This window comes from Coturnix japonica, chromosome 6, assembly GCF_054131305.1.
Source record: "Coturnix japonica strain WE chromosome 6, WE-NBRP24, whole genome shotgun sequence".
NCBI lineage: Eukaryota > Metazoa > Chordata > Aves > Galliformes > Phasianidae > Coturnix > Coturnix japonica.
Genome location: NC_140668.1, coordinates 384,267 through 506,162, shown reverse-complemented (window position 1 = coordinate 506,162; position 121,896 = coordinate 384,267). Strand labels below are relative to the sequence as shown.

At 52.0% G+C, this 121,896-nt stretch overlaps 5 protein-coding genes and 1 pseudogene across 24 annotated transcripts in view; all 6 read right to left on the bottom strand.

Moving 5' to 3' along the window:
- Positions 1 to 419: 419 nt before the first annotated feature.
- JOSD2 (Josephin domain containing 2) lies at positions 420 to 23,439 on the bottom strand. 14 transcript variants are annotated; one of them, XM_085551469.1, is made up of 6 exons: positions 23,372 to 23,439; positions 17,355 to 17,523; positions 10,071 to 10,196; positions 6,770 to 6,967; positions 991 to 1,114; positions 420 to 529 (listed from the first exon to the last, which is right to left on the bottom strand). In XM_085551469.1, the coding sequence occupies exons 1-5, from the start codon at positions 23,409 to 23,411 to the stop codon at positions 1,015 to 1,017; spliced, it is 633 nt and encodes a 210-aa protein (XP_085407595.1). In that variant the 5' UTR covers positions 23,412 to 23,439; the 3' UTR covers positions 420 to 529; positions 991 to 1,014. The 14 variants fall into 14 exon arrangements, with proteins under 14 accessions (XP_085407595.1, XP_085407594.1, XP_085407597.1 ...); XM_085551468.1 differs by having other exon boundaries at positions 420 to 1,114; XM_085551471.1 differs by having other exon boundaries at positions 420 to 1,114; positions 10,086 to 10,196.
- Positions 23,440 to 28,505: 5,066 nt separating this feature from the next.
- Positions 28,506 to 53,635, bottom strand: ASPDH (aspartate dehydrogenase domain containing). Of its 5 annotated transcripts, none has more exons than XM_085551458.1 (8): positions 53,595 to 53,635; positions 48,032 to 48,091; positions 45,792 to 45,933; positions 44,347 to 44,431; positions 40,882 to 41,031; positions 39,348 to 39,580; positions 35,129 to 35,280; positions 28,506 to 28,796 (listed from the first exon to the last, which is right to left on the bottom strand). In XM_085551458.1, exons 2-8 carry the CDS (start codon positions 48,087 to 48,089, stop codon positions 28,759 to 28,761), a joined length of 858 nt encoding a protein of 285 aa, XP_085407584.1. In that variant the 5' UTR covers positions 48,090 to 48,091; positions 53,595 to 53,635; the 3' UTR covers positions 28,506 to 28,758. The 5 variants fall into 5 exon arrangements, with proteins under 5 accessions (XP_085407584.1, XP_085407585.1, XP_085407587.1 ...); XM_085551459.1 differs by having other exon boundaries at positions 35,129 to 35,205; XM_085551461.1 differs by lacking the exon at positions 40,882 to 41,031.
- A 7,429-nt stretch (positions 53,636 to 61,064) lies between these two features.
- Positions 61,065 to 68,178, bottom strand: LOC116652663 (uncharacterized). 2 transcript variants are annotated; one of them, XM_085551457.1, is made up of 2 exons: positions 61,850 to 68,178; positions 61,065 to 61,472 (listed from the first exon to the last, which is right to left on the bottom strand). In XM_085551457.1, the coding sequence occupies exons 1-2, from the start codon at positions 62,904 to 62,906 to the stop codon at positions 61,306 to 61,308; spliced, it is 1,224 nt and encodes a 407-aa protein (XP_085407583.1). In that variant the 5' UTR covers positions 62,907 to 68,178; the 3' UTR covers positions 61,065 to 61,305. The 2 variants fall into 2 exon arrangements, with proteins under 2 accessions (XP_085407583.1, XP_032297654.1); XM_032441763.2 differs by having other exon boundaries at positions 61,065 to 61,692; positions 61,850 to 62,906.
- On the bottom strand, positions 63,001 to 68,172 carry LOC146760170 (uncharacterized; annotated as a pseudogene). Its single transcript, XR_014947656.1, has one exon. The product of XR_014947656.1 is annotated as an uncharacterized LOC146760170 (transcript).
- Positions 68,179 to 70,286: 2,108 nt separating the features above from the next.
- On the bottom strand, positions 70,287 to 86,966 carry LRRC4B (leucine rich repeat containing 4B). The gene is made up of 2 exons (XM_085551455.1): positions 86,889 to 86,966; positions 70,287 to 72,474 (listed from the first exon to the last, which is right to left on the bottom strand). Exon 2 carries the CDS (start codon positions 72,432 to 72,434, stop codon positions 70,398 to 70,400), a length of 2,037 nt encoding a protein of 678 aa, XP_085407581.1. The 5' UTR covers positions 72,435 to 72,474; positions 86,889 to 86,966; the 3' UTR covers positions 70,287 to 70,397.
- A 22,929-nt stretch (positions 86,967 to 109,895) lies between these two features.
- Positions 109,896 to 121,896, bottom strand: part of SYT3 (synaptotagmin 3) — a 38,565-nt gene continuing 26,564 nt past the window's right edge. The window contains 3 exon segments of the mRNA XM_085551454.1: positions 109,896 to 110,579; positions 113,149 to 113,227; positions 119,399 to 119,528. Coding sequence (XP_085407580.1) covers positions 113,171 to 113,227; positions 119,399 to 119,528 — 187 coding nt within the window. The 3' untranslated portion in view covers positions 109,896 to 110,579; positions 113,149 to 113,170.

Below are 121,896 nucleotides of genomic sequence, written 5' to 3'. Positions count from 1 at the left end.
ATAGGGTTCCATTGTCTATGGGGTTCTATAGGGTTTCATTGTCCATAGGGTTCCATTGTCTATAGGGTTTCATTGTCTATAGGGTTCCATAGGGTTCTATTGTCTATAGGGTTCCATTGTCTATAGGGTTCTATAGGGTTCCATTGTCCATAGGGTTCTATAGGGTTCTATTGTCTATAGGGTTCCATTGTCTATAGGGTTCTATAGGGTTCCATTGTCTATAGGGTTCTATAGGGTTCCATTGTCCATAGGGTTCTATAGGGTTCTATTGTCTATAGGGTTCCATTGTCCATAGGGTCCCATTGTCTATAGGGTTCCATAGGGTTCCATTGTCCATAGGGTTCTATAGGGTGCCATCCCCTATAGGGTTCCATTATCTATAGGGTCCCATTGTCCATAGGGTCCCATTGTCCATAGGGTTCCATTGTCTATAGGGTTTTATTGTCCATAGGGTTCTATTGTCCATAGGGTTCCATTCTATAGGATGTTACCCTATATCCTATAGGGTGTTCTCCTATATCCTATAGGGCATTACCCTATATCCTATAGGGTTTCATTGGGGTCCCATAGGGTTCCATTGTCCATAGGGTTCCATTATCTATAGGGTTTTATTGTCCATAGGGTTCTATTGTCCATAGGGTTCCATTCTATAGGGTGTTACCCTATATCCTATAGGGTGTTACCCTATATCCTATAGGGTTTCATTGGGGTCCCATAGGGTTCCATTGTCCATAGGGTTCCATTGTCTATAGGGTTCTATTGTCCATAGGGTTTTATTGTCCATAGGGTTCCATTCTATAGGGTGTTACCCTATATCCTATAGGGTGTTACCCTATATCCTATAGGGTTTCATTGGGGTCCCATAGGGTTCCATTGTCCATAGGGTTCCATTGTCTATAGGGTTCTATTGTCCATAGGGTTTTATTGTCCATAGGGTTCTATTGTCCATAGGGTTCCATTCTATAGGGTGTTACCCTATATCCTATAGGGTGTTACCCTATATCCTATAGGGTTTCATTGGGGTCCCAGCCACGTTCCATCCTCCTCCACATCCCTGGAGACCACCAGGAACAGCTGAGAGTCCCCATGGGACAGGAACCCGGCCAGGTACGACCTATAGGGGAACATATAGGGGATATAGGGGGGATATAGGGTTATGGGGTCATTATGGGGGGTTATGGGGTCATTATGGGGGTTATAGGGCCCCTATGGGGTCATGGAGAGCACCAGGAACAGCTGAGAGTCCCCATGGGACAGGAACCCGGCCAGGTACGACCTATAGGGGAACATATAGGGGATATAGGGGCCCTATAGGGGGCTATAAGGGGATATAGGGCCCCTATGGGGGGTTATAGGGCCACTATAGGGGGTTATAGGGTCATTATGGGGGGTTATGGGGCCCCTATGGGAGGTTATAGGGCACTGGCAGCACCCATGGGAAAGGAACCCGGCCAGGTACAACCTATAGGGGAACATATAGGGGTGATAGGGGGGATATAAAGGCTATAGGGCCTCTATAGGGGGATATAGGGGCCATATAGGGGGGTATGGGGTCATTATGGGGGTTATAGGGGCCCTATGGGGGTTATAGGTCCCTTATGGGGTCATGGAGAGCACCAGGAACAGCTGAGAGCCCCCATGGGAAAGGAACCCGGCCAGGTACGACCTATAGGGGAACATATAGGGGTTATAGGGTTAATAGGGCCCATATGGGGGGATATAGGGTCATTATGGGGGTTATAGGGCCCCTATGGGGGGTTATAGGGCCCCTATAGGGTCATTATAGGGGGATATAGGGCCCCTATGGGGGGTTATGGGGTCATTATGGGGGTTATAGGGTCATTATGGGGGGGTTATAGGGCCCCTATGGGGGGTTATAGGGGTTATAGGGACCCTATGGAGTCATTATGGGGGGTTATAGGGCCCCTATAGGGGGCTATAGGGCCCCTATGGGGGGTTATAGGGCCCCTATGGGGTCATTATTGGGGGCTATAGGGACTCTATTGGGGGTCATTATGGGGGGTTATAGGGCCCCTATGGGGGGTTATAGGGACCCTATAGGGGGTTATAGGACCCCTATGGGGGGTTATAGGGCACCTATAGGGGGGTTATAGGGCCCCTATGGGGGGTTATAGGGCACTTATGGGGGGTTATAGGGCACCTATAGGGGGGTTATAGGGCCCCTATGGGGGGTTATGGGGTCATTATGGGGGGTTATGGGGCCCCTATGGGAGGTTATAGGGCACTGGCAGCACCCATGGGAAAGGAACCCGGCCAGGTACAACCTATAGGGGACCATATAGGGGTGATAGGGGGGATATAGGGGTTATAGGGCCTCTATAGGGGGATATAGGGGCCATATAGGGGGGTATGGGGTCATTATGGGGGTTATAGGGGCCCTATGGGGGTTATAGGTCCCTTATGGGGTCATGAAGACCACCAGGAACAGCTGAGAGTCCCCATGGGACAGGAACCCGGCCAGGTACGACCTATAGGGGAACATATAGGGGATATAGGGTTAATAGGGCCCATATGGGGGGATATAGGGTCATTATGGGGGTTATAGGGGCCCTATGGGGGGTTATTGGGCCCCTATGGGGGGTTATAGGGGTTATAGGGACCCTATGGAGTCATTATGGGGGGTTATAGGGCCCCTATAGGGGGCTATAGGGCCCCTATGGGGGGTTATAGGGCCCCTATGGGGTCATTATAGGGGGATATAGGGCCCATATGGGGGGATATAGGGTCATTATGGGGGTTATAGGGGCCCTATGGGGGGTTATAGGGCCCCTATAGGGTCATTATAGGGGGATATAGGGCCCCTATGGGGGGTTATGGGGTCATTATGGGGGTTATAGGGCCCCTATGGGGGTTTATAGGGCACTTATGGGGTCATTAAGGGGGGTTATAGGGACCCTATGGGGTCATTATGGGGGTTATAGGGCACTTATGGGGGCTTATAGGGGGGTATAGGGCCCCTATGGGGGGTTATAGGGCCCCTATAGGGTCATTATAGGGGGATATAGGGCCCCTATGGGGGGTTATGGGGTCATTATGGGGGTTATAGGGCCCCTATGGGGGTTTATAGGGCACTTATGGGGTCATTAAGGGGGGTTATAGGGACCCTATGGGGTCATTATGGGGGTTATAGGGCACTTATGGGGGCTTATAGGGGGGTATAGGGCCCCTATGGGGGGTTATAGGGACCTTATGGGGGGTTATGGGGTCATTATGGGGGGTTATAGGGCACTGGCAGCACCCATGGGACAGGAACCCGGCCAGGTACGACCTATAGGGGAACATATAGGGGTTATAGGGGCCCTATAGGGGGTTATGGGGTCATTAGGGGGGGTTATAGGGGCCCTATGGGGGGTTATAGGGCCCCTATAGGGTCATTATAGGGGGATATAGGGCCCCTATGGGGGGTTATGGGGTCATTATGGGGGTTATAGGGCCCCTATGGGGGGGTATAGGGCCCTTATGGGTGTTATGGGTGGTTATAGGGCCCCTATGGGGGGTTATAGGGCACTTATGGGGTCTTTATGGGGAGTTATAGGGCCCCTATGGGGGGTTATAGGGGTTATAGGGACCCTATGGAGTCATTATGGGGGGTTATAGGGCCCCTATAGGGGGCTATAGGGCCCTATGGGGGGTTATAGGGCCCCTATGGGGTCATTATAGGGGGATATAGGGCCCATATGGGGGGATATAGGGTCATTATGGGGGTTATAGGGGCCCTATGGGGGGTTATAGGGCCCCTATAGGGTCATTATAGGGGGATATAGGGCCCCTATGGGGGGTTATGGGGTCATTATGGGGGCTATAGGGCCCCTATGGGCAGTTATAGGGCACTTATGGGGTCTTTATGGGGAGTTATAGGGCCCCTATGGGGGGTTATAGGGGTTATAGGGACCCTATGGAGTCATTATGGGGGGTTACAGGGCCCCTATAGGGGGCTATAGGGGGGGTTATAGGGCCCCTATGGGGTCATTATAGGGGGATATAGGGCCCATATGGGGGGATATAGGGTCATTATGGGGGTTATAGGGGCCCTATGGGGGGTTATAGGGCCCCTATGGGGGGTTATAGGGCCCCTATAGGGTCATTATAGGGGGATATAGGGCCCCTATGGGGGGTTATGGGGTCATCATGGGGGTTATAGGGCCCCTATGGGGGGTTATAGGGCACTTATGGGGTCATTATGGGTGGTTATAGGGACCTTATGGGGGGTTATGGGGTCATTATGGGGGTTATAGGGCCCCTATGGGGTGTTATAGGGCCCCTATGGGGTCATTATGGGGGGTTATAGGGCACTGGCAGCACCCATGGGTCAGGAACCCGGCCAGGTACGACCTATAGGGGAACATATAGGGGATATAGGGGCCCTATAGGGGTTATGGGGTCATTAGGGGGGGTTATAGGGGCCCTATGGGGGGTTATAGGGCCCCTATGGGGTCATTATAGGGGGATATAGGGCCCATATGGGGGGATATAGGATCATTATGGGGGTTATAGGGGCCCTATGGGGGGTTATAGGGCCCCTATAGGGTCATTATAGGGGGATATAGGGCCCCTATTGGGGGTTATGGGGTCATTATGGGGGGCTATAGGGCCCCTATGGGGGTTATAGGGCCCCTATGGGGTGTTATAGGGCCCCTATGGGGTCATTATGGGGGGTTATAGGGCACTGGCAGCACCCATGGGTCAGGAACCCGGCCAGGTACGACCTATAGGGGAACGTATAGGGGTTATAGGGGGGATATAGGGTTAATAGGGCCCCTATAGGGGGATATAGGGGCCATATAGGGGGATATGGGGTCGTTATGGGGCCCCTATGGGAGGTTATAGGGCCCTTCCGGGGGCTGGAGGGGTTATAGGGCCATTATGGGGGGTTATAGGGGCCCTATAGGGGGCTATAAGGGGTTATAGGGCCCCTATGGGGGGTTATAAGGCACGTATGGGGTCTATAGGGTCATTATGGGGGTTATAGGGCCCCTATGGGGTCATTATGGGGGGCTATAGGGACTCTATTGGGGGTCATTATGGGGGGTTATAGGGACCCTATAGGGGGTTATAGGGCCACTATGGGGTTGTTATGGGGTCATGGGGGACTATAGGGCACATATGGGGTCCTTATGGGTGGTTATAGGGCCCCTATGGGGTGTTATAGGGCCCCTATGGGGTCATTATGGGGGGTTATAGGGCCCTTATGGGGGGTTATAGGGACCCTATGGGGGGATATAGGGACCCTATGGGGTCATTATGAGAGTTATAGGGCCCCCATGGGGGGTTATGGGGTCATTATGGGGTGTTATAGGGCACTTATGGGGGTTTATAGGGTCCTTATGGGGGGATATAGGGCACTTATGGGGGGTTATAGGGCATTTATGGGGTCATTATGGGGGTATAGGGGGGTTATAGCGCTCTTATGGGGTCATTATGAGGGGTTATAGGGCCCTTATGGGGTTCTTATGGGGTTATAGGGCCCTTACGGGGTTCTTATGGGGTCAGGGTTGTTTATAGGGCCCTCATGGGGTTCTTATGGGGTCAGGGGCTTTATAGGGCCCTTATGGGTTCTTATGGGGTCTTTATGGGGTTGAGGGCTTTATAGGGCCCTTATGGGTTCTTATGGGATCTTTATGGGGTCAGGGCTGTGTATAGGGCCCTTATGGGGTCAGTGGGGTTTATAGGGCCCTTATAGGTTCTTATGGGTTTACAGGGCCCTTATGGGTTCTTATGGGGTCCTTATGGGGTCAGGGCTGTGTATAGGGCCCTTATGGGGTTCTTATGGGGTTATAGGGCCCTTATAGGTTCTTATGGGTTTACAGGGCCCTTATGGGTTCTTATGGGGTCCTTATGGGGTCAGGGCTGTGTATAGGGCCCTTATGGGGTCAGTGGGGTTTATAGGGCCCTTATGGGGTTCTTATGGGGTTATAGGGTCCTTATGGGGTCCTTATGGGGTCGGGGGCTTTATAGGGCCCTTATGGGGTTCTTATGGGTTTATAGGGCCCTTATGGGTTCTTATGGGGTCCTTATGGGGTCAGGGTTGTTTATAGGGCCCTTATGGGGTCAGTGGGATTTATAGGGCCTTTATGGGGTCAGGGTTGTATATAGGGCCCTTATGGGTTCTTATGGGGTCAGGGGGTTTATAGGGCCCTTATGGGGTCCTTATGGGGTCAGGGCTGTATATAGGGCCCTTACGGGTTCGTATGGGATCCTTATGGGGTCAGGGCTGTGTATAGGGCCCTTATGGGGTCAGGGTTGTTTATAGGGCCCTTATGGGTTCTTATGGGATCTTTATGGGGTCAGGGCTGTGTATAGGGCCCTTATGGGGTCAGTGGGGTTTATAGGGCCCTTATGGGGTTCTTATGGGTTTACAGGGCCCTTATGAGTTCTTATGGGGTCCTTATGGGGTCAGGGTTGTTTATAGGGCCCTTATGGGGTCAGTGGGGTTTATAGGGCCCTTATGGGTTCTTATGGGGTCAGGGTTGTTTATAGGGCCCTTATGGGGTCAGTGGGATTTATAGGGCCTTTATGGGGTCAGGGTTGTATATAGGGCCCTTATGGGTTCTTATGGGGTCAGGGGGTTTAAAGGGCCCTTATGGGGTTCTTATGGGGTCAGGGGCTTTATAGGGCCCTTATGGGTTCTTATGGGATCTTTATGGGGTCAGGGCTGTGTATAGGGCCCTTACGGGTTCGTATGGGATCTTTATGGGGTCAGGGCCGTGTATAGGGCCGTTATAGGACGTAATAGGGTCTGTTGACGTACCTGAGTTGCTCTTGGTCCCCGATGGGTTGAGGCCGAGGCAGTTTGGAATCCAGGTTGTAATAAACCCCCCCGAGTTGTTTTATGGCCAACCAATGGGGTCGGCGCCACCACGGGATGGACACGGACCCCAAAGTTAATGGGGTCGGGACGTTCAGGATGAAACCGTGGATGTGGGGTAAGGCCAGGAGGGATAAAGGGCTGCCAAGGGGAACAGGGGGTTAATTAATAGGGTGGGTTAATAGGGGATTAATAGGGGGGTTAATAGGGGGGATATGGGGTGATATGGGGAGATATAGGGGAGATATGGGGGGATATAGGGTTATATGGGGGGATATGGGGGGATATGGGGTGATATGGGGGGTTTATGGGGCAGATATGGGGGGATATAGGGGGGATATGGGGTGATATAGGGTTATATGGGGGGGATATGGGGGGATATAGGGGGGATATAGGCTCATATGGGGGGGATATGGGGGGATATAGGGGAGATATGGGGGGATATGGGGTTATATGGGGGGATATGGGGGGATGTGGGGTTATATGGGGTGGATATGGGGGGGATATGGGGGGGTATGGGGGGATATAGAGGGATATGGGGTTATATGGGGGATATAGGGGGATATGGGGGGGATATGGGGGGATATGGGGGGTATATAGGGGGATATGGGGGGATATGGGGGGGATATAGGGTTATATAGGGGGATATAGGGTTATATGGGGGGATATAGGGGGGATATGGGGGGGATATGGGGGGGATATAGGGGGATATAGGGGGGATATAGGGTTATATGGGGGGGTTGATGGGGCAGATATGGGGGGATATGGGGGGATATGGGGGATATAGGGTTATATGGGGGGATATGGGGTTATATGGGGGATACGGGGTTATATGGAAGGGTTATGGGGGATATGGGGGGATATGGGGGAGATATGGGGGGATATGGGGGGATATGGGGGGATATAGGGTCATATGGGGTGATATGGGGTTATATGGGGGGGATATGGGGGATATGGGGTGATATGGGGGGTTTATGGGGCAGATATGGGGGGATATGGGGGGATATGGGGTGATATGGGGGGTTTATGGGGCAGATATGGGGGGATATAGGGGGGATATGGGGGATATGGGGTTATATGGGGGATATAGGGGATATACAGGGGGATATGGGGGATATGGGGGGATACAGGGGGGTATATGGGGGATATAGGGGGATATAGGGGGATATAGGGGGATATGGGGGGATATGGGGGGGGATATGGGGGGGATATGGGGGGGATATTGGGGATATAGGGGATATAGGGGGGATATGGGGGGATATAGGGGGATATAGGGGGATATAGGGGGATATGGGGTCATATGGGGGGATATGGGGGATATGGGGGGAAATAGGGGAGATATGGGGTCATATGGGGGGATATGGGGCAATATAGGGGGGATATGGGGGGATATAGGGTCATATGGGGGGATATAGGGTTATATGGGGGGGTATAGGGGGGATATAGGGGGATATAGGGGGGATATGGGGTTATATGGGGGATATAGGGGGGATATAGGCTCATATGGGGGGATATGGGGGATATAGGGGGGATATGGGGTTATATGGGGGGATATAGGGGGGATATGGGGGGATATAGGGGGGATATGGGGGGATATAGGGGGGATATGGGGGGATATGGGGTTATGTGGGGTGATATAGGGGGATATAGGGTCATATGGGGGGATATAGGGTTATATGGGGGGGATATGGGGGGATAGAGGGGGATATAGGGGGGATATAGGCTCATATGGGGGTATATGGGGGGATACAGGGGGGATATGGGGGGATATGAGGATATGGGGGGATATAGGGGGGATATAGGGGATATAGGGGGATATAGGGGAATATGGGGTTATATGGGGTGATATAGGGGGATATAGGGCCATATGGGGTGATATGGGGTTATATGGGGGGGATATGGGGGGATATAGGGGGAATATGGGGGGATATAGGGGGATATAGGGGTGATATGGGGTGATATGGGGTGATATGGGGGATTTATGGGGCAGATATGGGGGGATATAGGGGGGATATGGGGTCATATGGGGGGATATGGGGTGATATAGGGTCATATGGGGGGATATAGGGTTATATGGGGGGATATAGGGGGGATATAGGGGATATGGGGGGATATGGGGGGATATAGGGTGATATAGGGGGATATAGGGTTATATGGGGGTATATTGGGGGATATGGGGGGATATAGGGTCATATGGGGGGATATGGGGTTATATGGGGGTTATATGGGGAGATATGGGGTTATATGGGGGGATATTGGGGAGATAAGGGGGGATAAAGGGGAATGTGGGGGGATATGGGGGGATATAGGGTTATATGGGGGGGATATAGGGGGGATATGGGGGGATATGGGGGGATATAGGAGGGGTATGGGGGGATATAGGGTGAATATGGGAGGGATATAGGGGGGGTATGGGGGAGTATAGGGGAATATGGGGGGATATGGGGTGATATGGGGGGGTATAGGGGTTATATGGGGGGATATGAGATTATATGGGGGATATAGGGGGGATATGGGGAGATATGGGGTGAAATAGGGGGATATGGGGTTATATGGGGAAATATGGGGGGATATAGGGGATATGGGGCCCTTATAGGGTTCTTATGGGTTCTTATGGGGTCAGTGGGGTTTATAGGGCCCTAATGGTGTCCCTATGGGGTCGGGGTGGGGTGTTTAGGGTCCTATAGGGTCGGTGGGGCATATAGGGCCCTTATGGGGTTCTTATGGGGTTCCTATGGGGTTTATAGGGCCCTTATGGGGTTCTTATAGGGTTCTTATGGGGTTTATAGGGCCCTTATGGGGTTTATAGGGCCCTTATGGGGTTCCTATGGGGTTTATAGGGCCCTTATGGGGTTCTTATGGGATTCTTATGGGGTTTGGGGGTTTATAGGTCCCTTATGGGGTCAGGGTGGGGGTTTAGGGTCCTATAGGGTCATGGTGATGCTACAGGGTTTCTATAGGGCCTGAATGGGGTTGGGGGGGTCCTTATAGGGTCAGTGGGGTTTATAGGGCCCTTATGGGGTTCCTATGGGGTTTATAGGGCCCTTATGGGGTTCTTATGGGGTTTATAGGGCCCTTATGGGGTTCTTATGGGATCAGTGGGGTTTATAGTCCCCTAATGGTGTCCTTATGGGGTCAGGGGGTGGGTTTAGGATCCTATAGGTTCATAAGCACGTTATAGGGTCACGGATGGGACTCTATAGGGTCTCTATAGGGTTTCTATAGGGTTTCTATGGGGTCTGACCGTCGCTTGTCCCACCATAGGGCCGCCAGCCCCACACTTTGTAGGGCCGCCATGATGACGTTGACGTCGTAGTTCCCCAACCCCAAAAGGCCGCGGTGGGGGTTCAACAGGGCAGAGGGAGCCAGCCTGGAATACACAGGGGTTATAGGGGATTTATAGGGGATTTATGGGGTTTTTATGGGGTCAGGGTTTTTATAGGGTCTTTATAGGGTCGGGAGGGGGTTTAGAGGAGCCTATGGGGTCCTTATGGGGTCCTGATGGGGTTAGGGGGGTTATAGGGTCTTTATGGGGTCAGAAAGGTTTTATAGGATTTTTATAGGGTCAGGGGGTTTATAGGGTTTTTATAGGGTCCTATGGGGTCCTTATGGGGTCCTGATGAGGTTAGGGGGGTTATAGGGTCTTTATGGGGTTTTTATAGGGTCAGGGGGTTTATAGGGTTTTTATAGGGTATTTATAGGGTCAGGGGGGGTTATAGGGTCCTTATAGGGTCCTTATGGGGTTATATGGTCTTTATAGGGTCGGGAGGGGGTTTAGAGGAACCTATGGGGTCCTTATGGGGTCCTTATGGGGTCCTTATGGGGTTAGGGGGGTTATAGGGTTTTTATAGGGTCGGGGGGTTATAGGGTCCTTATAGGGTCCTTATGGGGTTATATGGTCTTTATAGGGTTGGGAGGGGGTTTAGAGGAGCCTATGGGGTCCTTATGGGGTCCTGATGGGGTTAGGGGGGTTATAGGGTCTTTATGGGGTTTTTATAGGGTCGGGGGGTTATAGGGTCCTTATAGGGTCTTTATAGGGTCAGGGGGGGGTTAGAGGAGCCTATGGGGTCCTTATGGGGTCAGAGGCTGCGGTGGGGGTTGAACAGGGCAGAGGGAGCCAGCCTGGAATACACAGGGGGTTATAGGGGATTTATAGGGGATTTATGGGGTTTTTATGGGGTTTTTATAGGGTCGGGGGGTTATAGGGTCCTTATAGGGTCCTTATGGGGTCCTTATGGGGTCCTTATGGGGTCAGGGGGGTCCTTATAGGGTCCTTATGGGGTCCTTATGGGGTTAGGGGGGTTATAGGGTCTTTATGGGGTTTTTATAGGGTCAGGGGGGTTATAGGGTCTTTATAGGGTCAGGGGGTTATAGGGTCCTTATAGGGTCTTTATAGGGTCGGGAGGGGGTTTAGAGGAGCCTATGGGGTCCTTATGGGGTCCTTATGGGGTCCTTATGGGGTTAGACGGGTTATAGGGTCCTTATGGGGTTTTTATAGGGTCGGGGGGTTTATAGGGTCAAAAAGGGATATTGGGGTCCTTATAGGGTCCTTATGGGGTCCTTATGGGGTCAAGGGGGGTTTATAGGGTCCTTATGGGGTCCTGATGGGGTTAGGGGGGTTATAGGGTCTTTATGGGGTTTTTATAGGGTCGGGGGGATATAGGGTCCTTATGAGGTCCTTATGGGGTTATATGGTCTTTATAGGGTCAGGAGGGGGTTTATAGGGTCCTTATGGGGTCCTTATGGGGTCCTGATGGGGTTAGGGGGGTTATAGGGTCTTTATGGGGTTTTTATAGGGTCGGGGGGTTATAGGGTCCTTATAGGGTCAGAGGGGTCCTTATAGGGTCCTTATGGGGTCCTTATGGGGACAGGGGGGATTGGAAGAGCCTATGGGGTCCTTATGGGGTCAAGGGGGGTTTATAGGGTCCTTATGGGGTCCTGATGAGGTTAGGGGGGTTATAGGGTCTTTATGGGGTTTTTATGGGGTCGGGGGGTTATAGGGTCCTTATAGGGTCAGGGGGGTCCTTATAGGGTCCTTATAGGGTCCTTATGGGGTTATATGGTCTTTATAGGGTCAGGGGGGGTTTATAGGGTCCTTATGGGGTTAGGGGGGTTATAGGGTCTTTATGGGGTTTTTATAGGGTCAGGGGGTTATAGGGTCCTTATAGGGTCCTTATAGGGTCGGGAGGGGGTTTAGAGGAGCCTATGGGGTCCTTATGGGGTCCTGATGGGGTCAGGGGGTTTATAGGGTTGGGGGGGGATTTATAGGGTCCTTATGGGGTCAGAGGCTGCGGTGGGGGTTGAACAGGGCAGAGGGAGCCAGCCTGGAACATAAGGGGGTTATAGGGGATTTATAGGGGATTTATAGGGTCTTTATGGGGTTTTTATAGGGTCGGGGGGTTATAGGGTCCTTATGGGGTCATATGGTCTTTATAGGGTCGGAAGGGGGTTTAGAGGAGCCTATGGGGTCCTTATGGGGTCCTTATGGGGTCCTTATGGGGACAGGGGGGGTTGGAAGGGCCTATGGGGTCCTTATGGGGTCCTGATGGGGTTAGGGGGGTTAGAGGGTCTTTATGGGGTTTTTATAGGGTCGGGGGGGTTAGAGGGTCCTTATAGGGTCAGGGGGGTCCTTATAGGGTCCTTATGGGGTCCTTATGGGGACAGGGGGGATTGGAAGAGCCTATGGGGTCCTGATGGGGTCCTTATGTGGTCAAGGGGGGTTTATAGGGTCTTTATGGGGTCAGAAAGGTTTTATAGGGTTTTTATAGGGTCCTATGAGGTCCTTATGGGGTCCTGATGGGGTTAGGGGGGTTATAGGGTCTTTATGGGGTTTTTATAGGGTCAGGGGGGTTATAGGGTCCTTATGGGGTCAGAGGCTGCAGTGGGGGTTGAACAGGGCAGAGGGAGCCAGCCTGGAACATAAAGGGGTTATAGGGGATTTATAGGGGTTTTATGGGGTTTTTATGGGGTTTTTATAGGGTCGGGAGGTTAGAGGGTCCTTATAGGGTCGGGGGGTACTTATAGGGTTCTTATAGGGTCCTTATGGGGACAAGGGGGATTGGAAGAGCCTATGGGGTCCGTATGGGGTCCTTATGGGGTCCTGATGGGGTCCTGATGGGGTTAGGGGGGTTATAGGGTCTTTATGGTGTTTTTATAGGGTCAGGGGGGTTATAGGGTCTTTATAGGGTCGGGGGGTTATAGGGTCCTTATGGGGTCCTTATGGGGTCCTTATGGGGTCAGAGGCTGCGGTGGGGGTACAACAGGGCAGAGGGAGCCAGCCTGGAACATAAGGGGGTTATAGGGGATTTATAGGGGATTTATGGGGTTTTTATAGGGTCGGGGGGTTAGAGGGTCCTTATAGGGTCAGGGGGGTCCTTATAGGGTCCTTATAGGGTCCTTATGGGGTACTTATGGGGACAGGGGGGGTTGGAAGGGCCTATGGGGTCCTTATGGGGTCCTTATGGGGTTAGGGGGGTTATAGGGTCTTTATGGGGTTTTTATAGGGTCGGGGGGGTTATAGGGTCCTTATGAGGTCCTTATGGGGTCAGGGGGTGTTTATAGGGTCCTTATAGGGTCGGGGGGGGTTATAGGGTCCTTATGGGAGGAGAGGGGGTTTATAGGGTCTTTATAGGGTCAGAAAGGTTTTATAGGGTTTTTATAGGGTCGGGGGGTTATAGGGTCCTTATAGTGTCTTTATATGGTCGGGAGGGGGTTTAGAGGAGCCTATGGGGTCCTTATGGGGTCCTTATGGGGTTAGGGGGGTTATAGGGTCTTTATGGGGTTTTTATAGGGTCAGGGGGGTTATAGGGTTTTTAAAGGGTATTTATAGGTTCAGGGGGGGTTATAGGGTCCTTATAGGGTCCTTATGGGGTTATATGGTCTTTATAGGGTTGGGAGGGGGTTAGAGGAGCCTATGGGGTCCTTATGGGGTCCTTATGGGGTCCTGATGGGGTTAGGGGGGTTATAGGGTCTTTATGGGGTTTTTATAGGGTCGGGGGGGTTATAGGGTCTTTATGGGGTCAGAGGGTCCCTTATAGGGTCCTTATAGGGTCCTTATGGGGTCCTTATGGGGACAGGGGGGATTGGAAGAGCCTATGGGGTCCTTATGGGGTCCTGATGGGGTTAGGGGGGTTATAGGGTCTTTATGGGGTTTTTATAGGGTCAGGGGGGTTATAGGGTCTTTCTAGGGTCAGAGGGGTCCTTATAGGGTCCTTATAGGGTCCTTATGAGGACCTTATGGGGTCAAGGGGGGTTTATAGGGTCCTTATGGGGTCCTTATGGGGTCCTGATGGGGTTAGGGGGGTTATAGGGTCTTTATGGGGTTTTTATAGGGTCGGGGGGTTTATAGGGTCAAAAAGGGTTATTGGGGTCCTTATAGGGTCCTTATGGGGTCCTTATGGGGTCAAGGGGGGTTTATAGGGTCCTTATGGGGTCTTTATGGGGTCCTGATTGGGTCCTGATGGGGGTTAGAGGGTTTTTATAGGGTCGGGGGGTTAGAGGGTCCTTATAGGGTCAGGGGGGTCCTTATAGGGTCCTTATGGGGTCCTTATGGGGACAAGGGGGATTGGAAGAGCCTATGGGGTCCTAATGGGGTCCTTATGGGGTCCTGATGGGGTTAGACGGGTTATAGGGTCTTTATGGGGTTTTTATAGGGTCAGGGGCGTTATAGGGTCTTTATAGGGTCGGGAGGGGGGGTTATGGGGTCCTTATAGGGTCCTTATGGGGTCAGAGGCTGCGGTGGGGGTTGAACAGGGCAGAGGGAGCCAGCCTGGAACATAAAGGGGCTTATAGGGGATTTATAGGGTTTTTATGGGGTTTTTATAGGGTCGGGGGGTTAGGGGATCCTTATAGGGTCAGGGGGGTTTATAGGGTCAGGGAGGGTTATAGGGGTCCTAATAGGGTCAGGGGGGTTTATAGGGTTCTTATAGGGTCAGGGGGGTTTATAGGGTTTTTATAGGGTCAGGGTCGTTTATAGGGTTTTTATAGGATTTTTATAGGGTCAGGGGGGTTTATAGGGCTTTTATAGGGTCTTTATAGGGTCAGGGGGGTTTATCGGGTCTTTATAGGGTCAGAAAGATTTATAGGATTTTTATAGGGTCAGGGGGGTTTATAGGGTCGGGGGGGATTATAGGGGTCCTTATAGGGTCAGGGGGGTTTATAGGGTCCTTATAGGGTCAGGGGGGTTTATAGGGTTTTTATAGGGTTTTTATAGGGTCAGGGGGGTTTTTAGGGTCAGGGGGGTTTATAGGGTCCTTCTAGGGTCAGGGGGGTTTATAGGGTCCTTATAGGGTCGGGGGGGTTTATAGGGTCCTTATAGGGTCAGGGGGGTTTATAGGGTCCTTATAGGGTCGGGAGGGGTTATAGGACTTTTATAGGGTCCTTATAGGGTCAGGGGGGTTTATAGGGTTTTTATAGGGTCTTTATAGGGTCAGGGGGGTTTACAGGGTTTTTATAGGGTCTTTAAAGGGTCAGGGGGGTTTATAGGGTCCTTACAGGATTGGGGGGGTTATAGGGGTCCTTATAGGGTCAGGGGGGTTTATAGGGTCTTTATAGGGTCAGGGGGGTTTTTAGGGTCGGGGGGGTTTATAGGGGTCCTTATAGGGTCGGGAGGGGTTATAGGGTCTTTATAGGGTCAGGGGGGTTTATAGGATCCTTATAGAGTCAGGGGGGGTTTATAGGGTCCTTATAGGGTCAGGGGGGTTTATAGGGTCTTTATAGGGTCAGGGGGGTTTTTAGGGTCGGGGGGGGTTATAGGGTCCTTATAGGGTCGGGAGGGGTTTATAGGGTCCTTATAGGGTCAGGGGGGTTTATAGGGTCCTTATAGGGTCGGGGGGGGTTATAGGGGTCCTTATAGGGTCGGGGGGGGGTTATAGGGTCTTTATAGGGTCAGGGGGGTTATAGGGTCCTTATAGGGTCAGGGGGGTTTATAGGGTCTTTATAGGGTCAGGGGGGTTATAGGGTCCTTATAGGGTCAGGGGGGTTTATAGGGTCCTTATAGGGTCGGGGGGGTTTATAGGGTCCTTATAGGGTCGGGGGGGTTTATAGGGTCCTTATAGGATTGGGGGGGTTACAGGGGTCCTTATAGGGTCAGGGGGGTTTATAGGGCTTTTATAGGGTCTTTACAGGGTCTGGGGGGATTATAGGGTCTTTATAGGGTCAGGGGGGTTTATAGGGTTTTTATAGGGTCTTTATAGGGTCAGGGGGATTTATAGGGTCCTTATAGGGTTGTGGGGGGTTTATAGGGTCGGGGGGGGTTATAGGGGTCCTAATAGGGTCAGGGGGGTTTATAGGGTTCTTATAGGGTCAGGGGGTTTATAGGGTCTTTATAGGGTCAGGGGGGGTTATAGGGTTTTTATAGGGTCTTCATAGGGTCAGGGGGGTTTATAGGGCTTTTATAGGGTCTTTATAGGGTCAGGGGGGTTTATAGGGTCCTTATAGGGTCAGGGGGGGTTATAGTGTTTTTATAGGGTGCTTATAGGGTCAGACGGGTTTATAGGGTCCTTATAGGGTCGTGGGGGGTTTATAGGGTCCTTATAGGGTTATAGGGGTCATTATAGGGTCGGGGGGGGGTTTATAGGGTCCTTATAGGGTCGGGAGGGGTTATAGGATTTTTATAGGGTCAGGGGTGTTTATAGGGTCCTTATGGGGTCAGGGGGGTTTATAGGGTCCTTATAGGGTCGGAGGGGGTTTATAGGGTCTTTATAGGGTCAGGGGGGTTTATAGGGTCAGGGGGGTTTATAGGATCCTTATAGAGTCAGGGGGGGTTTATAGGGTCCTTATAGGGTCGGGGGGGGTTTATAGGGTTTTTATAGGGTCAGGGGGGTTTATAGGGTCGGGGGGGGTTATAGGGGTCCTTATAGGGTCGGGAGGGGTTATAGTGTCTTTATAGGGTCAGAAAGGTTTATAGGGTTTTTGTAGGATTTTTATAGGGTCAGGGGGGTTTATAGGGCTTTTATAGGGTCTTTATAGGGTCAGGGGGGTTTATAGGATTTTTATAGGGTCAGGGGTGTTTATAGGGTCCTTATAGGGTCAGGGGGGTTTATAGGGTCTCTATAGGGTCAGGGGGGTTTATAGGGTCCTTATGGGGTCAGGGTGGTTTATAGGGTTTTTATAGGGTCCTTATAGGGTCGGGGGGGTTTATAGGGTCCTTATAGGGTCAGGGGGGTTTACAGGGTCCTTATAGGATTGGGGGGGGGTTATAGGGTCTTTATAGGGTCAGGGGGGTTTATATGGTCTCTATAGGGTCAGGGGGGTTTATAGGGTCCTTATAGGGTCAGGGGGGTTTATAGGGTTTTTATGGGGTCAGGGTGGTTTATAGGGTTTTTATAAGATTTTTATAGGGTCAGGGGGGTTTATAGGGCTTTTATTGGGTCTTTATAGGGTCGTGGGGGGTTTATAGGGTCTCTATAGGGTCAGGGGGGTTTATAGGGTCTCTATAGGGTCAGGGGGGTTTATAGGGTCCTTATAGGGTCAGGGGGGTTTATAGGGTCCTTATAGGGTCAGTAATGGGGTTTTATGGGGTCGGAACCTCTTGCAGATGTCGTCGGCCGCCTGCTGGGTGAAGCAGGGCCGCTGTAGGACGTTGTTCAGGGCATGGAGCGCACACAGCTCCAGGCGCTGCCTCTCGTGGTAATAGGGTTGGGGTGGGGGGGGGGGGCTTCCTCCGGACCCCCCCCCAACATCAGCAGGGGGAGGGTCTAATTAAGGACAACAGGTTAATGAGGGTTGGAATGAGATATGCAAATTGAGGACGCTCTCATTTGCATGACACCCCCCCCCCCCCCCCCCCATGAAGCCTTTATGTTGAGTCCCCCCACCCCATAAGACCCCTATGGACCCCCAACCCCCCCATAAGACCCCTATGGACCCCCAACCCCCCCCATAAGACCCTTATGGACACCCCCACCCCATAAGACCCCTATGGACCCCCAACCCCCCCCATAAGACCCTTATGGACCCCCCCATTCCAAAAGACCCCTATGGACCCCCCCCCATAACCCCAAAAGACCCCCCCATAACCCTAATAGACCCCAATGGACCCCCCCATAACCCCATAAGACCCCACTGGACCCCCCCCATAACCCCAAAAGACCCCCCCATAACCTCAATGGACCCCAATGGACCCCCCCATAACCCCAATAGACCCCAATGGACCCCCCCCATAAGACCCCTCTGAACCCCCCCCACCCCAAAAGACCCCAATGGACCCCCCCCATAACTCCAAAAGACCCCCCCATAACCTCAATGGACCACAATGGACCCCCCCCCATTACCCCAATAGACCCCTATGGAGCCCCCCATAACCCCAATAGACCCCTCTGGACCCCCCCCATAACCCCAAAAGACCCCCCCATAACCCCAATGGACCCCCCCCATAAGACCCCTCTGAACCCCCCCCACCCCAAAAGACCCCAATGGACCCCCCCCATAACCCCAAAAGACCCCCCTATAACCCCAATGGACCCCAATGGACCCCCCCATAACCCCAATGGACCCCAATGGACCCCCCCCATAACCCCAATAGACCCCAATGGACACCCCCACCCCATAAGACCCCTCTGAACCCCCCCACCCCAAAAGACCCCTATGGACCCCCCCATAACCCCAATAGACCCCTATGGACCCCCCTCCTTCAACCCAAAAGACCCCTATGGACCCCCCCATAACCCCAATAGACCCCAATGGACCCCCCCCATAACTCCAAAAGACTCCAGTGGACACCCCCACCCCATAAGACCCCTCTGAACCTCCCCCACCCCAAAAGACCCCTATGGACCCCCCCATAACTCCAAAAGACCCCCCCCATAACCCCAATAGACCCCTATGGACCCCCCCATAACCCCAAAAGACCCCCCCATAACCTCAATAGACCCCCCCCATAACCTCAATGGACCGCAATGGACCCCCCCCATAACCCCAATAGACCCCTATGGAGCCCCCCATAACCCCAATAGACCCCTCTGGACCCCCCCCATAACCCCAATGGACCCCCCCATAACCCCAATGGACCCCAATGGACCCCCCCCCCATAACCCCAATAGACCCCTATGGAGCCCCCCATAACCCCATAAGACCCCTCTGGACCCTCTCCCAACCCCAAAAGACCCCTATGGAAACCCCCCCCCCCGCCCCTTAAGACCCCTATGGACCCCCCCACCCTCCCCATAATCCCATAAGCCCCCCAACAGCCCCCCCCCTCTTTATAGGTTATAGGGCCCCTATGGGGGGATATAGGGACCCTATGGGGTCATTATGGGGGGTTATAGGGCACTGGTAGCACCCATGGGTGAGGAACCCAGCCAGGTACGACCTATAGGGGAACGTATAGGGGTTATAGGGCCCCTATAGGGCACTTATGGGGAGTTATAGGGTCCCAGGCCCACTGCGGCCTACTAGGCCTCACACCCTCTCCCCCAGGCCCACCGCGGCCTACTAGGCTTCACTGCGGCCTACTAGGCCTCACACCCCCCAAGCCCCCCCTCAGGCCTCACCTAACGCTCCCCCCTCCCCAAATCCACCCCATACCCCTCGAAGCCCCCCAGGACCCCCATAGGATCCCCATAAGACCCCCAACCCCCTTCTAAGCCCCCCAGGAGCCCCCTTCATCCCCCTTTATCTCCCTTAGGCCCACTGCGGCCTACTAGGCCTCACACCCTCTCCCCCAGGCCCACTGCGGCCTACTAGGCCTCACACCCCCCCCAAGCCTCCCCTCAGGCCTCCCCCCTCCCCAAAACCACCCTACATTCCTCGACCCCCCCCCCTCAGGACCCCCATAGGATCCCCATAAGACCCCCAACCCCCTTCTAAGCCCCCCAGGACCCCCCTTCATCCCCCTTTATCTCCCCCAGGCCCACCGCGGCCTACTAGGCCTCATACCCTCTCCCCCAGGCTCACTGCGGCCTACTAGGCCTCACACCCCCCAAGCCTCCCCTCAGGCCTCCCCCCTCCCCAAATCTATTCCACACCCCTCGACCCCCACCCCCAGCCTCAGGACCCCCATAAGACCCCCAACTCCCTTCTAAGCCCCCCATGACCCCTTTCACCCCCCCCCAGGACCCCCTCCATCCCCCTTTATCTCCCTTAGGCCCACTGTGGCCTACTAGGCCTCACACCCTCTCCCCCAGGCCCACCGCGGCCTACTAGGCTTCACTGCGGCCTACTAGGCCTCACACCCCCCCCAAGCCTCCCCTCAGGCCTCCCCCCTCCCCAGATCCACCCCATACCCCTCGACCCCCCCCAGGACCCCCATAGGACTCCCATAAGCCCCCCAACCCCCTTCTAAGCCCCCCAGGACCCCCCTTCATCCCCCTTTATCTCCCCCAGGCCCACCGCGGCCTACTAGGCCTCATACCCTCTCCCCCAGGCCCACTGCGGCCTACTAGGCCTCACACCCCCCAAGCCTCCCCTCAGGCCTCCCCCCTCCCCAAAACCACCCCACATCCCTCGACCCCCCCTCAGGACCCCCATAGGATCCCCATAAGTCCCCCAACCCCCTTCTAAGCCCCCCATGACCCCTTTCACCCCCCCCCAGGACCCCCTCCATCCCCCTTTATCTCCCTTAGGCCCACTGTGGCCTACTAGGCCTCACACCCCCCCAAGCCTCCCCTCAGGCCTCCCCCCTCCCCAAAACCACCCTACATTCCTCGACCCCCCCCCTCAGGACCCCCATAGGATCCCCATAAGACCCCCAACCCCCTTCTAAGCCCCCCATGACCCCTTTCACCCCCCCCCCAGGACCCCCTCCATCCCCCTTTATCTCCCCCAGGCCCACCGCGGCCTACTAGGCCTCATACCCTCTCCCCCAGGCCCACTACGGCCTACTAGAGCTCACACCCCCCGAAGCCTCCCCTCAGGCCTCCCCCCTCCCCAAATCTATTCCACACCCCTCGACCCCCACCCCCACCCTCAGGACCCCCATAAGACCCCCAACTCCCTTCTAAGCCCCCCATGACCCCTTTCACCCCCCCCCCAGGACCCCCTCCATCCCCATTTATCTCCCTCAGGCCCACCGCGGCCTACTAGGCCTCACACCTGCTCCCCCAGACCCACCGCGGCCTACTAGGCTTCACTGCGGCCTACTAGGCCTCACACCCCCCAAGCCCCCCCTCAGGCCTCACCCAACGCTCCCCCCTCCCCAAATCCACCCCATACCCCTCAGTCTCCACCCCAGGACCCCCATAAGACCCCCAACCACCTTCTAAGCCCCCCAGGACCCCATTCACCCCCCTCAGGACCCCCTCCACCCCCCTTTATCTCCTTTAGGCCCACTGCGGCCTACTAGGCCTCCCACCCCCCCAAGCCACCCCTCAGGCCTCCCCCCTCCCCAAAACCACCCCACACCCCTCGACCCCACCCCCCCCAGGACCCCCATAGGATCCCCATAAGCCCCCCCAACCCCCTTCTAAGCCCTCCAGGACCCCCTTCATCCCTCTTTATCTCCCTTAGGCCCACTGTGGCCTACTAGGCCTCACACCCTCTCCCCCAGGCCCACTGCGGCCTACTAGGCCTCACACCCCCCCAAGCCGCCCCTCAGGCCTCCCCCCTCCCCAAAACCACCCCACATCCCTCGACACCCCCTCAGGACCCCCATAGGATCCCCATAAGACCCCCAACCCCCTTCTAAGCCCCCCAGGACCCCTTTCACCCCCCTCAGGACCTACTCCATCCCCCTTTATCTCCCTTAGGCCCACCGTGGCCTACTAGGCCTCACACCCTCTCCCCCAAGCCCACTGCGGCCTACTAGGCCTCACACCCCCCCAAGCCTCCCCTCAGGCCTCCCCCCTCCCCAAAACCACCCTACATCCCTCGACCACCCCTCAGGACCCCCATAGGACCCCCAACCCCCTTCTAAGCCCCCCATGACCCCATTCGCCCCCCTCAGGACCCCCTCCATCCCCCTTTATCTCCCTTAGGCCCACTGCGGCCTACTAGGCCTCACACCCTCTCCCCCAAGCCCACTGCGGCCTACTAGGCCTCACTGCGGCCTACTAGGCCTCACACCCCCCCAAGCCGCCCCTCAGGCCTCCCCCCTCCCCAAATCCACCCCACATCCCTTGACCCCCCCTCAGGACCCCCATAGGTTCCCCATAAGACCCCCAACCCCCTTCTAAGCCCCCCATGACTCCTTTCACCCCCCTTAGGACCCCCTCCATCCCCCTTTATCTCCCTTAGGCCCACTGTGGCCTACTAGGCCTCACACCCGCTCCCCCAGGCCCACTACGGCCTACTAGAGCTCACACCCCCCGAAGCCTCCACTCAGGCCTCCCCCCTCCCCAAATCCACCCCACATCCACCCCAAATCCAGGACCCCCATAGGACCCCCATAAGCCCCCCAACCCCCTTCTAAGCCCCCCAGGAGCCCCCTTCATCCCCCTTTATCTCCCTTAGGCCCACTGCGGCCTACTAGGCCTCACACCCTCTCCCCCAGGCCCACCGCGGCCTACTAGGCTTCACTACGGCCTACTAGGCCTCACACCCCCCAAGCCCCCCCTCAGGCCTCACCCAACGCTCCCCCCTCCCCAAATCCACCCCATACCCCTCAACCCCCCCCAGGACCCCCAAAGGACCCCCATAAGACCCCCAACCCCCTTCTAAGCCCCCCAGGACCCCATTCACCCCCCTCAGGACCCCCCTCCATCCCTCTTTATCTCCCACAGGCCCACTGCGGCCTACTAGGCCTCACACCCCCCCCAAGCCTCCCCTCAGGCCTCCCCCCTCCCCAAAACCACCCCACATCCCTCGACCCCCCCTCAGGACCCCCATAGGATCCCCATAAGACCCCCAACCCCCTTCTAAGCCCCCCATGACCCCTTTCACCCCCCTCAGGACCTACTCCATCCCCCTTTATCTCCTTTAGGCCCACTGCGGCCTACTAGGCCTCACACCCTCTCCCCCAGGCCCACCGCGGCCTACTAGGCTTCACTGCGGCCTACTAGGCCTCACACCCCCCAACCCCCCCCTCAGGCCTCACCCAACACTCCCACCTCCCCAAATCCACCCCATACCCCTCAGTCTCCACCCCAGGACCCCCATAAGACCCCCAACCACCTTCTAAGCCCCCCAGGACCCCATTCACCCCCCTCAGGACCCCCCTCCATCCCTCTTTATCTCCCACAGGCCCACTGCGGCCTACTAGGCCTCACACCCCCCCCAAGCCTCCCCTCAGGCCTCCCCCCTCCCCAAAACCACCCCACATCCCTCGACCCCTCCTCAGGACCCCCATAGGATCCCCATAAGACCCCCAACCCCCTTCTAAGCCCCCCATGACCCCTTTCACCCCCCTCAGGACCTACTCCATCCCCCTTTATCTCCTTTAGGCCCACTGCGGCCTACTAGGCCTCACACCCTCTCCCCCAGGCCCACCGCGGCCTACTAGGCTTCACTGCGGCCTACTAGGCCTCACACCCCCCAAGCCCCCCCTCAGGCCTCACCCAACGCTCCCCCTTCTCCAAATCCACCCCACATCCCTCGACCCCCCCATAGGACCCCCATTAGAACCCCATAAGACCCCCATAAGACCCGTTTCACCCCCCCAGCCCCCCCTACGTTCACCCTGAGGCTCCTCCAGGGCGGCCCGCGGCCTCATCCCCCAACAGAGGGGAGGCCGGAACTACAGCTCCCACAATGCCCCGCGTGAGAGATATCAACTTCCGGTCTCGAACCCGGAAGCCCCTATATGCACTTCCGGTCGCGGCGGGGTGGGGGTGGGGGTCCCTATGGGATCCTATGGGGTCCTATGGCATCTCTATGGGGTCTATGGGGTCCCTATGGCTCCCTATGCGTCCCTATGGGTCCCTATGGGTTCCTATGGGGTCTATGGGGTCCCTATGCGTCCCTATGGGTCCCTATAGGGTCGTATGGCATCTCTATGGGGTCTATGGGGTCTCTATGGGGTCTCTGTGGGTCCTACGGGGTCCTATGGGGTCTCTATGGGGTTGGCGGCTTAATATGGTCTCTATGGGGTCTCTATGAGGTCTATGGGGTCCTATGGGGTCTCTATGGGGTCCCTATGGGGTCCTATGGCATCTCTATGGGGTCCCTATGGGGTCCTATGGCATCTCTTTGGGGTCTTTATGGGGTTCCTATGCATCCCTATGGGGTTCCTATGGGTTTCTATGGCATCTCTATGGGGTCCCTATGGGGTCCCTATGGGGTCCTATGGCATCTCTATGGGGTCTATGGGGTCCGTATGGGGTCCTATGGCATCTCTATGGAGTCTATGGGGTCCTATGGGGTCTCTATGGGGTCTATGGGGTCCCTATGCATCCCTATGGGGTCTATGGGGTCCTATGGCATCTCTATGGGGTCTATGGGGTCTCTATGGGGTCTATGGGGTCCCTATGGGGTCCCTATGAGGTCTCTATGGGGTCTCTATGGGGTCTATGGGGTCCTATGGGGTCTCTATGGGGTCCCTATGGGGTCTGTGGGGTCCCTATGGGTTCCTATGGGGTCTATGGGGTCCCTATGCGTCCCTATGGGTCCCTATAGGGTCGTATGGCATCTCTATGGGGTCTATGGGGTCTCTATGGGGTCTACGGGGTCCTATGGGGTCCCTATGGGGTCCTATGGGGTCTCTATGGGGTCTCTATGGGGTCTATGGGGTCCTATGGGGTCTCTATGGGGTCCCTATGGGGTCTGTGGGGTCCCTATGGGTTCCTATGGGGTCTATGGGGTCCCTATGCGTCCCTATGGGTCCCTATAGGGTCGTATGGCATCTCTATGGGGTCTATGGGGTCTCTATGGGGTCTACGGGGTCCTATGGGGCCCTATGGGGTCCTATGGGGTCTCTATGGGGTTGGGGGCTTAATATGGTCTCTATGGGGTCTCTATGGGGTCCCTATGGGGTTCCTATGGGGTCCTATGGCATCTCTATGGGGTCCCTATGGGGTCTCTATGGGGTCTGTGGGGTCCCTATGGGTTCCTATGGGGTCTATGGGGTCCCTATGCATACCTATAGGGTCTCTATGGGGTCTCTATGTGGTCTATGGGGTCTCTATGGGGACTACGGGGTCCTATGGGGTCCTATGGGGTCTCTATGGGGTTGGGGGCTTAATAGGGTCCCTATGGGGTCTCTATGGGGTCTATGCGGTCCCTATGGGGTCCCTATGGGGTCCTATGGGTTCCTATAGTATCTCTGTGGTGTCTATGGGGTCCCTATGGGTCCCTATGGGGTCCTATGGCATCTCTATGGGGTCCCTATGGGGTCTCTATGGGGTCTGTGGGGTCTCTATGGATTCCTATGGGGTCTATGGGGTCCCTATGCATCTCTATGGGGTCTCTATTGGGTCCTATAGGGTCCTATGGCATCTCTATGGAGTATATGGGGTCCCTATGGGGTCTCTATGGTCCCTATGCATCCCTATGGGGTCCCTATGGGGTCGGGGGCTTAATAGGGTCTCTATGGGGTCCCTATGGGGTCTATGGGGTCCCTATGGGGTCCTATGGGGTCTATGGGGTCCTATGGCATCTCTTTGGGGTCTCTATGGGGTCCCTATGCATCCCTATGGGGTCCCTATGGGTTTCTATGGCATCTCTATGGGGTCTATGGGGTCTCTATGGGGTTCCGATGGGTTCCTATGGCATCTCTATGGGGTCTATGGGGTCTCTATGAGGTCTACGGGGTCCTAGGGGGTCCCTATGGGGTCCTATGGGGTCTCTATGGGGTTGGGGGCTTAATAGGGTCTCTATGGTGTCCCTATGGGGTCTCTATGGGGTCTATGGGGTCTCTATGGGGTCCTATGGGGTCTCTATGGGGTCCCTATGGGGTCCTATGGCATCTCTATGGGGTCCTATGGGGTCCCTATGGGGTCCTATGGCATCTCTATGGAGTCTGTGGGGTCCCTATGGGGTCTCTATGGGGTCTGTGGGGTCCCTATGGGTTCCTATGGGGTCTATGGGGTCCCTATGCATCCCTATGGGGTCTATGGGGTCCTATGGCATCTCTATGGGGTCTATGGGGTCTCTATGGGGTCTACGGGGTCCTATGGGGTCCCTGTGGGGTCCTATGGGGTCTCTATGGGGTCTATGGGGTCCTATGGGGTCTCTATGGGGTCCCTATGGGGTCTGTGGGGTCCCTATGGGTTCCTGTGGGGTCTATGGGGTCCCTATGCGTCCCTATGGGTCCCTATAGGGTCGTATGGCATCTCTATGGGGTCTATGGGGTCTCTATGGGTCCTACGTGGTCCTATGGGGTCCTATGGGGTCTCTATGGGGTTGGGGGCTTAATAGGATCCCTATGGGGTCCCTATGGGGTCTATGCGGTCCCTATGGGGTCCCTATGGGTTCCTATGGGTTCCTATAGTATCTCTATGGTGTCTATGGGGTCCCTATGGGGTCCTATGGCATCTCTATGGGGTCTATGGGGTCCCTGTGGGGTCTCTATGGGGTCTATGGGGTCCCTATGGGATCCCTATGGGTTCCTATGGCATCTCTATGGGGTACCTATGGGGTCTCTATGGGGTCCCTATGGGGTCTATGGGGTCTCTATGGAGTCTCTATGGGGTCTCTATGGGGTCCTATGGCATCTCTATGGGGTCCTATGGGGTCCCTATGGGGTCCTATGGCATCTCTATGGAGTCTGTGGGGTCCCTATGGGGTCTCTATGGGGTCTGTGGGGTCCCTATGGGTTCCTATGGGGTCTATGGGGTCCCTCTGCATCCCTATAGGGTCTCTATGGGGTCTCTATGGGGTCTGTGGGGTCCTATGGGGTCCCTATGGGGTCCTATGGCATCTCTATGGAGTCTATGGGGTCCCTATGGGGTCTCTATGGGGTCTGTGGGGTCCCTATGGGATCCTATGGGGTCTATGGGGTCCTTATGCATCCCTATGGGGTCTCTATGGGGTCCTATAGGGTCCTATGGCATCTCTATGGGGTATATGGGGTCCCTATGGGGTCCCTATGGGGTCCCTATGGGGTCGGGGGCTTAATAGGGTCTCTATGGGGTCCCTATGGGGTCCTATGGCATCTCTTTGGGGTCTTTATGGGGTTCCTATGCATCCCTATGGGGTCCCTATGGGGTCCTATGGCATCTCTATGGGGTCTATGGGGTCCTATGGGGTCTCTATGGGGTCCCTATGGGTCCCTGTGGGGTCCTATGGCATCTCTATGGGGTCTATGGGGTCCTATGGGGTCCCTATGGGGTCCTATGGCATCTCTATGGAGTCTATGGGGTCCCTATGGGGTCTCTATGGGGTCTGTGGGGTCCCTATGGGTCCCTATGGGTTCCCTATGGGGTCTTTATGGGGTCCTATGGCATCTCTATGGGGTCTCTATGGGGTCCCTATGGGTCCCTATGCGTTCCTATGGGTCCCTATGCATCCCTATGGGGTCTCTATGGGGTCCTATGGCATCTCTATGGGGTCTGTGGGGTCCCTATGGGGTCTCTATGGGGTCTGTGGGGTTCCTATGGGTTCCTATGGGGTCTATGGTGTCCCTATGGGTCCCTATGGGTTCCTATGGGGTCGTGTGGCATCTCTATGGGGTCTATGGGGTCTCTATGGGGTCTATGGGGTCCTATGGGGTCCCTATGGGGTCCTATGGGGTCTCTATGGGGTCTATGGGGTCCTATGGGGTCTCTATGGGGTCCTATGGGGTCTCTATGGGGTCCCTATGGGGTCTGTGGGGTCTATGGGGTCCTAGGGGGTCCCTATGGGGTCCTATGGCATCTCTATGGGGTCTATGGGGTCCTATGGGGTCTCTATGGGGTCTGTGGGGTCCCTATGGGTTCCTATGGGGTCTATGGGGTCCCTATGCATCCCTATAGGGTCTCTATGGGGTCTATGGGGTCTCTATGGGGTCTACGGGGTCCTATGGGGTCCCTATGGGGTCCTATGGCATCTCTATGGGGTCTATGGGGTCCCTATGGGGTCCTTATGGGGTCTCTATGGGGTCCCTATGGGTTCGTATGGGGTCTCTATGGGGTCTCTATGGGGTCCCTATGGCATCTCTATGGGGTCCCTATGGGGTCGGGGGTGTTAATAGGGCCCTTATGGGGTCCGTATGGACTGAAGGTGTCTTAATAGGATCCTTATGGGGTCCTTATGGGGTAGTGGTTGTTAATAGGGCCCTTATGGGGTCCAAAGGCGACTTAATAGGGTCCTTATGGGGGCAGGGGTGTTAATAGGGTCCTTATGGGGTCTTTATAGGGCCAGGGGGTTCCCAATGGGGTCTTTATGGGGTTCAGGGTGGGTTATAGGGTCCATATAGGGTCTGTATGGGTTCAGGGGGTCTTTATAGGGCCAGGGGGGTCCCAATGGGGTCTTTATGGGGTTCAGGGTGGGTTATAGGGTCCATATAGGGTCTGTATGGGTTCAGGGGGTCTTTATGGGGTCTTATAGGGTCAGGGGGGTCCCAATGGGGTCTTTATGGGGTTCATGGTGGGTTATAGGGTCCGTATAGGGTCTGTATGGGTTCAGGGGGTCTTTATGGGGTCTTTATAGGGCCAGGGGGGTCCCAATGGGGTCTTTATGGGGTTCAGGGTGGGTTATAGGGCCCATATAGGGTCTGTAGGGAGTCTGTATGGGGTAAGGGGGCTTTTATAGGGTCTTAATGGGGCCGAATGGACTTAATGGGGTCCCTATGGGGCCTTTATGGGGCTGGGGGGGTTTATAGGGCCCTTGTGGGGTCTATATGGGGACGTTATGGGGCTCAGGGGGGTTTATAGGGTCCATATAGGGCAAATCTCCTTTATTATCCCCTTTATTGTCCCCATTATTGGGGGGGGGGGAGGTATTTGGGGTCATCTATGGGGTCTTCCATCCCCATTCCTTTATATGGGGTCGTCTATGGGGTCTTCCATCCCCATTCCTTTATATGGGGTCTTCTATGGGGTCTTCCATCCCCATTCCTTTATATGGGGGGATATTGGGGTCGTCTATGGGGTCTTCCATCCCCATTCCTTTATATGGGGCCATTTGGGGTTGTCTATGGGGTCTTAGCAGAGCTGGACACAGCCTCCATGCCCACGACATGCTATGGGGTGGGATATAGGGGATTATTGGGGTTATGGGGTGGGATATAGGGGATTATTGGGGTTATGGGGTGGGATATAGGGGATTATTGTGGCTATGGGGTGGGATATAGGGGATTATTGTGGCTATGGGGTGGGATATAGGGGATTATTGGGGTTATGGGGTGGGATATAGGGGATTATTGTGGCTATGGGGTGGGATATAGGGGATTATTGTGGCTATGGGGTGGGATATAGGGGATTATTGTGGCTATGGGGTGGGATATAGGGGATTATTGTGGCTATGGGGTGGGATATAGGGGATTATTGGGGTTATGGGGTGGGATATAGGGGATTATTGGGGTTATGGGGTGGGATATAGGGGATTATTGGGGTTATGGGGTGGGATATAGGGGATTATTGGGGTTATGGGGTGGGATATAGGGGATTATTGTGGCTATGGGGTGGGATATAGGGGATTATTGTGGCTATGGGGTGGGATATAGGGGATTATTGGGGTTATGGGGTGGGATATAGGGGATTATTGGGGTAATGGGGTGGGATATAGGGGATTATTGTGGCTATGGGGTGGGATATAGGGGATTATTGGGGCTATGGGGTGGGATATAGGGGATTATTGGGGTTATGGGGTGGGATATAGGGGATTATTGTGGCTATGGGGTGGGATATAGGGGATTATTGTGGCTATGGGGTGGGATATAGGGGATTATTGGGGTTATGGGGTGGGATATAGGGGATTATGTTGGCTATGGGGTGGGATATAGGGGATTATTGTGGCTATGGGGTGGGATATAGGGGATTATTGTGGCTATGGGGTGGGATATAGGGGATTATTGGGGTTATGGGGTGGGATATAGGGGATTATTGTGGCTATGGGGTGGGATATAGGGGATTATTGGGGTTATGGGGTGGGATATAGGGGATTATTGGGGTTATGGGGTGGGATATAGGGGATTATTGGGGTTATGGGGTGGGATATAGGGGATTATTGGGGTTATGGGGTGGGATATAGGGGATTATTGTGGCTATGGGGTGGGATATAGGGGATTATTGTGGCTATGGGGTGGGATATAGGGGATTATTGGGGTTATGGGGTGGGATATAGGGGATTATTGGGGTAATGGGGTGGGATATAGGGGATTATTGTGGCTATGGGGTGGGATATAGGGGATTATTGGGGTTATGGGGTGGGATATAGGGGATTATTGGGGTTATGGGGTGGGATATAGGGGATTATTATGGCCATGGGGTGGGATATAGGGGATCATTGGGGTTATGGGGTGGGATATAGGGGATTATTGTGGCTATGGGGTGGGATATAGGGGATTATTGTGGCTATGGGGTGGGATATAGGGGATTATTGGGGTTATGGGGTGGGATATAAGGGATTATTGGGGTTATGGGGTGGGATATAGGGGATTATTGGGGTTATGGGGTGGGACATAGGGGATTATTGGGGTTATGGGGTGGGATATAGGGGATTATTGGGGTTATGGGGTGGGATATATGGGATTATTGGGGTTATGGGGTGGGATATAGGGGATTATTGTGGCTATGGGGTGGGATATAGGGGATTATTGTGGCTATGGGGTGGGATATAGGGGATTATTGGGGTTATGGGGTGGGATATAGGGGATTATTGGGGTTATGGGGTGGGATATAGGGGATTATTGTGGCTATGGGGTGGGATATAGGGGATTATTGGGGTTATGGGGTGGGATATAGGGGATTATTGTGGTTATGGGGTGGGATATAGGGGATTATTGGGGTTATGGGGTGGGATATAGGGGATTATTGGGGTTATGGGGTGGGATATAGGGGATTATTGGGGTTATGGGGTGGGATATAGGGGATTATTGTGGCTATGGGGTGGGATATAGGGGATTATTGGGGTTATGGGGTGGGATATAGGGGATTATTGTGGCTATGGGGTGGGATATAGGGGATTATTGGGGTTATGGGGTGGGATATAGGGGATTATTGTGGCTATGGGGTGGGATATAGGGGATTATTGGGGTTATGGGGTGAGATATAGGGGATTATTGGGGTTATGGGGTGGGATATAGGGGATTATTGGGGTTATGGGGTGGGATATGGGGGTTTAGGGTCATTGTGGGGTATGGTGGCTTTGGGGTCATAAAGGGATATGGGGATGTGGGGGGGATATGGGGCCATATAGGGGATGTGGGGCCATATGGGGAGATATGGGGCCATATAGGGGATATGGGGCCAAAGGGGGCATATGGGGCCGTATAGGGGATATGGGGCCATATGGGGTGACAATAGCTGACAATGGGTGACACAATAGGTGACAATAGATGACAATAGATGACAATAGGTGACACAAAAGATGACAATAGATGACAATAAATGACAATAGGTGACACAATAGATGACAATAGATGACAATAGATGACAATCGATGACACAATAGATGACAATAGGTGACAATAGATGACAATAGGTGACACAATAGATGACAATAGGTGACAATAGGTGACAATAAATGACAATAGATGACAATAGATGACAATAGATGACAATAGATAACAATAGATGACACAATAGATGACAATAGGTGACAATAGATGACACAATAGATGACAATAGATGACAATAGATGACAATAGGTGACACAATAGATGACAATAGATGACAATAGATGACACAATAGATGACAATAGATGACAATAGATGACAATAGATGACAATAGGTGACAATAGGTGACAATAGGTGACAATAGATGACACAATAGATGACAATAGATGACAATAGATGACAGGAGGTGACACAATAGATGAAAATAGGTGACAATTGATGACAATACATGACACAATAGGTGACAATAGATGACAGTAGATGACAATAGGTGACACAATAGATGACAATAGATGACAATAGATGACAATAGATGACAATAGATGACACAATAGATGACAATAGGTGACAATAGGTGACAATAGATGACAATAGATGACAATAAATGACAATAGATGACACAATAGATGACAATAGGTGAAACAATAGAAGACAATAGGTGACAATAGATGACAATAGATGACAATAGATGACAATAGGTGAAACAATAGAAGACAATAGGTGACAATAGATGACAATAGGTGACAATAGATGACAATAGATGACAATAGGTGAAACAATAGAAGACAATAGATGACAATAAATGACAATAGATGACACAATAGATGACAATAGATGACAATAGGTGACAATAGATGACAATATATGACAATAGATGACACAATAGCTGACAATAGGTGACAATAGGTGACAATAGATGACAATAGATGACAATAGATGAGACAATCGATGACAATGGGAGACAATATATGACAATAGATAACAATAGATGACAATAGATGACAATAGGTGACAATAGATGACAATAGATGACAATAGGTGACAATAGGTGACACAATAGATGACAATTGGTGACAATAGATGACAATAGATGACAATAGATGACAATAGATGACAATATGTGACAATAGATGACACAATAGATGACAATAGATGACAATAGATGACAATAGGAGACAATAGATGACAATAGGTGACACAATAGGTGACAATAGATGACAATAGGAGACAATAGATGACAATAGATGACAATAGATTACAATAGGTGACACAATAGATGACAATAGATGATAATAGATGACAATAGATAACAATAGATGACACAATAGAAGACAATAGATGACAATAGGTGACAATACATGACAATAGATGACAATAGGTGACAATAGATGACAATAGATGACAATAGGTGACACAATAGATGACAATAGATGACAATAGATGTCAATAGATGACACAATAGATGACAATAGATGACAATAGGTGACACAATAGATGACAATAGATGACAATAGATGACAATAGATGACAATAGCTGACACAATAGATGACAATAGATGACAATAGATGACACAATAGATGACAATAGATGACACAATAGATGACACAATAGATGACAATAGATGACAATAGATGACAACAGGTGACACAATAGATGACAATAGATGACAATAGATGACAATAGATGACAATAGATGACAATAGATGACACAATAGGAGACAATAGATGACAATAGGTGACAATAGATGACACAATAGACGACAATAGGTGACAATAGATGACAATAGATGACAATAGGTGACACAATAGATGACAATAGGTGACAATAGATGACAATAGATGACAATAGGTGACACAATAGATGACAATAGATGACAATAGATGACACAATAGATGACAATAGATTACAATAGGAGACAATAGATGACAATAGATGACACAATAGATGACAATAGGTGACACAATAGATGACAATAGATGACAATATATGACAATAGGTGACACAATAGATGACAATAGGTGACACAATAGATGACAATAGGTGACAATAGATGACAGTAGATGACAATAGATGACAATAGGTGACAATAGGTGACAGTAGATGACAATAGATGACACAATAGATGACAATAGATGACCATAGATGACAATAGGTGACAATAGATGACAATAGGTGACAATAGATGACAATAGATGACAATAGATGACACTATAGATGACAATAGATGACAATAGATAACAATAGATGACAATAGATGACCCAATAGATGACAATAGATGACAATAGGTGACAATAGATGAAAATAGGTGACAATAGGTGACAATAGATGACAATAGATGACAATAGGTGACAATAGGTGACACAATAGATGACAATAGATGTCAATAGATGACACAATAGATGACAATAGATGACAATAGGTGACACAATAGATGACAATAGGTGACAATAGATGACAATAGCTGACACAATAGATGACAATAGATGACAATAGATGACACAATAGATGACAATAGATGACAATAGGTGACACAATAGATGACAATAGATGACAATAGGTGACAATAGGTGACAATAGATGACACAATAGATGACAATAGATGACAATAGATGACAATAGATGACAATAGGTGACACAATTGCTGACAACAGCTGACAGTAGATGACAATAGATGACAATAGGTGACAATAGGTGAAAATAGATGACAATAGGAGACAATAGATGACACAATAAATGACAATAGGTGACAATAGATGACAATAGATGACAATAGATGACAATAGATGACACAATAGATAACAATAGATGACAATAGATGACAATAGATGACAATAGGTGACACAATAGATGACAATAGATGACACAATAAATGACAATAGGTGACAATAGATGCCACAATAGATGACAATAGATGACAATAGATGACAATAGGTGACAATAGATGACACAATAGATGACAATAGATGACAATAGATGACAATAGGTGACAATAGATGACACAATAGATGACAATAGATGACAATATGTGACAATAGCTGACAATAGGTGACACAATAGATGACAATAGGAGCCAATACATGACAATAGATGACAATAGCTGACAATAGATGACAATAGGAGACAATACATGACAATAGATGACACAATAGCTGACAATAGATAACAATAGGTTACAATAGATGACACAATAGCTGACAATAGATGACAATAGATGACAATAGATGACACAAGAGATGACAATTGATGACAATAGATGACAATAGGTGACAATAGATGACACAATAGATGACAATAGATGACAATAGATGACAATAGATGACAATAGGTGACACAATAGATGACAATAGGGGACAATAGATGACAATAGGTGACAATAGATGACACAATAGATGACAATAGATGACAATAGGTGACAATAGGTGACAATAGATGAGAATAGATGACAATAGATGACAATAGATGACAATAGGTGACAATAGGTGACAATAGATGACAATAGATGACAATAGGTGACACAATAGATGACAATAGATGACAATAGATGACAATAGATGACAATAGGTGACACAATAGATGACAATAGATGACAATAGATGACAATAGGTGACACAATAGATGACAATAGATGACAATAGACGACAATAGATGACAATAGATGACAATAGGTGACACAATAGATGACAATAGATGACAATAGATGACAATAGGAGACAATAGAGGACAATAGATGACAATAGATGACAATAGGAGACAATAGATGACAATAGATGACAATAGGTGACAATAGGTGACACAATAGATGACAATAGATGACAATAGGTGACAATAGATGACAATAGATGACACAATAGATGACAATAGGAGCGAATACATGACAATAGATGACACAATAGCTGACAATAGCTGACAATAGATAACAATAGATAACAATAGGTTCCAATAGGCTCCCACCCAACATGCTGCTCCAGAAGCTCCATTTGGTGGCGTCTCCGGTGACGGCTCCGGTTGTTGCCGGGTTCCTGCGGCTGCTGGTGACACGAAGAGCTCGGCCACACGAACCGCGGCCCAGCACCTCGATATCCACAACATGGCAGTCGGGGACACTGACAGCAACGGGACAACAATGAATGACAACAACGAGGGGGGACAACAAGGGGTGATGACCCCTATATATGACACCAAGAGGTGACAACCCATAGAGGTGACACCAAGAGATGGTGCCCTATATATGATACCAAGAGGTGACAGCACCAAGAGGTGACACCAAGAGATAGTGTCCCCTATATATGACACCAAGAGGTGACATCAAGGGGTGACACCACTAAGAGGTGACACCAAGAGGTGACAACTGGGATGGGACACCAAGAGGTGACACCACCAAGAGGTGACACCAGGAGGTGATGCCCCCTATATATGATACCAAGAGGTGACACCAAGAGATGATGTCACCTATATATGACACCAAGAGGTGACAACCCATAGAGGTGACACCAAGAGGTGACACCAAGAGATGATGGCCCCTATATATGGCACCAAGAGGTGACAACCCATAGACGTGACACCAAGAGATGGTGCCCTATATATGACACCAAGAGGTGACACCAAGATGTGACACCACCAAGAGATGACACCAAGAGGTGACACCAACATGAGGTGACACCAAGAGGTGACACCACTAAGAGGTGACATTAAGAGGTGACAAATGGGATGGGACACCAAGAGATGATGACACCAAGAGGTGACACCACCAATAGATGATGACATCAAGGGGTGACACCATCAAGAGGTGACACCAAGAGATGACGTCTCCTATATATGACACCAAGAGGTGACACCACCAAGAGGTGACACCGAGAGGTGATGCCCCCTATATATGGCACCAAGAGATGACAACCCATAGAGGTGACACTAAGAGGTGACAACTGGGATGGGACACCAAGAGGTGACACCATGGGGTGACACCAAGAGATGATGCCCTCTATATATGACACCAAGAGGTGACACCAAGAGATGACGTCTCCTATATATGACACCAAGAGGTGACAACCCATAGACGTGACACCAAGAGGTGACACCAACATGAGGTGACACCAAGAGGTGACATCAAGGGGTGACAACTGGGATGGGACACCAAGAGGTGACACCAAGAGATGATGCCCCCTATATATGACACCAAGAGGTGACACCAAGAGATGACGTCTCCTATATATGACACCAAGAGGTGACAACCCATAGACGTGACACCAAGAGATGGTGCCCTATATATGACACCAAGAGGTGACACCACCAAGAGGTGACACCAAGAGATGATGTCTCCTATATATGACACCAAGAGGTGACAACCCATAGACGTGACACCAAGAGATGGTGCCCCCTATATATGACACCAAGAGGTGACACCAAGGGGTGACAACTGGGATGGGACACCAAGAGATGACACCACCAAGAGGTGACACCAAGAGATGATGATACCAAGAGGTGACACATGAGGCCACCAAAAGGTGACACTACTAAGAGGTGACATCAAGGGGTGACACCAAGAGATGGTGCCCCCTATATATGATACCAAGAGGTGACACCAAGAGATGACGTCCTATATACGTCCTATATATGACACCAAGAGGTGACAACCCATAGACGTGACACCAAGAGATGGTGCCCCCTATATATGACACCAAGAGGTGACACCAAGAGATGACGTCCTATATACGTCCTATATATGACACCAAGAGGTGACACCAAGAGATGATGTCTCCTATATATGACACCAAGAGGTGACACCAAGAGATGACGTCCTATATACGTCCTATATATGACACCAAGAGGTGACACCAAGAGATGATGTCTCCTATATATGATACCAAGAGGTGACACCAAGAGATGACGTCTCCTATATATGACACCAAGAGGTGACACCAAGAGATGATGTCTCCTATATATGACACCAAGAGGTGACAACCCATAGAGGTGACACCAAGAGATGGTGCCCTATATATGATACCAAGAGGTGACACCAAGAGGTGACACCACCAAGAGATGACATTAAGAGGTGACAACTGGGATGGGACACCAAGGGGTGACAACAAGGGGTGGCATCAAGGGGTGACACCACCAATAGATGATGCCCCCTATATACGACACCAAGAGGTGACAACACCAAGACCTGACACCAAGAGGTGACATCAAGGGGTGACACCAAGAGACGGTGCCCCCTATATACGACACCAAGAGGTGACAACCCATAGACGTGACACCAAGAGGTGACACCAACATGAGGTGACACCAAGAGGTGACACCAAGAGGTGACAACTGGGATGGGACACCAAGAGGTGACACCAAGAGATGATGCCCCCTATATATGACACCAAGAGGTGACACCAAGAGATGGTGCCCCCTATATATGACACCAAGAGGTGACACCAAGAGATGATGCCCCCTATATATGACACCAAGAGGTGACACCAAGAGATGATGCCCCCTATATATGACACCAAGAGATGACAACCCATAGAGGTGACACCAAGAGATGGTGCCCTATATATGATACCAAGAGGTGACACCAAGATGTGACACCACCAAGAGGTGACAACTGGGATGGGACACCAAGGGGTGACAACAAGGGGTGACACCAAGAGATGATGCCCCCTATATATGACACCAAGAGGTGACACCACCAAGAGGTGACACCAAGAGGTGACAACTGGGATGGGACACCAAGAGGTGACACCAAGAGATGGTGCCTCCTATATAGGACACCAAGAGGTGACATCAAGGGGTGACACCAAGGTGTGACACCACTAAGAGGTGACACCACTAAGAGGTGACACCACTAAGAGGTGACACCAAGGGGTGACAACTGGGATGGGACACCAAGAGGTGACACCACCAAGAGGTGACACCAAGAGATGATGCCAACATGAGGTGACATCAAGGGGTGAAACCAAGAGATGATGCCCCCTATATATGACACCAAGAGGTGACACCACCAATAGATAATGACATCAAGGGGTGACACCACCAAGGGATGACACCAAGAGATGACACTAAGAGGTGGCATCAGGAGGTGACACCAAGAGATGATGGCACCAAGGGGTGACACCAAGAGATGGTGCCCCCTATATACGGCACCAAGAGGTGACAACCCATAGAGGTGACACCAAGAGATGGTGCCCTATATATGACACCAAGAGGTGACACCAAGAGATAGTGTCCCCTATATATGACACCAAGAGGTGACAACCCATAGAGGTGACACCAGGAGGTGACAACTGGGATGGGACACCAAGAGGTGACATCAAGGGGTGACACCAAGAGATGATGCCTCCTATATACGACACCAAGAGGTGACACCAAGAGATGATGTCTCCTATATACGACACCAAGAGGTGACACCAAGAGGTGACACCACCAATAGATGACACCCCCGAGAGGTGACAACCAGGATGGGACACCAAGAGGTGACACCAAGAGATGGTGCCCCCTATATATGACACCAAGAGGTGACACCAAGAGATGACGTCTCCTATATATGACACCAAGAGGTGACACCCCCAAGAGGTGACACCAAGAGATGGTGCCCTATATATGATACCAAGAGGTGACACCAAGAGGTGACACCACCAAGAGATGACATTAAGAGGTGACAACTGGGATGGGACACCAAGGGGTGACAACAAGGGGTGGCATCAAGGGGTGACACCACCAATAGATGATGCCCCCTATATACGACACCAAGAGGTGACAGCACCAAGACCTGACACCAAGAGGTGACATCAAGGGGTGACACCAAGAGATGGTGCCCCCTATATATGACACCAAGAGGTGACAACCCATAGACGTGACACCAAGAGGTGACACCAACATGAGGTGACACCAAGAGGTGACATCAAGGGGTGACAACTGGGATGGGACACCAAGAGGTGACACCAAGAGGTGATGCCCCTATATACGGCACCAAGAGGTGACACCACCAAGAGGTGACACCAAGAGATGGTGCCCTATATATGATACCAAGAGGTGACACCAAGAGGTGACACCACCAAGAGGTGACACCAAGAGATGATGCCCCCTATATATGGCACCAAGAGGTGACACTCCCAAGAGGTGACACCAGGAGGTGACACCAAGAGACGACCCCCCCCCCAGGAGGTGCCACCCCACTGTCCCCTACCTGGGGTCGGCCACCAAGCAGGCCTGGACTCCATCGAATCCAAGGCTGGGAGCTGCCACCGCGGCGGCCGCCATCGTGTTGACGTTGTTGGGCGCCAGGGGACAGAGGGGACGTAGGGGACCCTCGTAGAGGACAACGCGGCCACCGGATGCCACCGCGGCCACCAGGCGCTCCTGCAGCCAGCCCTGCAGGCGGAAGCTCTCAGGAGCCTTCGTCATCGTCACCTTCAGAGCCTGAGGGGGGACAGCAAGGCCTACTATGGTCACCAAGGCCTACTATGGTCACCAAGGCCTACTATGGTCACTGAGGCCTTCAATGGACACCAAGGCCTACTATGGTCACCAAGGCCTTCAGTGGTCACTAAGGCCTACTATGGTCATTGAGGCTTACTATGGTCACCGAGGCCTACTATGGTCCCCAAGGCCTACAATGGCCACCGAGGCCTACAATGGTCACTAAGGCCTACAATGGACCACAAGGCCTTCAGTGGTCCCCTTCGTCATCGTCACCTTCAGAGCCTGAGGGGGGACAACAAGGCCTACAATGGTCACCAAGGCCTACTATGGACCCCAAGGCCTACAATGTCCACCGAGGCCTACTATGGTCACTAAAGCCTACAATGGACCCCAAGGCCTTCAGTGGTCAGTAAGGCCTACTATGGTCACTGAGGCCTACTATGGTCACCAAGGCCTACTATGGTCACTAAGGCCTACAATGGTCACCAAGGCCTTCAATAGACCCCAAGGCCTACAATGGACCCCAAGGCCTTTGATGGTCCCCTACATCATTGTCACCTTCAGAGACTGAGTGGGGACAACAAGGCCTACTATGGTCCCCAAGGCCTACAATGATCACCGAGGCCTATTATTGTCACCAAGGCCTTCAATAGTCCCCAGGGCCTACTATGGTCACCATGGCCTACAATGGACCCCAAGGCCTTCAGTGGTCCCCTTCGTCATCGTCACCTTCAGAGACTGAGGGGGGACAACAAGGCCTACTATGGTTGCCGAGGCCTACAATGGTCACTGAGGCCTACAATGGTCACTAAGGCCTACAATGGTTACCGAGGCCTTCAATGGTCACTAAGGCCTACTATGGTCATTGAGGCCTACTATGGTCACCGAGGCCTACTATGGTCACTAAGGCCTACAGTGGTCACCGAGGCCTACTATGGTCACCAAGGCCTTCAATGGACCCCAAGGCCTACAATGGTCACTGAGGCCTACAATGGTCACCGAGGCCTACAATGGTCACTAAGGCCTACAATGGACCCCAAGGCCTACTATGGTCACTGAGGCCTACTATGGTCACTGAGGCCTACTATGGACCCCAAGGCCTACAATGGTCACTGAGGCCTACTATGGTCACTGAGGCCTACTATGGACCCCAAGGCCTATAATGGACCCCAAGGCCTTCAGTGGTCACCAAGGCCTTAGTGACGTCCCCTTGGTGCCCCCAACCCCATAGTGTCCCCCCACCCCCCCACTGTCCCCACTGTCCCCCTTGCCCCCCCTTGTCCCCATTGCCCCCATACAGCCAAGGTGCCGTTGTGGTCCATGCGCTGGATGTCGTCGCAGCCCCATAGCGCCCCATGGGGGACGTAGAGCGTGTGCCCCCCCCGTAGGGCCGCCCCACGCAGCCGCTGCTCCGTATCGGGGTCGGCCAGCACCGTGGGGGAGCCCAGCTGGGGACGAGGACATAGGGACAGTGGGGACCCCAAGAGATGGGCCCCAATGGACCCATATCCCAATGACCCCAATATCCCAATGACCCCATTATCCCAATGACCCCAATATCCCAATGGCCCCAATATCCCAATGGTCCCAATATCCCAATACCCCAATGACCCCAATATCCCAATATCCCAATGGCCCCAATATCCCAATATCCCAATGGCCCCAATATCCCAATGACCCCAATGGCCCCAATGGCCCCAATATCCCAATGACCCCAATATCCCAATGAACCCAATATCCCAACCCCAATGACCCCATTGGCCCCATTATCCCAATGGCCCCAATATCCCAATGACCCCAATGGTCCCAATATCCCAATGACCCCAATGACCCCAATGGCCCCAATATCCCAATGACCCCAATGGACCCAATATCCCAATGACCCCAATGGTCCCAATATCCCAATGGCCCCAATATCCCAATGACCCCAATATCCCAATATCCCAATGGCCCCAATATCCCAATGGCCCCAATATCCCAATGACCCCAATATCCCAATGGACCCAATGGCCCCAATATCCCAATGACCCCAATATCCCAATATCCCAATGGTCCCAATATCCCAATGACCCCAATATCCCAATATCCCAATGGTCCCAATATCCCAATGACCCCAATATCCCAATATCCCAATGGTCCCAATATCCCAATGACCCCAATATCCCAACCCCAATGGTCCCATTGGCCCCATTATCCCAATGACCCCATTATCCCAATGACCCCAATATCCCAATGACCCCAATATCCCAATGACCCCAATATCCCAATGGCCCCATTAACCCCATTGTCCCCATTGACCCCATTGACCCCAATGTCCCCATTGACCCCATTGACCCCATAGACCCCATTGACCCCATTAACCCCATTGACCCCAATGTCCCCATTGACCCCAATGTCCCCATTGACCCCATTGACCCCATTAACCCCATTGACCCCATAGACCCCATAGACCCCAATGTCCCCATTGACCCCATTGACCCCAATATCCCCATTGACCCCATTGTCCCCAATGTCCCCATAGACCCCATTGACCCCATTGTCCCCATTGACCCCATTGACCCCATTGACCCCATTGACCCCATTGTCCCCATTGTCCCCAATGTCCCCATTGACCCCATTGACCCCAATGTCCCCATTTTCCCCATTGTCCCCATTGTCCCCATTGACCCCAATGTCCCCATTGTCCCCAATGTCCCCATTGACCCCATTGACCCCATTGTCCCCATTGTCCCCATTGTCCCCATTGACCCCATTGTCCCCATTGACCCCATTGACCCCATTGACCCCATTGATCCCAATGTCCCCATTGACCCCATTGACCCCATTGTCCCCATTGACCCCATTGACCCCAATGTCCCCATTGACCCCATAGACCCCATAGACCCCATTGTCCCCATTGACCCCATTAACCCCATAGACCCCATTGACCCCAATGTCCCCATTGACCCCATTGACCCCATTGTCCCCATTGACCCCATTGACCCCATTGTCCCCATTGACCCTATTGACCCCATTGACCCCATTGACCCCATAGACCCCATTGACCCCAATGTCCCCATTGACCCCATTGACCCCATTGACCCCATTGACCCCAATGTCCCCATTGACCCCATTGTCCCCATTGACCCCATTGACCCCAATGTCCCCATTGACCCCATTGACCCCATTGACCCCATTGATCCCAATGTCCCCATTGACCCCAATGTCCCCATTGTCCCCATTGTCCCCATTGACCCCATTGACCCCATTGACCCCATTGACCCCAATGTCCCCATTAACCCCAATGTCCCCATTGTCCCCATTGTCCCCATTAACCCCATTGACCCCATTGACCCCACTGACCCCATAGACCCCATAGACCCCAATGTCCCCATTGACCCCAATGACCCCATTGTCCCCATTGACCCCATTGTCCCCATTGACCCCAATGTCCCCATTGACCCCATTGACCCCATTGACCCCATTGAGCCCTATGTCCCCATTGACCCCATTGACCCCATTGTCCCCATTGTCCCCATTGACCCCATTGTCCCCATTGACCCCATTGACCCCAATGTCCCCATTGACCCCATTGTCCCCATTGACCCCATTGACCCCAATGTCCCCATTGTCCCCATTGACCCCATTGTCCCCATTGACCCCATTGACCCCAATGTCCCCATTGACCCCATTGACCCCATAGACCCCAATGTCCCCATTGACCCCATTGTCCCCATTGACCCCATTGACCCCATTGTCCCCAATGTCCCCATTGACCCCATTAACCCCAATGTCCCCATTGACCCCAATGTCCCCATTGACCCCATTGACCCCAATGTCCCCATTGACCCCAATGTCCCCATTGACCCCATTGACCCCATAGACCCCATTAACCCCATTGTCCCCATTGACCCCATTGACCCCAATGTCCCCATTGACCCCATTGACCCCATTGTCCCCATTGACCCCAATGTCCCCATTGACCCCATTAACCCCATTGACCCCATTGACCCCAATGTCCCCATTGACCCCAATGTCCCCATTGACCCCATTGACCCCAATGTCCCCATTGACCCCATTGACCCCATTGTCCCCATTGACCCCATTGACCCCATTGACCCCAATGTCCCCATTGACCCCATTGACCCCATCGACCCCATTGACCCCAATGTCCCCATAGACCCCATTGTCCCCATTGACCCCATTGACCCCAATGTCCCCATTGACCCCATTGTCCCCATTGACGCCATTGACCCCAATGTCCCCATTGACCCCAATGTCCCCATTGACCCCATTGTCCCCATTGATACCATTAACCCCATTGTCCCCATTGTCCCCCATGTCCCCATTGACTCCATTGACCCCATTGACCCCATTGACCCCATTGACCCCAATGTCCCCATTGACCCCATTGACCCCATTGACCCCATTGACCCCAATGTCCCCATTGACCCCATTGACCCCATTGACCCCATTGACCCCAATGTCCCCATTGACCCCATTGACCCCATTGACCCCATTGACCCCAATGTCCCCATTGACCCCATTGACCCCATTGACCCCATTGACCCCATTGACCCCATTGGCCCCAATGTCCCCATTGACCCCATTGTCCCCATTGACCCCAATGTCCCCATTGACCCCATTGACCCCATTGACCCCATTGACCCCAATGACCCCACTGTCCCCATTGACCCCATTGACCCCAATGTCCCCATTGACCCCATTGACCCCATTGACCCCATAGACCCCATAGACCCCATAGACCCCATTAATGCCCCCACCATGAGGTCGGCGTGTTGTAGGATTTCCTCGCCGTGTTCCTGGGTCACACATGGATGAGCCACCTCCACCACCAGGTCCACCCCCCTATGGACATCAATGGGGTGCTATGGGGTGCTATGGGGTTCTATGGGGTGCTATGGGGCGCCATAGGGTGCCATTGGGAGCTATAGGGTGCTATGGAGCGCCATAGGGTGATATAGGGTGCTATAGGGTGCCATTGGTTGTTATAGGGTGCTATAGGGTGCCATTGGTTGTTATAGGGTGCTATAGGGTGCTATGGGGGGCCATAGGGTGCTATAGGATGCTATGGGGGGCCATAGGGTGCTATAGGGTGCTATGGGGCGCCATAGGGTGATATAGGGTGCTATAGGGTGCTATGGGGCACCATAAGGTGCTATAGGGTGCTATGGGGCGCCATAGGGTGCTATAGGGTGCTATAGGGTGCCATTGGGTTCCATTGGGTGCTATAGGGTGCTATAGGGTGCCATAGGGTGCCAATGGGTTCCATTGGGTGCCATAGGGTGCCAATGGGTTCCATTGGGTGCCACTGGGTTCCATAGGGTTCCATTGGTGCTATAGGGTACCATTGGGTGCTATAGGGTGCTATAGGGTGCCATTGAATGCCATTGGGTTCCATTGGGTGCCATAGGGTGATATAGGTTGCTATAGGGTGCCATTGGGTTCCATTGGGTGCTATAGGATGCTATGGGGTGCCATAGGGTGCTATGGGGAGCTATAGGGTGCCATTGGGTTCCATAGGGTTCCATTGGGTGCTATAGGATGCTATGGGGTGCCATAGGGTGCTATGGGGAGCTATAGGGTTCCATTGGGTCCCATAGGGTGCCATTGGGTTCCATAGGGTGCCATTGGTTGCTATAGGGCGCTATAGGGCTCTATAGGGTCCCATTGGGTGCTATAGGGTCCCATAGGGCACCATTGGGTGCCATTGGTTGCTATAGGGTGCTATAGGGCGCTATAGGGTGCCATTGGGTGCTATAGGGCGCTATAGGGCGCTATAGGGTGCCATTGGGTTCTATAGGGCGCTATAGGGCGCTATAGGGTGCCATTGGGTGCTATAGGGCGCTATAGGGCGCTATAGGGTTCCATTGGGTGCTATAGGGTGCTATAGGGCGCTATAGGGTGCCATAGGGTGCCATTGGGTTCCATAGGGTGCCATTGGTTGCTATAGGGCGCTATAGGGCTCTATAGGGTGCCATAGGGTGCCATTGGTTGCTATAGGGCGCTATAGGGCGCTATAGAATGCCATAGGGTGCCATTGGTTGCTATAGGGCGCTATAGGGCTCTATAGGGTGCCATAGGGTGCCATTGGTTGCTATAGGGCGCTATAGGGCTCTATAGGGTGCCATAGGGTTCCATTGGGTTCCATAGGGTGCTATAGGGCTCTATAGGGCGCCATAGGGTGCTATGGGGTCCCCCCACTCACGTGTGCTGCAGCCCCTCCAGGTCCTTTAGGTGCAGCTCGGGGGGGATCCCGTCCATGGGGCCCCCCCTGCGCGTCCACACAAAGGCCAACGTCACCCCATGGGGCGGACCCACAGACAGCAGCTGCGAGGCCAGGAACCGACCTGGGGGGTGAAACCCCATAGATACCATTAATGACCCCATAGACCCCATAGACTCCATTAATGACCCCATAGACACCATTAATGACCCCATAGACCCCATAGACACCATTAATAACCCCATAGACACCATTAATGACCCCATAGACCCCATAGACACCATTAATAACCCCACTGACCCCATTAATAACCCCATAGACCCCATTGATCCCATTGACCCCATTAATGACCCCATTGACCCCATTAATAACCACATGGACCCCATTAATAACCACATGAACCCCATTAATGATCCCATAGACCCCATTGACCCCATTAATGACCCCATAGACCCCATTAATAACCCCATAGACCCCATTAATAACCACATGGTCCCTATTAACAACCCCATAGACCCTATAGACCCTATTAACACCCCCACTGGCCCCATAGACCCCATTAATGACCCCATAGACCCCATAGACCCCATAGACCCCATAGACCCCATTAATGACCCCATAGACCCCATAGACCCCATTATAACCCCATAGACCCCATTAATGACCCCATTAATTGCCCCATTGCCCCCATAGACCCCATTATAACCCCATTGACCCCATTAATGACCCCATTAATAACCCCATAGACCCCATAGACCCCATTAACAACCCCATTGACCCCATAGACCCCATTATAACCCCATAGACCCCATTATAACCCCATAGACCCCATAGATCCCATAGACCCCATTATAACCCCACAGACCCCATGAATGACCGCATTAATGACCCCATTAATTGCCCCATTGACCCCATAGACCCCATAGACCCCATTAACAACCCCATTGACCCCATTAATAACCCCACAGACCCCATTAATGACCCCATTAATGACCCCATTAATGACCCCATAGACCCCATTAATGACCCCATTAATGACCCCATTAATATCCCCATTGACCCCATAGACCCTATTAACACCCCCACTGGCCCCATAGACCCTATTATAACCCCACAGACCCCATTAATGACCCCATAGACCCCATTATAACCCAATAGACCCCATTATAACCCCACAGACCCCATTAATGACCCCATTAATGACCCCATAGACCCCATAGACCCCATTAATAACCCCATTGACCCCATAGACCCTATTAACACCCCCAATGACCCCATAGACCCCATTAAGACCCCCATTGACCCCATAGACCCTATTAACACCCCCATTGACTCCATAGACCCCATTATAACCCCATGGACCCCGTAGACCCCATAGACCCCATAGATCCCATTAACAACCCCACAGACCCCATTAATGACCCCATTAATGATCCCATTAATGACCCCATTAATTGCCCCATTAATAACCCCATGGACCCCATTAGCCCCATAGACCCCATTAACAACCCCATTGACCCCATTAATAACCACATGAACCCCACTGATCCCATTGACCCCATTAATGACCCCATAGACCCCATAGACCCCATTAATGACCCCATTAATGACCCCATTAACAACCCCATTGACCCCATAGACCCCATTAATGACCCCATTAATAACCCCATTGACCCCATAGACCCCATTAATGACCCCATTAATGACCCCATTGACCCCATAGACCCCATTATAACCCCATAGACCCCATTAATGACCCCATTAATGACCCCATTAATGACCCCATAGACCCCATTAATGCCCCCCTGAATGACCCCATAGACCCCATAGACCCCATTATAACCCCACAGACCCCATTAATGACCCCACAGACCCCATTGATCCCCTAGACCCCATTAATAACTACATAGACCCCATAGACCCCATTAATAACCCCATTGACCCCATTAACAACCCCATGGACCCCATAGATCCCATAGACCCCATTATAACCCCATAGACCCCATTAATGACCCCATGAATGACCCCACTAATGACCCCATTATAACCCCACAGACCCCATAGACCCCATTAATGACCCCATTAGTTGCCCCATAGACCCCATTATAACCCCATAGACCCCATTAATAACCCCATTAATGACCCCATTAATGACCCCATTAATTGCCCCATTAATGACCCCATTAATTGCCCCATTAATGACCCCATTAATTGCCCCATACCCAGGCGGCCGTAGCCCAGGATCCCGACACGTCGACACTTTGGGGTCTCAGCCTCCATTGCTGTGGGGTCAGGGTCAGAATTACCCCCATATACCCCATAACTGCCCCACATACCCCATAATTGCCCCATATACCCCATAATTGCCCCCATATACCCCATAATTGCCCCATATATCACATAATTGCCCCCATATACCCCATAATTACCCCCCATACCCCACAATTACCCCCATATACCCCATAACTGCCCCATAATTGCCCCCTATATCCCATATTTGCCCCCATATACCCCATAATTATCCCATATACCCCATAATTGCCCCCATATACCCTATAATTGCCCCCCATACCCCATAATTACCCCCATATACCCCATAGCTGCCCCCTAGAGCCCATAATTACCCCCCATACCCCATAATTGCCCCCCATACCCTATAATTACCCCACATACCCCATAACTCCCCCCCATACCCCATAGTTGCCCCCATATACCCTATAATTGCCCCCTATACCCCACAATTACCCCCATATACCCCATAACTGCCCCATAATTGCCCCCTATTAGACCTAATTGACCCCTATACCCCATAATTGCCCCATATACCCCATAATTGCCCCATATACCCCATAATTGCCCCACATACCCCATAATTGCCCCATATACCCCATAATTGCCCCCCTATATCCCATAATTACCCCCTATTACCCCATATTTGCCCCCTATATCCCATAATTGCCCCCCATACCCCATAATTGCCCCCTATACCCCACAATTACCCCCATATACCCCATAACTGCCCCATAATTGCCCCCTATTAGACCTAATTGACCCCTATACCCCATAATTGCCCCATATACCCCATAATTGCCCCATATACCCCATAATTGCCCCACATACCCCATAATTGCCCCCCATACCCCATAATTGCCCCCCTATATCCCATAATTACCCCCTATTACCCCATATTTGCCCCCTATATCCCATAATTGCCCCCCATAACCCATAGTTGCCCCCATATACCCCATAATTGCCCCATATATCCCATAATTGCCCCCATATATCCCATAATTGCCCTCCTATATCCCATAATTGCCCCCATATACCCCATAATTGCCCCATATACCCCATAATTGCCCCCTACATACAATAATTGCCCCCCTATAATTGCCCCCATACCCCATTATTGCCCCCCATACCCCATAGTTGCCCCCATACCCCATAATTGCCCCCTATATCCCATAATTGCCCCATATACCCCATAATTGCCCCCTATACCCCATAATTGCCCCCATATACCCCATAATTGCCCCTATATACCCTATAATTGCCCTCCTATATCCCATAATTGCCCCACATACCCCATAATTGCCCCCTATATCCCATAATTGCCCCCCATACCCCACAATTACCCCCTATACCCCATAATTGCCCCCCATACCCCATAATTGCCCCCTATATCCCATAATTGCCCCCTATATCCCATAATTACCCCCCATAACCCATAATTGCCCCATATAACCCATAATTGCCCCATATACCCTATAATTGCCCCATATACTCCATAACTGCCCCCTAGAGCCCATAATTGCCCCCCTATGCCCCATAATTGCCCCCTATACCCCATAATTGCCCCATATACCCCATAATTGCCTCCCATACCCCATAATTGCCCCCTATATCTCATAATTGTCCCCTATATCCCATAATTACCCCCCATACCCCATAATTGCCCTCCATAACCCATAATTACCCCCATATACCCCATAATTACCCCCATACCCATAATTACCTCCCATAACCCATAATTGCCCCATATACCCTATAATTGCCCCCATATACCCCATAATTGCCCCATATATCCCATAATTGCCCCCTATATCCCATAATTGCCCCCTATATCCCATAATTACCCCCCATACCCCATAATTGCCCCCTATATCCCATAATTGCCCCCATATACCCCATAACTGCCCCATAATTGCCCCCTATATCCCATAATTACCCCCGATACCCCATAATTGCCCCACATACCCCATAATTGCCCCCCATACCCCATAATTGCCCCCCTATATCCCATAATTGCCCCCTATTACCCCATATTTGCCCCCTATATCCCATAATTACCCCACATACCCCATAATTGCCCCCATATACCCCATAATTGCCCCATATATCCCATAATTACCCCACATACCCCATAATTGCCCCCATATACCCCATAATTGCCCTCCTATATCCCATAATTGCCCCCCTTTATCCCACAATTGCCCCCCATACCCCATAATTACCCCCCATACCCCACAATTACCCCCATATACCCCATAACTGACCAATAATTACCCCCCATACCCCATAATTACCCCCATATACCCCATAATTGCCCCCATATACCCTATAATTGTCCTCCTATATCCCATAATTGCCCCCTATAGCCCCTATTTGCCCCCTATACCCCATAATTGCCCCCTATACCCCATAATTGCCCCCCATACCCCATAATTGCCCCCTATACCCCATAGTTGTCCCCTATATCCCATAATTGCCCCCATATACCCCATAACTGCCCCCTATAGCCCATATTTGCCCCCATATACCCCATAACTGCCCCATAATTGCCCCCTATATCCCATAATTGCCCCCTATATCCCATAATTGCCCCATATACCCCATAATTGCCCCCTATACCCCATAATTGCCCCCATATACCCCATAATTGCCCCTATATACCCTATAATTGCCCTCCTATATCCCATAATTGCCCCACATACCCCATAATTGCCCCCTATAACCCATAATTGCCTCCCATACTCCATGATTGCCCCATATAGCACCTAATTGCCCCCCATACCCCATAATTGCCCCAATACACCATATTTGCCCCCTTATATCCCATAATTACTCCCCTATATCCCATAATTACCCCCCATACCCCATAATTGCCCCCTATACCCCATAATTGCCCCCTATATCCCATAATTACCCCCTATACCCCATAATTGCCCCCATATACCCCATAATTGCCCCCAAATCCCATAATTGCCCCCCATACCCAATAATTGCCCCCATATAACCCATAGTTGCCCCCATATACCCCATAATTGCCCCCTATATCCCATAATTGCCCCCTATATCCCATAATTGCCTCCTATACCCCATAATTACCCCCTATACCCCATAATTACCGCCATATACCCCATAATTGCCCCCCATACCCCATAGTTGCCCCCCCATACCCCATAATTGCCCCCCTATATCCCATAATTGCCCCCTATACCCCATAATTGCCCACCTATATCCCATAATTGCCCCCTATATCCCATAATTGCCCCCCATACCCCATAATTGCCCTCCATAACCCATAATTACCCCCATACCCCATAATTGCCCCCATATACCCCATAATTGCCCCCATATACCCTATAATTGCCCTCCTATATCCCATAATTGCCCTCCTATATCCCATAATTGCCCCCTATATCCCATAATTGCCCCCTATACCCCATAATTACCCCCTCTACCCCATAATTGCCCCCCATACCCCATAATTGCCCCCCATACCCCATAATTGCCTCATATACCCCATAATTGCCCCGCTATACCCCATAATTGCCCCGCTATATCCCATAATTGCCCCATATACCCCATAACTGACCCATAACTGCCCTATAACTGCCCCATAGCCCCCATAACTGCCCCATAGCCCTCATAACTGCCCTATAACTGCCCCATAGCCCCCATAACTGCCCTATAACTGCCCCATAGCCCCCATATCTGCCGCATAGCCCCCATAACTGCCCCATAGCCCCCATATCTGCCCCATAGCCCCCATAACTGCCCCATAGCCCCCATATCTGCCCCTTAGACCCCATAACTGCCCCATAACTGCCCTATAACTACCCCATAGCCCCCATAACTGACCCCCCACCCCATAACTGCCCCATAACTGCCCCATAGCCCCCATAACTGCCCTATAACTGCCCCATAGCCCCCATAACTGCCCCATAGCCCCAATAACTGCCCCATATCTGCCCCATAGACCCCATAACTGTCCCATAACTGCCCCATAGCCCCCATAACTGGCCCCCCCACCCCATAACTGCACCATAACTGCCCTATAACTGCCCCATAGCCCCCATAACTGACCCATAACTGACCCATAACTGACCCATAACTGCCCTATAACTGCCCTATAACTGCCCCATAGCCCCCATAACTGCCCCATAGCCCTCATAACTGCCCTATAACTGCCCCATAGCCCCCATAACTGCCCCATAGCCCCCATAACTGACCCATAACTGCCCTATAACTGCCCCATAGCCCCCATAACTGCCCCATAGCCCTCATAACTGCCCTATAACTGCCCCATAGCCCCCATAACTGCCCTATAACTGCCCCATAGCCCCCATATCTGCCGCATAGCCCCCATAACTGCCCCATAGCCCCCATATCTGCCCCATAGCCCCCATAACTGCCCCATAGCCCCCATATCTGCCCCTTAGACCCCATAACTGCCCCATAACTGCCCTATAAATACCCCATAGCCCCCATAACTGACCCCCCACCCCATAACTGCCCCATAACTGCCCCATAGCCCCCATAACTGCCCTATAACTGCCCCATAGCCCCCATAACTGCCCCATAGCCCCAATAACTGCCCCATATCTGCCCCATAGACCCCATAAATTACCCCCCTAACTCATAATGCCCCATATCTGCCCCATAGCCCCCATAACTGCCCCATAGCCCCCATAACTGAACCATAACTGCCCTATAACTGCCCTATAACTGCCCCATAGCCCCCATAACTGCCCCATACCCCCCATAACTGTCCCATATCTGCCCCATAGCCCCCATAACTGCCCCATAGCCCCCATAACTGACCCATAACTGACCCCTCACACCATAACCACCCTATAACTGCCCCATAGCCCCCATAACTAACCCCCCCACCCCATAACTGCCCCATAACCACCCAATAACTACCCCATAGCCCCCATATCTGCCCCATAGACCCCATAACTGCCCCATAACTGCCCCCCCCACCCCATATCTGCCCCATAACTGCCCCCCCCAACCCCATAACTGCCCCATAACCACCCAATAACTACCCCATAGCCCCCATATCTGCCCCATAGACCCCATAACTGCCCCATAACTGCCCCCCCCACCCCATAAGTGCCCCATAACTGCCCCCCCCACCCCATAACTGCCCCATAACCACCCAATAACTACCCCATAGCCCCCATATCTGCCCCATAGACCCCATAACTGCCCCATATCTGCCCCATAGCCCCCATATCTGCCCCATAGACCCCATAACTGCCCCATATCTGCCCCATAGCCCCCATATCTGCCCCATAGACCCCATATCTGCCCCATATCTGCCCCATAGCCCCCATATCTGCCCCATAGCCCCCATAACTGCCCCATATCTGCCCCATAGCCCCCATATCTGCCCCATAGCCCCCATAACTGCCCCATATCTGCCCCATAGCCCCCATATCTGCCCCATAGACCCCATAACAGCCCCATAACTGCCCCCCCCCGCCCCATAGCCCCGACCTGCCCCACTGTGTGCAGCCTCAGGCCTCACTTCAACCTTTGCCCCCCCCCCAGGTTAATATTAACCCAATGAATGGGGCCCGGGTTGGGGGGGGGGGGGGGGGGGGCAAAATAAAGGGGGGGGGGGAGGCCTTAATTGGGGGGGGGGTCCCACATGGGGGGGGTCGTTAATTGGGGGGGGGTCCTATATTGGGGTGGGGGCAATGATGGGGGGGGGTAGAGCTCTGGGTCTCTTTATGGGGGGGGTCCTAATATGGGGGGGGTCCTAATATGGGGGGGGGTCCTTATATGGGGGTGGTTCTTATATGGGGGGGGTCCAATATGGGGGAGGGTCCAATATGGGGGAGGGTCCTTATATGGGGGGGGTCCAATAATGGGAGTGGGGATCCTTATATGGGGGGGGGCCTTATATGGGGGGGGGGTCCCATATGGGGGGGTCCTATATTGGGGGGGGGTCCTTATATGGGAGGGGTCCTTATATGGGGGGGGGGTCCTTATATGGGGGGGTCCTAATATGGGGGGGGGTCCTTATATGGGGGGGGGTCCTTATATGGGGGGGATCCTATAATGGGGAGGGGTCCTTAATTGGGGGGGGTCGTTAATTGGGGGGGTTCCTATATGGGGGGGGTCCTATATTGGGGGGGTCCTATGATGGGGGGGGCAGAGCTCTGGGTATCTTTATGGGGGGGGGTCTCATATGGGGGGGGGTCCTATAATGGGGAGGGGTCCTTATGTGGGGGGGGGTCCTTATATTGGGGGGGTCCTTATATGGGGGGGGTCCTATATGGGGGGGTCCTATATTGGGGGGGGGTCCTTATATGGGGGGGGTTCTTATATGGGGGGGGTCCAATATGGGGGGGGGTCCAATATGGGGGAGGGTCCTTATATGGGGGGGGTCCAATATGAGGGGGGTCCTTAATTTGGGGGGGTCCTATATTGGGGGATATCATTATATGGGGGGGTCCCATATGGGGGGGGTTCTTATATGGGGGGGGTCCAATATGGGGGGGGTCCAATATGGGGGTTCCTATATTGGGGGGGTCTAATGATGGGGGGGGGCAGAGCTCTGGGTCTCTTTATGGGGGTGGGGTCCTTATATGGGGGGGGTCCTATAATGGGGAGGGGTCCTTATATGGGGGGGGTCCTAATATGGGGGTTCCTATATTGGGGGGGTCCTAATATGGGGGGGTCCAATAATGGGGGTGGGGGTCGTTAATTGGGGGGGCGTCTAATATGGGGGGGGGGTCCTAATATGGGGGTTCCTATATTGGGGGGGTCCTTAACTGGGGGGGGTTCTTATATGGGGGGGGTCCAATACGGGGGGGTCCAATATGGGGGAGGGTCCTATATTGGAGGGGGTCCTATATTGGGGGGTATCATTATATGGGGGGGGTCCCATATGGGGGGTCCTTAAATGGGGGGGTCCTTATTTAGGGGGGGCCCTTATTTGGGGGGGGGTCCTAATATGGGGGGGTCCAATAATGGGAGTGGGGGTCCTTATATGGGGGGGGGTCCTTAATTGGGGGGGGTCCTTATATGGGGGGGGGGGGTCCCATAATGGGGGTGCCTTAAATGGGGGGGGTCCTTATATGGGGGGGGTCTAATATGGGGGGGTCCTATATTGGGGGGGGTCCTAATATTGGGGGGGGGGTCCAATATGGGGTGGTGTCCAATATGGGGGGGGGTCCTTAATTGGGGGGGTCCTTATTTGGGGGGGTCCAATAATGGGAGTGGGGATCCTTATATGGGGGGGGTCCTTATATGGGGGGGGGGTCCCATATGGGGGGGTCCTAATATGGGGGGGGGTCCTTATATGGGGGGGGTTCTTATATGGGGGGGGTCCAATAATGGGAGTGGGGGTCCTTATATGGGGGGGTCCTTATTTGGGGGGGGGTCCTTATTGGGGGTGTCCTTAATTGGGGGGGGGTCCCATATGGGGGGGTCCTAATAGGGGGTGGGGGGGGGTCCAATATGGGGGGGGTCCAATATGGGGGGGGTCCTAATATGGGGGGGTCTAATAATGGGGGTGGGGGTCGTTAATTGGGAGGGCGTCTAATATGGGGGGGGGTCCTTATATGGGGGGGGGCCTAATATGGGGGTTCCTATATTGGGGGGGTCCTTAATTGGGGGGGGTCCTTATATGGGGGGGTCCTTATTGGGGGGGGGTCCTAATATGGGGTGGGGGTCCAATAATGGTTGTGGGGGTCCTTATTTGGGGGGGGTCCAATATGGGGGGGGTCCATTATGGGGAATCCTAATATGGGGGGGGGGTTCCAATATGGGAGGGGTCCTTAATTGGGGGGGGGTCGTTAATTGGGGGGGTTCCTATATGGGGGGGGTCCTATATTGGGGGGGGTCCAATAATGGGGGGGTGGGACAGAGCTCTGGGTACCTTTATGGGGGGGTCTCATATGGGGGGGGGTCCTATATTGGGGGGGGGGTCCTTAATTGCGGGGGGTCGTTAATTGGGGGGGGTCCTATATTGGGGGGGGTCCTAATATGGGGGGGGTCCTTATATGGGGGGGTGGTCCAATAATGGGGGTGGGGGTCCTTATTTGGGGGGGGTCTTTAATTGGGGGGGTCCTTATATGGGGGGGGTCCCATATTTGGGTCCCATATGGGGGTGGGGGGGGGGTCGATCCTAAAGCCCCCCCCCCCCCTCATTCCCATCTCCTCCTGTTGCCATGGAGGTTGTTGCTATGGAGACGGCTCTGATGCTCTGTTGCTATGGCAACCAAAGCAACCAATCAGAAGATGCGGTGCGGTTGTTGCTATGGAAACTACGTTGCCATGGTGATGAGCATCTATATGAGGGGGGGAGGGGGGGTGTTAATTAAGGGGGGAGTTAATTAGGAAGGGGGCTAATTAGGGGGGGGTTAATGGGCCAAAATGGCAGCAAATGAACCCAAAATGGCACTAAATGACCCCAAATGGGGCGTAAAATGGCAGCAAATGGCCCCAAAATGGAATTAAATTAACCCAAAATCGCACTAAATGACCCCAAAATGGACCCAAAATGGCAACAAATGTCCCCAAAATTGAACCAAAACGGCAGCAAATGACCCCAAAATGGACCAAAAATGGCATTAAATGGCCCCCAAATGGCAGAAAATGACCCTAAAATGGACCTAAAATGGCAGCAAATGAACCCAAAATGACTCAAAATGGCATTAAATTAACCCAAAATGGCATTAAATTAACCCAAAATGACCTAAAATGGCAGCAAATGACCCCAAAATGGTCTAAAATGGCAGCAAATGACCCAAAATGGACCCAAAATGGCAATAAATGAACCCCAAATGGCCCAAAATGGCAACAAATGACCCCAAAATGGTCTAAAATTGAAGCAAATTACCCCAAAATGGCACAAAATGGCCCCAAAATGGGCCCAAAATGGACCTAAAATGGCAGCAAATGACCCCAAAATGGACCCGAAATGGCATTAAATGAACCCAAAATCGCCTAAAATGGCAACAAATGATCCCAAAATGGCCCAAAATGGCATTAAATGACCCCAAAAAGGCCCAAAATGGCAGCAAATGACCCCAAAATGGACCCAAAATGGCAATAAATGGCCCCAAAATGACCTAAAATGGCAGCAAATGACCCCAAAATGGACCCGAAATGGCATTAAATGACCCCAAAATGGCCTAAAATGGCAACAAATGACCTAAAAATGGCATTAAATGAACCCAAAATGGTTTAAAATGGCATTAAATGAACCCAAAATGGTCTAAAATGGCAACAAATGGACCCAAAATGGCATTAAATGAACCCAAAATGGCCTAAAATGACCCCAAAATGGAACCAATGTGGTATTAAATGACCCCAAAATGGCCTAAAATGGCATTAAATTAACCCAAAATGGACTAAAATGGCAGCAAATGGCCCCAAAATGGCAACAAATGACCCCAAAATGGTCTAAAATGGCAACAAATGACCCCAAAATTGTCTAAAATGGCATTAAATGAACCCAAAATAGTCTAAAATGGCAACAAATGGCCCCAAAATGGACCCAAAATGGCATTAAATGACTCCAAAATGAACCCAAAATGGCAGCAAATGAACCCAAAATGGCAATAAATGGCAGCAAATGACCCCAAAATTGCCCAAAATGGCAGCAAATGATCCCAAAATGGCCCCAAAATGGCATTAAATGACCCCAAAATGGACCCAAAATGGCAATAAATGGACCCAAAATGGCCTAAAATGGCAACAAATGAACCCAAAATGGCAGCAAATGACCCCAAAATGGACCCAAAATGGCAATAAATGAACCCAAAATCGCCTAAAATGGAAACAAATGAACCCCAAAATGGCCCAAAATGGCAGCAAATGACCCCAAAATGGCAATAAATGAACCCAAAATGGTCTTAAATGGCAATAAATGAACCCAAAATGAACCCAAAATGGCATTATATGACCCCAAAATGGTCTAAAATGGCAACAAATGGACCCAAAATGGCAGCAAATGACCCCAAAATGGTTTAAAATGGCAGCAAATGGCCCCAAAATGGCATTATATTAACTCAAAATGGCCCCAAATGGCAGCAAATGGCCCCAAAATGGCAACAAATGACCCCAAAATGGCCCAAAATGGCATTAAATTAACCCAAAATGGTCTAAAATGGCAACAAATGGACCCAAAATGGCATTAATTGAACCCAAAATGGCCTAAAATGACCACAAAATGGCCCCAAAATGGCATAAAATGACCCAAAATGGCCCCAAAATGGCATTAAATGACCCCAAAATGGTCTAAAATGGCAACAAATGAACCCAAAATGGACCCAAAATGGCAGCAAATGGCCCCAAAATAGCCCAAAATGGCAATAAATGAACCCAAAATGGTCTAAAATGGCAGCAAATGACCCCAAAATGGCCCCAAAATGGCATTAAATGACCCCAAAAATGACCCAAAAAGGCCCAAAATGAGACACCCAAAAACCACCCCTTAAGACGACCAAAAATGCCCCAAAATGACCCAAAAACCATCCCGGCCCCATAATTCGACCCTCCCCGATCCACCTAACCCCATTAAAACACCCTAAGATGACCCCAAAACCCCATAAAATGACCCCAAAATGACGCCCCCCCCAAAAAAAGGACCCCAATACACCCCAAAATGACCCAAAAGTGCCCAAAATGAGACCCCAAAAATCACCCCTTAAAATGACCTAAAATGCCCCAAAATTACCCCAAAACCACCCTTACCCCATAATTCGACCCTCCCCGATCCACCTAACCCCATTAAAACCCCATAAAACGACCCCAAAAACCCAAAAAATGACCCCAAAACGACGCCCCCCCCCCCAAATGACCCAAAAGTGCCCAAAATGAGACCCCAAAAACCACCCCTTAAAATGAGCTAAAATGCCCCAAATCGACCCCAAAACTACCCCTACCCCATAATTCGACCCTCCTGGATCCACCCAACCCCATAAATACCCCATAAAAAGACCCCAAAACCCGTTAAAATGACCCTAAAACGACGCCCCCCCCCAAAAAAGGACCCCAATACACCCCAAAATGACCCAAAAGTGCCCAAAATGAGACCTTAAAAACCACCCCTTAAAATGACCTAAAATGCCCCAAAATTACCCCAAAACCACACCCACCCCATAATTCGACCCTCCCCGATCCAACCAACCCCATTAAAACCCCATAAAACGACCCCAAAACCCGTTAAAATGACCCCAAAGTGACCCCCCCCAAAATGACCCAAAAGTGCCCAAAATGAGACCTTAAAAACCACCCCTTAAAATGACCTAAAATGCCCCAAAATTACCCCAAAACCACACCCACCCCATAATTCGACCCTCCTCGATCCACCTAACCCCATTAAAACCCCATAAAACGGCCCCAAAAACCCCAAAAATGACCCCAAAACGACGCCCCCCCCCCCCAAATGACCCAAAAGTGCCCAAAATGAGACCCCAAAAACCACCCCTTAAAATGACCTAAAATGCCCCAAAATTACCCCAAAACCACCCCCACCCCATAATTCGACCCTCCTCGATCCACCTAACCCCATAAAAACCCCATAAAACGACCCAAAACCCCATAAAATGACCCCAAAACGACGCCCCCCCCAAAAAAAGGACCCCAATACACCCCAAAATGACCCAAAAATGCCCAAAATGAGACCTCAAAACCCACCCCTTAAAATGACCCAAAATGCCCCAAAATGACCCCAAAACCACCCCGACCCCATAATTCGACCCTCCCCGATCCACCTAACCCCATTAAAACCCCATAAAACGACCCCAAAACCCCATAAAATGACCCCAAAACGACGCCCCACCCCCCAAATGACCCAAAAGTGCCCAAAATGAGACACCCAAAAACCACCCCTTAAGACGACCTAAAATGCCCCAAAATGACCCCAAAACCACCCCGACCCCATAATTCGACCCTCCCCGATCCAACCAACCCCAGAAATACCCCATTAAAAGACCCCAAAACCCGTTAAAATGACCCCAAAACGACGCCCCCCCCTCAAAATGACCCCAATACACCCCAAAATGAGACCCCAAAAACCACCCCTTAAAACCACTCCAAATACCCTAAAACGACCCCAAAACCACCCCTACCCCATAATTCGACCCTCCTCGATCCACCTAACCCCATTAAAAACCCATAAAACGACCCCAAAACCCGTTAAAATGACCCCAAAACGACGCCCACCCCCCAAATGACCCAAAAGTGCCCAAAATGAGCCCCCAAAAACCACCCCATAAAATGACCTAAAATGCCCCAAAATTACCCCAAAACCACCCCGACGCCATAATTCGACCCTCCTCGATCCACATAACCCCATTAAAACCCCATAAAACGACCAAAAACCCCATAAAATGACCCCAAAACGACGCCCCTCCCCAACTGACCCCAAAAAGCCCCAAAAGGATGCTCCAAAAATGACCCTTAAAACGACCCCAAATGCCTCAAATCGACCCCAAAACCACCCCAACCCCATAATTCGACTCTCCCCGATCCACCTAACCCCATTAAAACCCCCTAAAACGACCCCAAAACCCGTTAAAATGACCCCAAAACTACGCCCCCCCCCCAAAATGACCCAAAAGTGCCCAAAATGAGCCCCCCAAAACCACCCCTTAAAACGACCCAAAATACCCTAAAACGACCCCAAAACCACCCCTACCCCATAATTCGACTCTCCCCGATCCACCTAACCCCATTAAAACCCTATAAAACGACATCAAAAACCCAAAAAATGACCCCAAAATGATGCCCCCCCCCCCCAAATGACCCAAAAGTGCCCAAAATGAGCCCCCCAAAACCACCCCTTAAAACCACCCCAAATACCCTAAAACGACCCCAAAACCACCCCTACCCCATAATTCGACCCTCCTCGATCCACCTAACCCCATTAAAACCCCATAAAAGGACCCCAAAACCCCATAAAATGACCCCAAAACTCCCCCCCCCCCCCCCCCCCATTTGCTACTGTTGGAAACGCTGACGGGTTTTTATTAAAATAGGAAAAAGTGCTTCTGGCCTCTGGGCGCCATTTTGTTGCTGCGGCCCCTTTAAAAAATAGCCCCGCCCCCCCCCCACCCCCAATTAAACCCACCCACGTGACCCTCCCCCCTCCCCCCATCATTAATTAAGTCTTTATTAATGAATCCATTAATTGGCTGGGAGGGATTCGGGGTCTTTTCCTTACCCCCCCCCCTTCACCCCATTTAAATCAATGGGGGGGGAGGGGGGGACGTTGCACGAGGGTTTTTTGCACGAGGACGTTGCACGGCTGGGCCTTGCAATGGGGTGGTGTTGCACGAGGGGCTGGTCTTGCACGGGGGCTCCTTGTTGCACTTATATGGTCTGTTGCACGAGGATCCGTGTCTTGCACGAGAGCTGTTGCACGAGTGGGTCTTTCTTGCACACGTCGTGTCTGTTGCACGAGGATCATGGTCTTGCACGAGTGCTTTTGCACAAGGGTTGTCCGTGTGCACGATGGTCTTGCACGATGTGGCCCCCCCTTGCACAAGGAGTCATGCACGAGGAGTCGTGCACAAGCTCTTGGTATCCTCGTGCACAATGTTGGTGCACAACAGGACCCCTTCTTGCACAAGGGCTGTTGCACAAATGGGACTTTGTTGCACGCGTAGTGTCTGTTGCACGAGGATCATGGTCTTGCACGCGTCTTGTACAAGGGCTGGTGCACGAGACCCATTGCACGAGCTCTTGTGCACAATCGTGCCCTTGCGAACAATATTGGTGCACAACGGGACCTGGTGCACAAGTGGGTCTTTGTTGCACACGTAGTGTCTGTTGCACGAGGATCGTGGCCTTGCACGAGTGATGCTGCACAAGGGATGTTCGTGTGTACAATGTTGGTGCACCCGTCTTGTACACCACTGTGCACAAGAGCTCGTGCAATGGGGCTCGTGCACCAGCCCTTGTGCAAGAAGTGTCCTGTTGTGCACCAATATTGTTCACAAGGACCCCTTCTTGCACAAGGGGTGGTGCACAAGTCCCATTGCACGAGCTCTCGGTGCCCTCGTGCACAATATTGGTGCACAAATTGCCCCCTTCTTGCACAAGGAGTGGTGCACAAGTCCCATTGCACGAGCGTTTGTGCACGATGGTGTCCTCGTGAAAAATATTAGTGCACAACGGGACCCCTTCTTGCACAAGGGCTGGTGCACAAGTCCCATAGCACAAGGTCTCGGTGCCCTCGTGCACAATATTGGTGCACAAATTGCCCCCTTCTTGCACAAGGAGTGGTGCACGAGTCCCATTGCACAAGCTCTTGTGCATGATGGTGTCCTTGTGAACAATGTTGGTGCACAACGGGACCCTTCTTGCACGAGGGCTGGTGCACAAGTCCCATTGCACAAGGTCTCGGTGTCCTCGTGCACAATGTTGGTGCACAAAGGGCACCCGTCTTGCACAAGGGGTGGTGCACAAGTCCCGTTGCACGAGCTCTTGTTCACAATGTGCCCTCGTGCAAAAGAGGGGGTGAACAAAGATCCCTGTTCTTGCACAAGGGCGACTGCACAATGCCCCCTGTTTTTGCACAAGAGCTCGTGCAAGAGCCTGTTGCACAAGGGGGCACCTCTTGTGCAAGCAGGCTGTTGCACGACGCCTTTGTGCATGCACCTCTTTAGTGTTGCACGAGCCCTTTGAACAAGGACACTGTGTTGCACGAGGCCTTGCACTATCAATTGGCAACCTGGTGCATGAGGCCCTTGCACCGTAGTGTTGCACGTGGCCTCGTGTAACAAGTGCCATTGCACAAAGAGTTTGCACTCGTGCGTTGCACAAGGCCGGGCTTTGCACCACCATATTGCACCATCAGACCCCACGTGGCCCCCTTACCTTGCACACGACCCCGTGTTGCACGAGGGTGCACAAGCCCCAGTGTCGTACAGGGACAGTGTTACACGCAACCCTCGTGTTGCACAAGGTCTTACCCAACTCCTGCATCACTCTGAGTCCTTGCACGAGGCCCCAAGTCCATTGCACAACAGCAACGCCATTGGGCCCACAGTCCATTGTCACACCAAGCCCGCGTTGCACGCTCGTTGCACAAGTCCATGGCACGTAACGTGAGCACAAGTCGTAGTGTGAGGGCAGCTGCACGTTGCACGAGTCTATTGCACGAGTCTGTTGCATCTCCCACACGTTTTGCAGCTGCACGAGGGCACGTTGCACAAGAGCCCATCTTGCACAAGAGCCCATCTTGCACAAGGCCCCGTCTTGTGTTGCACAAGAGCCCATCTTGCACAAGGCCCCGTCTTGCGTTGCACAAGAGCCCATCTTGCACAAGAGCCCATCTTGCACAAGGCCTCGTCTTGCGTTGCACAAGAGCCAACCTTGCACAAGAGCCCATCGTGCACAAGGCCCCGTCTTGTGTTGCACAAGAGCCCATCTTGCACAAGAGCCCATCTTGCACAAGGCCCCATCTTGTGTTGCGCAAGAGCCCATCTTGCACAAGAGCCCATCTTGCACAAGGCCCCATCTTGCGTTGCACAAGAGCCCATCTTGCACAAGAGCTCATCTTGCACAAGGCCCCGTCTTGCGTTGCACAAGAGCCCACCTTGCACAAGGTCCTGTGTTGCACGAGGTCCCGCCTTGCACTGAATCTGTTGCTCGTTGCACGAGGATCTGGGCTTCCTTCCACCTGCATCTCTTGCATCTCACAACGGGGTCACGACGATGCACAAGTTGCACGCACTCGTGCTTTGCACAAGAGCACACAATTTGCATTGGCCTGCATTGCACGCTCCCAACCCACATGTGTTGCACGAGGGCTGCTTCTTCAGTGCAAAGCAATGCGTGTGTTGCACTCCCGTGTGCCCCACAACTCCTTCCTTGCACAAGCAAAGTGCTGTGCGTTGCACGAGGGCTGCAGTGCAATGGCTGCTGCATTGCAAAAGTCCTTCAGTGTGCGTTGCACGAGGGCTGGTGTGCATGAGTGTGCAATGCATGGCACAAGAGCTCATGTGCTAAGGAGTGTGCAGCACATTGCACAAGAGCTCATGTGCGAATGAGTGTGCAATGCATTGCACAAGAGCTCCATTGCAAAGCATGCACATTGCACAGCATCATGCCTTACACAATTATGCGTCTTGCACTAGTGTTTCATTGCACAAGAGCTCCTGTGCAAACGACTATGCAACACGTTGCACAAGAGCTCACGTGCAAATGAGTGTGCAATGCATTGCACAAGAGCTCCATTGCAAAGCATGCATACTGCACAGCATCATGCCTTACACAATTATGCGTCTTGCACTAGTGTTTCATTGCACAAGAGATCCTGTGCAAACAAGTGTGCAACACATTGCACAAGAGCTCCTTTGCAAAGCACATTGCATGTCATGCCTTGCACAACCATGTGCCTTGCACCAGTGTTTCATTGCACAAGAGCTCACGTGCAAACGAGTGTGCAAAAGAGCTCCGTTGCAAAGCATGCACGTCGTGCCTTGCACAACCACTCACCTTGCACTAGTGTTGCATTGCACAGCTTTGTGCGTTGCACAAGTCCTTCATTTCACAACGCTGTGTTTTGCACGGCATTGTGCATTGCACACCTGCTCCATTGCATGAGTGTGCAACACACGGTGCCTTGCAATGCACAGATCCTTCATGAGTGTGCACTGCCTTGCACAAGTGCTCGTGTGCTCCATTGAACGAGTGTGCAACACACGGTGCCTTGCAACGCACAGATCCTTCATGAGTGTGCACTGCCTTGCACAAGTGCTTGTGTGCTCCATTGCACAAGTGTGCAACACACATTGCCGTGCAATGCACAGATCCTTCATAATGAGTGTGCACTGCCTTGCACAAGTGCTCGTGTGCTCCATTGCACAAGTGTGCAACACACGGTGCCTTGCAACGCAGATCCTTCATAATGAGTGTGCACTGCCTTGCACAAGTGCTCGTGTGCACGAGTCCTTCATTGCAACGCAGCTTGCACTGCTTTGCACAAGTGCTTTGACACTATTATGGGCACCCCATTATGGGCAACCTATTGTGGACCCCAATACAGGGATCCCAATATGGTGACCCTATTGTGGTGACCCTATTATGGTGACCCCATTGTGGTGACCCTATTAGGGTGACCCCATTGTGGACCCCATTATGGTGACCCCTATTGTGGTGACCCCATTGTGGTGACCCTATTAGGGTGACCCCATTGTGGACCCCAATATGGTGACCCCATTGAGGTGACCCTATTAAGAGACCCCAATATGGTGACCCTATTATGGTGACCCCATTGTGGTGACCCTATTAAGGGACCCCAATATGGTGACCCTATTAGGGTGACCCCATTGTGGTGACCCCATTATGGTGACCCCATTAGGGTGACCCCATTGTGGACCCCAATATGGCGACCCCATTGAGGTGACCCTATTAAGGGACCCCAATATGGTGACCCCATTAAGGGACCCCAATATGGTGACCCCATTAAGGGACCCCATTAGGGTGACCCCATTGTGGACCCCAATATGGTGACCCCATTGAGGTGACCCTATTATTGAGACCCTATTATAGTGCCCCCATTATGGTGACCCCATTGAGGTGACCCTATTAAGGGACCCCAATATGGTGACCCTATTATAGTGACCCAATTGAGGGGACCCCAATATGGTCACCCCACTGAGGTGACCCTATTATGGTGACCCCATTGTGGACCCCATTGTGATGACCCCATTGAGGTGACCCCATTATGGAGACCCCATTGAGGGACCCCATAGAGATGACCCTATTATGGCGACCCCATTGTGGACCCCAATATGGTCACCCCATTATGGTGACCCCATTGTGGACCCCAATACAGGGACCCCAATATGGTGACCCCATTGAGGTGACCCCAATATGGTGACCCTATTAGGGTGACCCCATTGAGGTGACCCTATTATAGTGACCCCATTGAGGGACCCCAATATGGAGACCTCATTATGGTGACCCCTATTGTGGTGACCCCATTAAGGGACCCCAATATGGTGACCTCATTATGGTGACCCCTATTGTGGTGACCCTATTAGGGTGACCCCATTGTGGACCCCAATATGGCGACCCCATTGAGGTGACCCTATTAAGGGACCCCAATACGGTGACCCTATTATGGTGACCCCATTGAGGTGACCCCAATACGGTGACCCTATTATGGTGACCCCATTGAGGTGACCCCAATATGGTGACCCTATTAGGGTGACCCCATTGAGGTGACCCTATTATAGTGACCCCATTGAGGGACCCCAATATGGAGACCTCATTATGGTGACCCCTATTGTGGTGACCCCATTAAGGGACCCCAATATGGTGACCTCATTATGGTGACCCCTATTGTGGTGACCCTATTAGGGTGACCCCATTGTGGACCCCAATATGGCGACCCCATTGAGGTGACCCTATTATGGTGACCCTATTGAGGGACCCCAATATGGTGACCCCATTACGGTCACCCCATTGTGGTGACCCCATTGTGGACCCCATTATGGTCACCCCATTGAGAGGACCCCATTAAGGGACCCCATTATGATGACCCCATTATGGTGACCCCATTGAGGAGACCCCATTGAGGTGACCCTATTATAGTGACCCCATTGTGGTGACCTCAATATGGAGACCCCATTGAGGTGACCCTATTAAGGGACCCCAATATGGTGGCCCTATTATGGTGACCCCATTATAGTGACCCTATGAGGGTGACCCCAATATGGAGACCCTATTATAGTGACCCCAATATGGTGACCCTATTAGGGTGACCCCATTGAGGTGACCCTATTATAGTGACCCCATTGAGGGGACCCCAATATGGTGACCCCATTGAGGTGACCCCATTATAGTGACCCCATTGTGGTGACCTCAATATGGTGACCCCATTGAGGGAACCCTATTAGGGTGACCCCACTGTGGACCCCAATATGGTGACCCCACTGAGGTGACCCCATTATGGAGACCCTATTATAATAACCTCATTGGGATGACCCTATTAGGGTGACCCCATTGTGGACCCCAATATGGAGACCCCATTGAGGGGACCCCAATATGGAGACCCCATTGAGGGGACCCTATTATGGTGACCCCATTGAGGGACCCCAATGTGGTGACCCTATTATGGTGACCCCATTGAGGTGACCCCAATATGGTGACCCTATTAGAGTGACCCCATTGTGGACCCCAATATGGAGACCCCATTGAGGGGACCCTACTATAGGGACTCCATTATGGTGACCCCATTATGGAGACCCCATTACAGTGACCCCATTAGGGTGACCCCATTGTGGACCCCAATATGGTGATCCTATTATAGTGACCCTATTATAGTGACCCCATTATGGTGACCCCATTGAGGTGACCCCATTATGGACCCCATTGTGATGACCCCATAGAGTCAACCCCATTGGGATGTCCCCCATAGAGATGACCCCATTGGGATGCCCCCATTGAAGTGACCCCATAGGGATGGCCCCATTGGGATGCCCCCATTGAGGTGACCCCATAGATGTGTCCCCATAGATGTGTCCCCATAAAGGTGTCCCCCATAGAGGTGACCCCATAGGGATGGCCCCATAGAGGTGACCCCATAGATGTGTCCCCATAGACGTGTCCCCATAAAGGTGTCCCCCATAGAGGTGACCCCATAGAGGTGACCCCATAGGGACATCCCCCATAGAGGTGACCCCATAGAGATGACCCCATAGAGGTGACCCCATTGGGACATCCCCCATAGAGGTGACCCCATAGAGGTGACCCCATAGGGACATCCCCCATAGAGGTGACCCCATTGGGATGCCCCCCACTGAGCTGACCCCATAGAGGTGACCCCATAGAGGTGACCCCATAGAGGTGACCCCATAGGGACATCCCCCATAGAGGTGACCCCATTGGGATGCCCCCCACTGAGCTGACCCCATAGAAGTGACCCCATAGGGATGACCCCATTGGGATGGCCCCATAGAGGTGACCCCATAGATGTGACCCCATAGATGTGTCCCCATAAAGGTGTCCCCCATAGAGGTGACCCCATTGGGACATCCCCCATAGAGGTGACCCCATAGAGGTGACCCCATAGGGACATCCCCCATAGAGGTGACCCCATAGAGGTGACCCCATTGGGACATCCCCCATAGAGGTGACCCTATTGAGATGCCCCCCACTGATCTGACCCCATAGAGCTGCCCCCATTGAGCTCCCCCTCAAGCCGCCCCCCACAGCTCTGCCCCACAAGACGTCCCCATTCACCCCACTGAGTGCCCCCATCCCATTGACATGACAGCCCCATCCATCCCATAATGTCCCCATCCATCCCATAATGTCCCCATCCACCCCATAATGTCCCCATCCATCCCATAATGTCCCCACCCCATAATGTCCCCATCCACCCCATAACGTCCCCATCCATCCCATAATGTCCCCATTACGATGTCCTCATCCACCCCATAATGTCCCCATCCCATAATGTCCCCATCCATCCCATAATGTCCCAATCACAATGTCCTCATCCATCCCATAATGTCCCCATCCACCCCATAATGTCCCCATCCATCCCATAATGTCCCCATCCATCCCATATCCCCATCCATCCCATAATGTCCCCATCCATCCCATATCCCCATCCATCCCATAATATCCCCATCCATCCCATATCCCCATCCATCCCATAATATCCCCATCCATCCCATAATGTCCCCATCCATCCCATAATGTCCCCATCCATCCCATATCCCCATCCATCCCATAATGTCCCCACCCCATAATGTCCCCATCCATCCCATAACGTCCCCATCCACCCCATAATGTCCCCATCCATCCCATATCCCCATCCATCCCATAATGTCCCCATCCCATCCCAATGTTGTCCATCCCATCCCATCCCATTGTTGTCCATCCATCCCAACCCAACGTTGTCCATCCATGACACCCCATTGTTGTCCATCCATCCCATCCCATCCCATCCCATCCCATCCCACCCCATCCCATAGTTGTCCATCCATCTCATCTCATCCCATCCCATCCCATCCCAATGTTGTCCATCCATCTCATCTCACCCAACCCCATCCCACCCCATTGTTGTCCATCCATGACACCCCATAGTTGTCCGTCCATCCCATCCCATCCCATCCCATCCCATCCCATCCCATCCCATCCCATCCCATCCCATCCCATCCCATCCCAATGATGTCCATCCATCTCATCCCACCCAACCCCATCCCATCCCATTGTTGTCCATCCATCCCATCCCACCCCATCCCAATGACGTCCATCCATCTCATCTCACCCAACCCCATCCCATCCCATAGTTGTCCATCCATCCCATCCCATCCCATCCCATCCCATCCCATCCCATCCCATCCCATCCCATCCCATCCCACCCCATCGTTGTCCATCCATGACACCCCATAGTTGTCCATCCATCCCACCCCATCCCACCCTACCCCATCCCAATGACGTCCATCCATCTCATCCCACCCAACCCCATCCCATCCCATCGTTGTCCATCCATGTCATCCCAACGTTGTCCATCTATCTCATCCCATCCCATCCCATCCCATCCCAACGTTGTCCACCCATTACACCCCATAGTTGTCCATCCATCCCATCCCATCCCATCCCATCCCATCCCATCCCATCCCATCCCATCCCATCCCATCCCATCCCACCCCACCCCACCCCAATGATGTCCATCCATCTCATCTCACCCAACCCCATCCATCCCATTGTTGTCCATCCATCTCATCCCATCCCATCCCACCCCATCGTTGTCCATCCATGACACCCCATTGTTGTCCATCCATCCCATCCCACCCCATCCCATCCCACTGTTGTCCATCCACCCCATCCCAACGTTGTCCATCCATCTCATCCCATCGCACCCCACCCCATCCCAACGTTGTCCATCCATCCCATCCCATCCCACCCCATCATTGTCCATCCAACCCCATCCCACCCCATCCCAACACTGTCCATCCCAACACTGTCCATCCCATCCCAACATTGTCCATCCCATCCCAACATCATTGTCCATCCACGACACCCCATCGTTGTCCATCCCACCCCATTGACCCCATTGTCCATATCCATCCAGGCCATCCCAACGCCGTCCAATCCAATCCATCCAAATCCAAATCCATCCAACCCCAACTGGGAACGTTGAAGATCCCCGAAGAGACGATGTTGGTTGGGGAGGTGGTCGAAATAAGAAGGGGGGAGGAGGAGGAGGAGGACGGTCACGTTTATCCCTCGGAGGCGGGTTCAAGTGTAGAAGGGGGGAGGGGGGTGGGTTCATCATCATCATCATCATCATCATCCGAGAGGGTCCCCTTTTTAGATCTGGGTTTCTTGCACGTTCTCCTTGGACGGGCTCTTGAAGAGCAGCGGTTCGTGCACCGAATTGAGCAGCGGGTTCTTCCCGCAACCCAAAGCGGCCCCGCTGTTCCCGTAATGAGCCGCGAAGGCCGCGTAACGATCCAAATGATCCCTTTCCAACGCCGGCAACGCTAAACGACTGTCCCCTATCGGACCCCCGCCACCCCCCCCGCCCCCACCACCCCCACCCCCACCTCCCCCCCCACCCCCACCAGCCAATTCGTCCTCCACGTTAACGATCTCCACCGCTCTCGCGGCCCCTCCGCGATGCTTGTGCCTCTGGTGTTGCTTCCTCAGCTTATAGAACGCCACCAACATGACGGCCGCCATGAAAGTGATGGCCACGAAGCAGCCGATGATGATCTTGGTGGTCTTCAAGACGTCATCCAAGTCTTGCAACCCACCCCCCATCACTCCGCTTCCGCCAGCCGCCGCTGCCGTAATGGCCACCGTATAAGGCTTCCCAGTCGCCCGAGTGGCCGGAGCTGCCGTAGATGCGCCAGCAGGCAAAGCATCCCAACCTAAAGTAGGTAACGGGGCTGTTTGAAGGGCCGGATCCTCACCCCCTCCTTGCCCTCCTCCTCCTCCATCCGTGGTCTCTACGGTGACGGTGGTGAAATAGGTGTATCCGGTAGCGGCGGCCGCTGCGGCGGCGGCGGCGGCGGCGGCGTCTACAGCCGATACGTTGAGCGTAGCTGATGCCGTTGTGTTCCCAGCTGCATTGGTGACCATACAAGTATATTGACCCGTGTCTTGCACGGTGACGTTGGTAAAGTTGAGGGTCCCGTCGTGTAAGACCGAGATCCGGACCCTATAAGAACCGTGGGTCATCAATGTCCCATTAGGAGTCAACCAATTGACCGACGTCATGGCCGTCCCCGTCCGACACTTGAGTTCGGCCGCCATCCCTTCGGTGACGTTGAGATCCGCCGGTGGTTCCACTATGACGGGGGCGTAACAAGTGAAATGACCCGGTTCTAATTCCCCTAAATACCTCCCCCTTAACGCAGGCGGGGCGTGACAACGGGCACAACAACTGGTATTACTGGGCACCGTCTCTCTCAACCACCAGGCCAACCATAAGACGTCGCAGTCGCATCTCCACGGGTTATGATGGAGGTGGACCCTCTCCAAGCGATGCAATGGGGCGAAGAGGTCGTGGGGTAACGAGCCCAGCTCGTTATGGGCTAAATTCAGCTCTTCTAATGCTTTGAGGTCATCGAATGCGTTACGTTCGACGGCGGCCACGCGGGCGTGCATCAACCAGAGCTTCCTTAAGCTACTCAAGCCTTGGAATGAACCGGGTCTTACTCTACCCAACCTATTCCCAGACAGCTCCAGCTCTTCCAACCTCACCAAGGCCGTTAAATTCGGGATCTCCTTTAAGTTACACATCCCTAAATTGAGATACCTTAAATTAACCAGCCCTTCGAAAGCCGCTTCCGAGATATATTCCAACCTCTTGAGCTCGCCCAAATCCAACCTCCTCAACGAAGGCACCCGGTTGAAGGCGTACGAAGGGATGCTCTCAATGGGGTTATTCCTCAACCAAAGCTCCCTTAGCTTCGATAGATACTCGAAAGCTTGAGTAGGAACCGTGGTCAATCTGTTATCGAACAACTCCAACGTATTGAGGTTGGGGAGGCCGTTAAAGGCCCCGACTTCCACTTGCCTCAATAGATTCCTACTCAACTGGAGGATCTCCAAGTGCCTTAAATGCTTGAAGGTATCGGTTCGGATGACTTGGATGTGGTTTTCTTGGAGGTTTAAATAACGGGTGTTGACCGAGATGCTGCTGGGAACCTCTTGCAATTGTCTCCTGGTGCATATAACTCTGCTGGCTTGGTTGCTGCAAGTGCAAGCGGACGGGCAGCTCGGAGGGGGGGATGCACAAAGATCCGGCTTAGGGAGCAACAGCAGCAGCAAAAGGAGAGGAAGAGGAGGAGGCAGCAGAGGGGGGAGGGGCGGCGGCATCCTAAGGGGGGGAGGGGGCATGGCCAAAGGGCATCCTTTGCGTTCAGGGGGCCCCGTGGTGCTGCAAGAAGAAGGGAGAGATGGGTTAGAAATAGGGGAGGGGGTTGGTTGCATTGTGATGCAATGCGGGTGGGGTTTGCATTGCAAGATATTGGGGGTTTGCATTGCAATGTATTGGGGGTTTGCATTGCAAGATATTGGGGGGTTGCATTGTAATGCAAGGCAGGTGGGGTTTGCATTGCAAGATATTGGGGGTTTGCATTGCAATGTATTGGGGGTTTGCATTGCAAGATGTTGGGGGTGTACATTGCAAGTTGCTTGGTGTTTGCATTGCAATATATTGGGGGTTTGCATTGCAATATGTTGGGGTTTGCATTGCAATGTATTGGGGGTTTGCATTGCAATGTATTGGGGGTTTGCATTGCAAGTTGCTTGGTGCTTGCATTGCAAGCTGTTTGGTGATTGCATTGCAATGTAGTCAGTGTTTGCATTGCAAGATATTGGGGGGTTGCATTGTAATGCAATGCAGGTGGGGTTTGCATTGCAAGTTATTTGGGGTTTGCATTGCAATGTATTGGGGGTTTGCATTGCAAGATGTTGGGGGTTTGCATTGCAATATATTGGGGGTTTGCATTGCAAGATGCTGGGGGTTTGCATTGCAATATGTTGGGGGTTTGCATTGCAATGTATTTGGGGTTTGCATTGCAATGTATTGGGGGTGTGCATTGCAACATGTTTGGTGTTTGCATTGCAATGTATTGGGGGTTTGCATTGCAAGCTGTTTGGTGATTGCAATGCAATGTAGTTGGTGTTTGCATTGCAAGTTGCTTGGTGTTTGCATTGCAAGGTCTTTGGTGTTTGCATTGCAAGCTGTTTGGTGATTGCATTGCAAGCTGTTTGGTGATTGCATTGCAATGTAGTCAGTGTTTGCATTGCAAGATGTTGGGGGGTTGCATTGTAGTGCAATGCAGGTGGGGTTTGCATTGCAAGATGTTGGGGGTTTGCATTGCAATGTATTGGGGGTTTGCATTGCAATGTATTGTGGGTTTGCATTGCAAGTTGCTTGGTGTTTGCATTGCAATGTATTGGGGGTTTGCATTGCAACATGTTTGGTGTTTGCATTGCAATGCAATGTGTGTGGGGTTTGCATTGCAGTGCAGTCAGTGTTTGCATTGCAAGATGTTGGGTGGCTGCATTGCAATGCAATGCAGGTGGGGTTTGCATTGCAATATATTGGGGGGTTGCATTGCAATGTATTGGGGGTTTGCATTGCAAGGTCTTTGGTGTTTGCATTGCAAGCTGTTTGGTGATTGCATTACAATGTAATCAGTGTTTGCATTGCAAGATGTTGGGGGGTTGCATTGTGATGCAATGCAGGTGGGCTTTGCATTGCAATATATTGGGGGTTTGCATTGCAATATAGTTGGTGTTTGCACTGCAATGTAGTTGGTGTTTGCATTGCAAGATATTGGGGGTTTGCATTGCAATGTATTGGGGGTTTGCATTGCAATATATTGGGGGTTTGCATTGCAATGTATTGGGGGTTTGCATTGCAATGTATTGGGGGTTTGCATTGCAATATGTTGGGGGTTTGCATTGCAATGTATTGGGGGTTTGCATTGCAAGTTGCTTGGTGTTTGCATTGCAAGATGTTGGGGGTTTGCATTGCAACATGTTTGGTGTTTGCATTGCAATGCAACGTGTGCGGGGTTTGCATTGCAGTGCAGTCAGTGTTTGCATTGCAAGATGTTGGGGGGTTGCATTGTAGTGCAATGCAGGTGGGGTTTGCATTGCAAGATGTTGGGTGTTTGCATTGCAAGCTGTTTGGTGATTGCATTGCAATATATTGGGGGTGTGCATTGCAAGTTGCTTGGTGCTTGCATTGCAATGTATTGGGGGTTTGCATTGCAAGGTCTTTGGTGATTGCATTGCAAGCTGCTGGGTGTTTGCATTACAATGTAGTCAGTGTTTGCATTGCAAGATGTTGGGTGTTTGTATTGCAATGCAATGCAGGTGGGGTTTGCATTGCAAGATGGTGGGGGTTTGCATTGTAGTGCAATGCAGGTATGTTTTGCATTGCAATGTAGATGGTGTTTGCATTGCAAGTTGTTTGCAATGTGTGTGGGGTTTGCATTGCAAGATATTGGGGGGTTGCATTGCAATGCAATGCAGGTATGGTTTGCATTGCAATGTAGTTGGTGTTTGCATTGCAAGTTGTTTGCAATGTGTGTGGGGTTTGCATTGCAAGATGGTGGGGGGTTGCATTGTAATACAGTGCAGGTGGGGTTTGCATTGCAAGTTCTTTGGTGTTTGCATTGCAACCTGTTTGGTGATTGTATTGCAATGCAATGCAGGCGGGGTTTGCATTGCAAGCTGCTTGGTGTTTGCAATGCAATGCAATGCAATGCAATGCAGGCCAGGCTTCCATTGCAAGCTGGTTGTTGTTTGCAGTGCAATGCAATCCAGGCAGGATTTACAGTGCAATGCAATCTGTTCAGCATTTGCAACACAACACGTTCAGTATTTGCAATGCAACTGCACTGTGCAACGCAACATGCTCTGTATGTGCAATGCATTGCAATGTGCTCAGTGTTTGCAATGCAATGCAATCTGTTCTATACCTGCACTGCAGTGCAATGTGCTCGGTGTTGGCAATGCAATGCAGTGTGTTCCATATCTGCAATGCAATGCAATGCAATGCAACCAGTGTTTGCATTGCAGTGTGTTTGTTGTTTGCAATGCAATGCAACGCAATGCAATGCAATGTGTTCAGTGTTTGCAATGCAATGCAATGCATCCAGTGTTTGCAATGCAACGTTTGTAATGCAAAGCAATCTCTTCAGTATCTGGAATGCAATGCAATGTGCTCAGTGTTTGCAAAGCAGTGCCATGCATTCAGTAATTGCACTGCAACGTGTTTGGTGCTTGCAACACAATGCAATCTGTTTGCAGTCTGCTGTGCAACTCATCCATTGCTTGCAATGCAATGCAATCCATTTGCAATCTGCAATGCAACTCATTTATTGTTTGCAATGCAACTTGTATGTTGTTTGCAATGCAATTCAATCAGTTTGCAATCTACAGTGCAACTCATTTATTGATCACAATGCAATGCAACTCATTTATTGCTTGCAATGCAATGCAATCCATTTGCAATATATAATACAACCTTTTTGCTCTTTGCAATTCAATGCAATCCACTTTCAATCTGCAATACAACGTCTTTGGTGCTTGCAATGCAATGCAATCCATTTGCTATCTGCAATACAGTTCATTGTTTGCAGTGCAATGCAAACTGCAGTCTGCAATGTAACACATTTGGTGCTTGGAATGCAATGCAATCTGTTTGCAATCTGTGATGCAACGTATTTGCTTCTGGCAATGCAATGCAACTCGCTTATTGCTTGCAATGCAATGCAACTCATTTATAGCTTGCAATGCAATGCGATTTGTTTGCAATCTGCAATGCAACATATTCGCTTCTTGCAATGCAATGCAACCCACTTGTTGCTTGCAATGTAATGCAACCCATTTGCAACCTGCAATGCAATGTATTCACTCCCCGCAATGCAACACAATCTGTTTGCAATCTGCAACACAACTCGTTTACTTCTGGCAATGCAATGCAATTCATTTATAGCTTGCAATGCAATGAAACCCATTTGCAAACTACAATGCAACACATTTACTCCTTGCAATGCAACCTGTTTGCTCTTTGCAATGTAATGCAACTCATTTATTGTTTGCAATGCAATGCTATGCAACCCATTTGCAATCTGCAATGCAACACATTTACTCCTTGCAATGCAATGCAACCTGTTTGCTCTTTGCAATGCAATGCAACTTGTCTGTTCTCTGCTATGCAATGTAACCCATTTGCAATCTGCAATGCAGCTCACTTATAGCTTGCAATGCAACACAATCTGTTTGCAATCTGCAATGCAACTCACTTGCTGTTTGCAATGCAATGCAACCTGTCTGCTCTTTGCAATACAACACAACCCATTTGCAATCTGCAATGCAAACTCATTTGTTATTTGCAATGCAATACAACTCACTTATTGCTTGCAACACAATCTGTTTGCAGTCTGCAATGCAACATATTTGCTTCTGGCAATGCAATACAACTCACTTATTGTTTGCAATGCAATGCAATTCATTTGTTGTTTGCAATGCAATGCAATCTGTTTGTAATCTGCAATGCAATTCACTTATTGTTTGCAATGCAATGAAACTCACTTATTGTTTGCAATGCAATGCAATGCAATGCAACCCACTTGCAAACTGCAATGCAACACATTTACTCCTTGCAATGCAATGCAACCTGTTTGCTCTTTGCAATGCAATGCAACTTGTCTGTTCTCTGCAATGTAATGCAACTTGTCCTCTGCTATGCAATGTAACCCATTTGCAATCTGCAATGCAGCTCACTTATAGCTTGCAATGCAACACAATCTGTTTGCAATCTGCGATGCAACTCACTTGCTGTTTGCAATGCAACGCAACCTGTCTGCTGTTTGCAATACAACACAACCCATTTGCAATCTGCAATGCAAGCTCATTTATTGTTTGCATTGGAATGCAACTCACTTATTGCTTGCAATGCAATGCAACACATTTGCAATCTGCAACACATTGACTCCTTGTAGTGCAATGAAACTCATTTGTTATTTGCAATGCAATACAACTCACTTATTGTTTGCAATGCAATGAAACTCACTTATTGTTTGCAATGCAGTGCAATGCAATGCAACCCACTTGCAAACTGCAATGCAACACATTTACTCCTTGCAATGCAATGCAACCTGTTTGCTGTTTGCAATGCTATGCAACTCTTTTGTTTGCTATGCAACTCTTTTGTTTGCAATGCAACTCGCTTATCACTTGCAATGCAATGCAACCCATTTGCAAATCTGCAACACATTTACTCCTTGCTGTTCAATGCAACTCATTTCTTGTTTGCAATGCAATGCAATGCAACCCATTTGCAAACTGCAATGCAACCCATTTACTCCTTGCAATGCAATGCAACATGTTTGCTGTTTGCAATGCAATGCAACTCATTTACTGTTTGCAATGCAACTGACTTATCACTTGCAATGCAATGCAACCCATTTGCAATCTGCAATGCAACCCATTTGCAATCTGCAATGCAACACATTTACTCCTTGTAGTGCAATGAAACTCATTTGTTATTTGCAATGCAATACAACTCACTTATTGCTTGCAATACAATCTGTTTGCAGTCTGCAATGCAACATATTTGCTTCTGGCAATGCAATGCAACTCACTTATTGTTTGCAATGCAATGCAACTCATTTGTTGTTTGCAATGCAATGCAATGCAATGCAATGAAACCCACTTGCAAACTGCAATGCAACACATTTACTCCTTGCAATGCAATGCAACCTGTTTGCTCTTTGCAATGCAATGCAACTTGTCTGTTCTCTGCAATGTAATGCAACTTGTCCTCTGCTATGCAATGTAACCCATTTGCAATCTGCGATGCAACTCACTTGCTGTTTGCAATGCAATGCAACCTGTCTGCTGTTTGCAATACAACACAACCCATTTGCAATCTGCAATGCAAACTCATTTATTGTTTGCATTGGAATGCAACTCGCTTATCACTTGCAATGCAATGCAACCCATTTGCAATCTGCAATGCAACACATTTACTCCTTGTAGTGCAATGAAACTCATTTGTTATTTGCAATGCAATACAACTCACTTATTGTTTGCAATGCAATCTGTTTGCAGTCTGCAATGCAACATATTTGCTTCTGGCAATGCAATACAACTCACTTATTGTTTGCAATGCGATGCGATCTGTTTGCAATCTGCAATGCAATTCACTTATTGTTTGCAATGCAATGAAACTCACTTATTGTTTGCAATGCAATGCAATGCAACCCACTTGCAAACTGCAATGCAACACATTTACTCCTTGCAATGCAATGCAACCTGTTTGCTGTTTGCAATGCAATGCAACTCATTTACTGTTTGCAATGCAACTCGCTTATCACTTGCAGTGCAATGCAACCCATTTGCAATCTGCAATGCAACACATTTACTCCTTGTAGTGCAATAAAACTCATTTGTTATTTGCAGTGCAATACAACTCACTTATTGTTTGCAATGCAATGCAACTCATTTGTTGTTTGCAATGCAATGTGATGCAATGCAACCCATTTGCAAACTGCATTGCAACACATTTACTCCTTGCAATGCAATGCAACCTGTTTGCTCTTTGCAATGCAATGCAACTCATTTGCAAACTGCAATGCAACGCATTTACTCCTTGCAATGCAATGCAACCTGTTTGCTCTTTGCAATGCTGTGCAACCCGACTGCTGTTTGCACACACCCTTCCCTTTGCACACCACCCTGAGCGTGCAACGCACACTGCAACACCCCCACCTTGCACACTCAAGCTGTGCACTAATGCACATCCATGCACACGCAGCAACCCCTGTGCAACGCAACAACCCCTTTGCACACCCATGTGCAAATATCTCCTGCACTGACCCCTTTGCACGCCCGTAGCTAAAGCCAACCTGCCCTTGCACCAACGCGTGTGCAAACCTTGCACTGCAAATACCTCGTGTGCACTCACACGTGTGCAAACCCTGCACCGTTAAGCTGACAGTTGTGCAAACACACCCTTGCACACTTGTGGTCATTCACACCCATATACACACACACACGGATCCATCTATATGTGCACACTCACCCTCGTGCAAAGCACCACACCCACGTGCAATGCCTCTTGCACACTTGCAAACATCCATCTGCAATCACACACACACTAAGTGTGCAATACCTCATACCCACATGCAAACACCCCCTTGCACACTCACCTAGTCTTGTGCTTGCACACTCTTGCAACACACACAAGTGTGCAAAAGCCTCACAGCCACGTGCAAACACCCCCTTGCACACTCGCATAGTCTCGTGCTTGCACAACCTCACATCCACATGCAAACACACCTTTGCACGCTCACCTAGCCTTGTGCTTGCACACTCTTGCAACACACACAAGTGTGCAAAAGCCTCACAGCCACGTGCAAACACCCCCTTGCACACTCGCATAGTCTCGTGCTTGCACCTCACATCCACATGCAAACACCCCCTTGTACACTCACCTAGTCTTGTGCTTGCACACGCTTGCAACACACACGTGTGCAAAGCCTCACAGCCACGTGCAAACACCCCCTTGCACACTCACCTAGTCTTGTGCTTGCACACTCTTGCAACACACACGTGTGCAAAGCCTCACAGCCACGTGCAAACACCCCTTGCACACTCACGTATAGCCTTGCACTTGCACACTTGCACACAGCATCCGTGCACACCCATGCACACACAAGTGCAGCCTCCCCCCTTTGCACTCCCATGTGCACACTCATGCACGTGCAAACTGCTTTGCACACTCACACTCACAAAGCATCCACGTGCAAGCAGCTCTTTGCACACACCCACGTGCAATCTCTCTCCCATGCACACATATGCAAACCCACCTTTGCTCACACTCACACCCTCATTTGCATGCATTCGCACACCCACGTGCAAATTCCTTCTTGCACACTGCAACACACCCATACATGTGCAAATGAGTGTGGAAACACCAGCATCCGCATGCAAGTACCTCCATCTATGCTCACACACCCATAGACCTGCACAAGTGTGCAACAGAACAGAGTGTGCAAATAAAGCCTTGCACACTTGTACACTCTAGTGTGCAAACCTTGCATGCAGCAGTGTGCAAAAGAACATGTGCACGAGGAAGAAGCACCTTGCACACTCACATGCATGTGCTTGCATATGTTTGCACACTCACATAGACACAACAGGAGCCACGTGCAACCACATCCATGCATGCAACCCCGTCCCTTTGCACACCCACGTGCAAACATCACTTTGTACATTCCCTTGTTGCACACATGCACCACTTCCCCTTGCACGCGCATGTGCGAACTCCACCTTGATCACATGCAAGTGCACCACGCAACTCCATCATTGCACAACTCCATGTGCATTAAAGCAATGTCTTGCACACTCATGAGTGTGCAAATGTGTGCACAATTACCCACAACCACGTGCTAAACATCAGTGCAAAACCAACATCCACGTGCAAATGTCACACGTGCAAAACTATGAGGGGTTCGCGTACACACCCATGTTCTTGCACAAGCGTGCAACCGTATCCTGTTGCACACCTATGTGCATGAAGACACCAGTGCCAGGTCAGCCCTTAACACACCCACGTGCAATGCACGCGCTTGTGCAAAGCCTTCTTGCACACTTCCTCGTGCAAACACAGTCTTGCTGTACACAGAGCTGAGCAAACCCACGTGTGCAAGGCAACTCTTCAAGCATGCTCAATGGTCTTTTGCACACTCAGATGCACAAAGAAGCCCCTTTGCACACTTATGCACACTCACATTTAATCCCAAGACCCCTTTGCACACTCACTGACGCACAAATGAGCAACACCCTTTTCTTTTGCACACCCATTCCTTGCACATCCACACCTAGTTTTGCACACCCATGAACACAAGCGTGTGCATCCTCGTCCTTGCACTCCCAATAGGCACAAGTGTGCAAGGCCACAGGAATGCACACCCATCTGCTTACACACTTGTGCTTTACACCATACCACACTCATGCACACACTCGTGTGCAAACTCCCATCCTTGCACACTCGTGCATGTACACACAAGTGCAACACGAGCATGCAAGCAAAACCCCCATTGCACACCCATGCACACTCACACACAAGTGCAACACTCTCGTGCACAACCATGTCTGCAACCCCTCCTTTGCACACTCATGCACACTCACACACTAGTGCAATGCTGCCTTGTGCACAACCACGTGTGCAAACCCCCACTGCACACCAATGTTCACACTCACCCCTATCCCAACAAGCAGCCTCGTGCACACACTTGTGAGCAACACCTTCATTGCACACCCATGGGGACACACACGCAATCGTGCCCACAGCCACGTGTGCAAATCCCACCGTTGCACACCCAGATGCACACACACAAAGTGTGCAACCCCCCATTGCACACCCACGGGCAATAAGGAATACACCACAATGCACACAAGTACTTTTGCACGCCCACCCCATTGCACACTCATGCACACTCACCAATACACACAATCACTTGTGCACAAACACCCCCATTGCACAATCATGCACACTCTCCCTTTCACACTTATGCACACTTATGCACACTCACCCCTGCACACAACCACTTGCACAACCCTCCATTGCACACCCGTGCACACTCACTCATGCATCCCCGCTCTTAAACTAAATCCTGTGCACCAACACACCAAGTGTGCAAGCACCTACACACACGAGTGCAACATCCTCGTGCAAACCACCCCATTGCACACCATCCCCATCCTTGCATGCAAGCACGTGTGCAACCTCCCATTGCACACCCATGCACGCTCACACTCATGCATCCCCATGTCCATCCACACGTGTGCAACGGTGTAACCCCCCTTCTATTCACATGCGTGTGCAACACCCCCATTAACTCCCCCTTCTATTCACACGCGTGTGCAACACCCCATTAAACTCCCCTTCTATTCACACGCGTGTGCAACACCCCCATTAAGCCCCCCTTCTATTCACATGCGTGTGCAACACCCCCATTAAACCCCCCTTCTATTCACACACGTGTGCAACACCCCCATTAAACCCCCCTTCTATTCACACGCGTGTGCAACACCCCCATTAACCCCCCCTTCTATTCACACGTGTGTGCAACACCCCCATTAAACTCCCCTTCTATTCACACGTGTGTGCAACACCCCCATTAAACCCCCCTTCTATTCACATGCGTGTGCAACACCCCCATTAAACCCCCCTTCTATTCACACGCGTGTGCAACACCCCCATTAAACCCCCCTTCTATTCACACGCGTGTGCAACACCCCCATTAAAGCCCCCTTCTATTCACACGCGTGTGCAACACCCCCATTAAACCCCCCTTCTATTCACACGCGTGTGCAACACCTCCATTAAACCCCCCTTCTATTCACACGCGTGTGCAACACCCCCATTAAACCCCCCTTCTATTCACACGCGTGTGAAACATCCCCATTAAACCCCCCTTCTATTCACACGCGTGTGCAACATCCCCATTATACCCCCCTTCTATTCACACGCGTGTGCAACACCCCCATTAAACCCCCTTCTATTCACACGCGTGTGCAATACCCCCATTAACCCCCCCTTCTATCCACACGCGTGTGCAGCACCTCCATTAAACCCCCCTTCTATTCACACGCGTGTGCAACGCACCCATTAAACCCCCCTTTTATTCACATGCGTGTGCAACACCCCATTAAACCCCTCCTTCTATTCACACGCGTGTGCAACACCCCATTAAACCCCCCCTCTATTCACACGCGTGTGCAACACCGCCATTAAACCCCCCTTCTATTCACACGCGTGTGCAACACCCCCATTAATCCCCCTTCTATTCACACGCGTGTGCAACACCCCCATTAAACTCCCCTTCTATTCACACGCGTGTGCAACACCCCCATTAAACCCCCTTCTATTCACACGCGTGTGCAACACCCCCATTAAACCCCCCTTCTATTCACACGCGTGTGCAACACCCCCATTAACCCCCCTTCTATTCACACGCGTGTGCAACACCCCCATTAAACTCCCCTTCTATTCACACGCGTGTGCAACACCCCCATTAAACCCCCTTCTATTCACACGCGTGTGCAACACCCCCTTCATTCATCCCCATATTTGCACACAAGTATAAACCCCACGTGTGCAACATCACATTGCACACCTTTGCACACTCGTGCATCCTCACCCATTTGCACACTCACTTACACAACAGCCCCAATGCACACTCACACACTTGTGCACCCCCACCCTTACACACAACCACGTGCACCAACACACCCCCCTTGCACACTCATGGACATTGCACACCCGTGCACGCTCGCACTTGTGCATCCCCACCTTTGCACACACCCATGGGCACACACAGACCCACACGTGCAACCCCCCCCTCATTGCACACTCATGGACACACACACAAGTGCAACACGCTTGTGTAAACCCCGTTGCACACCCATGCACACTCACACTCGATCATCCCCACCTTTGCTCACAGCCACGTGCAAACACACACCCCTCATTGCACACCCACCCCCATTGCACAAACACCTCTAATTGCACACCCACCCCCATTGCACACACCCCTAATTGCACACCCATCTGCACAGCCACCCCTCATTGCACACACACCCCATTGCACACCCCTCCATTGCACAGCCCCCCATTGCACAACCGCATGTGCAAACACACCCCTAATTGCACACCCATTTGCACACACACAAGTGCAACACGCTTGTGCAAACCCCGTTGCACACCCATGCACACTCACACTCGATCATCCCCACATTTGCTCACAACCACGTGCAAACACACACCCCTCATTGCACACACCTCCCATTGCACAAACACCTCTCATTGCACACCCAACCCCCCATTGCACACACACCCCATTGCACACCCCTCCATTGCACACCCCCCCATTGCACAACCCCATGTGCAAACACACCCCTAATTGCACACCCCCCCCATTGCACACCCCCCTCATTGCACACCCATTTGCACACGCACTCCCCAACCACCCGTGTGCAATGTCCCCCCATTGCACCCCCATGTGCAAATACACCACCCCTCATTGCACACCCACCCCCATTGCACACACCCACCCCTCATTGCACATGTACCCCCATTGCACACCCATTACACACCCATCTGCACACATAACCCTCATTGCACATCCATATACAACCCCATTGCACACACCCCCATTGCACATCCATATACAACCCCCCCATTGCACACCCACCCCTCATTGCACACCCATTTGCACACGCACACCCCAACCACCCCATCCTTCCACACCACCACGTGTGCAACGTCCCCCCATTGCACCTCCATGTGCAAATACACCCCCCTCATTGCACACCCACCCCCATTGCACACACCCACCCCTCATTGCACACGTACCCCCATTGCACACCCATTACACACCCATCTGCACACACACCCCCATTGCACACACCCCCATTGCACATCCATCTACACCCCCCCATTGCACACCCACCCCTCACTGCACACCCATTTGCACACGCACCCCCCAACCACCCTATCCTTCCACCCCACGTGTGCAACGTCCCCCCATTGCACCCCCATGTGCAAATACACTCCCCCTCATTACACACCCCCTCCTTATTGCACACCCACCCCTCATTGCAGACTCCCCCATTGCACACCCATTTGCACACTCACCCTTTGACCCCCCCCCATCCTTCCCTGCAACCATGTGTCCAATACCCCCCCATTAAACCCCCCCATCTCTATGCACACGCGTGTGCGACACTCCCCTCCTTCACCCCCCTATTAAACACCCCCAATACACACTTCCCCCTCTATTCACACACGTGTGCAACACCCCCCATTAAACCCCCCCCCTCTATGCACACGCGTGTGCAACACCCCTCATTAAACCCCCCTCTATACACACGACCCCCTCTATCCACACTCGTGTGCAATAACCCGTTAGACCCTCACATCTCTATACACACGCGTGTGCAACACCCCCAATTCAACTCCCCATTAAACCCCCCCTCTTTATTCACACTCGTGTGCAACACCCCCCCCCCTATTCACCCCCATTAAACCCCCCCATCTCTATACACACTCGTGTGCAACACCCCCCTTTCATTCATCCCCCCATTAAACCCCCCCAATACACACGACCCCCCCCTTTACACACTCGTGTGGAACACCCCCCCTTCATTCATCCTATTAACCCCCCCATGCACATGCGTGTGCAACACCCCCATTAACCCCCACTCTAGTCACACGCCCCCCTCTATACACACACGTGTGCAACACCCCCCCATTCACCCCCATTAAACCCCCACTCTATACACACTCGTGTGCAACACCCCCCCATTCATCCCCCCATTAAAACCTCCCCCATCCCTACACACACTCGTGTGCAACAACCCCCTTCATTCATCCCATTAACCCTCTATACACACGCCCCCCTCTATACACACTCGTGTGCAACACCCCCTTCATTCACCCCATTAAACCCCCCATCTCTATACACACTCGTGTGCAACACCCCCCTTCATTCACCCCCATTAAACCCCCCTCCCTTATTCATCCCCCCATTAAACCCCCCCAATACACACGACCCCCCTCTATTCACACTCGTGTGCAACACTCCCCCTTCATTCATCCCCCCATCAAACCCCCCTTTATTCACACTCGTGTGCAACACCCCCCTCCTCCACCCCCCCCTCCCCCACCATCGCGGCCTCCCCCTCATCCTCCCCCCCACCCCCCTCCATTAAACCCCCCCCATTAAACCCCCCCCCTCCATTAACAACCCCCCCCCCATTAAACCCCTTTACACCCTCGTGTGCAAGCCCCCCCCCTCCCTTATATCTCCATTAAACCCCCCCCCATCCATTAAACCCCCCCCATCCATTAAACCCCCCCCCCATTAAACCCCTTTACACCCTCGTGTGCAAGCCCCCCCCCTCCCTTATATCTCCATTAAACCCCCCCCATCCATTAAACCCCCCCCCATTAAACACCCCCCCCCCATTAAACCCCTTTACACCCTCGTGTGCAAGCCCCCCCCCCTTATATCTCCATTAAACCCCCCCCCATCCATTAACCCCCCCCCCCCCATTAAACCCCTTTACACCCTCGTGTGCAAGCCCCCCCCTCCCTTATATCTCCATTAAACCCCCCCCCCTCCATTAACAACCCCCCCCCCCATTAAACCCCCCCCCCATTAAACCCCTTTACACCCTCGTGTGCAAACCCCCCCCCCCCTTATATCTCCATTAAACCCCCCCCATCCATTAAACCCCCCCCATCCATTAACAACCCCCCCCCCCATTAAACCCCTTTACACCCTCGCGTGCAAACCCCCCCCCTTATATCTCCCCCCCTCCCCCATCCATTAAACCCCCCCATCCATTAAACCCCCCCCCCCATTAAACCCCTTTACACCCTCGTGTGCAAACCCCCCCCCTCCCTTATATCTCCATTAAACCCCCCCCCATCCATTAAACCCCCCCCCCATTAAATCCCCCCCCCCATTAAAACCCCTTTACACCCTCGTGTGCAAGCCCCCCCCCCTTTATATCTCCCCCCCTCCCCCCCATTAAACCCCCCCCATCAACAACCCCCCCCCCCCATTAAACCCCTTTACACCCTCGTGTGCAAACCCCCCCCCCTTATATCTCCATTAAACCCCCCCCCATCCATTAAACCCCCCCCCATCCATTAACAACCCCCTCCCCCCATTAAACCCCTTTACACCCTCGTGTGCAACCCCCCCCCCCTTTATATCTCCCCCCCCCTCCCCCATCACATCAACGCACCCTTCGGCCTCGCCGCCTTCCTCCTCCTCCTCCTCCTCCTCCTCCTCCTCCTCCTCCTCTTCCTCCCCCCCCCCCTTCCCCTTCCTGTCCCCCCCCCCTTCCCCTTCCTGTGCCCCCCCCCCCCCCCCCCCTTTATCCAACTCCGTTTCGATGCTGCGGCCCCGAATGCACCGCCCCCCCCCCCCCCCCCTTATTCTCCGCCCCCCCCCCCCCCACCCTTCCCTGCAGCCCTCCGGATTGCACGAGGCTTTGCATCACTTCCTTTCTGCGCAGACCACCCCCCCCCCCCCAAATTGCAAAGCCCCTCAATGCAACCCGCGTTTGCAAACCGGTTTTGCAAACCGCCGTTGCATCCCTCCGAGATGCATCCATCTTTGCACCCCTCCTTGCACCCCTTCCCATTGCAATCTCATCGTGTATTTCCCATAGCAATCGCTCCTATTGCAAAGCCCCTCGGTGCACCCCGCGTTTGCAACCCGGTTTTGCAACCCCCCGATGCATCCCTTCAAGATGCATCCATTTTTGCACTCCTCACTGCACCCCTTCCCATTGCAATCTCATCGTGTATTTCCCATAGCAATCGGCCCTATTGCAAAGCCCCTCGGTGCACCCCGCGTTTGCAAACCGGTTTTGCAAACCCCCGTTGCATCCCTTCGAGATGCATCCGTTTTTGCACTCCTCCTTGCACCCCTTCCCATTGCAATCTCATCGTGTATTTCCCATAGCAATCGGCCCTATTGCAAAGCCCCTCGGTGCACCCCGCGTTTGCAACCCGGTTTTGCAAACCCCCGATGCACCTCTCTAAGATGCATCCATCTTTGTACCCCTCACTGCACCCCTTCCCATTGCAATCTTGTCTTGCTTTGCTCCTTGCCAACATCCCTATTGCAAAGAATCTCAGTGCACCCCGCGTTTGCAACCCGGTTTTGCAAACCCCCGTTGCACCTCTCTAAGATGCATCCGTTTCTGCATCCTTCCTTCCACCCTTTCCTATTGCAATCTCGTCTTGTACCACATCACTGAAACCTGCTCTATTGCAAAACCCCTCTTAGCAACCCACGTTTGCAACATGGTTCTGCAACCCCCCTTTGTACCCCTCTAAGATGCATCCATTTTTGCACCCCTCATTGCACCCCTTCCTATTGCAATCTTGTCTTGCTTTGCTCCTTGCATTCAGCCCTATTGCAAAGCCCCTCGATGCACCCCGCGTTTGCAAACCGGTTTTGCAAACCCCCGATGCACCTCTCTAAGATGCATCCATCTTTGCACCCCTCACTGCACCCCTTCCTATTGCAATCTCGTCTTGAACCACATCACTGAAACCTGCTCTATTGCAAAGCCCCTCTTAGCAACCCACGTTTGCAACATGGTTCTGCAACCCCCCTTTGTACCCCTCTAAGATGCATCCATTTTTGCACCCCTCCTTGCACCCCTTCCCATTGCAATCTCATCGTGTATTTCCCCTAGCAATCGGCCCTATTGCAAAGCCCCTCGGTGCACCCCGCGTTTGCAACCCGGTTTTGCAAACCCCCGTTGCACCTCTCGAAGATGCATCCGTTTCTGCATCCTTCCTTCCACCCTTTCCTATTGCAATCTCGTCTTGAACCACATCACTGAAACCTGCTCTATTGCAAAGCCCCTCGGTGCACCCCGCGTTTGCAACCCGGTTTTGCAAACCCCCGTTGCACCTCTCGAAGATGCATCCGTTTCTGCATCCTTCCTTCCACCCCTTCCTATTGCAATCTCGGCTTGCACCACATCACTGCAACCTGCTCTATTGCAAAGCCCCTCGTTGCACCCCGCGTTTGCAAACCGGTTTTGCAAACCCCCGATGCATCCCTTCAAGATGCATCCGTTTTTGCACCCCTCCTTGCACCCCTTCCTATTGCAATCTCGTCTTGCTTTGCTCTTTGCCAGCATCCCTATTGCAAAGAATCTCAGTGCACCCCGCGTTTGCAACCCGGTTTTGCAAACCCCCGATGCATCCCTTCAAGATGCATCCGTTATTGCACTCCTCATTGCACCCCTTCCCATTGCAATCTCATCGTGTATTTCCCATAGCAATCGGTCCTATTGCAAAGCCCCTCAATGCACCCTGCGTTTGCAACCCGGTTCTGCAAACCCCCGATGCATCCCTCCGAGATGCATCCATCTTTGCACCCCTCCGATCACCCCTTCCCATTGCAATCTTGTCTTGCTTTTCTCCTTGCATTCAGCCCTATTGCAAAGCCCCTCAATGCATCCCGCGTTTGCAAACCGGTTTTGCAAACCCCCGATGCATCCCTCCGAGATGCATCCATCTTTGCACCCCTCCGATCACGTCTTCCCATTGCAATCTTGTCTTGCTTTTCTCCTTGCATTCAGCCCTATTGCAAAGCCCCTCAATGCACCCCGCGTTTGCAACCCGGTTTTGCAAACCCCTGATGCATCCCTCCAAGATGCATCCGTTTTTGCACCCCTCATTGCACCCCTTCCCATTGCAATCTTGTCTTGCTTTTCTCCTTGCATTCAGCCCTATTGCAAAGCCCCTCGTTGCACCCCGCGTTTGCAACCCGGTTCTGCAAACCCCCGATGCACCTCTCTAAGATGCATCCGTTTCTGCATCCTTCCTTCCACCCCTTCCTATTGCAATCTCGTCTTGTACCACATCACTGCAACCTGCTCTATTGCAAAGTCCCTCTTAGCAACCCACGTTTGCAACATGGTTCTGCAACCCCCCTTTGTACCCCTCTAAGATGCATCCATGTTTGCACCCCTCCTTGCAGCCTTTCCTATTGCAATCTCATCTTGCATTTTCCCCATACAATCGGCCTTATTGCAAAGCCCCTCTTTGCACCTCGCATATGCAACCCAGTTCTGCAACCCCATGATGCACCCCTCAAAGATGCATGCATTTCTGCACCCCTTCTTGCAGCCTTTCCTATTGCAATCCTTCCTTACATCTCTACCATGCAACTCCCCGCATTGCAAAGCCCATCTTTGCACCCCGCGTTTGCAACCCAGTTTTGCAAACCCCCTTTACACCCCTCTAAGATGCATCCCCTTTTGCAGCCCTCCTTGCACACCGTCCCATTGCAATCTCGTCTTTCATTTCCCCTTGTAATCAGCCCTATTGCAAAGCCCCTCTTTGCACCCCATGTTTGCAACCCGTATTTGCAACCCCCCGATGCACCCCTCTAAGATGCATCCATTTTTGCACCCCTTGTTGCACGCCTTCCTATTGCAATCTCGTCTTGCACCACATCACTTTAACCTGCTCTATTGCAAAGCCCTTCCTTGCACCCCATGTTTGCTACCCGGTTCTACATCCTCTCATTGCACCCCTCTAAGATGCATCCATTTTTGCACACCTCCGATCACCCCTTCCCATTGCAATCTCATGTTGCATCTCTCCTTGCATTCAGACCTATTGCAAAGAATCTCATTGCACCCCACATTTGCAACCTGGTTTTGCAACTCCCCATTGCACCTCTCTAAGATGCATCCATTTCTGCACCACTCCTTGCACACCTTCCTATGGCAATCTTGACTTTTCTCCTTGCAATCGGCCCTATTGCAAAGCCCCTCACTGCACCCCACATTTGCAACCCAGTTCTGCAACCCCCCTTTGCACCCCTCTAAGATGCATCCATCTTTGCACCCCTCCTTGCACCCCTTGCATCACTTTGTTGCATCCTCTCCCATTGCAAAACCCCTCATTGCACCCCACTTTTGCATCACAGCTTTGCAACCCCCACATGGTCTCCTCTAAGATGCATCCATTTTTGCAGCCCCCTTTGCACCCTTTCCTATTGCAATCCCTCCTTGCATCTCATCCTTGCAACCTCTCCCACTGCAGACCCTGTCACCGCACCCTGCATTTGCAGCACTTTTGCAACCCTCTCATAGACCTCCCTAAGTTGCATCCATTTTTGCACTGCTCCTTGCATCCCTTCCTATTGCAATCCCACGTTGCATCACTTTGTTGTAACAACACCCACTGCAAAGCCCCACAGTGCACTCTGCTTTTGTATCATGGTTTTGCAACCCTCACAAGGACCCCACTAAGATGCATCCATTTTTGCACCCACTCTTGCACCCTTTCCTATTGCAATCCCCCGTTGCATCTCATCCTTTCAACCTCTCCCACTGCAAAACCCCTCACTGCATTCTGCATTTGCATCACGGTTTTGCAACCCTCACACTGTCCCCTCTAAGATGCATCCATTTTAGCAGCCCCCTTTGTACCCCTTCCTATTGCAATCCCATGTTGCATCTCATCCTTGCAACCTCTCCCATTGCAAAGCCCCTCACTGCATTCTGCATTTGCATCACAGTTTTGCAACCTTCACAACGACCCCTCTAAGATGCATCCATTTTTGCAGCCCCTTTTGCACCCCTTCCTATTGCAATCCCCCGTTGCATCTCATCCTTGCAACCTCTCCCATTGCAAAGCCCCTCACTGCATTCTGCATTTGCATCACAGTTTTGCAACCTTCACAAGGACCCCTCTAAGATGCATCCATTTTTGCAGCCCCCTTTGCACCCCTTCCTATTGCAATCCCATGTTCCATCTCATCCTTGCAACCTCTCCCACTGCAAAACTCCTCATTGCACCCCACTTTTGCATCATGGTTTTGCAACCCTCACAAGGACCCCTCTAATATGCATCCATTTTTGCACCCATTCTTGCACCCTTTCCTATTGCAATCCCCCATTGCATCTCATCCTTGCAACCTCTCCCATTGCAAAGCCCCTCACTGCATTCTGCATTTGCATCATGGTTTTGCAACCCTCACACTGTCCCCTCTAAGATGCATCCATTTTTGCAGCCCCTTTTGCACCACTTTCTATTGCAATCCCCTGTTGCATCTCATCCTTGCAACCTCTCCCATTGCAAAGCCCCTCACTGCATTTGCATTTGCATCACAGTTTTGCAACCTTCACACGGTCCCCTCTAAGATGCATCCATTTTTGCAGCCCCTTTTGCACCCTTTCCTATTGCAATCCCATGTTCCATCTCATCCTTGCAACCTCTCCCATTGCAAAGCCCCTCACTGCATTTGCATTTGCATCACAGTTTTGCAACCCTCACACTGTCCCCTCTAAGATGCATCCATTTTTGCAGCCCCTTTTGCACCACTTTCTATTGCAATCCCCTGTTGCATCTCATCCTTGCAACCTCTCCCATTGCAAAGCCTTTCACTGCACTCTGCATTTGCATCACGGTTTTGCAACCTTCACACGGTCCCCTCTAAGATACATCCATTTTTGCAGCCCCCTTTGCACCCCTTCCTATTGCAATCCCACGTTGCATCTCATCCTTGCAACCTCTCCCACTGCAAAACTCCTCATCGCACCCCACTTTTGCATCATGGTTTTGCAACCCTCACAAGGACCCCTCTAAGATGCATCCATTTTTGCACCCACTCTTGCACCCCTTCCTATTGCAATCCCATGTTGCATCTCATCCTTGCAACCTCTCCCACTGCAAAACCCCTCACTTTATTCTGTATTTGCATCACGGTTTTGCAACCCTCACAAGGACCCCTCTAAGATGCATCCATTTTTGCAGCCCCCTTTGCACCCCTTCCTATTGCAATCCCATGTTGCATCTCATCCTTGCAACCTCTCCCATTGCAAAACCCCTCAGTACACCCTGCTTTTGCAGCACCACTTTGCAACCCCCCCTTGTTCCCCTCCTTTGTGTATCCCCCTTACAACCCTCCTTGCACCCCTTCCTATTGCAATCTTGTGTTCCACCTCACCCATGCAACTCCCCCCATTGCAAAGAGCATGCCTGCACCCCACTTCTCCATCACTGCTTTGCAACCTTCTGTTGGACCCCTCTAAGATGCATCAACTTTTGCAACCCTCCTTGCACCCCTTCCTATTGCATTCCCCCCTTATATCTCTTCATTGCAACTCCCCCCATTGCAAAGCCCCTCAATGCACCCTGCATTTGCAACATGGTTTTGCAACCTACTGTTGATCTTCTCCTTCGTGCATCCCTTTTTGCAACCTCCATTGCACCCCTTACTATTGCAATCCCACACTGCACTGCTTCCTCACACCCCCCTCCATTGCAAAGTTTCTTGCTGCAGCCAGTTTTGCAGCATGCTTTTGCAACCCCCCCTTTGCACCTCTCTTACATGCATCTCTTTTTGCAACCCCCATTGCACCCTTTCCTATTGCAATCCCCTTTTACAACTCTTCCTTGCAACTCCCCCCATTGCAAAGCCCCTCAATGCACCCTGCATTTGCAGCACGGTTTTGCAACCTGCTGTTGCTCCTCTCCTTCATGCATCCCTTTTTGCAACCCCCATTGCACCCTTTCCTATTGCAATCCTCCTTCACACTTCTTCCTTGCAACTCCCCCCATTGCAAAGCTCCTTATTGCACCCCCTTTTTGCAACCCACCCTTGCAGCCCTCTTTCCTGCACCCCTTTTTGCTGCTCCCCTTGCACCCCTTCCTATTGCAACCCTCTTCATTGCAACCCCCCCTTTCTCCCGACCCCCCCATTGCACCCCACTTTGCATTGCATCATTGCAACCCAACATTGCACCCCCACTCTGCAAACACCCCCAATGCACCCCAATATTGCATTGCATCATCGCACCCTTTTGCATTGCAACCCTGCAACCCCCCCATTGCAACCCAATATTGCATTGCATCATTGCAACCCCCAATATCGCACCTCCCTTTTGCATTGCAACCTTGCAAACCCTCCCATTGCAACCTAATATTGCACCCCCTTTTGCAACCCTCCCCATTGCATTGCATCATTGCAACCATGCAACCCCCCCCATTGCAACCCCCAATATTGCATTGCATCATTGCAACCCCCAATATCGCATCCCCCTTTTGCATTGCAACCTTGCAAACCCTCCCATTGCACCCCATTATTGCACCCCCCCATTGCAACCCAATATTGCATTGCATCATTGCAACCTTGCAACCCCTCCCATTGCAACCCCCAACATTGCATTGCATCATTGCAACCCCAACATTGCAACCCAATATTGCAACCCCCTTTGCATTGCAACCTTGCAAACCCTCCCATTGCAACCCAATATTGCATTGCATCATTGCAACCCCCATTGCAACCCCCAATATTGCAACCCCCTTTTGCATTGCATCATTGCAACCCCCCCATTGCAACCCAATATTGCATTGCATCATTGCAACCCCCAATATCGCACCCCCCTTTTGCATTGCAACCCTGCAACCCCCCATTGCACCCCCCCATTGCATTGCATCATTGCACCCCATTATTGCAACCCCCCCATTGCATTGCATCATTGCAACCCTGCAACCCCCCCATTGCATTGCATCATTGCACCCCAACATTGCACCCCATTATTGCAACCCCCTTTTGCAACCCCCCCCTGTTGCACTGCATCATTGCAACCCTGCAACCCCCCCATTGCAACCCCCAATATTGCACCCCCCTTTTGCATTGCAACCCTACAACCCCCCCCCCCCCCATTGCACTCCATTATTGAACCCCCTCCCCATTATATTGCATGGGACCCCCCCCCTTAATATGGGACCCCCCCCCTTAATATGGGACCCCCACCCAAATATGGGACCTCCCCCTTAATATGGGGACCCCCCCCTTAATATGGGACCACCACACTTAATATGGGACCCCCCCTAAATACGGGACCCCACCCCTTAATATGGGACCCCCACCAAAATATGGGACCCCCCCCTTAATATGGGGCCCCCCCCTTAATATGGGACCCCCCCTTAATACGGGACCCCCCCCCTTAATATGGGACCCCCCCCCTTAATATGGGACCCCCCCCATATATGGACCCCCACCCAAATAAATGGGCCCCCCCCTAAATATGGGACCCCCACCCTTAATATGGGACCCCCCCCTAAATATGGGACCCCCCCCTTAATATGGGACCCCCCCTTAATATGGGACCCCCACCCTTAATATGGGACCCCCCCCATATATGGGACCCCCCCCTTAAATATGGGGACCCCCCCTTAATATGGGACCCCCCCCCTTAATATGGGACCCCCCCCCTTAATATGGGACCCCCACCCTTAATATGGGACCCCCCCCTTAATATGGGACCCCCACCCAAATATGGGACCCCCCCCCTTAATATGGGACCCCCACCCTTAATATGGGACCCCCACCCTTAATATGGGACCCCCCCCTTAAATATGGGACCCCCCCCTTAATATTGGACCCCCCCTTAAATATGGGACCCCCACCCTTAATATGGGACCCCCACCCAAATATGGGACCCCCACCCAAATATGGGACCCCCACCCTTAATATGGGACCCCCCCCATATATGGGACCCCCCCTTAATATGGGACCCCCCCCTTAATATGGGACCCCCACCCAAATAAATGGGACCCCCACCCTTAATATGGGACCCCCCCCATATATGGGACCCCCCCTTAATATGGGACCCCCCCTTAATATGGGACCCCCCCCATATATGGGACCCCCACCCAAATATGGGACCCCCCCTTAATATGGGAACCCCCCTTAATATGGGACCCCCCCCTTAATATGGGACCCCCCCCCTTAATATGGGACCCCCACCCTTAATATGGGACCCCCCCTTAATATGGGACCCCCCCTAAATATGGGACCCCCACCCTTAATATGGGACCCCCACCCATATATGGGACCCCCACCCTTAATATGGGACCCCCCCTTAATATGTGACCCCCCCATATATGGGACCCCCCCTTAATATGGGACCCCCACCCAAATAAATGGGACCCCCACCCTTAATATGGGACCCCTCCATAATATGGGACCCTCACCCTTAATATGGGACCCTCACCCTTAATATGGGACCCCCCCCTTAAATATGGGACCCCCCCTTAATATGGGACCCCCCCTTAAATATGGGACCACCCCTAAATATGGGGCCCTATGGGGTGGGGGGACCTATAGACACAATGGGGCCCTATAGACACAATGGGGCCCTATAGGGTGGGGGAGCCCTATAGACACAATGGGGCCCTATAGACACAATGGGGCCCTATGGGGTTGGGAGCCCTATAGACACAATGGGGCCCTATAGGGTGGGGGAGCCCTATAGACACAATGGGGCCCTATAGACACAATGGGGCCCTATGGGGTGGGGGGGCCCTATAGACACAATGGGGCCCTATGGGGTGGGGGGCCCTATAGACACAATGGGGCCCTATGGGGTAGGGGGGCCCTATAGACACAATGGGGCCCTATAGACACAATGGGGCCCTATAGGGTGGGGGGCCCTATAGACACAATGGGGCCCTATGGGGTGGGGGGCCCTATAGACACAATGGGGCCCTATAGACACAATGGGGCCCTATAGGGTGGGGGGCCCTATAGACACAATGGGGCCCTATAGTTACAATGGGGCCCTATGGGGTGGGGGGCCCTATAGATACAATGGGGCTCTATGGGGTGGGGGGCCCTATAGATACAATGGGGCCCTATAGGGTGGGGGGCCCTATAGACACAATGGGGCCCTATGGGGTTGGGGGCCCTATAGACACAATGGGGCCCTATGGGTGGGGGGCCCTATAGACACAACGGGGCCCTATGGGGTGGGGGGCCCTATAGACACAATGGGGCCCTATAGGGTGGCTTGGCCCTATAGACACAATGGGGCCCTATGGGGTGGGGGGCCCTATAGACACAATGGGACCCTATGGGGTGGGGGGCCCTATAGACACAATGGGACCCTATAGACACAATGGGGCCCTATGGGGTGGGTTGGCCCTATAGACACAATGGGGCCCTATAGGGTGGGGGGCCCTATAGACACAATGGGGCCCTATAGGGTGGGTTGGCCCTATAGACACAATGGGGCCCTATAGGGTGGGGGGCCCTATAGACACAATGGGGCCCTATGGGGTGGGGGGCCCTATAGACACAATAGGGCCCTATGGAGTGGGGGGCCCTATAGACACAATGGGGCCCTATAGACACAATGGGGCCCTATGGGGTGGGGGGCCCTATAGACACAATGGGGCTCTATGGGGTGGGGGGGCCCTATAGACACAATGGGGCCCTATAGTTACAATGGGGCCCTATGGGGTGGGAGGCCCTATAGACACAATGGGGCCCTATAGGGTGGGGGGCCCTATAGACACAATGGGGCCCTATGGGGTGGGGGAGCCCTATAGACACAATGGGACCCTATAGGGTGGGGGAGCCCTATAGACACAATGGGGCCCTATAGACACAATGGGGCCCTATAGACACAATGGGGGCCTATAGGGTGGGGGGGCCCTATAGACACAATGGGGCCCTATAGACACAATGGGGCCCTATGGGGTGGGTTGGCCCTATAGACACAATGGGTCCCTATAGGGTGGGGGGCCCTATAGACACAATGGGACCCTATGGGGTGGGGGGGCCCTATAGACACAATAGGGCCCTATGGGGTGGGGGGCCCTATAGACACAATAGGGCCCTATGGGGGGGGGGGGATCTATAGGGCCGGGGGGGGGGTCCCTATAGAATCTATAGGGCTGGTGGCAACCCTATAGAATCTATAGGGCTGGAGGTGACCCTATAGAATCTATAGGGCTGAAGGTGACTCTATAGGATCTATAGGGCTGGGGGGGGTCCCCATAGATTCTATAGGGCTGGAGAGGGTCCCTATAGAATCTATAGGGCCAGGGGGAGGGTCGCTATAGAATCTATACTGGGTTATACTGGGATAAACTGGGATATAATGGGATATACTGGGTTATACTGGTCCATACTGGGATATAATGGGATATACTGGGTTATACTGGGATATACTGGTCCATACTGGGATATACTGGGTTATACTGGGATATACTGGGATATACTGGGTTATACTGGGATATACTGGTCCATACTGGGTTATACTGGTCCATACTGGGTTATACTGGGATATACTGATCTATACTGGTCCATACTGGGATATACTGGGATATACTGATCTATACTGGTCCATACTGGGATTCCCAGTCCCTATAGGGATGCCCTGCTCCATACTGGTCTATACTGGTCCATACTGGGACTCCCAGTCCCTATAGGGATGCCATGCTCTATACTGGTCTATACTGGTCCATACTGGTGTTACTGGTCCATACTGGGATTCCAAGTCCCTATAGGGATGCCCTGCTCTATACTGGGTTATACTGGTCCATACTGGGACTCCCAGTCCCTATAGAGATGCCATGCTCTATACTGGTCCATACTGGGATATACTGGTCCATACTGGGATTCCCAGTCCCTATAGGGATGCCCCACTCTATACTGGGATGTACTGGTCTATACTGGTCCATACTGGGACTCCCAGTCCCTATAGGGATGCCATGCTCCATACTGGTCTATACTGGTCCATACTGGGACTCCCAGTCCCTATAGGGATGCCATGCTCTATACTGGTCTATACTGGTCCATACTGGTGTTACTGGTCCATACTGGGACTCCCAGTCCCTATAGGGATGCCCCGCTCTATACTGGTCTATACTGGTCCATACTGGGATTCTCAGTCCCTATAGGGATGCCATGCTCTATACTGGTCTATACTGGTCCATACTGGGACTCCCAGGCCCTATAGGGATGCCATGCTCTATACTGGTCTATACTGGTCCATACTGGGACTCCCAGGCCCTATAGGGATGCCATGCTCTATACTGGTCTATACTGGTCCATACTGGGACTCCCAGGCCCTATAGGGATGCCATGCTCTATACTGGTCTATACTGGTCCATACTGGGAGTCCCAGTCCCTATAGGGATGCCATGCTCTATACTGGTCTATACTGGTCCATACTGGTCCATACTGGGATTCCCAGTCCCTATAGGGATGCCATGCTCTATACTGGTCTATACTGGTCCATACTGGGATTCCCAGTCCCTATAGGGATGCCATGCTCTATACTGGTCTATACTGGTCCATACTGGGAGTCCCAGTCCCTATAGGGATGCCCTGCTCTATACTGGTCTATACTGGTCCATACTGGGATTCTCAGTCCCTATACAGATGCCCTGCTCCATACTGGTCTATACTGGTCCATACTGGGATCCCCAGTCCCTATAGGGATGCCATGCTCCATACTGGTCTATACTGGTCCATACTGGGATTCCCAGTCCCTATAGGGATGCCATGCTCTATACTGGTCTATACTGGTCCATACTGGGATTCCCAGTCCCTATAGGGATGCCATGCTCTATACTGGTCTATACTGGTCCATACTGGGATTCCCAGTCCCTATAGGGATGCCATGCTCTATACTGGTCCATACTGGTCCATACTGGTGTTACTGGTCCATACTGGGACTCCCAGTCCCTATAGGGATGCCATGCTCTATACTGGTCCATACTGGGATTCCCAGTCCCTATAGGGATGCCATGCTCTATACTGGTCTATACTGGTCCATACTGGGAGTCCCAGTCCCTATAGGGATGCCATGCTCTATACTGGTCTATACTGGTCCATACTGGGATTCTCAGTCCCTATAGGGATGCCATGCTCTATACTGGTCTATACTGGTCCATACTGGGACTCCCAGTTCCTATAGGGATGCCATGCTCTATACTGGTCTATACTGGTCCATACTGGGATTCCCAGTCCCTATAGGGATGCCATGCTCTATACTGGTCCATACTGGTCCATACTGGTGTTACTGGTCCATACTGGGATTCTCAGTCCCTATAGGGATGCCGTGCTCCATACTGGTCTATACTGGTCCATACTGGGATTCTCAGTCCCTATAGGGATGCCCTGCTCCATACTGGTCTATACTGGTCCATACTGGGATTCCCAGTCCCTATAGGGATGCCATGCTCTATACTGGTCCATACTGGGATATACTGGTCCATACTGGTGTTACTGGTCCATACTGGTAGTCCCAGTCCCTATAGGGATGCCCTGCTCCATACTGGGTTATACTGGTCTATACTGGGAGTCCCAGGCCCTATAGGGATGCCCTGCTCTATACTGGTCTATACTGGTCCATACTGGGATTCCCAGTCCCTATAGGGATGCCATGCTCCATACTGGTCTATACTGGTCCATACTGGGATATACTGGTCCATACTGGGACTCCCAGTCCCTATAGGGATGCCATGCTCCATACTGGTCTATACTGGTCCATACTGGGATATACTGGTCCATACTGGGATTCCCAGTCCCTATAGGGATGCCATGCTCTATACTGGGTTATACTGGTCCATACTGGGACTCCCAGTCCCTATAGGGATGCCATGCTCTATACTGGTCTATACTGGTCCATACTGGGAGGACAGGTTCTGGTCCATACTGGGCTTACTGGTCTATACTGGGGGGACCGGTCCCGGTCCATACTGGCCTTACTGGTCCATACTGGTTCCCCCCCCCCCCCCCCCCCCCCCCATTCACTCACCGGGCCGGGCCGCAGCATCGCGTTCCGGTTCCGATCCGCTCCGATTCGGTTCCGAATCCCTTCGGGTTCGGTTCGGGTTCGGTTCGGCTCCGAATCCGTTCGGGTTCGGTTCGGGTTCGGTTCGGATCCGTTCGGGTCCGTTCGGGTCCGTTCGGGTTCGGTTCGGGTTCGGTTCGGATCCGTTCGGGTTCGGTTCGGCTCCGTTCGGGTCCGTTCGAATCCGGATCCGTTCGGGTTCGGTTCGGGTCCGTTCGGGTCCGTTCGGGTTCGGTTCGGATCCGTTCGGGTTCGGTTCGGATCCTTTCGGGTCCGTTCCGGTTCGGGTCCGGTTCGGGTTCGGCTCTATTCGGGTTCGGGCCCTTTCGGTTCCGCCCTGGGTTCGATTCGGCTCCGTTCGGTTCCGTTCGGTTCCGCTCTCGTTTCTATTGGGCCCCGTTCGGTTCCGTTCGGTTCCGTCCCCGTTTGTCCCCGTTCGGGTCCGTTCGGTCCCGTTCTCGGCTCCGTTCGGTTCCGTTCGGTTCCGTTATCGGCGCCGTTCGGGTCCGTTCGGTTCCATTCGGGTCCGATCGGGTCCGTTCGGTTCTATTCGGGTCCGTTCGGTTCTGTTCGGGTCCGATCGGGTCCGTTCGGTTCTATTCGGGTCCGTTCGGTTTTATTCGGCAGCGTTCGGGTCCGTTCGGTTCTATTCGGGTCCGTTCGGGTCCGCTCGGTTCTATTCGGGTCCGATCGGGTCCGTTCGGTTCCATTCGGCCCCGTTCGGGTCCGTTCGGTTCTATTCGGCCCCGCTCGGTTCCATTCGGACGCCTTCGGGTCCATTCGGTTCCATTCGGCCGCGTTCGGATCCGTTCGGTTCTATTCGGGTCCGATCGGGTCCGTTCGGTTCTATTCGGCCCCGTTCGGGTCCGTTCGGTTCTATTCGGCCCCACTCGGTTCCATTCGGACGCCTTCGGGTCCGTTCGGTTCTATTCGGGTCCGTTCGGTTCTATTCGGGTCCGTTCGGTTCTATTCGGCCCCGCTCGGTTCTATTCGGCTCCGTTCGGTTCTATTCGGGTCCGTTCGGTTCTATTCGGCCCCGTTCGGGTCCGTTCGGTTCTATTCGGGTCCGTTCGGTTCTATTCGGGTCCGTTCGGATCCATTCGGGTCCGTTCGGTTCTATTCGGCCCCTCTCGGTTCTATTCGGGTCCGTTCGGTTCTATTCGGCCCCGTTCGGTTCTATTCGGGTCCGATCGGTTCTATTCGGGTCAGTTCGGTTCTATTCGGGTCCGTTCGGTTCTATTCGGGTCCGTTCGGTTCCATTCGGCAGCGTTCGGGTCCGTTCGGTTCTATTCGGCCCCGTTCGGTTCTATTCGGCCCCGTTCGGTTCCATTCGGCCCCGTTCGGTTCCATTCGGCCCCGTTCGGTTCTATTCGGCCCCGTTCGGTTCCGTTCGGCTCCCTTCGGCCTCCGAGCGTATGGGGGCGTGGCCTGAAGCGGAGGGGGGCGTGGCCTGGAGCTGTGGTTCACTTATGGGGCAACTGTGGGGCTGGGGGGTTCACTTATGGGTCTGAATGATCACTTATGGGGCAGCTGTGGGGCTGGAGGGTTCACTTATGGGTCTGAATGATCACTTATGGGGCAGATATGGGGCTGGAGGGTTCACTTATGGGTCTGAATGATCACTTATGGGGCAGATATGGGGCTGGAGGGTTCACTTATGGGTCTGAATGATCACTTATGGGGCAGATATGGGGCTGGAGGGTTCACTTATGGATCTGAATGATCACTTATGGGGCAGCTGTGGGGCTGGAGGGTTCACTTATGGGTCTGAATGATCACTTATGGGGCAGCTGTGGGGCTGGAGGGTTCACTTATGGGTCTGAATGATCACTTATGGGGCAGCTGTGGGGCTGGAGGGTTCACTTATGGGTCCAGAGGTTCACTTATAGGGCAGATATGGGGCTGAATGTCCACTTATGGGGCAGCTGTGGGGCTGGAGGGAAGAGTTATGGGTCCCATAGTTCACTTATGGGTCCAGGCGTTCACTTATGGGTGCAGAGGTTCACTTATGGGTCTGAATGATCACTTATGGGGCAGATATGGGGCTGGAGGGTTCACTTATGGGTCTGAATGATCACTTATGGGGCAGCTGTGGGGCTGGAGGGTTCACTTATGGGTCTGAATGATCACTTATGGGGCAGATATGGGGCTGGAGGGTTCACTTATGGATCTGAATGATCACTTATGGGGCAGCTGTGGGGCTGGAGGGTTCACTTATGGGTCCAGAGGTTCACTTATGGGTCTGAATGATCACTTATGGGGCAGATATGGGGCTGAATGTCCACTTATGGGGCAGCTGTGGGGCTGGAGGGTTCACTTATGGGTCTGAATGATCACTTATGGGGCAGCTGTGGGGCTGGAGGGTTCACTTATGGGTCTGAATGATCACTTATGGGGCAGCTGTGGGGCTGGAGGGTTCACTTATGGGTCTGAATGATCACTTATGGGGCAGATATGGGGCTGGAGGGTTCACTTATGGGTCTGAATGATCACTTATGGGGCAGCTGTGGGGCTGGAGGGTTCACTTATGGGTCCAGAGGTTCACTTATAGGGCAGATATGGGGCTGAATGTCCACTTATGGGGCAGCTGTGGGGCTGGAGGGAAGAGTTATGGGTCCCGTAGTTCACTTATGGGTCCAGGCGTTCACTTATGGGTCCTGATGTTCACTTATGGGTCTGAATGATCACTTATGGGGCAGATATGGGGCTGAATGTCCACTTATGGGGCAGCTGTGGGGCTGGGGGGTTCACTTATGGGTCCAGAGGTTCACTTATGGGGCAGATATGGGGCTGAATGTCCACTTATGGGGCAGCTGTGGGGCTGGGGGTTCTCTTATGGGTCCAAAGGGCCACATATGGGGCAGCTGTGGGGCTGGAGGGTTCACTTATGGGTCTGAATGATCACTTATGGGGCAGCTGTGGGGCTCGAGGGTTCACTTATGGGTCCAAAGGTTCACTTATAGGGCAGATATGGGGCTGAATGTTCACTTATGGGGCAGCTGTGGGGCTGGAGGGTTCACTTATGGGTCCAGAGGTTCACTTATGGGGCAGATATGGGGCTGAATGATCACTTATGGGGCAGCTGTGGGGCTGGAGGGTTCACTTATGGGTCCAGAGGTTCACTTATGGGGCAGCTGTGGGGCTGGAGGGAAGAGTTATGGGTCCCGTAGTTCACTTATGGGTCCAGGCGTTCACTTATGGGTCCTGATGTTCACTTATGGGTCTGAATGATCACTTATGGGGCAGATATGGGGCTGGGAGTTCACTTATGAGTCCAGAGGTTCACTTGTGGGGCAGATATGGGGCTGAATGTCCACTTATGGGGCAGCTGTGGGGCTGGAGGGTTCACTTTGGGTCTGAATGATCACTTATGGGGCAGCTGTGGGGCTGGAGGGTTCACTTATGGGTCCAGATTCACTTATGGGGCAGATATGGGGCTGGGGGGTTCACTTATGAGTCCAGAGGTTCACTTATGGGGCGGCTGTGGGGCTGGGGGGTTCACTTATGGGTCCAGAGGTTCACTTATAGGGCAGATATGGGGCTGAATGTCCACTTATGGGGCAGCTGTGGGGCTGGAGGGTTCACTTATGGGTCTGAATGATCACTTATGGGGCAGCTGTGGGGCTGGAGGGTTCACTTATGGGTCCAGAGGTTCACTTATGGGTCCAGAGGTTCACTTATGGGGCAGATATGGGGCTGAATGTCCACTTATGGGGCAGCTGTGGGGCTGGGGGCTCTCTTATGGGTCCAAAGGGCCACATATGGGGCAGCTGTGGGGCTGGAGGGTTCACTTATGGGTCCAGAGGTTCACTTATGGGTCCAGAGGTTCACTTATGGGGCAGATATGGGGCTGAATGTCCACTTATGGGGCAGCTGTGGGGCTGGAGGGTTCACTTATGGGTCCAAAGGTTCACTTATAGGGCAGATATGGGGCTGAATGTTCACTTATGGGGCAGCTGTGGGGCTGGAGGGTTCACTTATGGGTCCAGAGGTTCACTTATGGGGCAGATATGGGGCTGAATGTCCACTTATGGGGCAGCTGTGGGGCTGGAAGGTTCACTTATGGGTCTGAATGATCACTTATGGGGCAGCTGTGGGGCTGGGAGTTCACTTATGAGTCCAGAGGTTCACTTATGGGGCAGATATGGGGCTGAATGTCCACTTATGGGGCAGCTGTGGGGCTGGGGGCTCTCTTATGGGTCCAAAGGGCCACATATGGGGCAGCTGTGGGGCTGGAGGGCTCACTTATGGGTCCAGAGGTTCACTTATGGGTCCAGAGGTTCACTTATGGGGCAGATATGGGGCTGAATGTCCACTTATGGGGCAGCTGTGGGGCTGGAGGGTTCACTTATGGGTCCAGAGGTTCACTTATGGGGCAGCTGTGGGGCTGGAGGGAAGAGTTATGGGTCCTGTAGTTCACTTATGGGTCCAGGCATTCACTTATGGGTGCAGAGGTTCACTTATGGGTCTGAATGATCACTTATGGGGCAGATATGGGGCTGAATGTCCACTTATGGGGCAGCTGTGGGGCTGGAGGGTTCACTTATGGGTCTGAATGATCACTTATGGGGCAGATATGGGGCTGGAGGGTTCACTTATGGGTCTGAATGATCACTTATGGGGCAACTGTGGGGCTGGAGGGTTCACTTATGGGTCTGAATGATCACTTATGGGGCAGATATGGGGCTGGAGGGTTCACTTATGGGTCTGAATGATCACTTATGGGGCAGATATGGGGCTGGAGGGTTCACTTATGGGTCTGAATGATCACTTATGGGGCAGCTGTGGGGCTGGGGGGTTCACTTATGAGTCCAGAGGTTCACTTATGGGTCCAGAGGTTCACTTATGGGGCAGATATGGGGCTGAATGTCCACTTATGGGGCAGCTGTGGGGCTGGAGGGTTCACTTATGGGTCTGAATGATCACTTATGGGGCAGCTGTGGGGCTGGAGGGTTCACTTATGGGTCCCGTAGTTCACTTATGGGTCCAGGCGTTCACTTATGGGTCCAAAGGTTCACTTATGGGTCTGAATGATCACTTATGGGGCAGATATGGGGCTGGAGGGTTCACTTATGGGGCAGCTGTGGGGCTGGAGGGTTCACTTATTGGTCTGAATGATCACTTATGGGGCAGATATGGGGCTGGAGGGTTCACTTATGGGTCTGAATGATCACTTATGGGGCAGCTGTGGGGCTGGGGGGTTCACTTATGGGTCCAGAGGTTCACTTATGGGTCCAGGCGTTCACTTATGGGTCCTGATGTTCACTTATGGGTCTGAATGATCACTTATGGGGCCGATATGGGGCTGAACGTCCACTTATGGGGCAGCTGTGGGGCTGGAAGGTTCACTTATGGATCTGAATGATCACTTATGGGGCAGCTGTGGGGCTGGAGGGTTCACTTATGGGTCCAGAGGTTCACTTATGGGTCCAGAGGTTCACTTATGGGGCAGATATGGGGCTGAATGTCCACTTATGGGGCAGCTGTGGGGCTGGGGGTTCTCTTATGCGTCCAGAGGTTCACTTATGGGGCAGATATGGGGCTGAATGTCCACTTATGGGGCAGCTGTGGGGCTGAAGGCTTCTCTTATGGGTCCAGAGGTTCACTTATGGGGCAGCTGTGGGGCTGGAGGGAAGAGTTATGGGTCCCGTAGTTCACTTATGGGTCCAGGCGTTCACTTATGGGTGCAGAGGTTCACTTATGGGTCTGAATGATCACTTATGGGGCAGCTGTGGGGCTGAATGTCCACTTATGGGGCAGCTGTGGGGCTGGGGGTTCTTTTATGGGTCCAAAGGTTCACTTATGGGGCAGCTGTGGGGCTGGAGGGAAGAGTTATGGGTCCAAAGGTTCACTTATGGGGCAGCTGTGGGGCTGGGAGTTCACTTATGGGTCCAGAGGTTCACTTATGGGTCCCGAGCTTCACTTATGGGGCAGCCCCTCTCCCCCCCCCCCCCCATCCCGCCCCATAAGTGCACGGCAGCCATTGGATTCAATGGGTTTTTATTGGGGGGCTTTTATGGCTTTTTTGGGGTCCCCCCCCCCGACCCCAAACAGCGACACCAACATGGGGGGACTTGGGGGGCAGCCCCATAAGTGCTATGGGGTCAATGGGGGGTTATGGGGTCCCCATAGACACACAATGGGGTTTTATGGGGTTTTATGGGGTCCCCCCATATACAAACAATGGGGCTTTATGGGGTCAAAGTCACTTATGGGGTTTCTGGGGTCCCCTATACCCACAATGGGGTTTTATGGGGTCCCCATAGACACACAGTAGGGTTTATGGGGTTTTATGGGGTCCCCATAGACACACAATGGGGTTTTATGGGGTTTTATGGGGTCCCCATATACAAACAATGGGGTTTATGGGGTCAAAGTCACTTATGGGGTTTCTGGGGTCCCCTATACCCACAATGGGGTTTTATAGGGTCCCCATAGACACACAATGGGGGTTTATGGGGTCACAGTCACTTATGGGGTTTTATGAGGTCCCCATATACACACAGTGGGGTTTTATGGGGTCCCCTATACCCACAATGGGGTTTTATGGGGTCCCCATAGACACACAATGGGATTTTATGGTTTTTTATGGGGTCCCCCCATATACAAACAATGGGGTTTATGGGGTCAAAGTCACTTATGGGGTTTCTGGGGTCCCCTATACCCACAATGGGGTTTTATGGGGTCCCCATAGACACACAATGGGGGTTTATGGGGTTTTATAGGGTCCCCATAGACACACAATGGGGGTTTATAGGGTCACAGTCACTTATGGGGTTTCTGGGGTCCCCTATACCCACAATGGGGTTTTATGGGGTCCCCATAGACACACAATGGGGTTTTATGGGGTCTTATGGGGTCCCCATAGACACACAATGAGGTTTATAGGGTCAAAGTCACTTATGGGGTTTCTGGGGTCCCCTATACCCACAATGGGGTTTTATGGGGTCCCCATAGACACACAATAGGGTTATGGGGTTTTATAGGGTCCCCATAGACACTCAATGGGGTTTTATGGGGTCTTATGGGGTCCCCATAGACACACAATGAGGTTTATAGGGTCACAGTCACTTATGGGGTTTCTGGGGTCCCCTATACCCACAATGGGGTTTTATGGGGTCCCCATAGACACACAATAGGGTTTATGGGGTTTTATAGGGTCCCCATAGACACACAATAGGGTTTATGGGGTTTTATAGGGTCCCCATAGACACTCAATGGGATTTTATGGGGTCACAGTCACTTATGGGGTTTTATGGGGTCCCCATAGACACACAATGGGATTTTATGGGGTTTTATGGGGTCCCCATATACAAACAATGGGGTTTATGGGGTCAAAGTCACTTATGGGGTTTCTGGGGTCCCCTATACCCACAATGGGGTTTATGGGGTCCCCATAGACACACAATGGGGTTTTATGGGGTTTATGGGGTCCCCATAGACACACAATGGGGTTTTATGGGGTCCCCATAGACACACAATGGGGGTTTATGGGGTTTATGGGGTCCCCATATACAAACAATGGGGGTTTATAGGGTCACAGTCACTTATGGGGTTTTATGAGGTCCCCTATACCCACAATGGGGTTTTATAGGGTCCCCATAGACACACAATGGGATTTTATGGGGTCACAGTCACTTATGGGGTTTTATGGGGTCCCCATAGACACACAATGGGGTTTTATGGGGTTTTATGGGGTCCCCATATACAAACAATGGGGTTTATGGGGTCACAGTCACTTATGGGGTTTCTGGGGTCCCCTATACCCACAATGGGGTTTTATGGGGTCCCCATAGACACACAATGGGGTTTTATGGGGTTTTATAGGGTCCCCATAGACACACAATGGGGTTTTATGGGGTTTTATAGGGTCCCCATAGACACACAATGGGATTTTATGGGGTCACAGTCACTTATGGGGTTTTATGGGGTCCCCTATACCCACAATGGGGTTTTATGAGGATGTGGGGTCCCCATAGACACACAATGGGGTTTTATGGGGTTTTATGGGGTCCCCATATACAAACAATGGGGTTTATGGGGTCAAAGTCACTTATGGGGTTTCTGGGGTCCCCTATACCCACAATGGGGTTTTATGGGGTCCCCATAGACAATCAATGGGGGTTTATGGGGTTTTATAGGGTCCCCATAGACACACAATAGGGTTAATGGGGTTTTATAGGGTCCCCATAGACACTCAATGCGGTTTTATGGGGTCACAGTCACTTATGGGGTTTTATGGGGTCCCCATATACACACAATGGGGTTTTATGGGGTTTTATAAGGACCCCATAGACACACAATGGGAGTTTATGGGGTCACAGTCACTTATGGGGTTTTATAGGGTCTCCATATAAACCCAATGGGGTTTATGAGGTTTTATGGGGTCCCCATAGACACACAATGGGGTTTATGGGGTCCCCATAGACACACAATGGGGTTTATGGGGTCCCCCATAGACACACAATGGGGTTTATGGGGTTTCATGGGGTCCCCATAGACACACAATGGGGTTTATAGGGTTTTATGGGGTCCCCATAGACACACAATGGGGTTTATGGGGTCACAGTCACTTATAGGGTTTTATGGGGTCCCCTATACCCACAATGGGGTTTTATGGGGTCCCTCATATACACACAATGGGGTTTATGGGGTTTTATGGGGTTTTATGGGGTCCCCTATACCCACAATGGGGTTTATGGGGTCCCCATATACACACAATGGGGCTTTATAGGGTCACATTCACATATGGGGTTTTATGGGGTCCCCATATACATACAATGGGGTTTTATGGGGTTTCTGGGGTCCCCTATACCCACAATGGGGTTTATGGGGTCCCCATATACACACAGTGGGGCTTTATAGGGTCACATTCACATATGGGGTTTTATAGGGTCTCCATATAAACCCAATGGGGTTTATGGGGTCCCATAGACACACAATGGGGCTTTATAGGGTCACATTCACATATGGGGTTTTATGGGGTCCCCATATACATACAATGGGGTTTTATGGGGTTTTATGGGGTCCCCTATACCCACAATGGGGGTTTATGGGGTCCCCATATACACACAATGGGGCTTTATAGGGTCACATTCACATATGGGGTTTTATAGGGTCTCCATATAAACCCAATGGGGTTTATGGGGTCCCATAGACACACAATGGGGCTTTATAGGGTCACATTCACATATGGGGTTTTATGGGGTCCCCATATACATACAATGGGGTTTTATGGGGTTTTATGGGGTCCCCATATACACACAATGGGGTTTTATGGGGTTTTATGGGGTCCCCTATACCCACAATGGGGTTTTATGGGGTCCCTATAGACACACAATGGGGTTTATGGGGTCCCCATAGACACACAATGGGGTTTATGGGGTCACAGTCACTTATGGGGTTTTATGGGGTCCCCTATACCCACAATGGGGTTTTATGGGGTCCCCCATATACACCCAATGGGGTTTATGGGGTCCCCATAGACACACAATGGGGCTTTATAGGGTCACATTCACATATGGGGTTTTATGGGGTCCCCATATACATACAATGGGGTTTTATGGGGTCCCCATATACACACAATGGGGTTTTATGGGGTTTTATGGGGTCCCCATATACATACAATGGGGTTTTATGGGGTTTTATGGGGTCCCCTATACCCACAATGGGGTTTTATGGGGTCTCCATATACACACAGTGGGGCTTTATAGGGTCACATTCACATATGGGGTTTTATAGGGTCTCCATATAAACCCAATGGGGTTTATGGGGTCCCCATATACACACAATGGGGGTTTATAGGGTCACAGTCACTTATGGGGTTTATGGGGTCCCCCATTCACACAATGGCGTTTTATGGGGTTTATAGGGTCCCCATATACTCTCAATGGGATTAATGGGGTTTTATGGGGTCCCCCATACCCTCAATGGGGTTAATGGGGTTTTATGGGGTCCCCATATCCACCCAATGGGGTTAATGGGGTTTTATGGGGTTTATAGGGTCCCCATATACTCTCAATGGGATTAATGGGGTTTTATGGGGTCCCCATATAAACCCAATGGGGTTAATGGGGTTAATGGGGTTTTATGGGGTCCCCATATACTCTCAATGGGGTTAATGGGGTTTTATGGGGTCCCCATATCCACCCAATGGGGTTAATGGGGTTTTATAGGGTCCCCCCCATTCCCCCCCTTTTGGGGTCGCCCCCCCCCCATATTGGGGTCTCTTATGGGGTTCACAGTTGGGGGGGGGGGGGAGGCCGCCCCTATGGCTTCGCTGTGGGGTCTCTGCGCCTGTGGGGAGACGATGGACCAGTATCAACGACCCCATTACCCCATAGATCCCATTACCCACCATTACCCCCATAGGATCCCATTGCCCCCATAGGATCCCATTACCCCCATAGGATCCCATTACCCCCATAGATCCCATTACCCCCCATTGGATCCCATTGGATCCCATTGCCCCCATAGGATCCCATTACCCCCATAGATCCCATTAACCCCATAGATCCCATTGATCCCATTACCCCATAGATCCCATTACCCCCATAGATCCCATTGACCCCCATTGATCCCATTACCCCATAGATCCCATTACCCCCATAGATCCCATTACCCCATAGATCCCATTACCCCATTGATCCCATTACCCCATAGATCCCATTACCCCCATAGATCCCATTGACCCACATTGATCCCATTACCCCCCATAGGATCCCATTACCCCAATAGGATCCCATTACCCCCCATTACCCCCATAGGATCCCATTAGCCCCATAGGATCCCATTACCCCCATTGCCCCCATTACCCCCATAGGATCCCATTACCCCCATTACCCCCATTACCCCCCATAGGATCCCATTACCCCCATAGGATCCCATTACCCCCATTGCCCCCATTACCCCCATAGGATCCCATTGATCCCATATTACCCCCATTACCCCCATAGGATCCCATTGATCCCATTACCCCCATAGGATCCCATTAGCCCCATAGGATCCCATTGCCCCATTACCCCCATAGGATCCCATTATCCCCATTACCCCCATTACCCCCATAGGATCCCATATTACCCCCGTAGGATCCCATAGATCCCATAACCCCCCATTACCTTCCATTGCTCCCATTGGGTCTCATTGATTTTATCATTACCCCCATAGGATCCCATATTACCCCCATAGGATCCTATATTACCCCCATAGGATCCCATTACCCCCATAGGATCCCATTACCCCAATTGCCCCCATTACCCCCATTACCCCCATAGGATCCCATTACCCCCATTGATCCCATTACCCCCATTACCCCCATTACCCCCATAGGATCCCATTACCCCCATAGGATCCCATATTACCCCCATAGGATCCCATTACCCCCATAGGATCCCATATTACCCCCATAGGATCCTATATAACCCCCATAGGATCCCATTACCCCCATAGGATCCCATATTACCCCCATAGGATCCCATTACCCCCATAGGATCCCATATTACCCCCATAGGATCCCATTACCCCCATAGGATCCCATATTACCCCCATAGGATCCCATTACCCCCATAGGATCCCATATTACCCCCATAGGATCCCATTACCCCCATAGGATCCCATATTACCCCCATAGGATCCTGTATTACCCCCATAGGATCCCATTACCCCCATAGGATCCCATATTACCCCCATAGGATCCCATATTACCCCATAGGATCCCATTACCCCCATAGGATCCCATATTACCCCCATAGGATCCCATTACCCCCATAGGATCCCATATTACCCCCATAGGATCCCATATTACCCCCATAGGATCCCATTACCCCCATAGGATCCCATATTACCCCCATAGGATCCCATTACCCCCATAGGATCCCATATTACCCCCATAGGATCCCATATTACCCCCATAGGATCCCATTACCCCCATAGGATCCCATATTACCCCCATAGGATCCCATTACCCCCATAGGATCCCATATTACCCCCATAGGATCCCATATTACCCCCAGAGGATCCCATTACCCCCATAGGATCCCATATTACCCCCATAGGATCCCATTACCCCCATAGGATCCCATATTACCCCCATAGGATCCCATTACCCCCATAGGATCCCATATTACCCCCATAGGATCCCATATTAGCCCATAGGATCCCATTACCCCCATAGATCCCATATTACCCCCATAGGATCCCATATTACCCCCATAGATCCCATTACCCCCATAGGATCCCATATTACCCCCATAGATCCCATTGATCCCATATTACCCCCATTACCCCTATAGGATCCCATAGATCCCATTATCCCCCATTACCCCCATAGGATCCCATTACCCCCATAGGATCCCATATTACCCCCATAGGATCCCATAGATCCCATAGATCCCATATTACCCCATTACATTCCATTGCTCCCATTGGGTCTCATTGATTTTATCATTACCCCCATAGGATCCCATTACCTCCCATTATCCCCATAGGATCCCATTACCCCCATTACCCCCATAGGATCCCATTACCCCCATAGGATCCCATTACCCCCATTACCCCCATAGGATCCCATTATCCCCATAGGATCCCATTACCCCCATTACCCCCATAGGATCCCATTGCCCCCATTACCCCCATTACCCCCATAGGATCCCATAGGATCCCATTATCCCCATTACCCCCATTACCCCCATAGGATCCCATTGCCCCCATTACCCCCCATTACCCCCCATTACCCCCATAGGATCCCATTGCCCCCATTACCCCCCATTACCCCCCATTACCCCCATAGGATCCCATTGCCCCCCATTACCCCCCATTACCCCCCATTACCCCCATAGATCCCATAGATCCCATATTCCCCCATTACCTTCCATTGCTCCCATAGGGTCTCATTGATTTTCTCCCTTTTCTCTTCCCGCAGCTTTGGGCAGCGCCAAGGCCTTCTCCTGGGGGTCACACGGGGGTCACGGGGTCATCGAGGGGTCACGGGGTCACGGTGGGGTCATGGGGTCAGTGTGGGGTCATGGGGTCCATATGGGGTCACAAGGTCTCTATGGGTCCCTATGTGTCTCTATGTGTCTCTATGTGTCCCTATGGGTCTCTATGGGTCCCTATGTGTCCCTATGTGTCTCTATGGGTCTCTATGGGTCCCTATGGGTCTCTATGGATCCCTATGGGTCCCTATGTGTCTCTATGGGTCCCTATGGGTCTCTATGTGTCTCTATGGGTCCCTGTGGGTCTCTATGGGTCCCTATGGGTCTCTATGTGTCTCTATGGGTCCCTATGGGTCTCTATGGATTTCTATGAGTCCCTATGTGTCTCTATGGGTCCCTATGGGTCTCTATGTGTCTCTATGGGCCCCTATGGGTCCCTATGGGGTTTCTATAGGTCCCTATGGGTCTCTATGGGTCTCTATGGATCTCTATGGGTCCCTATGTGTTCCTATGGGTCTCTATGGGTCTCTATGTGTCTCTATGGGTCTCTATGGGTCTCTATGGGTCTCTATGGGTCCCTATGGGTCTCTATGGGTCCCTATGGGTCCCTATGTGTCTCTATGGCTCCCTGTGGGACTCTATGGGTCCCTATGGATCTCTATGTGTCTCTATGGGTCCCTATGGGTCTCTATGGGTCCCTATGGATCTCTATGTGTCTCTATGGGTCCCTGTGGGTCTCTATGGGTCCCTATGGATCTCTATGTGTCTCTATGGGTCCCTATGGGTTCTCTATGGCTCCCTATGTGTCTCTATGGGTCTCTATTGGTCCCTATGGGTCCCTATGTGTCCCTATGGGTCCCTATGGGTCCCTATGTATCTCTATGGGTCCCTATGGGTCTCTATGGGGTCCCTATGTGTCCCTATGGGTCTCTATAGGTACCTATGTGTCTCTATGTGTCCCTATGTGTCTCTATGGGTCCCAATGTGTCTCTATGGGTCCCTATGGGTCCCAATGTGTCTCTATGGGTCCCTATGGGTCTCTATGTGTCTCTATGGGTCCCTATGGGTCCCTATGGGTCTCTATGGGTCCCTATGGGTCCCTATAGGTACCTATAGGTCCCTATGAGTCTCTATGGGTCTCTATGGGTCCCTATGGGTCTCTATGGGTCCCTATGTGTCTCTATGGGTCTCTATGGGTCCCTATGGGTCCCTATGGGTCTCTATGGGTCCCTATGGGTCTCTATGGGTCCCTATGGGTCCCAATGTGTCTCTATGGGTCCCTATGGGTCTCTATGTGTCTCTATGGGTCTCTATGGGTCCCTATGGGTCCCTATGGGTCTCTATGGGTCTCTATGGGTCCCTATGTGTCTCTATGGGTCCCTATGGGTCTCTATGTGTCTCTATGGGTCCCTATGGGTCTCTATGTGTCTCTATGGGCCCCTATGGGTCCCTATGGGGTTTCTATAGGTCCCTATGGGTCTCTATGGGTCTCTATGGATCTCTATGGGTCCCTATGGGTCTCTATGGGTCTCTATGGGTCTCTATGTGTCTCTATGGGTCCCTATGGGTCTCTATGTGTCTCTATGGGTCTCTATGGGTCTCTATGGGTCCCTATGGGTCTCTATGGGTCCCTATGGGTCTCTATGTGTCTCTATGGGTCCCTATGGGTCTCTATGAGTCCCTATGGGTCCCTATGGGTCTCTATGGGTCCCTATGGGTCCCTATGGGTCTCTATGGGTCTCTATGGGTCTCTATGGGTCCCTATGTGTCTCTATGGGTCCCTATGGGTCCCTATGGGTCTCTATGGGTCTCTATGGGTCCCTATGGGTCTCTATGGGTCCCTATGGGTCTCTATGGGTCCCTATGGGTCTCTATGAGTCTCTATGGGTCCCTATGGGTCTCTATGGGTCTGTATGGGTCCCTATGGGTCTCTATGGGTCTCTATGTGTCCCTATGGGTCTCTATGTGTCCCTATGTGTCTCTATGGGTCCCTATGGGTCTCTATGGGTCCCTATGGGTCCCTATGGGTTGCTATGAATCTATATGAGTCTCTATGGGGACTCTGTGGGTCCCTATGGGTCTCTATGGGTCCCTATGGGTCTCTATGAGTCTCTATGGGTCTCTATGGGTCCCTATGTGTCTCTATGGGTCTCTATGGGTCCCTATGGGTCTCTATGTGTCTCTATGGGTCCCTATGGGTCTCTATGGGTCTCTATGGGTCCCTATGGGTCCCTATGTGTCTCTATGGGTCTCTATGGGTCCCTATGGGTCTCTATGGGGTCTCTATGGGTCCCTATGGGTCTCTATGGGTCTCTATGTGTCTCTATGGCTCCCTATGGGACTCTATGGGGTCTCAATGGATCCCTATGGGATTTCTATTGGTCCCCATGAGTCTCTATGGGGTCCCTATGTGTTCCTATGGGTCCCTATGAGTCTCTATGGGTCCCTATGTGTCTCTATGGGTCCCTATGAGTCTCTATGGGTCCCTATGTGTCTCTATGGGTCCCTATGGGTCTCTATGGGTCCCTATGGGTCCCTATGGGTTGCTATGAATCTATATGAGTCTCTATGGGGACTCTGTGGGTCCCTATCGGTCTCTATGGGTCTCTATGTGTCTCTATGGCTCCCTATGGGACTCTATGGGGTCTCAATGGATCCCTATGGGGTTTCTATTGGTCCCCATGGGTCTCTATGGGGTCCCTATGTGTTCCTATGGGTCCCTATGTGTCTCTATGGGTCCCTATGGGTCTCTATGGGTCTCTATGGGACTCTATGGGTCCCTATGGATCTCTATGGGTCCCTATGGGGTCTCTATGTGTCTCTATGGCTCCCTATGGGACTCTATGGGGTCTCAATGGATCCCTATGGGGTTTCTATTGGTCCCTATGGGTCTCTATGGGGTCCCTATGTGTTCCTATGGGTCTCTATGTGTCTCTATGTGTCTCTATGGGTCTCTATGGGTCCCTATGGGACTCTATGGGTCTCTATGGGCCCCTATGGGTCCCTATGGGTCTCTATGGGTCTCTATGGGTCTCTATGGGTCTCTATGGGTCCCTATGGGCCTCTATGTGTCTCTATGGCTCCCTATGGGACTCTATGGGGTCTCAATGGATCCCTATGGGGTTTCTATTGGTCCCCATGGGTCTCTATGGGGTCCCTATCTGTTCCTATGGGTCCCTATGGGTCTCTATGGGTCTCTATGGGTCCCTATGGGACTCTATGGGTCTCTATGGGACCCTATGGGTCCCTATGGATCTCTATGGGTCTCTACGGGTCCCCATGGGTCTCTATGGGGTCTCTATGGGTCCCTATGGGTCCCTATAGGTACCTATAGGTCCCTATGAGTCTCTATGGGTCCCTATGGGTCTCTATGTGTCTCTATGTGTCTCTATGTGTCTCTATGGGTCCCTATGGGTCTCTATGGGTCCCTATGGGTCTCTATGGGTCTCTATGGGTCTCTATGGGTCTCTATGTGCCTCTATGGGTCCCTCTGTGTCCCTATGGGTCCCTGTGGGGTCTCTATGTGTCTCTATGGGTCCCTATGGGTCTCTATGGGTCCCTATGGATCTCTATGTGTCTCTATGGGTCTCTATGGGTCCCTATGTGTCTCTATGGGTCTCTATGGGTCCCTATGGGTCTCTATGGGTCTCTATGGGTCTCTATGGATCCCTATGGGTCCCTATGGGTCTCTATGTGTCTCTATGGGTCCCTATGGGTCCCTATGGGTCTCTATGGGGTTTCTATGGGTCGCTATGGGTCTGACCTCGACCAGCGCGTGCCATTGCTCGATGGGTGTCCGTGGGTTGGCCAACATCTATGGGGTCTCTATGGGTCCCTATGTGTCTCTATGGGTCTCTATGGGTCTCTATGGGTCTCTATGGGTTTCTATGGGTCTCTATGGGTCTCTATGGGGTTTCTATGGGTCGCTATGGGTCTGACCTCGACCAGCGCGTGCCATTGCTCGATGGGTGTCCGTGGGTTGGCCAACATCTATGGGGTCTCTATGGGTCTCTATGTGTCTCTATGGGTCCCTATGGGTCTCTATGGGTCTCTATGGGGTTTCTATGGGTCCCTATGGGTCTCTATGGGGTTTCTATGGGTCGCTATGGGTCTGACCTCGACCAGCGCGTGCCATTGCTCGATGGGTGTCCGTGGGTTGGCCAACATCTATGGGGTCTCTATGGGTCTCTATGGGGTTTCTATGGGTCCCTATGTGTTTCTATGGGTCCCTATGGGTCTCTATGTGTCTCTATGGGTCTCTATGGGTCTCTATGGGGTTTCTATGGGTCGCTATGGGTCTGACCTCGACCAGCGCGTGCCATTGCTCGATGGGTGTCCGTGGGTTGGCCAACATCTATGGGGTCTCTATGGGTCCCTATGTGTCTCTATGGGTCTCTATGGGTCTCTATGGGTCCCTATGGGACTCTATGGGTCCCTATGGGTCTCTATGGGTCCCTATGGGTTTCTATGGGTCTCTATGGGTCTCTATGGGGTTTCTATGGGTCGCTATGGGTCTGACCTCGACCAGCGCGTGCCATTGCTCGATGGGTGTCCGTGGGTTGGCCAACATCTATGGGGTCTCTATGGGTCCCTATGTGTCTCTATGGGTCCCTATGTGTTCCTATGGGTCCCTATGGGTCTCTATGGGTCTCTATGGGTCTCTATGGGGTTTCTATGGGTCGCTATGGGTCTGACCTCCACCAGCGCGTGCCATTGCTCGATGGGTGTCCGTGGGTTGGCCAACATCTATGGGGTCTCTATGTGTCCCTATGGGTCTCTATGGGTCTTTATGGGTCCCTATGTGTCCCTATGTGTCTCTATGGGTCCCTATGTGTCTCTATGGGGTTTCTATGGGTCGCTATGGGTCTGACCTCGACCAGCGCGTGCCATTGCTCGATGGGTGTCCGTGGGTTGGCCAACATCTATGGGGTCTCTATGGGTCTCTATGTATCCCTATGGGTCCCTATGGGTCTCTATGTGTCCCTATGGGTCTCTATGGGTCCCTATGGATCTCTATGTGTCCCTATGGGTCTCTATGGGTCCCTATGGGTCTCTATGGGTCCCTATGGGTCTCTATGGGGTTTCTATGGGTCACAATGGGTCTGACCTCGACCAGCGCGTGCCATTGCTCGATGGGTGTCCGTGGGTTGGCCAACATCTATGGGGTCTCTATGTGTCCCTATGTGTCCCTATGTGTCTCTATGGGTCTCTATGTGTCCCTATGGGTCCCTATGGGTCTCTATGGGTCTCTATGGGTCTCTATGGGGTTTCTATGGGTCGCTATGGGTCTGACCTCGACCAGCGCGTGCCATTGCTCGATGGGTGTCCGTGGGTTGGCCAACATCTATGGGGTCTCTATGGGTCCCTATGGGACTCTATGGGTCCCTATGGGTCTCTATGTGTCCCTATGTGTTTCTATGGGTCCCTATGGGTCCCTATGGGTCTCTATGGGGTTTCTATGGGTCGCTATGGGTCTGACCTCGACCAGCGTGTGCCATTGCTCGATGGGTGTCCGTGGGTTGGCCAACATCTATGGGGTCTCTATGTGTCCCTATGTGTCTCTATGTGTCTCTATGTGTCCCTATGGGTCCCTATGGGTCTCTATGGGTCTCTATGGGTCTCTATGGGGTTTCTATGGGTCGCTATGGGTCTGACCTCGACCAGCGCGTGCCATTGCTCGATGGGTGTCCGTGGGTTGGCCAACATCTATGGGGTCTCTATGGGTCCCTATGGGACTCTATGGGTCCCTATGGGTCTCTATGTGTCCCTATGTGTTTCTATGGGTCCCTATGGGTCCCTATGGGTCTCTATGGGGTTTCTATGGGTCGCTATGGGTCTGACCTCGACCAGCGTGTGCCATTGCTCGATGGGTGTCCGTGGGTTGGCCAACATCTATGGGGTCTCTATGTGTCCCTATGTGTCTCTATGTGTCTCTATGTGTCCCTATGGGTCCCTATGGGTCTCTATGGGTCTCTATGGGTCTCTATGGGGTTTCTATGGGTCGCTATGGGTCTGACCTCGACCAGCGCGTGCCATTGCTCGATGGGTGTCCGTGGGTTGGCCAACATCTATGGGGTCTCTATGGGTCCCTATGGATCTCTATGGGTCTCTATGGGTCTCTATGTGTCTCTATGGGTCTCTATGGGTCTCTATGGGGTTTCTATGGGTCGCTATGGGTCTGACCTCGACCAGCGCGTGCCATTGCTCGATGGGTGTCCGTGGGTTGGCCAACATCTCGGCCCAATGGTCTCGTCCTGGTCCATCAGCGTCGCTCCCGACCCGGCACAGCCCGATCACCTCATTGTGCCCTATACTGAGAGCACCCCATAGCGCCCCATAGCGCCCCATAGCACCCCATAGACCATACACAGCCCCATATCCCATATACAGCCCCATATTCCATACATAGCCCCATATCCCATATACAGCCCCATCACCTCATTGTGCCCTATACTGAGAGCACCCCATAGCGCCCCATAGCGCCCCATATCCACCCCATAGACCATACACAGCCCCATATCCCATATACAGCCCCATATTCCATACATAGCCCCATATCCCATACACGGCCCCATCACCTCATTGTGCCCTATACTGAGAGCACCCCATAGCGCCCCATAGCGCCCCATAGCACCCCATAGCGCCCCATAGACCATACACAGCCATATATCCCATATACAGCCCCATATCCCGTATACAGCCCCATATCCCATATACAGCCCCATCACCTCATTGTGCCCTATACTGAGAGCACCCCACAGTGCCCCATAGCGCCCCATATCCATTCTATACCCACCCCATATCCCCCCATATCACCCCCTATACCACCATATCCCCCCATATCCCCCCATGCCCCTATATAACCCCATATCCCCCCATATCCACCTTATATCCACCCATACAGCCCCATATCTCCCCCCATACTGCCCCATATCCCCCCATATCCCTCCCCTATACCCACATATACCCCCATATCCCCCCCATGCACCCCATTTCCCACCCCATATAACCCCATACTGCCCCATACCCAACCCATATAACCCCATACTACCCCATACCCACCCCATATCCCTCCATATCACCCCCTATACCCCCATATAACCCCATACCCACCCCATATCCCCCCATATCCCCCCATACCCACCCCATATCCCCTCTACAGCCCCCATATACCCCCATATAACCCCATACCCACACCATATCCCCTCTACAGCCCTCTTATACCCCCATACCCCCTTATATCCCCCCATATAATGCCATACCCACCCCATATCCCTCCATATCCACCCCATACCCACCCCATATCCCCTCATATACCCCCCTACCCCCTTATATTCCCCCATATAATGCCATACCCACCCCATATCCCTCCATATCACCCCGTATACCCCCATATCCCCCCATACCCACCCCATATCCCTCCATATCACCCCCTATACCCCCATATCCCCCCATACCCACCCCATATCCCCCCATATCCACCCATACCCCCTTATATCCTCCCATACCCACCCCATATCCCTCCTACAGCCCCCATATCCCCCTTTATACCCCTATATAACCCCATACTGCCCCATATCCCCCCATACACACCCCATACCCCCTTATATTCCCCTATACCTACCCCATATCCCCCCTACAGCCCCCATACCCCCATATCCCACCCCATATCCCCCCATATCCAACCCATACCCCCCCATACCCTCTTATATCCACAATATGACCCCATATCTACCCCATACCCCCTTATATCCTCCTATATCCACCCATATCCCCCCATACAGCACCCATAGCCCCATATCTCCCCACATATCACCCCATACCCCCCCATATCCCCCCCTACCAGTCGTAGTCCATGACGGCGATGGTGATGCTGACGTGGTTGACATCCCCATATCCCCCCATACCCACCCCATATCCCCCCTACAACCCCCATATCCACCCCATACCCCCTTATATCCCACAATATGACTCCATATCCCCCCTACAGCCCCCATATAACCCTATACTGCCCCATATCCACCCCATATCCCCCCATATCTGCCCCCTACCAGTCGTAGTCCATGACGGCGATGGTGATGCTGATGTGGTTGACATCCCCATATCCCCCCATACCCACCTTATATCTGCCCCTACAGCCCCCATAGCCCCATATCTCCCCCCATACTGCCCCATACCCCCCCATACTGCCCCATACCCACCCCATAGCCCCATAGAACCCCATATCCCCCCTTATACCCCTATATAACCTCATACTGCCCCATACCCACTCCATATCCCCCCTACAGCCCCCATATCCCCCCATACCTACCCCTTATCCCCCCTACAGCACCCATACCCCCCTATATCCCCCCCCATACCCCCATATAACCCCATACCCCCTTACATCCCCCCATCTCCCCCCATATTCCCCCATATCCACCCCATATCCCCCCATACAGCCCCCATAGCCCCATATCTCCCCCCATATCCTCCCATACCCACCCCATATCCCCTTATATCCTCCCATACCCACTTCATATCCCCCCTACAGCCCCCATATCCACCCCATATCCCCCTATACAGCCCCCATAGCCCCATATCTCCCCCCATATCCCCCCATATCCTCCCCTACCAGTCGTAGTCCATGACGTTGATGGTGATGCTGACGTGGTTCACGCTCTCGTGGGGCACGTCGAACA

Excerpts from the sequence above, each read along its gene's own strand:
- JOSD2 (XM_085551463.1), bottom strand. The coding sequence starts at position 23,411 with ATGAGGCCGCGGGCCGCCCTGGAGGAGCCTCAGGGTGAAC. Across the intron at positions 17,524-23,371 it reads GGAGGAGCCTCAGGGTGAAC|ACCCTCCCCCTGCTGATGTT; the intron begins GTAGGGGGGGCT and ends GTCCTTAATTAG. Across the intron at positions 6,968-10,070 it reads CTATGGTGGGACAAGCGACG|CCCTTTATCCCTCCTGGCCT; the intron begins GTCAGACCCCAT and ends TCCCCTTGGCAG.
- ASPDH (XM_085551458.1), bottom strand. The coding sequence starts at position 48,089 with ATGGAGGCTGAGACCCCAAAGTGTCGACGTGTCGGGATCCTGGGCTAC. Across the intron at positions 41,032-44,346 it reads TACAACACGCCGACCTCATG|CTGGGCTCCCCCACGGTGCT; the intron begins GTGGGGGCATTA and ends CCTCGTCCCCAG. Across the intron at positions 39,581-40,881 it reads ACCACAACGGCACCTTGGCT|GCTCTGAAGGTGACGATGAC; the intron begins GTATGGGGGCAA and ends GTCCCCCCTCAG.
- LOC116652663 (XM_085551457.1), bottom strand. The coding sequence starts at position 62,906 with ATGGTGGTGCAAAGCCCGGCCTTGTGCAACGCACGAGTGCAAACTCTT. Across the intron at positions 61,473-61,849 it reads AAGACCCACTTGTGCACCAG|CTCTCGTGCAAGACACGGAT; the intron begins GTCCCGTTGTGC and ends CTCGTGCAACAG.
- LRRC4B (XM_085551455.1), bottom strand. The coding sequence starts at position 72,434 with ATGCCCCCTCCCCCCCTTAGGATGCCGCCGCCCCTCCCCCCTCTGCTG.